Source organism: Oreochromis aureus, linkage group 10 (genome assembly GCF_013358895.1).
Source record: "Oreochromis aureus strain Israel breed Guangdong linkage group 10, ZZ_aureus, whole genome shotgun sequence".
NCBI lineage: Eukaryota > Metazoa > Chordata > Actinopteri > Cichliformes > Cichlidae > Oreochromis > Oreochromis aureus.
This window is the reverse complement of record NC_052951.1, coordinates 29,942,290-30,052,002: the sequence shown is the minus strand read 5'-3', so window position 1 is coordinate 30,052,002 and position 109,713 is coordinate 29,942,290. Positions and strand designations below refer to the sequence as shown.

At 39.5% G+C, this 109,713-nt stretch overlaps 5 protein-coding genes across 7 annotated transcripts; 3 read left to right on the top strand and 2 right to left on the bottom strand.

Moving 5' to 3' along the window:
* The first annotated feature begins 13,064 nt into the window (after positions 1-13,064).
* Positions 13,065-16,190, top strand: LOC116328501 (glucose-dependent insulinotropic receptor). Its single transcript, XM_031750309.2, has 2 exons — positions 13,065-13,571; positions 15,502-16,190. Exons 1-2 carry the CDS (start codon positions 13,067-13,069, stop codon positions 16,188-16,190), a joined length of 1,194 nt encoding a protein of 397 aa, XP_031606169.2. The 5' UTR covers positions 13,065-13,066.
* Positions 16,191-20,857: 4,667 nt separating this feature from the next.
* Positions 20,858-25,380, bottom strand: LOC116328500 (dual specificity protein kinase CLK1-like). The gene is made up of 12 exons (XM_039618179.1): positions 25,310-25,380; positions 25,089-25,183; positions 24,402-24,525; positions 23,877-23,943; positions 23,630-23,743; positions 23,274-23,440; positions 22,821-22,915; positions 22,572-22,701; positions 22,390-22,472; positions 22,198-22,277; positions 21,081-21,156; positions 20,858-20,995 (listed from the first exon to the last, which is right to left on the bottom strand). The coding sequence occupies exons 1-12, from the start codon at positions 25,344-25,346 to the stop codon at positions 20,858-20,860; spliced, it is 1,206 nt and encodes a 401-aa protein (XP_039474113.1). The 5' UTR covers positions 25,347-25,380.
* A 13,682-nt stretch (positions 25,381-39,062) lies between these two features.
* Positions 39,063-45,066, top strand: LOC116328499 (rho GTPase-activating protein 24-like). Its single transcript, XM_031750307.2, has 9 exons — positions 39,063-39,124; positions 39,208-39,321; positions 39,884-40,091; positions 40,164-40,296; positions 40,429-40,502; positions 40,625-40,746; positions 41,547-41,781; positions 42,504-43,436; positions 43,720-45,066. The coding sequence occupies exons 1-9, from the start codon at positions 39,097-39,099 to the stop codon at positions 43,958-43,960; spliced, it is 2,088 nt and encodes a 695-aa protein (XP_031606167.2). The 5' UTR covers positions 39,063-39,096; the 3' UTR covers positions 43,961-45,066.
* Positions 45,067-45,777: 711 nt separating this feature from the next.
* On the bottom strand, positions 45,778-58,100 carry LOC116328484 (putative monooxygenase p33MONOX). Of its 2 annotated transcripts, none has more exons than XM_031750290.2 (9): positions 57,955-58,100; positions 56,647-56,770; positions 56,458-56,524; positions 52,147-52,322; positions 51,959-52,070; positions 51,424-51,551; positions 49,619-49,722; positions 49,308-49,492; positions 45,778-48,291 (listed from the first exon to the last, which is right to left on the bottom strand). In XM_031750290.2, exons 3-9 carry the CDS (start codon positions 56,480-56,482, stop codon positions 48,080-48,082), a joined length of 942 nt encoding a protein of 313 aa, XP_031606150.1. In that variant the 5' UTR covers positions 56,483-56,524; positions 56,647-56,770; positions 57,955-58,100; the 3' UTR covers positions 45,778-48,079. The 2 variants fall into 2 exon arrangements, with proteins under 2 accessions (XP_031606150.1, XP_031606151.1); XM_031750291.2 differs by having other exon boundaries at positions 45,778-48,288.
* A 2,034-nt stretch (positions 58,101-60,134) lies between these two features.
* pof1b (POF1B actin binding protein) lies at positions 60,135-93,438 on the top strand. Of its 2 annotated transcripts, none has more exons than XM_039618696.1 (13): positions 60,135-60,812; positions 65,383-65,463; positions 78,314-78,591; positions 82,652-82,685; positions 82,934-83,014; positions 83,849-83,941; positions 84,874-84,987; positions 86,782-86,934; positions 87,062-87,181; positions 88,033-88,164; positions 89,526-89,596; positions 90,238-90,352; positions 91,705-93,438. In XM_039618696.1, the coding sequence occupies exons 1-13, from the start codon at positions 60,435-60,437 to the stop codon at positions 91,723-91,725; spliced, it is 1,671 nt and encodes a 556-aa protein (XP_039474630.1). In that variant the 5' UTR covers positions 60,135-60,434; the 3' UTR covers positions 91,726-93,438. The 2 variants fall into 2 exon arrangements, with proteins under 2 accessions (XP_039474630.1, XP_039474631.1); XM_039618697.1 differs by having other exon boundaries at positions 60,136-60,812; positions 91,750-93,438.
* The last annotated feature ends 16,275 nt before the right edge of the window (positions 93,439-109,713 follow it).

Sequence of the window (109,713 nt, the reverse complement as noted above, 5' to 3'; positions counted from 1 at the left end):
AACTGGGTATTCATCTATACAAATTAATAATTAACTACCACAGCTGATAGATCTTCAGGAAAGCTGATTTTGTTTTATTGGAGTTGTACTGTGGAACAGGTTTTGCGCTGAAGAGGGTGAAACACGCAGTCATACAAAAGTAAGAAAAGTACATTGTTTTCTAATATCTTTTCAGGTAGCACATTAAATTAAAGTCCATCCACAGCATTCAAACTGTGATATATTTAATCACACCATAGCATTTCCATCATCGTATTTCTTTAATGAACCCTTATTCATTTATCTTTGTGCTCTCAATTGTATGGCAACACATATTCAGCATTTTTTCTTGCATGTTTGCAACAGATGAGAGACTCCATTCTCAATAAAACATAAAATCAGCAACTTGAAACAACCCAAGTTTTTATTTTTTCCAATTTCTTAATGAAATTGATTTGACATATGATGCAAGGTTTTCTTTCTTATTTTATAATGATTTCCTGTTAGATTCTTTCACACCTAACTGCTCTAATGCTAAAGTGTTCATTTTCTTCTTCTTCTTCTTCTGGCTGCTCCCTTTAGAGGTTGACATATCAGATCATCTGCCCCCATCTCACCCACGCCAACCCTCTACACGTCCGCCTTTACTACCTCCTCTGCAGTCTTATTTTCCTCCTGCCTGGCAGCTCCATATTCAACTTCCTTTGTCCAGTACTTGCACTGTCCCTCCTCTGTACATGTCCAAACCATCTGAGCCTTCTCTTTGTAACTTTGTCTGATCTGTCCCTCTGATTTACTCATTTCTAATCCTGTCGTCCCTGATGTAAATCTTCAGCTCTGGTGGTATTTAAACTTACCCATGCATCTTCACTACCTTCACTACCTGCAAGTGTTAAAAAATAAATTCACTCGCATTACTTTATCATTAAAAAAAAAAAATACCCAAACCCGTGTAAATAACCCCCTCATCAGGTAGCTGCACAGCATGAAAACATACTTCCATCAGGGACACAAATAAAAATGGTCCAAGCTGTGCAAAAATGACATTACCTTTCAAAATATGACACCTGAAATTCTTCATATGATGAAATGTTGAGCTGCATATTCACTTATGTAATAGGAGTAAAGGGCATAAGGGCAACATGGTTCAGCTAACATGTCTAAGGCTTATGTTTCTTGCACAACCATGGCACATATTTGCAATGAATGAGCCAAGTGTTATTGCAGTGTTTAAGCTTTAGTAGTTAGTCCAGGTTGCATTCACTGTAACTGGGTTTTGATTATGATCTACTTTCTTGTTTTTATCATTCTCTTTCCTTTTCAGGAGCATGCTCCTCTGTTTCTTGTGGATTTTCCTGCATTTTGAACCTGTGAAGACAGCACTTACATCACAGGATACAGTAGAAACAGAACACAAAAATAGCTCTTTGGTAGTTATTAGCAGAGGGAAGAAAGTTTGCGCTTGCATTTCAGACATTACAACTCACAGAGCCTCCAGGAATTTAAATCAGCAAATTTTTGGCTACCCAGCTTTTTTTATATAAATAATAATAATAAAAAAAACTGTAGTAAACCCCTTAAATGCTTTTAAAAGCGGACTGCTGATGTCCTTTCCACATCACTCACATGTCAAACAGCAAATATCCACAATGCTAAACTTCATCAGTAGAAAAATAGACATTGGCTAGATATTCTTCTCCTCTACATTTAAAATATAGTTGGAAAATATCAATAATAAACAAAAATGGCCAGTTGGAGCCAAATTCAAGGGAAACTGAGTGGATGGAAACTCTGCAGTCCGAAAGTTTAGGGATGCATTTCCTCTGTTTCTTCTTCTAGAGGGCATTCTTGATGAAGTCCAACCTTACTTGTTCAGGCACAGGAAGTGGTGTGGAATCACAGAGTGGTGCGCAGCAGCCGAATGGCTCGCTGGTAAAGCTGTTGGACAACTGACACCAGATTCCTAAAGGAGAAAAGACTGAGTTTGAAAAAAGAAAAAACAGGATGGAGAGAGAATCGCTCCAAAATTTAGACTAGATTCACTTCTTTAACACTACGTCGTACATACAGGTGACCTGTGCGGCTCTTTCAGATCTAGTATCTGAACATCTGTGTGATTTTTTAAATAAATATACAAATTGTCATGACCAGTGACCACTGATCAGAGGTCATGAGTACCATTCACAGAGAGTCGGCTGCAATCACAGCGTTGTAAGATGGTGAAAGATGTACCCTTAGGCCCCCTCCTCGATTCAGAGATGGTCTTTCCCTTTTCACATAAATGGCCTCCTTGACTCTCAGCTCAAACCAGCGTTCCTCCCTGTCCAGGATGTGTACATCCTGACACTGAAAGAGTGTCCACTGCCCTGTAGATGTAAATAGACTGCAGAGTCCTGGCCTGACGAGGTAGCTCTTCTGTGTTCTGCTATCCGCTTAGCCAGAGGTTGTTTGGCTTCCTCGATGTATAAAACTCAGTTTACAATTTGCATATTAATGATCATGAAACTGACCTCACAGTGCATTGTTAGTCAGTGGGCTAGTTTCAGTCTTTGTGCATATGTACTGTTTATTAGGCTGGGGAAACCTGCAGTCAGCAGAGACTGAAGAAGTCCCTTGGACTTCTGACGAAACGTTTCTCCCACTGAAAATGCTACGTCCAGATGAACAGAATCAACCTTTTGTGATTTCCTTACCTGGATGATTGAGCATGCATAAAGACATAGCTGTTGTTAACAAAATTCTGATGATACCATCTGAATGTCACAGATATTTAGATTCATCAGACCAGGCAACATTTTTCATCTTCTGCTGCTTCAAGATTCAAAGTGTTGTGCATTTCGAGATGCTCTTCTGCAAACCTTTGTTGTGATGAGTGGTTATTCAAATCACTGTTGCCTCCCAATCAGCTCGAAGCAGTCTGGCCTTGTCCTCTAACGTCTGATATCAACACGGCATTTCCCCCTGCTTTTTCAGACCATTCTCTGTAAAGTCTAGACACGGTTTTGAGTGAAAATCCCAGTGGATCAGTAGTTTCTGAAATAGTCTGACACCAGCAACCATATCATTCACCTTCAGAGTGACTTAAATCACCTTTCGTCTCCATTTTGATCCACTGTGCGCAGAATGCTGCTGCTATGTGATTGGGTGATCAAATATTTGTAGTGATGAGCAGTGAGTAAACAGTGAGTGTATGTTTTATAGATACTCACTGATGCAATCCTGTGGCCCACCAAGCGTCTTTGTCTTTCCTTTTGCCTTATTTCCCCCCCACTCTTCCTCCAGTATAACACCATGAAGGCAGTTTATAGCTTAAGCAACTATTTTATTCAGACCCTCAGTGGAGTGAAGATTACTTATTTACTTTTTTGTGTGTTTCTTTAGAGATTAGTCTGGATTAGAAACTGAGCCTACAGCTTAGCTGCTTCTAGCACAGGCTATAAGGGGTGAAACAAAGATTAAGCAAAATCCTTTGACATAATGATTAATATGTAAAGCTTGAACTTTTAATTGCATTCCTCTCCCTCATTTCCTGTCATTTAGCTACTGTCTGGTTGTTGTAAAGCCATAAACATGATTAAAAACATGATTTAAAAAATATCTATGCGGTTACTCCGCTGTTTTTCATCTATATGAAAACGCAGACTTACCGAGCTCCAGCAGAGAAGCAGTTGTTGCGGTTTGGATGGAGGCAGAAGAGCGAGGCCACGCAGTAAACACAGCACAACAACATGGACAGCAGGCGCCTCTTTAAAGACATCTTCAGTCTGGCAAAACACAGAAGCAACAGGTAACACTTCCTCCAATACGCGGTTTACACAGAGGGTTAAAAATTGCAACAAAAAAAAGTAATATTATTATTATTACATTATAAAATGTTTCCTCTTTAGAGACTCTAAGCTTGTAAAACCTGTTGAAATATCTAATCTTGAATGCTACACTCTATAATTCATTCACATATTAAATGATGGAGGGAGTGTGAAAAAACATGTGACAAATGTTATATCATGAGCTGAATGCAGGAAGTCTACTGAAGGTCACACTGTTGTGTATTAGCCCAAAATCCCCTGTCCTCCATCATCCTGACAGCATCACTCACACAACATCGTCCTAACCTTAAGAGTTGTTCTCAGAAGAAATCTTTACTGACAGACTGATCTTCCAAAATTTTGAAAATCCTTGCTTTGGTTGAAAATGAAAAAACTCTGAAACTCCTTCAAATCAAACCCCAGATGGAGAAAATCCCTCGCTGCGACTAGGAGTATAAACACAATCACAGCTCCCTGGGGGGGGCGGGCTGCTGGGCACTGGGCACAATTACTGCTGACCCACGCTTTGTTTTGAACCGTCCTGAAAGGTCTAGCAGGAGTGAATAACATTCTCACATTGTGTGTCTGTTGGAGCTATTTCAGTGTGTTGAGAGGGAGGGTTGCATGTGATAAAAGAGAGGATCTTTCCCCTCAGGTTGCTGTGGACTAAGCTAGTTGAACCTGTGTCCTGCTGGTCTGGGCTCACAGACGAGGTGTGACAGCAATCAGGCTGGACTAACATATTCAAATCGGGTTTTGCAGAGTACATATAAATAGTTTTACGGGACTCCTGTCCTGATCCCTCTGTTAGCTTCATTTGTCATGTATAACATGAGACTGTTCACACCGGACATATGGAAGTTGTAAGATGATAATTTTAGAATCACTGATTTGTCGGCTTTGGAAGTAACAACAGAGGCTTTTGAGGTTAACAAAACAGTATAGACCCAGCGATTGTGTCACATTAGGAACTGTGCACTGCTATTAGTTCTGTGTTCTGATGCTGCAGGAAGTTTGCAACTGTGTCTACAGGCTCTTATGTCTGTCACATGTGCTTAGTGTAAATATGCGCTCATCTGTGAAGAGAACATGGTGCCCGTGGCATACCTGCCAGTTCTCGTGTTCTCTGGTCTATGCCAGACAAGCTGCATCATACTGGTCTGTGAGCAAAGGTCCCACTAAAGGATCCTGGGACCACGAGCCAAGCTTATGCAGTTAGTTTCCTACAGTTTGGTTAGAAACATTCCCATGAGTAGCCCACTGCCGGTCATTTTGTAGGCTTCTGACAATGTGCCTATGTTCTTCCTTGCACATAAGAGCAGATATGGGTCTAGGCCTGGCCTTGTTGCCTTGTGTATTTATTGTTTGTGTCACGGTTTGCCGGGGCAAGCCGTGTGGAGAGAAATTAGGACCCAAAAAGCGGCAGCTCAGGTGCAGGTGAGCATTTATTAAACAGGAGTGCTAAACAGTAGTGGAGACAAACAAAAGCGACGAGGGTGAGCATGAACTACAAAAACCTAAACTGGGAAAACTAACAAAACAAACCAGAAACGAAGATGCAGGGAGGTCCGAGGAAACACACATGGAGAGACGCAGGGAGACCGAAGGGAAACAACACAGACGAACCAGCAATCACTAAGACAAAAGACACAACTAAAATACACTCAGAGAACACAGGGAGATTACACACAGGTGGGGAACACAGCTGGGAGAGATAAACCTGACGAGACAAGGGAGTCAAACTGAAAACACTCACATCAGACGCAGACCTTCACAATAAAACAGGAAACACATACACACAAAGACACAGACTAGGAAACGCGGAGTTAACACAGGAGTAGACGGCAGAACAGAACACTAAACAGGAGGAAGAACAGAACCAAAATAACACTAATAGAAAACACAAAACGCTGGGTCAAAAGGACCCAGGATCATGACAGTTTGAGTCTCCCCTTTCCCTTTGTTTTTACGGTGTGCGCCCTTGTTCTCTGTTCCTTGATCCCACAATTCCTCATATTTAATTCTTTCTGGCCCCATTCCCATCTTTTTCTTAGACTTTGTTTATTTTCTCTTTTGTCATCAATAATGTATCTTTTTTTCATTAAAACTGTCTGAAACTCATTGCCTGCCATACAATGACGAAGCCACTAGCAAAAAGCAAAATTAGAAAGAAAAAAAATCATTGGGAATAAGAATAGAGCAATGATCTTTGGTCACTGCTTGCGAAACGATTCCCCCTTTTGGGGGTTGACTTCTTGTTGCTTCTGTGGCACACCTGTCATTACTTTCATTTATATCAAAAGCAGGTAAAATGGATTCATACTGGTTTATGCTCCCTAGCTGGACAGATTGGTATCCCTGAAGCTTAAATGACTTATACTGCGATGACCAAACATTAAGTTTCACCTTCCTGGATTTGAATGTCAGCATGCTAATGTAACATGCAATAGATAAAATAGGAGCTTCAGTAAAGAGGTCACAACAGATTGTAGGTTAACAGATTGTAACTAATAAAATGTATGTTAAACCCTTTACTCGTACTGTAATAAAGAGAGAAAAAAAGAGTCGGACCACTGACGATTATTATATTGCACTGGGATTATTATACCTGAACCACATAAACAAATCATATAAACACAAATCACCACCATCAAACCTGAACTTTAAATGGACACTTATTAAATAGCACTACCTTACATAGAAAAAGAAATGGAAAGATAAGCTAAACGACTGAGTGTGGTGAGGGGTCTGGGTATTAACACCCTAAACTCTTCACACTCAGTACTAAACATAACTTTAAAACAGTAAGAGAAATGTTTCTGATTTCTTAACAGTTATCAAAGTCCTTTGTTTTCCAGCCAGAACCCCAATAAACCAAACTAATAATCTGCAGAATGAAGCCCAGCAGCAGTCTTCACACCTGCTGGCAATCAACCTACTTCTCAGTTTGTGCCTCCTATCTGATTGGCTGTTGCCTCCTGCCTGGTTCCCAGTTTTCCCAAGTCACAGCAACATTTTCCTATTAGCAGAAAACACAGGGTGCTCATCAGTATAAAAGGAATTTGATTAGTTTTGCAAGAACCATAAACAAAATCTGACTTGAAAAATCTTTGGTGCCAAAGTTGTAAAAAATTGCAAGAAAAAGTAATAAAAATAGTTTGAGGTGTTACAAGACAGGCTGAATGTAAAACTCTGTACTAAAAATTTCATTGCAATCTATCCAACAGTCACCATGTTGTAGTCTAGACCAAAGGGGTGGATGGATCAGCTGATGTGAATATTTCATTTCATGCTTTCATTGCATGCACGGTACCCCACGTTCATCCCACACCCCCAAAGCATGCATGGCCCTTTGTGGACAAACAAAGAATGTTTACTCACAACAGCTGAGTGATTAATCCCAGATGTGGCTGGCTCAAAGGCGGGAGACTCTCCAGGCCTGGCATGGCAGCAAAACTAACACACCATGGCACACACACACACACACACACACACACACACACACACACACACACACACACACACACACACACACACACACACACACACACACACAAACGTGTACACAGGGAAACGAGGAACCAGGAGCATATCACGCCAACAAACGCATGAACTGACACATGACCAAAAATGACACATGAGCCCTTTGGGTCCCCAGACCCAGGCCCCTGACAGGCACGGAGATGCAGAGGCACATTAGCAACATAGATTATCCACTTCATTCCAGTCAAGAAAACACTTCTTCTTTTTGTGTTTCAACAACCTTTCACATTTATTCTCTTCTATTAGGTAATAATATGTTCTGCAGAAGCATGAGACAGAGTGAAACATAAAGCACAAGCAATGTATGAACAAAAGTGAGTGAATGCAGCTTAGTAAGGCATTTATGGAGACAGATGGGGGAGAAGAAGAAGAGGTAAAAGCTAAACGTAACATGGAACGGGCTGTGCTACTTTATCATCATGACACTGTGACTTGTCTAGTTTTTCGTTAAACATTATTTGCTTCTCAATAGTTTGAGTAATTCCTCTTAGGTTTGACTTCACAGGAAAAACAGAAAATTTATCTATAAATCTATTCTTTGGATCTTGGGAACAAAAGTACCATCAGATCACCCCATAAGGAGGAGATTGGGCTGAATGAATGTGCCAATAAATTTGCCTAACTTAACATTTAAGTTGCACAAAGAAATGTTCAATTAACAAAATGACTAATGAATGTAATTTGGACATATCATTGTACACTGAACCTTTCTATCCAGTCTTTCTATATATTTAAAAGCTCCTGCAAATTCTGATGCTAACTGTGAGTCTGCAGCTGAGTCACTTCTTGTCTCCAGAACTTTTAATGCGTACAGCGCCTGCTTTCAAAATCACTGCAATGTGAAAAATGAAGCATTATTTAATGAAAAGTCATCAGCACATCTGAAAATGTAGACTCTTATATATGTATGTATATATATGTGTGTTACACTGAACTCAGCTGCAAACTTAAAAGTGATAACTTCTACACTCAAACATATGATTCTGCACCCTCAATAAACATGCAGCAATAACTTTGATTAAACACAGCTGAAATATATAAAATCTAATGTTAATTTATTTAAAAAAATAATAATCATTAAGGAAATGTGCTTTTTTGGCAGTACTTTATTAAAAACATGAAGCCTGTTACACATTAAGCATGGGTAACAGGTAAACAGACTATGAAGCTAATCATTACCATATTTTGATAAGATTTGATCGAATTATAGTGATATTTTTCTTCAGCTGGATATAGCTGCCGTTTGCAGGTTTTAGAAGCTGGTGTGATGCCAGGTACTGTTTGAAGTGTGTGCAGAGAGAAAGCATCATTAGTCTGATCTATTTGTGTGTGAATCCTAGTGGAAAATTGTCCCATCAAGCCAGATGTCTCTCCTGGGGACTCTGGAGCCAAAATAGGATGCTAGCCAGCAGGGTTGGAGTTAAACTAGGCCCATTCAGCACTGCACTTTAGCTGCTTCTGCTTTTAATGTTACCGTGTCACAGGTAATGATCAACAGAAAGAACAACAGCTTAATTCTTAACACAAAAGTCTGAAAATGCGTCTCTTTTCGGCTCCGCTGTCACACGTCCCCGTGTTATTGCACTTCTGGACACTCAAACAATAAACCTGCAGTCCACAGGGCAAAATTTGCTTGGATAGATGTGGTGATAGTATGCTATCACAGTACTCTGAAAGGTAATATACAGGGAGTGCAGAATTATTAGGCAAGTTGTATTTTTGAGGAATAATTTTATTATTGAACAACAACCATGATCTCAATGAACCCAAAAAACACATTAATATCAAAGCTGAATGTTTTTGGAAGTAGTTTTTAGTTTGTTTTTAGTTTTAGCTATTTTAGGGGATATCTGTGTGTGCAGGTGACTATTACTGTGCATAATTATTAGGCAACTTAACAAAAAACAAATATATACCCATTTCAATTATTTATTTTTACCAGTGAAACCAATATAACATCTCCACATTCACAAATATACATTTCTGATATTCAAAAACAAAAAAAACAAATCAGCGACCAATATAGCCACCTTTCTTTGCAAGGACACTCAAAAGCCTGCCATCCATGGATCCTGTCAGTGTTTTGATCTGTTCACCATCAACATTGCGTGCAGCAGCAACCACAGCCTCCCAGACACTGTTCAGAGAGGTGTACTGTTTTCCCTCCTTGTAAATCTCACATTTGATGATGGACCACAGGTTCTCAATGGGGTTCAGATCAGGTGAACAAGGAGGCCATGTCATTAGTTTTTCTTCTTTTATACCCTTTCTTGCCAGCCACGCTGTGGAGTACTTGGACGCGTGTGATGGAGCATTGTCCTGCATGAAAATCATGTTTTTCTTGAAGGATGCAGACTTCTTCCTGTACCACTGCTTGAAGAAGGCGTCTTCCAGAAACTGGCAGTAGGACTGGGAGTTGAGCTTGACTCCATCCTCAACCCGAAAAGGCCCCACAAGCTCATCTTTGATGATACCAGCCCAAACCAGTACTCCACCTCCACCTTGCTGGCGTCTGAGTCGGACTGGAGCTCTCTGCCCTTTACCAATCCAGCCACGGGCCCATCCATCTGGCCCATCAAGACTCACTCTCATTTCATCAGTCCATAAAACCTTAGAAAAATCAGTCTTGAGATATTTCTTGGCCCAGTCTTGACGTTTCAGCTTGTGTGTCTTGTTCAGTGGTGGTCGTCTTTCAGCCTTTCTTACCTTGGCCATGTCTCTGAGTATTGCACACCTTGTGCTTTTGGGCACTCCAGTGATGTTGCAGCTCTGAAATATGGCCAAACTGGTGGCAAGTGGCATCTTGGCAGCTGCACGCTTGACTTTTCTCAGTTCATGGGCAGTTATTTTGCGCCTTGGTTTTCCACACGCTTCTTGCGACCCTGTTGACTATTTTGAATCAAGCGCTTGATTGTTCGATGATCACGCTTCAGAAGCTTTGCAATTTTAAGACTGCTGCATCCCTCTGCAAGATATCTCACTATTTTTGACTTTTCTGAGCCTGTCAAGTCCTTCTTTTGACCCATTTTGCCAAAGGAAAGGAAGTTGCCTAATAATTATGCACACCTGATATAGGGGGTGTTGATGTCATTAGACCACACCCTTCTCATTACAGAGATGCACATCACCTAATATGCTTAATTGGTAGTAGGCTTTCGAGCCTATACAGCTTGGAGTAAGACAACATGCATGAAGAGGATGATGAACTCTGCCTCCTGACATCTGACCCACGTTAAACTCATGGACTGAACATACACACACCCACAACCACTAGCACTTTACCACTACTGTATAGTTCTGTGTAGATAATCATTCTGTACATACGATAATTTTTAATCCCACAACTGTTTATAACTTACATAGTTCACATTCTGTATAGCTGTATATCTCAGATTTCTGTATAGTTTTTATTTCATATTTATATCCTGTTCATAGCCTGTACATAGCTTGTACTCACTACAGCCTGTACATACTTATAGTTATAGAATATTCATAACATACTTCACACTGTGTACATTATAACATACCATAATAGACCCATTTCTGTAATATACTTACACATCTCTATTATTGCTAATTTATATTGTAATATATCTATATCACGACTAAAGCACTTTCTGGATGGATGCAAACTGCATTTCGTTGCCCTGTACCTGTGCATGTGCAATGACAATAAAGTTGAATTCTATTCTATTCTATTCTATGATGTGGACAAAATACTCATTTGCCTAATAATTCTGCACTCCCTGTAATGTATGCTGCTGGCTTTTTTATGGAGGAGCAAACTGGATGAATCAACATAATCCAAAACATCGTTTTGCTTACATTGTAACTGAAAAGTAAATATCTTCTTTATGTGGTTTGTTTTGTTTTATTAATGTTGCTCACAGTGAATACCCACATGTGCATCCTTTTACTCTCTGTAACATCACCAAAAGGCAAAAGCACCCCAGTGTTCAGCAAAACGACGCATTCATTTATTAAAATAGGAAAGATATTTACTATTTTATGTGGTAGAAAGTTTCATTATAAATATGCTAGGAATATTAGCATATTTGCATACCTATGATGTCTATAGTTACAGTTAAATTGTTCAAATTTATGGGAACTTTTAAGGGTCTGTTTTAGGTGGAAGCTTGTTTCCTCTGCCAAAAAAACTCAACCTTTTTTTGTTTTTTGCACTTAATTTTTTTCCCCTCAATATTATAAAAATTATCTACACTGATTTACAGATGTTAAGCCCAAAATTTGTCTCGTAGATGCCCCAATAAATGTTTTATTTCCCACCCATGAAAAGTTTCCATACTTTAAGATTTTGTTTCAGAAAAAGCGCTGTAGTAAAATAGTAGTTATTAGATATAACTCCAGTTCCGGCATGTGCTACAAAATGTAGCTGTTTGCTGTCACCAGAGGGCAGTGCCAAAAAAATGTGCAACAACCAGCAATGTGTGCTCCTCTTGTTCATGTTTGGAAGTCAGAGAACATCTGTATGAAACCAAGTCTTAGAAACTCTCTGCTTTTGGCAAGTGATTGAGCATTTAATTTAATTCCATTAAAAAAATCAACTTAGTCCAAGCATCATGTTTATCTGGCTACAGGCTGTTGTATTAGTTATTTAGGTTGGCACCAACTCTGGCTCCACTCCTCCAATAACCACAAGTAATAGTGAGCAATAGTACTAATACCTGAGCCAACAAATTTACCTATAATGTCACAGGACAACACAGAAGTATTAAACCTTAGCTTAGCTTTGACAAATGTGCTTCATAAGTAGAGATAAGGTGGGAAAGCACAGTTACTAGGATGTGTGTTTTTCCTTTAGTTGTTTTTTGTTATAAATAGTGATATATATAGTTTAAAGTGGAGTTAAAAGACTGTATTACACAGTCTCTTCTTACATGTTTCTCACAATCGCAGAACTAAAAAGCTAAATCTTATTTGGTGGTTTACTTTTATTAGTTACTCACCCACTTTAAATGATTTATGTCCTCCCTAAGAGGAAGCTTTAGTGCTAACCTGCCCTGGTTTAAAAAAAAAAACCCTCTCGATTAAAGATGATAAATACAATAAAGTGATTATGACAGTAGGAATCTTCCGGCATGGAAGAGAGAGAGCGAGAGAAGAGGGGAAAGCTGGGACAAGGTTCAACCACAAAGAGGCAACAGCAGCAGCAGCGGATGAGCAGTGAAAGCGATGTATGTGCTCTCTACAATGGTGTGTTTGTGTGTCTGCAGACTGTGTGTGAGAGGGGAGGGGATAAGAGAGACCTGCTGATATTGTTGCGTTTCTGTCCTCCTTCCATTAGTTGAAGGGATTTTAAGGACACAGACGAGTTTGCCGAGATCCAATGGATGCTTTTCAGAACAAGCTAACTCTCTTAAAGTTCTTTACTGCAAGCTAGATTCATTTGATGGGGCATTGTTGAGAAGATTCTTCTGATTGCGGTGATTGAATGCACGCTTCTTCAGTTTAGTCACATTTTTAGCCACTGGACTGAGTACTGTGATATCTGATGTTTCATTTGGTACGTTAAACTGCCTAAAATAAGTTCAAAACTTTTTTGTTTTTAAGGATCTTTGCAATTTTTTTTTTTTGCTAGATTCACATTTTGTGTTTTGACGGACAATGACTGTAAGAGATAAGTCCCTGATTCTGATCACAACAATATTGGCCCATTGCAGCTATACATTGGCTTTGTGAATTTAACTGGACAAGCAGACGTCTTAGCCTCTTTTAGGATGACTCCTGACAACATAGGCTCCAACCAACCCACAGTGACCTCCTTTGGCCACTCCCCTCGGGTGATGGGTATGATCCTCAGCGTCGCCTCTTCCCTCATCATCTCCACAAACCTGCTCGTGGCAGCTGCTTTACTTAAGCTACTCCTCAAGAAATGCAGCCAGAGCTGGTGCTTTGTCCTCAACTTGGCACTCGCCGACAGTCTGGTTGGCGTAGCCATCACTGGCCTGGCCACAGAAGACCTCAGCAGGAATGTCAGTCTCGCTGATCGTCCTTCAAACACTACGCCTTCCACTGCCCAGGACAAGACCCGCTGCCTGCTGCGAATGGCATTTGTGATATCACCCTGCATAGCATCCATCATGTCCATGTTTCTCATCTCACTGGACCGCTATGCTGCCATCAAGATACCCCTGCGATACTCGCTGCTGTCTGGGAAGGGGACGGCAGCTGGAGCCTTGCTGGTTCTGTGGATCATTTCACTCACCATGGGATTTATGCCAGGTGAGAAACAGAAATGATCAATCAGTGTGTTTGAAATATGCAGAGGACTGTGCTTTTTTGTAATCTGTGAAATAAACGGCATACGTAAGAAGGGGCTATACAAGGTTTAGACTCTGGATTTGACTTAAGAGTTCAAACACTACTCTTTGAAATTTCTACCTGGAAAAGAAAAAGCCCCAAATTTAGTCACTACTCCAAAACTGCAAGTTCAAATTATATACCACTGGGCTCTACAGATGAGAAACACAAATCTCATTTTACTATGTATTCACCTCGAGAGTCCTCGAGGAAGGCTTGTTCAGGATGTTGCAGATCACGGTGAGACTGCCTGTGTGCACTTTCGAGCGTGGCTTCCTTTTGACCGATAAGTTTCTATCATTAGGGGGATTCAGGGTGTTTTACTACTGTAATGAGAGGGCTACAAGCATGCACGGTAAAATTTGAACTGCTACGTTCCAGTGAGACAGATCATGTAACTCCATTGTTTCATTCCTCTCCAATAGCAAATCTAATAAGTGGCCTCTTGCAAGTGTTCCATTGATCTAAATTGCAAAAGCAACAGAACTGGTGTCACTGCTGAATATGAAACTCTCAGTCCAAGCTTTTGTTTCTGCATGTTCTCCTCGTGTCTTCTTCTTCTTCGGGCCTTTATGGGTCGCCACAGTGGATCATCTCTCTGAATGTCCTCCATCACTACATCCATGAGCCTCCTCTGAAGCCTCCTCCTCCTTTCCTCCTGCACCACTGACCTTTCCTTACCATCTTCTCTTCCCACAATTTCTCCTTAGCAATCCTTTGCACTTCCTGATTCATTAACTGTCCTCCATGCATCATCCACTCTCTCATTCATCAGAAACTAGCCTTCTATTTTCTCAACACACTCTCTTTACTTGTTAGCAAGTGTATCTCTATCCTTAACCACACTAACCTGTTACACTTCCTTTCCAGCTTGATGAATCTCTCTAGAGAATCAATGGAAGTCATTTTTTTCCCTCCTGGATGTCAAGTCTCAACTCATTTGAGCCTTTTACTTTCTTTTTTCCACCACTCTCTTTGCTTCTAATTCACCTGGTCTCCTGCACACACAACAGCACCAGAGGCAGTCGTTGTTAATCCAGGTCCTGACCGATTTATGGAAATCTCATTCTGGATGATTCGCATGCTTGATTTGACCAAGATTTTATGCCCAATGCTCTTCCTGACACAACCCTCCACATTTACCCTGGCGTGGGATCGGCACTGGGAATACACTGGCTTGTGACAGGGTTGTTTATTCTACTGGTGCGGTGCTAAGTAACTAATTTTTTAGTATTAGCCCTTAAATATTGTTTTTTTTACCCCTCTTTTAACACTGCTAGTGTTGTTTTGAACAGATAGCTTAAGGAATACCAATTAGCTTAATGCCTAATTAAGGCCCTGGCTGGTGCGGACCTGCATGTAAGGGTTTGTACTGGCCAGATCAATCAACCTGATGCAAATACACAAAGTTAATGTGATGCAAAACCCTGCCAAAGGCTTTTATATTCTGTTGCATTACATTCAACCGGCCTACGTGTGGAGGTAATGCACCAAGAAATGCAATAATGTGCTGTTAAAGGGAGAAAAAAAAAGACTCAACAAACGTAGGCAATGCAGGGTTGAAGTATTTTTATAGAGGATACTTTTTCATAGAAAAAGTGCAGACTCATTGTACTGCACATATATTTTTCCCTTCAAAACAGTCACTCTTTTCTTGGAGCCAGTGTAGTGTTGTCTCCAGGGTCAAGATACGCTGCAATACCATAAAAAGAAAGGAAATGAGTTATTACAGCACCTTGTTGTTGTGGTATGCTAAAATGTATGAAGTTTTTGCATTGTTTGATTTGTAATCTGAGCATATAAATATATAAAGAATATATTAAAAAAACACCTCATGTCCTCTTGTCCTCAGTTATGGTGCGGCAGCTGCAGGTGGAGGCAAACTATGATGGCTTCTGTGCCTTCTTCTCTGTGATTCACAATGTGGCCATCGTCATTTTCCTCAGCGTGGTCTTTTTCCCAGTGCTCGCCATCTTCATCTACATCTACCTGGATATCCTGAAGATCGCCAGCAGCCACCAGAAGCAGATCTGCCGTGTTAGGCAAGCTAGCTCCTGGAACGGTGACCACCACAGTCAGCATAGCCATCATCAGCCTCACCATTCATATCTGAGGATCAGTTACTGGAGTCACGTCAAGGCCCTGAGGACGGTGGCAGTGCTCGTGGGCTGCTTCTTAGTCCTCTGGTGCCCCTTCTTTGTGGTGTCCATAGTGCACATTCTTTGTAAAAGCTGTGATCTCAAAGCTGTGATTGAGAATCATATATGGCTGCTGGGACTCTCCAACTCACTAATCAACCCTGTAGTGTATGCCATTTGGCAAAGGGAGGTGCGGCTGCAGTTGGTAGCCATGTTTTCCTGCATTACAGGCAGCTCACTGGCAGCCAGACCACCAGCTGTCACAGAAAGAAGCAACCCACAACCAAATGTGCAGACTCAAGCCTCTGCTTCTAGAAGAGATACACTAAACCCTGCACTCTTGCATCCAATCACCAATTATGAAGCTCATGCAGGACCACAAACGGCCACAACAAGTCTGTGAAATAAACTGGGAAACTCGAGATATACTACAAAAACTCATGTGAATGATTCTCTGAGGGATAAAGCATTGATAGGCTTTGTAACCCCTGAAGTTTATTATTATTATTATTATTATTATTATTATTATTATTATTATTATTATTATTATTATTATTATTATCACTAAATATGATGCTTTTTTAAGTACCATATTTGCACCTCAGGCTTCAATGTGATTTCACCCAAGTCCTTCGAGCCTGACTACGATAAGGCCATGGAGCTAATAAAGTTCAAGTCAAAACTTTTGCTTTCTTTGTTTAACTCTAATTTTTAGTATTTGAAATATGCTATAGTTCTGATGCATATTTGATCTGCTTAATCTGTATAATATTTTGGCAGGGAAAAAAATCACAAACATCATCTGACAGTCAAGGGAAATTCAGGTTTATTATGTCATCTGTTTTAGCCATATATTTATTAATTATGATAAATTATGACAAACCAGGGTAATTCCTGAAATATTTAGGACTGAGGCCAGTACTTCTCTTTGGTACTCCCTGTGCTGAATGACTGTAGGAAGGAGAAATATGAGCATAACAACATTTCTGTATAACTTGGATATTTATTCTGTAGCTCCATGTGAAACAAGGGGTCAGAGGTCAGTGGTAGCAGGGGGCAGGAAGTTCAGTGCTTCAGTTCACAGACTTTGACGTGCACTCCTGATAAGTCTGGAGGGGTTCAGACCAGTTCCAAGATTAGAATTACTAGAATTACCGAATATTTACGCCCTTTATGCCCACTTACTGCAAGCCTGATAATCCACAGAGACTCACAGAGGACATGTACACAGGTCTGTGTACAGCCTGGAGAAATCCCACAAGGACGTGGGATGAGAAGCCTGTTAGAAAGTCAGTATACAAGTATCTGGCTTTGGCTTGAAAATTTATTTGAAATGTTTGAATTGAATTTTGTGTATGATTTTGGTTCCAGTTCACTGACAGGTTCAGAATCTCCTGGCTCTCTGTAAATGACTTTGATGTCACACTGTGGTTTGTGGAGCCATGTTTTAAAGCCTTAATTTAAACATTTTTGCTAACATCCATGTCAGTTTCTTTAGCCAGAAGTGTTCATATTTAGATGACAGGGTGGAGTGCTAAGTTATCAGACTGACTAATAAATTGTCAAAATGCTGATAAAATACTGGAATTTCACTCACAAACTGTGGAGCACATCACGGTGGTGGGGTTAGGTCCTGGGTTCAAATCTATCATGTAGCTGGGGCCCTTCTGTTTCGAGTTTGCATGCTCTCCTGTGCCTTAATAGGCTTCCTGAATTGGATAGGCAAAAGAAGATGGATGGATGAAACTGTAGCACAGAAAACTACAGAGCAGACCTTAGTATTACACAAACAGTTGTTCCACAGGTAGGTTCTGGCAGGAGGGACATGCGTGCAGTGGTTAGCACTACCACCTCACAGCAAGGTCCTGGGTTCAAGGCCCACTGAAGCCTTTATATGTTTTCCCTATACTGGTGTGGGTTCTTGCTGTGTACTTAGGCTTCCTTCCATCAACTGGCCCATGATGTAAATGTGATTATGAATGGCTGTCTCTCTCTGTTAGTTGGCCCTGTGATACAACCAAGGTCAAGAGGTCAACCAGTGATACAGTGTTTACACTTTACCTTTCACACAAAGCAGCTGTACGAAAAGGACATAAGCTTTATACATCAAAACTTCACTACGGAACTTGGGATAACACAACAGTGTTGTGTAGTGGGGCTCAGGTGATCTGTTCCAGTCTGTATGTCTCGGGCAAGATACTAACTGCACGTTGTTCTCCAGTGCATCCATTGGAGTATGAATATGTGTAAATGTTAGATAGGAGGCACTTAGAAACAGCGTAGAAAAAAGTGCTTGTGTGAATGTACAAGTTGAATGTACAGCAGAAAAGTGCTATATAAGAACCAGTCCATTTACAACCAGAACATGTAGCAGTCTTCAGTTACAAGGACCACACCGTCAGTTAATGAGCTGAAGTGCTGCCACTGTTATTCCTTACACAAGTAGTTCAGTTAGCTCTTAAATGATTATTAAACAGGCAACATTCACGAGTCTGAAGAATTCTCATCTTTTTAGGACCTAAATGCTCTTAGTCGCTATAAAATCCTTTTAACCATCATTTTGATAATTTTACTGACAAAATCATCAACTGGATAAAGATGGAAATTTCCAGATTTATCACAGGAAAAAACAAAATTGATAACCTTATCTTGCATTTAAAATTACAGCCTATGGCTTTAGATATGCAGTGTCTCTTTGGTGAAAAGTAAACTGAAGTCAAACGGATCATAAACAACATGCAGCTGCGTGTCTGGAGACAGGCTGGAACCGATAACGTTATCAATAAATTGTGTGCCTTGGCTCTCAGACACACTTTGTTTTCATCCTGTTTTATTACATCCATGTAATTTCAGCTGATGACTCTCAGATAGCCGATGAGCTGGCTGTTTATCGGAGTAGCAGCTATTGCACATGTAACATTTCATACCTGGATAACTGTTCAGTCATGGAGACTTCCTCGTCTACTTAAATCTTGAAATTACCGTCCACTTTACATGTCAGCAGTCTGTATCAACAAGGCAGTTACACCAGCAGATGTCAGAGATTTCAGCATGAGCTTAGATAGCTGACATTTACTTTAGACTGATAGGCTGCAGCATCTACATTAACCATAATAAGCTCAGCTAAAAATACGAACAAATATTTGTCATTACGTAATGCTGCTCTGTGCCAGCATGGTCATTCAGATTATTTTTGCTGTAGAGACCACTCATTATAGTTACAGTGAATGTTAAAAATGGCCATTGGTGACTGACTCTGAGACACTGAAGGCCCAAATCTCGACTACCACAAACTTTAGTTCACCCTCCTTCTGTTCAAAACACATAAAAGTCCCACTTTTTTAAGTCTTTGTTCTTTACACACTGAGTGTGTGTGTTGTGTGTTTTTCAAATGCGAATTTATCGTGTTACGTATTTACACACCCAAACATGAACTTCTTCATGAAATAGGAATCTCCACATTCTTCCTTTTTTGTTTAGACATTATGACCAACTTATTATAGCTCTATGACTTAATTTTTTTATCTTTTGAGAATGAACTTGTTGCGAAAATGCAATCCTTTCAGTGTGTATACAATTCAATTCAATTCAATTCAATTTTATTTATATAGCGCCAAATCACAACAAAAGTCGCCTCATATTATATTGTACAATAGATCGCACAATAATTTCTGTATTTCTACACATTGTAGTATGCAAGTTTGCATCTGAAAAACTCTGGAAAAACAACATTTTGTGTTGTTTTTTTCTTTAGACATTAACATGATTTCACATGAGCAGAAAGTACTTTTACAAAAAGAATACTAATTAATCATATAAAACAGCAATTCTATACTGGGGAACTGTCCAGGGTTTACACAGATATTCTCCACCCATTCCTGCAACCCTGAATGGGATAAGCACTTAGGGACAGAATAAATTTCAGACATATCAAATCTGAAATATTTATTACAAACAGCTGACAAAAAAAATAATCAAAAACATGGAATCAAGCACTGTGCGGATTATAGCATCATAGTGGGATTATTTCAAACAGGAATGCACTTTGAATCTATAAATACAGCTGAAAATTCAATTCAGAATTAAAAACCAAGCAATCAAATAATCTGCACTCTTTAGTTAGAGCCTGAGGTAGATGTTTAGTGCGTCTTTGTATGTGTGTGTGTGTGTGTGTGTGCCTATTCACACAGGTTTGAAGGCATTTTTGAGGCTCAAACTGTGGTTTTAGTGTCAGGGTTACGATGAGGTCATGGTTAGGTTTAGGCTACGGGTTATAGTATGGTATTCATATTTGATGGTAAGGCTAGGGAAAGCATTATGCCAATGAGATGTCCTCACCAGAGATGGGCAGTAATGCGTTACTGTAATCCGATTACTTTTTTAAAGTAACGAGTAAAGTAAGGCATTACTATTGCAAAAAAGTAATGAGATTACTGTTACTTTCCCGTAAGCACGCTGCATTACTGCATTACTAAACTGTCGTGATTTCGTTTGTTAGAGTGTCTCATGATAATGATGTACGAGCGTGCGACATCCGTGGCAGCAACAGACATGTGCAGATCAACAATGGATAATATGGAGTGCGGGACAGAGTACGACCATGCAGCGTTTAAAGCATGGACATACTGACATTACTTTAAGCTTTAAAAAGACAGTTGCATATAATTTAATTTTTGCTTAATGCAATGTGCATAAAGTTAAAAGATTAAAACTAATAAAACAATTTTTAGAAAGAGGCTTTCCATTTAATTCAATTTTATTTGATGGATTGTGCATAAAAAATAGAATTGGGCTGAAAGGTCTATTGCTTTATTACCTATTCAGGTTGTGTATCATGTTTTAAAAAGTAACTAAGTAAATAATTACTTTTGAAAAAAAGTAATCAGTAAACTAACAGGATTACTTTTTGGAAGAAGTAATCAGTAATGAGTAACTAATTACATTTTTCAAGTAACTTGACCAACACTGGTCTTCACTAAGATATGAAAACATGTGTGCGTGTGTGTGTGTGTGTGTGCGTGTGTGTGCGTGTGTGTAGGCATGCATTAGCTAGCTGCACTGCTGCTGCTTCTACGTCCTCAGTGGGCTGAAGAACGGGTGCCACAGTGCCTCCTCCAGGGTGATCCGTCTGGAGACGTCATATTCCAACATGCAGCTGAGCAGATCGAACAACTGCCTCTCCTCCTCGTTCTGCATCTGCATGTACAGCTGAGAGACAGAAATAATCAGATTTCCTACAGCTACCAGTCCAGCTCACAGCTGAAGCTGATTGGTTGATGTGAGTGCTGGGTACCTTGAGAGGTCGACAGTGTTTCCTGATGTATTCATCGTCCCAGTTCAGACACTCGCTGTGCACATAATGCTTCTTCCTACACAGATTACATGCACAGTGTTTATATTCAGTTGCAGACAAAAACACTCTGTCAACACACACAACACACTTTACTTCAAATTACACCTGGAGCTGAGGAGAGCATATTCACAAAAGAGATCATGGATAAGCACTATATCACCATTTGGAGACCCTTACGTCTATATTTTGTTTTCCCTCAGATGCACAATCTTTTTAACCAAAGTATTATTTTATATATTTTTTGTTCTTTGTGCACAGTTCCTTGGACAGTTCTTTAGAAAAATGCTGCATATAAGTGTTGTTTATTGGCACATGCACAGTGTCTGTTTGCACAAATGTAATGCAGCATTTCTGCCATGTTTAATATGATTTCTTTTGGATTTCACTGAAAGTGTCTCTCTCATCATCTGCATCTGTGGGTGCAAATATGCATTCATTTGCAGACTATGGGGACATTCAGTTGAACTTTGTGCTATATTCAGGTGAAAAGTTTCATTCAGAGTATTCACCTCAGTGTTCAGATGTATGTAATGAAGTGCTCTTTCAGTATGCAGTGCAGGCTGAGTGCAGGAGTGCCAGTTAAGGCACTCCTGCACTTAACTGGGACTCAATTATGGATGCTTTTATGCAGCCTCCATGGGTACGAATGACCTATGAGACCCTGAGAATGGTGCAGAAAACCCTTTGGGAAGGATCTTTGTAGGGGCAATGCATAATTAGACTGCTCTGTGAGCCCTTTTGTCTAGTCATGGTTTCATGCCATGTTCTCAAATGTCCTTAGTTATCATTTGTTCCTCTTCTCTATTTGCTTTCATATTAGTAGTTCTGTCTTTTCTCTTGTAAGTTGTAAGTATGACTTTTCAACAACCACAGTCCTCCAGCTTCTTGATTTCATTTGTCTTTGACATCAAAATACAAGAACAACTGATTCACACACATATGTGTGTGTGTGTGTGTGTGTGTGTGTGTGTGTGTGTGTGTGTGTGTGTGTGTGTGTGTGTGTGTGTGTGTGTGTGTGTGTGTGTGTGTGTGTGTGTGTAGCTATGTGTGTAGCTACCTGGTCTGTTTGAGCAGATGTGGGGGGATCGGTCCAAGGACTTTCTCCATCATGGCCAGATGTTCTTTACTGTCATGGGTCTGAAACAAAACCAGCAGTTATACTACTGTGTGTGCGTGTGTGTCTGTGTGTGTCTGTGTGTGTGCGTGTGTGTCTGTGTGTGTGTGTGTGTGTGAGTGTGTGTGTGTGTACCGGGAAGAGTGCACGTCCTAGGTAAAACTCCATAATAACACAGCCCAGACTCCAAACGTCACATGACTGGTTCCAGCCCAGACCTGAGCACAAACACACATACAAAAAACCGTAGATAACTGAGCTTAATTCTCTCAGTGTTCATGTAAGAGTCTGTGTGCATGTGTCAGTTGTTTGTGTACCAAGTATGACTTCTGGAGCTCGGTAGTAACGCGTTGAAACCAGGGATTCATGGGGTTCGTGGTCAAATGTGGTATTGCCAAAGTCCACAACCTTCAAATCAAGACTCCTCAGCCTCTTTTCCTCACACTCCTCACATAAAGAGTGGCACATACACACAAACAGGAACACACACGCACACTCTCCAGTAAACATCCTTCATCACATAGCAAACCTTAAAATAAAACCATGACGTTATATTGCACTCTTACCAGGTCCTCATTATACTCCAGGTCATAGTCAGAGCGCACAAACAGGATGTTCTCTGGCTTCAGGTCTGTGTGGGTCAGTTTGTTACGGTGCAGAACTGTAAAACACACAAAAATACACAATACAATTGTGCATGAAATCAACCATTTTTTAAACTGAGCAACACAGTGTTCGACTGTCCCTGTGGAATGCAAAAAAACAACTTTTTTTTTTTTTAAATAGTAATTTTGCGTGTTTGTCAGCTACTGTTTATCAAAACGGCAGACAAGCTAACAGGGTTACGCTTTGTTACACTACATTAGTTGTTTTGATTTCTCTCCTAAAATGGTCTAAACCCCCCCCCCCCCAAACAATAAAACAATCTATATAAACTAAGAGATGTTTCAGTCCCAAGATTGCCAATGTGAACAGTCACCTATGACATCCAGTCTCACAGAAGTAAACACCCGACTCACAGCACACAGCTTTGAAGATTTGGAAGGCCATGCGTCTAATCTGCTCCACGCTGAACGGCAGGAACTCATTCTGTCGGAGAAACTCAAAGATACTGAGGCCGAGCAGCTCGAACACGATGCAGACGTGGCCTTCATGCTCGAACCAGTCCAGCATCCTCACGCAGGCACTGTCAGAAGACACGATAAATCATTTTAATAAAGCAATCGCTGGAGATTAGAATGAGAAATCAATGCAAACAGCAAAAACCCAGCTATTCTTTCCTGCAGCCCATCAGTTAAACAAGAAGAAAAAAGATTTAACTGAGTGCTGTCAGGAAAAAATGTAACCCCCTGGATTTCATGTAAGCTACACTTACAATCTGTTATCATCATCCAGGCGGTTGATTTCCTCCAGCACGGCGATCTCAGACCTCGCTACTTCACAGAAACACTCAATGTTCCTCACTATCTTCACAGCTACATGCTCATCTCTGTTGAACAGACACACAGACAACATGCGGAGGTGTATATGAGGTTTAAAGCTGATGTGGACCTCTGAATGTTGAAAACAAAAAAACTAGAAATACCCATTAATTGTAAGGATTTTTCAGCATGCGTGCTTACTTCTCTCTGTCTACACACTTCACTACTTTTCCAAATGCTCCTTCTCCCAGTGCAGAGACAACTTCATCTGTGAAGGACAGAGAGATATTTATTTGGATCACCAGTGCAGTCCAGAGCAGAGCACTTTTAAAACACTCTAAAACTTATTGCAGCTTCTGACTTGTCACAAACACATTTGAAAAGTCAACTAGTCGCTTTCCTTTCATTCTTCTACAGCCAGATGATTGTGTGGTGCTTCCAAACTATGGCATAAAATTACATGAGGTTTAGTTTAAGCTTACTCACAAACCATTTGGTTAATTTTCAGTAATGCATTCCAGTAAATTAAAAAGTGAAAGGTCTAGCATCCTGAGATTAGCACATTTATTGTACAAAAGGGGAATTGAATTAAATAATAAGCCAGTTCCTCTGTACCAGTGATCACAGTAACAGAAAACTATTTCTAGAGTTGTTATTCTGGTGTCAGTTGCCCTTTTAGAAGAAAAACAAGGATAAGGGGAAAGGGGGGAAAAATGTGATGAGTACATCTTTCTTTCATCACGAGGCCGATGTGATAGGCCAGGTGGCCCTCTTCATCATCCTCACAGCTCTTTCCCCTCTGACCCTCCTCCACTTCATCATCATTGGCGCTGCCAGCAGTGTCATCAGCCTGAGTGTTGGTTGTGTTTGAGTCAGATAAATGGATAAGAAAGTGAAAGAGAAAAACAGAGTGTCAATTTGAAAAATGTCCATTTTTTCATAGAATTTAATTCCAATAATGCGATAGTTTAAAATCATAAAAGACTCAGTTCTGTCATTTTTTATATATTAAGATAAAGCCATAGAAGTGTCGAGAGCCCACTAGATTATATAAGAAATGACTAGCAAGCTAAAGTTTTCCAAACACCAATTTAATTGCCAATGTTCTGGGATGTGTTCCCATCCAAAATAAGACAAAAGTTCAACTACAAAAATATATTTTATATAGAGATCCTATTTCATCCACTGAATAAGAGTGGATTATTTGGGGTAATCATGTTACACAAGATCCTGCTGTTGCCATATTAGATGATACTCATAGTTTTGACGGGTTACTCATTCACACCTGTTATTTTTCATCTGAATTAGCAACAAATAATGTAATGTAATGCACTGTATATAATGTAAAATAAGGTAAACAAAAAAACCCTCAGGCAAACTTAGGGGGACTCAGCAGAAAGAAGATTATCCTACCAAGTTATGAGTTTCTGAGGTGGTGCGGTGGATGCACTGATTGAAACTTCCAGTCTTTGAGTCCGTTTGTAAATCAGGTTTGGAGTCATCGCCATCTACCAAAGGACAGCGAGAGAAAGACTTCAAAACAGTTTCAGGAAACACAGACATGAATTAACCTGTATGAGGATCACAGTAACAGATATTATTAAAGGCCAGAACCTAAGAGGAAATAATGTTACCTCTCCAGTACTCAGAGTTGTCGTCCTTTCTGCCCATTGTACTGTTGTCAACACTCTACCTGACTCAGGCCTCTTCTCCTCACTCTGGTAGTGTCTGCAAAGGTAAGAAGAAGAACTTTATATTCAAAACAGGCTTTGTGAAAGCTTTACAAAGCAAAAAGGACATTTCACATTTAGCTTCAGAGACTAAGGAGTGAATCACCACACTTTCACCTTAAACTTTACACACACGAGTGAGGCAGTGTTATCGTACTAGAATTTAGGAATGACAGGTGCCAAACAAACAGGTACAAACATTATGTGGGCCTCCCTCTCTGTGGATACATATATATAAATTCTTTACTGCCACATTAGCAGCATTTTAAGATAAGGATCTTTTACTCTTACACAAGGCCAGTACAAATTCCCACGAGGCAGTGAAAGCAATCTTGCACTCATGTAATATATATGTTTTATATGCATATCTATATTAAACCTCTATAATTTTATGAGCTGTTTTTATGTATGTAAAATGACTAACGGCAGCAGAAGAAACTTGAGCCATGTAGCTTTTATTAAAAAAAACAAAAATCTCTGGTACTTGAATAGATTACTTTGTTCATGAAACTGGATTAACCTTTACATCGCCAAAGTAGCAAACAACATTAAAAATGCATTCCATGAGTATAATATAACACAGACAACATCTTTTTCTGTGCTGGTAAATTATAATTTACTGTTGCTGCACCTGAATGAGAAATTTGACTCTTAAGAGTGAAGTGGAGAAACTCTTCTTGTTGTTGTTTTTTGGAATAATATAATTGCTCTCCGTGCTATAGCTCATATTCTTTACTTTAAAGAACAAGAGGTATAGCACACAGTCTCAAGGGTTTCAGTTCTTTATCACTGACCTTTTAGAAAAGCCTAAGTTATGATGTTCTGTGCAGAAGGTGAAGTTAGGGATGTGTAGGTAGCATGATAGCATAATGGTTCATGGGAGATTGTGAACAGCTGTTTAAACCTTAACCTAGAAAGACTAACACATAAACTGTAAAACAAATCCTTCATGCTCGTCAAAATATGCAATTTCTTAGTCAAGTAAGAGTAGTAGAAGCCCCAAACTTATTCAGTCACTCAGAATAAGTGAAACTTCTGATATAGTTCAAAACTACTGCAGTGTATTTTTGAAACGCGCCGTGAAATAACTGCATTTTGGTTTCGCGTATGAGACGTTGAGGAGTTTTGCTCTTGAAGGGCTGTTAGTTGTTCCTTTGCAGGGGTCTCTTCCTCCGAGACATAGATCTGTCTCTCTGTGCCCGTCTGGCTCGGCTGTCTCCGATCAACTGTAAATCAGCAGTGAGGATGGCTCACTCTCGCTGACAACATGTAGGACCGTTGTCACTCACTTAAGATTATCCAACACTCACTCATCAGCCACTGCCAGGAGCACAGAGTATGCCACCCTAATTACTGATGGGCAGAATAAGGAACCAATACAGCTGAAGGACAGGGCCCAGTAAAAGTGCAGCCACCAAGACATGATCTATTTAAAACATGCTGGTTTACATAAAGGCAATACCAGTCATTTGTGCCTGTAGTCATCTGTATAAGAATTGATTATTTTTGGCTAGGCAATGATTTGATTATTACCCAATTGCTTATTTTCTCTAACAAAACTAATTTAACTATTAACTATTTTTGGACCTGAAAAACAAAATCTTCTTAGAAGAAAATCTTCTCTTACTGCTCCAAACAAAATTCACTGCCTAAATTTTAAATCTAGAACAAAGTACGAGGTGTTCCTGATTGGATGTGCTGACAGGGTGGGTCTTGTTTTAGCCATATGCCACATTTTTTAAGCTAGAAGACAATTTAAAATTATATTGCGCACATTTTGATGTTAAAAAATGTGGACAATAACTTAACCCTGACCGAATATGGTTAACACCTGACTGATTTTAGGCGGTCAACCATGGAGGCCCCAGATTGACAACACCGTTGGGTTATGAGGTGCAAATAACACTTCTTGAAACACAATAACTTGCTAACAAAACACAATGGCAAAATATTTTTTAAAAAGCTTTTTTGTTTTTAAGTTATTATCTTGAAGTGTTCTTGTGCTGTGCTCTGTAAATGCAAACTGGGGAAAGGAAACATTGTTTGGATTAAAATCAGGTCGGAGTTATGGTACCTTGTTACTGTAAGTAAAAGGGAAGCTACTTCCTTCAGGAATGATTAAAAGAAACAGCTGTTGACTGGATATAAATCAGGAGGCAGTCAGCAGTCTGAAGATTTAAGAGCTCCAGATCTCTGCAGAGGGCTGCTTTGTGACATCAGCCTGCTTTCTTCTTTATTTCTAATAACAATTTCATAACCTCAAGAGTCTTTGTCATTTGAAAATTACCATATAATTCTTTCTGGACAACTGCTGAAACAGCCGAAGTTGCTAAAGTTGACTTTTATTGTGTTCCTTTAAGTTCTATTCCTTTGTACCCTTTTTCTGTATTACGTAATAGGATAAAGTTCAACCTGGATGGTTGAGATAGGTGAGTGACTGCTTTAATTGGAGGGGATTATTTAGACCTATCAGTTGTAGTTTAACAGGTCATCTGATACAGCTGAAAATACACTTAGATGAAATCTAACAACAGCTCTAACTGAGCTCTGAAAGCTGTCCAGACCACAGAGCTCCAACAATCAGCACTATGTCTGCTAACACACTGCTGCTGTGTACAGTCCATGCATGCGACATGCTAAGAATACTGCAGGACAGAACGAGATTCTGTCTTTTCACACCACGGGTTAAATAAAGCAGCAAAATTAAATGTCACAACACCATGGCTATGAAAAAAGTAAATAAAAATTCTGGTTGGCTGGCAGGTTAGCTTATTATTGTCTGTCATATAGAGTATTGCCACAATGGGGGATGTTTATATTAAACGTGAACTAAGCTTCAAATAATGAAAAAAGCTCAGACTTTCATTGGCTCTAAATGCTCCTTTCAGACTGATTATTATTATTATTATAATTATTATTATTATTATTATTATTATTATCATCATCATCATCATCATCATCATCAGTAGTAGTAGTAGTAGTAGTAGTATTTATATTATTATTATTATTATTATTGGCTCTGTGAGCACAGAAACCCCACCCCCCTTCAAACCAATTGTTTACGAAGAGCATCCAATCAGAATGAAGCTGGCTTATCTTAAAGGGGGTAAAAGGATAAACCATTTCATGCCCAGTATAAGATACAAAAGGATTATTTTTAACTGTGACTCATGCAGAGTTACTTCGGAAGAGTTCAGGAATAACTACATGTAAACAAGTTCAAATTCCAATGTAACTGTAAAGAATCACATCTTACCTGGGTGCTAAGTACTAATGTACTGCTTCAGTTATTCCAAGTTAAACATAAAACCACTGCATCCAACTCTGTAAGTTATATTGATGTTTTTTCTGTTCATTTATCCTTTCACAGTGATGAACTCATAATTTTTATTTTAAACATTTGTTGCACAGTTCATATTTTCTACTTGCATTGTATTTTAAAAGTTGTTTTTATATTGTAAATCTTTTTCAGTGCTTTTTTTTCCACCCCACACCCTCATTGGATGTGTGTCACTAAAGCAACAAGAAAAATTCCTTGAATGTACAAACTCATTTAGCAATAAAAGTAATCATTTAAAAAAAATGTTAAAATAAAAATAAAAATAAAATATAAAAATATATGTACTATAATAAGAACCATACCTTATTGTTTGAGGCCAATAATAAACTATTTTAAAAACATAACATTTGTAATAATTTGTGAAACAGTTAACTGGTTACAACAGATTTTGCAGTGTTTAGTGATAGTGATCTATCTGCTTGCCTGTATTTGGAATTGAAGCTGTGGTGTCTTCTGCTTCTCTTCTATCTGCTTTTTGGGCTCTTGCAGGTCTGTTTGAGCAACTTATCGTCCTCTTCTTTAGCTTCCTCGGGCCACTATTCCACGCCCCCCCATAGCAACACAACCACTTGTTGCCACATAGCATAGCTGCCAAAGAAGGAAAGGGAAAAATGGCGTCCGTGGTGCAATAAAATATTATGTCCTTCAGTAAACCAAGCCATGGACATTCCAATGTACTTCAAGGCAGTAAAATCCTCTGCCAGCTGTAATGAAAAAGGACACGGGGGCTGCTCCTGCCTCGACCCCTGGCCTCACCCCATAAAGGCTCCTCTTTCATCCTTCAGGAGAAAACATTGTGTACTGTGTCTGAAACTGTGGATACAGGATGATGCAGGACATTAGGTGATGTACTCTATGAATGACACGGGGCACACGATCCACCAGCAAATCATACACAACTGTGGGTCCATGTAAACACAGTGCCACATTAAGGCTTGGATCCACAAAAAGTAAGCTATTACTCACTGATACTGTTTTAGAGCAGTATCTTTTATTTTCCGATCTTTAAATTGAATGTTGCAAAGCTAATATAACATAACAAATAATAATAATAATAATAATAAAGTCTAAATACAGCAAATAACAACAAAACATGTTGACATGTAAGCATAGAACCAGATTTATGTTTGATAACTACTATTTTCTGAGGTTAAAGTTTTCTCTTGAACACTTAACTTTTGTTTGTATGTGCTGAAAAACCCAGAAAAATGAAAACTGGTTATTCATTCTTCTTGGGATGCTTTATGGGTAAAGAGTTTGTTTTTGGTTCATTTGACAAATTATCATAGATGAAGGACAGAAGGGGATGACATGCATCCAAAATCAAACTGTGGAATAATACCACTGGTTTAATACAAAAACCTACTTAGAGTTGCCAAAAAGCCTAGACCTGATGTTATTATATTGTCAATATCACTGCTAAATTAGTTGCTAACAGGTTTGTTCTGCTGTATCAGATTGAATTTAGTTTACAGCCTACATAGCTCTACACTAAAGTGTGAGTGTGATATTCAGTCATCTCTGAATCTTAGAATCTCTGGTCTGATTTAAACCTCTTAACCTTTTAAAAACCCAAACCCGTCACAGTTCTTGCATATGGTGTCGCTCAGAGTTCATTTCGAGGCCCATAGTTGATTCAGAGGGATCACAGAAGGATCACCTTTTTTCACTCCTTCACAGATGACTGTTCATAAATGCGCTAATTTAAATAAATCCTTTAGTGTTGCTCATCCTGGGTCAAAAAGAAATTAACAGCGTAAATAATCAAATGAAGGAAAAACAACTGATGCTTAAACATTAGTAGTTAAAAATTATGTTTGGGTGTTAAAATATCTTAAGTTTTACAACTAAATTTGAGAACAGCACAAATACTCCTCTAAATATGGTCTAAATGTGGTGTTTTCAATTAGCTGCAAATATTCAGGGTTTCTGCAATGACGTCAACGCTGGATTTGTCCAGATCAGCTGCATTTTATTACCTCCTGTAATAGAAATGTTGAAATTCCTTTTAAAAAAAAGTCAACCTGGCAGTTGCTACAGCTGCTACTTTTACACATACAGGTTTACTTAAAAGCAGCTTTATTTACACTTAACACAATGTATACTTAAATATTGTAGTCCAAAATATATTTAAATCAGTCTTGTTTATTTGATTCACAGTTTAAGATAAGATTTATGAAACTTGATAAAAATGTATTTAATTAGGTAAGAGGACATGAAAGGGCACAGATGCATCACTTTGATACTGTTTCACACTCACCACTACTTAGATTTCTTTTCAAAACATTCAAAGTAAAGATATCCGCACCTTTAACAACTGGCATTCTTCAAATTCTGAGACAAGAACATGACCGGAGGCTGACCTAAAGAGCTTATTGAAAATGATCTCATGGAAAAAGTGAGCGTCAGAAGTCATTCCTGAGGAACAGATGGAGAGAGGAAAGGAAGGCTTCTTGACCTGGAATAAGAGGTTTCACCTGGCACACACGGAAAATCTGAGGCACAGGAAAGCTGCGTTAGTAGCTCGAGTAAACTGAACTTGAGAACAAACGCCAAAACTATTGGCCTTGACTTTTAACTGCATTGTGCGACAGAGCAATCAGTGAATGACAGGATTGCGGTATATATACACTGCAGCTGATGAGTACTCGAATGGGGACAGGTGTGCCAGTTCAGAGCCTGAAACGAGCTGAAGGAGCTACGCCCACAGACAGAAGGGAAAACTGAAAGGCAACACTGGAGGCGACCGTGAGACAAGTGGCTACACTCAGGCTACAAATGAGAAAAACCAATGTATGCAATTTGGTCTCTTTAATAGTTTGGCTGCCTGATTTTTTTACCACCAGTTCTTCCATACAGATTTTCACTGAAATCTGTATTTTGCTTTTTTTGATACGATTCAAGGTTATTGATATCTGTTACTGCTAAGACAATGGGAGTGTTAACTGATTGTTATTCATGAATTGAATTTGAGTATTCCTGACCTTATTGCTATGAATATTATAGGCATTAATTATGAAATTATCCATTTTTTTCTGCTGTGATGATTTGAAAATGAAACTTGTGTTCAGGGTTTTAACCATTTGTTCCTGTGAAATAACAGCTGGCACACGGGTTGGTTCTTCCATGTCAGAGTCATCTGTATTCGGAGTCAGCATGCAGCACATACACAAGCATGCATATAGTTTTTTGCATTTTTTCTTGAACCTAGAGTCACGTTCAGGAGCTGTCTCTGTTTCTTTTGGGACCACTGTTTTTCTGTTAGCGACGGGGGTGTACTGGCAAAACGTCAGTTCTACACCTGCTGACTGCGAGCACATGTCCATGGCGTTCTATACAAAATTACAAATCTTTTCTGTGGTGGCATAATCTGCGTGACCTGATGGAAACTGCTGCCACTGCTCCTGTGTAACATTGTTAGCAATTCGTCTAGGACTGGCCTCATGTCATTTGCTGTGACTTCACTCCTGACATTTTCTGGATTACTCTTAGATGTTTTATTTCCCATTGTGTTTTAACATGTATTTGTTTCCTGATAATTTACTCTCTCGTTGTTAAAGATAGCGTTTGAAAATCCGATCATAGATATAGGTGTTCGGCTGTAAACTTTAAACTTCTTTAAATAGACTCTGAGTCAAGATTTGTTGACTGTTGATGCGACACCAAAGTTCGTTATATTGTAAGGTAAAGACCCCAAAGAGTTAATCTAGGACAAATGTTCACACAAATGTGAATTGAATTCACTTTGTTGATGAAATAAATGCAATTCAGTAATCAAAAGTGAGTGGCTATAACTGACTATATGTGTTTACTGTATCATGCGTGGACAGACATGGATGTAAACCACACCATAACTGTTTGGCTGAGGCAAAACAACCACAGGGCAGTGATTCTAACTTAAAGGAACTCTGGATATTATTAAATGTAAATATATCGTTAAATATTACATTTTTTGTTAGTCAGGTGTCCTGTTTGAAGAAAACACTTTGGAGCCACTTGAATGAATGAATGTATATAAACACGTTTACATTATGGCAAACTGATTTCAAGAAAAAATTAAAATGCTCAAATTTGAAAGTTTGTGAGTTATTTTGTCTATTTATTAGGTGTTTGGTCATTTAATGACGCGTTGGGTGCTGTCATTACATTTTAGTATAGTTTTTGATTTGAGGAGAATAAAAGAATATTTAATATTAATTGTACCAATGTTACTGTGTACTAAGCACAGACTAATTTAAAGGGTTTTAATTTACAAAATTTTGCACAAGTGGTGTATTAGGTTGTAATTGTATAGAAATATATGTTTAAGGATATAAAGAAGTGCATTTAATGAGTTACAGTGAAAAGAAGTGCCTGTAAATGGTAATATAAACAGAACAGAAATATTAGTTAATGATACAGAAAAAAAATGTATATTCTTCTCTTTTTACCCAATAATCAAGCTTTAAACTTTATTTAAGTTTTTCATTCCTTATGAAGCAATTATAGTGCTTTTATTGGTCAGTTTTTTAGGAATTTCCTTTACAGAACAACAAGTTCTGAAATGTCAATTCAATTCTTTAAAACATAAAGTCCTCAGTAGATAATTTAACATATTTCCTGAATAACATGAACAGTTTTCATTTACAAAATTTAACAAGAGACCAGTATATAAATAGTCTGTATGCTGTATTGTATTGTTCTTTATAGTACCAACCCACTGGACACGTTACGTGATTGATAAGTGTGTGTGATTAGGGGTTGCTGGACTAAGGAGATCTTTTTTTTTTTTTTCAGAAAAAGAAGACAACGAGCTCCTGGTTAGCAATATTTCCATGCATGTGATTCATTACAGACATGCAGTCATAGTGAGGACGTGACACATTTAATTTAGTGGAGAGCGCGCACACACACACACACACACACACCACTTTCTAATGAAGAGTGTCCTTTTCACTGCCAGATGTATTGACAGACAGATGTGAAAGCTCTCAGCTGTGATTAGAATATAGTCAATCAGTCACACAAACCAGCAGAGTTACAGTACAGCACGAGCAGACAGACACAGATACAACTGTGTGTCGCAAACTGGGAATTTTGTGTTTATTATTTTGTTTTTTATTTTGCTTACTTAAGGCTGCCTGTTGTCTCAGAAAAAGTGAGGAAGTGATTCAACAGGGCTAAAAAGCTTTAGGCGCAATGGATGTTGGAGATTGTTTGGCTTTTCAAATAGGTATTGCTCGACTGCCTTATCTAGCAGCATCTGAACATGTTAACATTATGGTTGCTTTTAGGTTGGGGACATCAATCTTACTAGACTGCATCTAGAACCATTTACAGATCAATTTTATAATGCCATTAACCTTTGTATACTCTTCATATTTTCATGAATCTAGTTCAGGTCAGTTGTGATCCAGGCCAATCATAATAAGTAATTTTGAATCATAGATTGATTTAGAATGTAAAAATAACTCGTCTGACATCAGTAAACAATTGTTAAAGTCTAATTAATGTTTCCAAGAGCAGGGAGAGCGTGTTTTTTAGGATTTACAACTCTTATTTTCAGTGATAAATGTGTATTTTCACACATCATTTTACCTAAGACATGAAAAAATAACTGCCATAATGACTTTAAAGTATTTTATTAAATGCGAAAAGGGAAGAACTTTCTGGAACTGTTCTCTTTTATTATATAACCACTACAATCATTAGACACTGTCTTCACTGTTGTATTATAAAGACAGTCCTCGTAAGTACAATTATCAATATTAGTTTGCTTGTTGCAAACTAGTCTGTACATTTAATGCAGTGTTAGGAAAGCTTGCATGTATGGGACTTACACGTTTCCCACACTCACCGAAATGGCAGCACATTAGTGGATCTAAAATCCATCTGAATAGATATAGATCAAATTAGACCTGGAACAGCCCAGGGAAAAGTAAAGATTTTATTCATATTTTGGATACTTTTAGGAAAAATCATCAAATTTCAGGATAAAAGAATGACACTTAAGGTATTTTAGTGCCGTCAAATGTTAAAACAAGTCAAAGTTTGCCTGAAAACTATGTTAGGGTAAACACCTGAAATAAAATAAACTGGTCCACCTACACATCACTAAAGCATCATTTCAACTACAGGAGCCCCTGCCCCTACAGCTGATACACTCTCATACAGATTCTGTGTAACATTAGATCTGTCCAAATGTTGGATGGTTTACATGCGGTCATTCATAAGACCACAAGAGGGCCCCTATATACCTGTGGCTGTTCAGCCCCCTTCAAAATCGACCACTCCTTTTTTTTTTGTTCTCGTGGGGTCAAGCTTGACTGTAAAGTTCACGTCCACATTCTTTTGATGTATTAACCTGTAGGCAGGACAACCGTTTATTTGATTCCTTGTATTTAAAAAAGGCTCCAGGACTACACTGTACATTATATTCTACATCAGGCCAATGAAGCTTATTGAATTGGACTGTATTGTGAGAGAGGCTCCTCATACTATAATGGAGTTCAAAAGTTGACTGGACCGGCCAGCCTCTCTTACTTTAATGTCCGCTTGAATCATGGTACCAGTGTGTGTGTGTGTGTGTGTGTGTGTGTGTGTGCACACTCTCTGCAGCAGGCCATACTTCAGCAGCAGCAGAATTTGAGCCAGATCATCTCTCTCTCTCCATTTCTCTGTCTCTCTGTCTCTCTCTCTCTCACCATCAGCTGTGATTACTTTGGTAAAACAGCACTGCGTCGCAGTGAACCAATTTTCCTAATGCACAGCCTTCACGCACACACAGAGACTATGGTTATTGATGAGGTAAATGGGGAGGGGGGCAAGTGGGGGCATACAGACTGCTGGGAAATTAAGAGACAGAGAGAGAGAGACAGAGAGAGAGAGGGGGTATAGTGAGAATGAGACAGAAGGACAAGCTGGATGGGGACAAAGGGAGGGACAACGAGAGATACAGATAGAAAGGAATGGAGAGGAGGAAGAAGAAGGAAAGGGCTGGCAATGACGTGGACATTAAGATGTGTAGACTGTAACTGGAGCGAGACTGCAAGATAACAAGCAGATAAAGCAAAGGACGTGAAGAGGGAGACGAGAAGCAGGAATAAGTATTAAGATTGTGTCTTTCCAGATAGAGGATGGAGTAGTTTGATTCTCTGGTAGGAGGGACTGAAAATGGGGAGGGGGATAGATGGTTTTACTTTTTAACCTGAAAGAAAATATAAAATTTAAAAAAAATGCAAAGGGAAAGACGGGTGGAAATCATGCTGATCCGTTAATAGTCATCATGAGATACAGGAAGTAAAGTGAGACGTTTCACTCCTGGAGGTAGTGATGAGTTCATGGCTGTCTGAGGAAAAGGAAAAATGAAGACTGGACGTCTTGGTTCTGGATATAGAGAAATCTGCTGGGGTAATGGCTGACATGTAACAGAAGTTCTGCCAGGAGAAAACAGCTATTTGAAGAAGCTTCATCAACAGGCAACTTGGAACATTTGGAAGGTTGTGCTTGCTTGCTATGCATTTTTTCCTCGTACACTCCAATTATCTTCTCATTATTAAGAAACCGGCTGATTATTTGTGTTCACAGAGCAGAGATGGCTGAAAAATATTAGTTGCCAAAAATTTTGATTGTTTTTTGTTTAGGTAGTCACAACCTAAAATCAACACAAGATCCGCAAGCCCAGTGAAGATTTTCAAAAGAAGAAGGGAAAACTATTTTAAGAAGAGCATGAGAGATGAGCTGTCTGCTTGCAGAGGTGGGAAAGAGTGCAGCATACTGGAACTTCCCTTTGCTTAATGTCCAGTAGTATCCACTAGAAATCTCATTTAACATGACAACTTTAAAGAAGAACAGACATCTTCCAAGAACCTCCCATAATGTGTTTGTCCAGCAAAGCTGAAATCTTGTATCGAAAGAGGCTCTGTAACCATGAGATATTATTCCATTTGAATTTAAGATCTCACACCCCTCATCTACAAGAAAGCTCTGCTTCAGACACATGTCTGTTTACAGATAGGAACAGCAGCTTTACAAGATTCTTTGTCGAAATTTTTGTCAATCAAGGCCAAGTTGAGGTTTCCAGGAGTTTAATATCCCTCTGGATCTCATGCTTTGGTTTAAACTTTCTTTTAAGGCATTTAACATTACAATATCCACCAAGAAATCATCTTCAAGAGGAACTGAATCATTTGGATCCTATATTTAAGGTTTGATATCCACTTGGACTTCTTTTTAAGAAATGTGTGATTATCTTTACATTTAAGAAGGAAGCTCTTTGTAAAAAACAGTTCTCCAAATGACATATAGTATTAAGCTTCTGTCACTATCAGGATCACTTACTTTTTATGTACATTTGATACAGTATTCATCAAGAAATTGAGGTTTATTCTTCATCAAATGCATCTCTGCAAGAGTTTTCACTAAAAAAAGACCAAAGTCTATACAACAACATGTGTTTTGTTGTCTTTTTCCATCAACAATGTCTGTTTCTGAAGTCTTTTTTGAACAAGTATGAAGTCTTTATGGCGTGCCAAGAAGTTCAAAACTACTCTACTAACTAAAACTGGGTAGTAATAGAAGAGGAAAACAAGAAGACACACAAGAAAGAAAAAAATCTGAACTGATCTATTTGCTTAAATTCTCTGAAACTCTTGAAGTCATCCCAAGAAAGCTTCCTGCTGGGCCAGTTTTCCATCTGGAATTTCATATTAAAAATATTTCTACCAGAACTTCTCTTTAAGCAGTATTATCCACCAAGAATCTAAAGTTTACCTTCCCCCAAGGACATTTCCAAGATTGTGTATGTCATGGTCCACGTCCATCCAGAAATACCCCCTTTAAAGGTTTTTCCAACTCCTTTTGAGCTACCAAGATGTTCAAAACCAGACTGAAATACTTCTAGATGAAACTGGGTGCTGATAGGAGGAAGCGTAAGTGCAACGACAGCAAAATTAGAAGTATCTGGTTTTGTTTGTTTGTTTGTTTGTTTCATTTTTATGCAACTGCACTCTCAAAAATGCTCACATTCAGTTACTAGTCTTCAAAAAAATTCCTCATTGCCGTGTGAAGTTTGTGCTTCGCATCTACAATCAAAGCAGGAGTGCTGCAGCATGGGACTCAGCTGCTTCAAGTCCTGGAAGCACGACAGTACGGGCCACAAAGGTAAGACACACCAACACACACTCACACATACACCATGAGTATATTACTCACTAATCCCTCCCAAACTCCAGCTGTGTGAGTTAGTGTGTGTTGCCCTTGAGTGACACTTGTTAAATGCTGAGTCAGGGTCTTCAGACTCCTATCAGAGGTGTCGATGTGTGGGTTTATGTGTTTTAGTGGATTTCATGTGACTTTGAGGAGTACAGACAGTGGAGCATGAAAGAACGAGAGGAGAGAGGAAAGTGTCAAGAGTCAGTGATTAAAGTGGGGAGATGTCTCTGTGTCCTGATGCTGGTTATATCAGAAGGTTAATGCATATTTGAAAGGATGTGACACTGCGGTGTATATATATATATATGTATATATATATATATATATGTATATATATATATATATATATATATATACAGAGAGAGAGAGAGAGAGAGAGAGAGATACAACAGTGCTGCTTTGCTGAAGTCCAGTTTACACAGGACTACTATTCTAAAAATACAACAATGCCACGTTAGAAAATATAGAATTTCCTCAAAACAAAATCGTGTTCATCATTATAACTATAAATGTAAATACACTGAGGAGACCAATGACTAACTGGGCACAGGTGTGACAGCCTAAACCCAGCTGAAACTAATGAGGAGGGGCAAACGATCACGATGAACGATAACAGAATAAAACAGAACACTTTCAAATAAAATGACATGAACCCAATATCGCAACAGTTAGTCACTAATGACCCATCCAGACCAAACTGCTGGCAGAGCAACATTATGGTTCATGTCTCTGGGTCCGCTGCAAAATTACTTGAAATATTTATTCTGATTCAATCACTACCTTGTTCGCTTTCTCTCTGCTCAAAATCTGACCAATATGTATCCGGCCTGATTGTGTGTTTTACCCACCCACTCAGTCAGCAACTTGAACGCTCCAGCCTCACTAAATTTTAATTTGTAAGCCATTTTGTTTAGTGAGCTTCCAGCCAGTTGTGATTTGACCTACCCTTCCACTTCCACATCTCAGAGACGAGCGGAAGAACAAAAAGAAGAAATGCGCGCAGAGAGAGAAGTGAAAGTGAGGCTGCAGCATCTGTGAATGAAACTGTAAACCCTGTGACTGAAATGCAGACGTCACACCATTATTCTGCTTTTACAAGTGATAATCATTAAACAGCATAAGAGAAGTGCAATAAAGTTGTTTTTTAAATTATGATCAGATGTGTCATAAAAGTACTATGAGGATAGGTAATAATATCTGGATTTATTATAACAAGTCCAGACTTGACCTGAGTAAGCTCCTTAAAATCTCCACATTTGTGTGTTTGTAGGTAACAGAGATGTGTTGGCCAGCCCAGGCTCCTATTTCTTTTTATCCAACAGCGCCGGTCAGGGTGACGAGTGGCTGAAGAGCCTTAACAAGGGAGTCTGGATCCCTTTCACAGGTACATGTATTCATTGGCTTTATTTCTCATTCTTCACTGGTACACGGCTTAAAAATATCCTGCTTTAGTTTGGTTTTGTTCTATATAATATGAAGGGTATTTGAGATTAAGGATTAAGATGTGAGAAGATTATTACATGTATTGTTATATAAACACAACACTTTGGCGCTGTAAGCATCCCAGATACAGTTCATGCATGCATCCCTGCCTCTTGCTCGTGTTGCCAAAAAGATATTAACTGAAGTGTAAGAATCTATTGTTTAAATGTTTCCTTACTACAAAGGAACAGTTGATATTGCTGTTGTTGTTGCGATGTTTCCAGGAAGTGGTTTGTACATGTGTAATCTGGGCTGGCCCCATGTAAAATGCAGCAGTAGTGAGCATGAAGGGGTTAAATGAAGAATGGCTAAAGCAAGACCTCTTTATAATGTGACTATGCAACTAGAGCTATGTGATGTGCAAGGTCACCTACAAGTCTTACCTAACACTGTAAAGTCCTATTATTGTTTATGGTTTGAAGACTCTTCAGAGAGAGCACTCAGTAAATCTTTTCCTCTTGCAGGGGTCTTTGGTCAGCGCCTGGAGGAAACGGTGCTGTATGAGCGACGTTATGGGGTGCGTTTGGTTCCTCTGGTGGTGGAGCAATGCGTGACCTTCATTCGAGAGCGAGGCCTGCATGAAGTGGGCTTGTTTCGCCAGCCTGGACGGGCCAGTTTAGTCAAAGAGCTGCAGGAGGCTTTCGATTCAGGAGAGAGGCCATCCTTCGATAGGTAAAGTTCCTCTCTGCGTGTTACCTTTGCTTTTCTTCTGATCAGCTCTCTTATAAAGCGTTTTATCTGCAGTAACACAGACGTCCACACGGTGGCATCACTGCTGAAGCTCTACCTCAGACAGCTGCCTGAACCGCTGGTTCCTTACAGCCACTACCAGGACTTCCTGCTCTGTGGCCAAAAGCTGTCAAGTGACCGCACACTGGTAACTGCACACTGCACCATCAAGCAATTTGTCTGATTAAAAGCAGCTTCACCCCTGGAAATCTGCACTCTTAATTTGGCCTTCAGTGGTTTAACATCTCACCTTGATGCATTGCTCTCCTCCTTCTCTCAGGGTTTGAGGGAGTTAAGAATTCTTCTTCATGAGTTACCAGTTGCAAACTTCAACCTGCTCAACTTTATCTGCCAGTAAGACACCCCCCCCCCACACACACACACACTCTATTTTAGAGAATAGTAGTAAAACTGAATGAGTGTTTTTTGGTTAGTCTTGTCATGGGTACTGGAAATGTGTGTGTGTGTTTTTGCAGGTTTCTGAATGAGGTCCACAGTTACTCCTGCACCAACAAGATGGGCGTCCAGAATTTGGCCACTGTGTTTGGACCAAACATCCTCCGAGCCAAAGCTGAAGACCCACAAAGCATTGTGGGAGGTAAACAGGACATGAACACTTGTGCCATGTGTAGATTTTATTTTAAAGGCAGACAGCCTCCAAGTTTGAAAAGAGAAGTTAATGCAGAAATGCCATAAACCGTCATGATTACTATTGGCCACAAGGGGGGGACTCTACTACTCATCTCATGGTTATGACCTCGCTGATCAACCTGAAGATCAGTTTTTCACTAGTCACTAAATTGAAGTACAGCATGAAGCTCATTTTTAAAAGTTATGGTCCCATATTTAGAGTTAGATGGATGATAAAGCAGGGTAAGCTTTAGGGCGTGTCTTCTTTGTGACTGACAACTCACTTTCAAAACACCAGAAAGAGCCAGAAAGCTCGATTTAACAATTTTACAGAGGTGACGTTTTTCTGTATGTTGCCATCATAAAATGTGTATGTGAGTTTTTTAAGCCACTTTAATCAGTTGTCGTTGGTTGATAGTCACCAAAAGAAATCCAACTGTATCTTTCTATAATGACAAATAAAGAATCTTAATATTAATTTTAATACGTACGGTATCCCAAGGTTTTAAATTTTTTAGATCATGTCATCGTTTACAAGTGTAATTCACAAATTAGTTAGTCAGCTGCATGACTCCATGTCCCTGTTTGCTTAGCTGTGATGCTATTCTGTTCCTTGTGCTGCAGCCAGTGCCTATTTCTTCCTTAAGTTAATATTAGAACATACTGAGCAGCATACACACCCGACTAGCCCGATACAATAGTGGTCATCTGATTAAGGTTGTGAACACAAGCAGCGAGGTCTAATGAGAATATCTGTCTGTGCTCTAGGTGCAGCGCTGGTTCAGGTGTTAATGTTAGAGCTGATCAGAGAACACGAGTCTCTGTTTGCAAAAGTTCCTCCACCCATCTACGCCCGCCCATCTAGAAGTTCACATGGATCTCCAAGTGCTCTGAAGCAGCCTCATCTCCACCCGTTGCCCTGCCCTCGCCAGCTGTCTTTGCCTCTCATAGCGGAGCGTTTCAGGGAGACAGGACAGGCTGCTGCAGACGCAGAGAGCTCCAGGTAAAATGGACCTGCTCAACAACTTCACCATCAGCTAACAATCGCAATGTGGAAACCTCACAACGTACACTGTCTCTGGGTGCTCTGGGTACCAAGTCAGTACTCACAAACTGCATGAAATATTATGGAAATTTACAAATAGGTCTTAATGTAAGGATTAGTAATATTTCGATAGACACAAATTTTAATGACAAATACAGTAGAGATCTAGGGAGCAGCTACACCACAGATACCAGGGAAGAGGAAAGACACTCACACACACACACACACTAATACACACAGATGCTTTATACAATATAAAGCATCTTGAGGTGGCTGTTGTTGTGATTTGGTGCTAAATAAGTAAAATTAAATATAATTAATATATGATGAGACCGGGTTTCTAACCAAGTATCAACTTGTGATGTCTTGGGAATGAGAATGTGTGGCTTCACCCACACCTCACCTGCTTGCCATAGGTACCTGTCCTCTTCAGTTTTCCTCCAGACTTTCTCTTCTATCTAAGCCTTGCTCACATACTTGCTGTGCAAGAGATGGATCCCACATAATCATCCCCAGTTTTTGTGTCTATCCCAACAACCTGTTCTTCCTTCACATCTTTACTTGCATTCATTTATTGTCAGCTGATGTCATTAAACCTTGCAAAGTTTGCAAGTAAAATGATTTCAGCTGCAAGAATGTGCCTCAACTTCAAATTCTAACTTTTTGTTGTTGTTGTCTAGCTGTGCCTTCTCAGCTGCTGCCAAATCAGACTTGTCTTCCGGTCCGAAAAGACATCTCGGACATCGCTACACCTCCTCCCACCCAGGGAACTGTTTCTACCCCACGCCCTCCTCCAGTCAGCCCATACAGCACCACTCTGATAGACATAACGTCGACTGTCACCAGCATAACGCTCACCAAATAGCACCCACTGCAAATGTTCAAGCCTCTGAAACCAGCTTCCAGGTGCCAGAAAATTCTAAGCCCAGACCAGAGCTCATGGGCTGGACCAAAGTTTGGCCAGGCCCAGGAGAGGCCAGCTCTGCTTTCTGGAGCTCTGCTGGTGCTGAGGAAGAGGGTGCAGTGCCAGAAACAGCCAGTGGGGGCAGCAGTGAGGGTCAGGAGGAGAGCACCCCTTCCGCCTATGACAATCTGAGCAGAGTGTCTCTACACCCACCGATGATGGAGGTCACTGATAGACATTTGAAAATGAACTCTTCCGGAGGCCATATTGGAACTGGTAAAGATGAGGCAGAGCTTGAAGAAGTGGAGCACATGAGGGATTCCTCTTCATGGTCTTCCTGTGAGGTTTTACCATTGGATGAAAGCAGTGATGATGTCAGTGTAGTTAGTCCAGTCAGAAATGGAGGGTTGCCTTCAAATCAGGAAGCAGAGAAGGAAAACAGTGACAAAGACGATCAAGAAGGTAGCAACGAGGATGATGATGAAAACAGTGACGACCACATCCACCACCCAAACTCTCCAGCCTCGGGTTCAGTACGCAGTGGCAGCCCTCTTAGTACAGGCAGCTCAGATGTCTTCCTTCCCTCGGGTTCTCCTGATCTCCAGGGGGCTGAAGATCATCTACAACCCAGGGACACCCACTCACTCCTGGCAGAGCTGCGGCAAAGGATGGCCCAGCAGAAGTCTGAGTACCAGACCCGGATACAGAGGTGAGACACCAATACCTTCAGTGTATTCAATTCAGTTTATCTATATAGTGCCAAATCATGTTGCCTCAAAGCACTTTAAGGTGAAGAGCCTACAATAATAGAAATCACAACAATCAGACAACCACCTATGAGAAAGCACTTGTCGACAGTGGGAAGGAAAAACTCCCTTTTAACAGAATCAGCATAAATGATCCTATATAATAATTAAAACTGATGTTTGGCAGTGTGGCATGCCACTAGTGTTTGCTTAAAGCCTTCACCACGTTTTATGGTGTCTCTGCAGGTTGGAGCGCTGCAATGACGTCCTTGAGAGGCAGGTTGCAGTCCTGCGGGCCAGCCTGGAGCAGCAGAAGCGCAGCCAAAGTGTTGCTGAAATCAAGATTCGTAAGATGGAGCGAGCCAAAGCAGACGCCGACCGCCGAAACACCAAACTGCAGAGAGACATGGAGCTGTTTTTCCAGATGTATGGAGATATCAGGAGAAGTGAAGAAGACAAAAAAGGGAGAGTTGGAGGGAGTATCTGAAGATCTGTATTTGACAGATCTGGATAAGCCTGGAAGGGAGGGCGCTAAACAGTGTGAGAGGAGGAGGGGAGAAAAGCGCTCTCAGCGTGGACATCGACCTTCTCCAAGTTGGGGAGAACGTCACAGATGACCCACACATCTGAGATGCTTGGATTACGATGTGTTATGACCACATGTCAGAGAATTCCAAGAATTCCAGCTTTGTTCACTTTTTGTGTCCATGTAGTAGAGGGAACACTAATGCTGGTCTTCTCTAAAACTATGCTTAGGTGGACTGCTCGATCTATCGCTGCCCAGTTACTCGACATTCTTCTTGGATTTTCAGGCTGCTGCAGAGTCACAGATACACCTCAGAGATATTCTAACAAGAGCTTCCTGATGTGGATTATGACCTGACATATGAGGAATATGTCAGGATATTCAGAAAGTCAGAACTCAGGTGACCAGATCCCAACAAACAAATGTAGGACAAAGACTGTTTGTGTGGAACAACGTGGGACGCATAATCTAGAATTTTGATATTGATTTGACTTTCCCAAAGTTTCTTGCTGAGTAAACAGTAACCATAAAGAGAAGCTAAAGTGCTTTTTCAGTGATCATCTCTAGGTTGTTGTTGGCATGCATCCATAAACCACATAGATCTTTTTGAACAGGCTCACATTCACTTACATATTTTTCATCCTACAAAATTAAAAAACCTTTCACCAAAAAGTCTTTCATCAAAGTGAGCCGGTATCAGCTTTGTTGTTCTAAATGGAAAGACAGTTTTGAAATAACATTCATGTTTCACTGGTCAAATCATCAGAGCAGTCTGGGTTACTTTGTAAAGATCTCTGAGTCAGGTGGACCAACACTGGCTGTTTTACGTCATGTAAACAGCATATGGACTGGATGTGGTTATACATGACTTCAGTTTTTTAGGGAACTAGACTGACTCACGCTGCTCTGAGGCTCAAGATGCCTGCAACAGAAGCAGAGGGGAGATGTTTTCTTTCTACAGTGTAGTGTGCCAAATAACTTGAAGACTGCATGACGACGCATTTCCAAATAACAATTAAAAAAAAAACTTGTTAAAATAAAAACTCACTTGATCTTTTTTTCTTTCTTGCTCGTCAGTCAGCCACAGACCATCTATAAAAGGAAGATGTAGCACTTCTTCAGAACTTTAAAGATGTCAACTTTCAAAGAAAAAAAGTGTGTGTGTGTGTGTGGGGGGTCTATGAAACAGAGTGGATGTTAACTGAGCCTAAACCCAAACCTTAGATGGGTTACAGGATGGCATACTAACATCCACCAGCTAACAAAAAACCCCAACAACAACAGTATATAAAAGACAGACGTAGTTAGGGTTGCTTATGTATATAGGACCACCTTGTGTCTTCCTTTTATATTTTATTTTTCCTTGCTGTAACAGTTCTGCAACACTGAAATTTCTCATCCGTGGGATAATAAAAGTTTTATTCTATTCTATGAAAATGAAGCCAAATTAAATTCAGTTGTAAATCAGGAGACCACCATAACTGTAAATTGATCCATAATTGCAATAAACACTGTTGAGTGTATTGTCTCAATCAGGAGTTTAAAGTCTGCAAAATGTTCATTTTAGAAATTATGATAACATTTAGAACTTAAAAGCATGACACAGCAGGATGTGGGAGACAAACAACTATTAGGTGATGTCACTGTGTGTATCTAACTGTTTTTATTTACAGGCTATAAAGTGAACAGATAAATGTAACCGTTCTGGCAGCAGGGTCCGTTTAAAATGTTTGACTAAACAAATTTTAAACACACGCAATGAATCCTCGACTCCTGCGTGGCTGATGAGAGTGTAACATTTATTCTCAAAGAGAAGAAAACTGTACAGAGACTAAAAATCCAGGAAAACTTCTTTGAACCATTAATTGGTAAAAAAAAACCAAACAAACATTACTTCAGTCACTACTACAGAGTCACACGTACATACAGAGGTTCGGTTCTGATGCTTCGGTCTGGAGGAAGATTTAAAGGGTCACACTTTAAACACAAAGCACTTGTGAACATAAACAAAAATAACAGCAAAAACAAAAAAAAACAAAAACAAAAAAAAAAACAGTCATTTAATAGCTACACAGCTGACAACAGTGTGGGCGTTTGCTTTTGTGTCCAGGGTTGTTCACACAGGACCAAAAGGAAACAACATGTGACTAAACACCACAGCAGAGTTACAGGTGGCAGATGACATGGACTTGGAACTTTCCACTTCATGAAATCGTCCACTGCTGTGGTACAAAACACGCCGAATCTATTCCCAGCAAAGTGACCGTTTCCACTTCATAACAAGAGTGCATCATCAGAAACTCCAACCAGGATCTACCTTTTCATTTAGCGGTGGAACTACAGCGCCCAGTATTTTCTAAGAAGCATAGCATGCATCATCCTGCAGAAACTTTGCATATAACATCGATAATTACCAGTAAGCTAGCATTGTAGGACCACTAAGAGACGTAAAATAAAACCTTGCATTACATTTACTTTCTCTTATATTAAGGCCTCTTTAGAGATGAAAAACATTTCATCCCACCCACCCAAAAAACTGCCAAAAGCAGAAAGCGCATCTGTGACGGTTTCTGCAGGATGCTCACTGGGCAGACATCAGCTAATAAGCACTAATTACAAACAGGAATTCTTCCCATTGTTTAGCTTTTCTTCCTAAATTTACTAAGATAGTTTTTTCTCATACCCAAAAGGGGAATAAAATCTTTTGCAAAAGAGGAAGTGGAAAAAAAACAAACAAACAAACTTCAATCTACACATTAAATATCCCACAAAACAAAACAAAAGCCATTTTCTGCAAAAGAAACAACTGGAACGTTTGAGGAGGAGCCTGACAATTTTCCTGAGACAAAACTTGTTACAATATAATTAGAGAATCGTTGTCCTGTTTATTTTGGCTGATACTGAACTACACCCGAGGAATTTTTTACATTTATTCATCCCAAAATGGAAGAAAAATATTTTAGTGACAGGCAGAACGTATCAGAGGAAGCTTTAGCTTCGTTACCCTGGAGGGCTGCGTGACAGCAGAGGGTCTGGGGTGGAGTTAGAAGTTACGATGAGGATAAAGTGCGTTAGTATATGATACTTATAAAGTTGGATCGCAATCATCTTCAGTTTCAGCTTCACCAACATAAGCTCTTCATTTAGTTGTGGGGTGATTCATGCTGACCTGGTTGGTCAATGAGTTTGATTTTACATCCAAGAAACACTGAATATGCATCACTGTTTTCTTTTTTGTTTTTTAAATGTATATAACCATGTTTGTTTTTAAATGGGAAAGACAGTGGACAGCACAGTGGTTATCTGAAGTGGTTAGAGCTGCTGTTAAAAGGTCCCATGAAATAGTTTAAGTTCCACAGTTGATATTTCAAAAATATTTACATAAAGCTGCTCACCCCCAAATCTATGGAGGAATGGAAAAAGTCATTATCAGCATGATTCAGGACAGAGACGTTTAAGCCTTTGGACAACGTGGAGAAAAAAAAAAGCTCTAAATTGAAACATGATTGCAAGAGTTCTTGTCTGGCAGGTCAGATGATAATCTAGGCTGTAAACCTGCAGGTCAGTCAGATTTACTTTCATTTTGAGGCAAAACCACGAGCTTGGATTAACTGACCAAAAACCCTTTGCGGATAATTACAATAATTACTGTAGGTCAAAGCTGATTAGGAGGTCGTTCTGTAAATTGTGATGTTTGACCGTCAGTTTGGGTGCTTAGCTTACAGCTCAGCCACCTAAATTAGACTAAGTGGAGGTTTGTTTACAACATTCTCCATCTAACTCCTGTGTGGCAAATAGCGTTGCACTCGCAGATCCAAGGTAGTTACTTGGTGGGTAAAACTATGGCTTAACGACAGAAACTTATACAGGACTTTTTAGGCAGTGCAAAACCTGTTGGATTTATATTTGGAAGAGTAACCTGACCTCAAATTGAGGGCGTTAATAACCTAAACAGGGTAACATTTGAAAAGATTTGGACTTTAGAAAAAGAAAAAAGGGAACTGGAATACACTGAACTAAGCATGAGGACGTCATCATTTCATGGGACCTGTGGTGTCTGAGCGTCAGGCAGCTGCCTTCTCAGAAGCCGGAGGGCGTCAGGATGTTCATATCTCTGGGTTTGAGCTTGTGTGTTCGGGCTCCATGCTGCCGACCCTCCACCGTGGGAATCTCCATTGTGGGTGGAGACACCTTCTGAATGGAAGCGCTGTCGGCCAGTCGAGCCTGCGTCTTCATCACCTCCATCGGGGTCGGCTTCTGAGCGCCACGGTATGCCTGCAGAGCAAAGCCTGCTGGGAAAAAAAAGATGATAACACAACTTGCAAGAGGCTCAGAAGGTGGTTGATATAAAGTGACAATATTTAAAAAAAAAAAAAAATACATAAATCAAAATCAATACATTTTAAACATTTTATGTGTGTCCACAAATAATGGTTTCTTTTTAAATTATTATCGCTTTGAATTCATTGTCAGAGGCAATTAAGAAAAATAAAAATAAATAATTCCCATTATAACTGCGTGTGTAACACACACACACACACACACACACACACACACACACACACACAAAAAAAACCCCAAAACAAACAAACCCAAAACTACTTCTCCATCTTCAAGAAAACCCCCTCAGCCCTAAATAACAATAGTACTAATAATAAAGAAGCTCTGATTCTCCCACCACACTATAAATATAAAGCAGCTGTCTGGCAGTTTTTTACAAACTCTATAAAAGTTCTGAAATTCTGAAAGAAACGTCTTTTGAAAAAAAAAAAAATTCTTTAACCTGTAAAAAATCTCATTCACTCAGGTCCCTGCAAACATATTACTTTCCTCGGGTTACCTACCTAAAGTCATCCTGGGAAAAAGATTTCAAAAGTCTCTGATTCAAACTGAACATCCCACATGTAAAGACCTAAACGCAGTTTCTCAAAAGTCATCGGTAAGCTGTAGTTTTATATCAATGCGATGAAGAAATCTCAGCTTGCCATTGCTAAAAGCCAATGACTGATCAGTCTCTCAGGGTTGTCAGCCCTGAATGTTGTTCAGTGTTTACTGTCAGTCTGAAGTTCATTCAATCACCCATTAACCCCACTCCTGGACTGAACTGGTTATAAAGGCCTTCGTTGTTCCATAGTGAGGGGTTATTTTAGTTTCTTACCGCAGCGCTTCATGTTTGTAGTCTTTATTTTGTTTATTGTATTGAACACGTCTCATGGGAATTCTGATGAGGACCTTTTTCAAGTTTTGTTTACACACAACAAGCAAACACTTCATTCTCACAGGCTTCACACTGAGGCAGTGCTGTTACCTGCAGCTGTGGAGTCTGATCCCAGGTCAGAGGTCGACTTATGGACAGGTGGTCGAGGTCCGAAGACACCCCATCGTTCAACTACACCTCCTCCTCCTCCCCCGACGTCTACTCCAGCCATGTCCAAACTGCTGTTGGAGGAGGAGGCAATACTGAGCTCTGAACTCGAACTGCCAAACCAGCCTCTTCACAAACACACAAAGTGTAAACACGGTTAGGTTTTTAGCATTTGTCACATTGTTGGGTTTAGACGGGCAGGCTGAAACAGGCTGTTGACCTGAGGACACTGAGTGATAAGTGCGTGGTTGTACCTGCGCTGTGGTTTAGGGGAGCTGTGGGGTGTGTTGGATGGAGTGGAGTGGGCAGAGGAGCTCTGGCGCTCTTCTTTGGCCTCCATGCTCTGGATCTGGAGTTTCTACAATAGAAACAACAAAACACACCATAAACCTTTGACCTCTGTGAAAATGTAACAGTTACTTTACTCACTTTGAGACAAACATACTGCTTACACAGCAAATGCTTTTATTTGTATTGTAGTTATTTTTATATCAGGGACAACACATAAATAACACTGCATTTAAACAAAAATGCAACCGACACAGTATATGTAGGACTTCTAGCCACAGCTAATTTGCAGACTATGTCCCTGGTTACGCTTTTTAAGGATTTGTAATAACAAGCAGCTAAGGCAGAACACCCTGAAGCACCTAAAGCACGAAAAATTGAAGCGAAAGAGGAAGTGTTTGAAACAGCAGTTCCTTCAAAGGCAACGTCAGGTCATCATTGGATCCTTGCTAAATTCAGAATCAATATTTAAAATCCTCCTCCTCACATATACGTACTTGAATAATCACGCCCCATCTTATCTTAAAGACCTTGTAGTACAGTATCACCCCAACAGAGCACTTCTCTCTCAGACTGCTGGTTTACTTGTGGGTCCTACAGTGTTTAAAAGTAGAATGGGAGGCAGAGCCTTCAGCTATCAGGCCTTCTAATCTGTGGAAACAGCTCCCAGTTTGGATTTGGGAAACAAACACCTTCTCTACTTTTAAGATAAGGCTTTGTAAAAGCATATAGTTGGGGCTGTCTTAGTGACGCTGCAATACGTCTAGGCTGAAAGAGGTTTCCCATGATGCACTTCACTCGCCTCTTTCACTCACTAAGTGTTTATACACCTCTCTGCATTTAATGATTAGTGATTATTAATCTCCATCTCACTCCCACAGTGTCGCTTTTGTCCCGTCTTCCTCCCATCACTCCCAGCTGGTCATGGCAGATTGCTGCCTCTCTCTGAGCTTGGTTCTGCAGGAGGTTTTTTCCTGTTAAAAGGGAGTTTTTCCTTCCCACTGTTGCTAACTGCTTGCTCATAGGGGGTTGTCTGATTGTTGAGGTTTTCCTCTTTGTTATCGTAGAGTCTTTACTTAACAATATAAAGCACCTTGAGGTGACTGTTGTTTTAATGTGGGGTTATATAAATAAAATTAAATAGAAGTTTAAATGTTATTTTCTGACAAATATTATGGTCTCCTGCGCATGTGTGTGTGTGCATTGGCTTCTTTTTAGTTTTCGGTTCCCTGCTGGGTATCATCTATGTGCAGTCTATGATAATATCATTCTAAAAACAGCTGGAGCCCTTTGATAATAAACTCCCACTCAAACAGTAGAACTCGTGAGCCAAACAAGAATTAAATGAAATGTGTCAGCATACAAAAGTCCACTGATGTTCACTGATACAGCCTAAAACCAGTAACAACAGGTGCAGCAGCTTACTGAACTGTAGTTGACCCATTTATGTTAACAGCTTGCTCACCACAGCCTTGTATGGAGAAGGTACATTCTGATGGTCACGAATGGAGCATTGGATACGGCCATAAAAAAAATTTTTATGGTTTAATGCATATTTGCTGATGACTGGCACTGGTCTTTTCTCAGTGGGAATTTATGGATTCAGTTCCACATTGCACATTTAATTGGTGGAAACAGTTATGTGAGCAATCTCGTTAGCCATCAACCAGGTTGGTGGCATAAAGTAAAAATTCAATTCAAGGCTGATTTAACAACAATGAGTAGTAACCAGCTGCATTTTGGGTGCACACGGGTTATACGCATGTCTGACCTGGATTGTTTCGGGCACGCGATGGTGGTGTCTCGTCTCCTCAGCTGTGAGGCCTTTGTGGGGTGTGTAGCCGGCGTCAGAGAGCCCCGCCGTCTGCTCAAACTTATATACGCTATCCTGAGTTTGCTCTGAAACAGAGGAAAACAGTTTGATTCTAATGTGAATGCATTTTCATGCACAATTATTATAAATTCAAACAATGAGTAAACAAACTGCTTTGCACCAGAACTTTTTCTGTAAGTTTGCACATTTTCTTCTTACAAATTAATCCTAAAGTATTATTTCATTTTCATGCTAATAATGACGTTGTTGAAATGACACTTCTTTGCATATTGAAATATCTCAGTAATTAAATGTGTAGTTAAAGCTCTTTAAACTGACAAAAAGGGGAATTTAATTGTACCACTTCATCCAGTCCATGATGTAAAATCAGTTTGACGTCCCTGCTGTAGTATTTGATCAAACTTGTCAAGAACACTCACTCAAATAAATGCACCCTTAATACAGAATATCATCATTAACAGGAGTAACATACTGTTGATGAGAGAATTCATGATGATGGAAGAAGCCTTGGTTTTCACCACAGCTTGTGGTCTAGAGGCTCCGGTGTCCTGCGCTGCAGACTGACTCGCACCACTCTCATCCTCCTGGTGGGAAAACATCATCAGCACCCTCGCACTGAAAATACGGGCAGTTTAATAGTAAAGCAGACGCGTGTGTCACCTCAGCCAGGTGTGTGAACTTCCTTTCGGGTATGATTGGTCGTTTCCACAGGTTGTTGATACTGATGTCATGGGGCGGTGTGGACATGGGGGCCTCCAGATTGTCGTCATAGCTGATGGCACGTCGGGTCATTCCGACAGGAAGCTTCATCCCACCCATCCCGGGTCCCTCAATGGCTGCAGACACAAAAAATAATCCCAATGGGGACTAAACAACAGCTCTCCCTCGTCTAGTGCAGTCTCCAAAATCATTCTGAGATCTGTTTTCCCACATTCACTGCTTGAGATTGTGGTTCGATCTTTATGTTGTGTGGACTGTAGCCCTGAAGCTTACCTACAGGTTCATGACAATGCAAGTGCCCTACACGGTCAGCTCAGACATAAGGCGACCTTTCACCCGCTAAGACCATGTCGTGTTAGACTGTGCTGTTGTGGAAACGCCACAGCTAATTATCTATCATGTACCCTGCCTTCTGCCCTCTCCACCATGCCTAAAACACATGGAGTATTTCAAATACTATGAATATTGCTAAGGCAGAAAAAACAAAAAAAAAAAAACAAAAACCAAACCCAAACCCAAAAAACATGTTTGGTATATAAAGAGCAAACCTGAGGACAGTGCATATTTGTAGGTTTTCTAATGTTTACATCATATTGATTGACTGTTGTGAAATATCTGCTACTGCTGGAAGTTCCAGTTTCAGGCAAATGTTGTGATAAGCATCTGTTTTGTTAATGTTCGTGTCAGGAACATTAACAAAACCATAGTACATACAGATATTAATAGCTGATGAAACTGTGATTCAGAGTGTGACTCAGTATAAATGTGTTAACTTGAAATCTGCTCAGCTGCGTTTGTTGGGGAAGACAAAACAATGTGTGCAATCCTTTTATATGTGGGCAGGAACATGTGAGAATTCATCATAAGCCATCCTGGCAGTTACCCTCTTCACTTCATCCCAGTGATGTGAAATGAGTAGGGATGGGTACCGGTGTGGCACCGGTTCTGACATAAACGGTAGTAACCAGACCGAAAAGCAGTGCACATTTCGGTGCTTTATTTCGGTGCTTTTTTTTTTCCTGAGCCAATTCTAGCCAATCATTTTACGCTTCCGAGGATAGTAGGCGGGCCAGGTACGTGACGTTCTTTTAGAGCAGAGCTACAGATTAAAAATGCCCAAGGCGAAGCGATCAAAAGTCTGGCTGTACTTCACAGCAAAAGATGCAAACTCAGCAGCCTGCAATAAGTGCTTTAAGCTGATACTGTGATACTGTCAAAGGAGGTAACACCTCAAATGTGATAAAAGACCTGGCGACGCATAGCGTTTTTTTTTTTTAAAGCCGAGAAATGCGCCGTGTTTGATAGCTTGCAGCGAGACCTCACACCGTGCACATCTACTGCGGGTGTGGTGCCTGTTATTGGACCCGGAGTTAGCAACATCCCCCAAAAACCCGAAGAGGAGAGTCCTGGCCCCTAGCCCTGTCAGCGTAGCAGAAATGATGACGGATGATGATGGCAGCAGCAGTCGTTCTCCTCTGCGTGAGTAGCTTCATGTTGTTTGTGTGTAATTAACGTTGAGTACGCTAACCACGTTATTACATTAATGCATGTAAGGTGAACTAGCAAACACCGTCGTAGTTACATGCGGCTGTCTTCTTGTTTGATGGCAGATACTCCCTTCACCCTGGCCAAAAGGCTAAATTGACCAAAGAAAAGTGGAAAACAGTTAAACATGAGAGGTTTTTGGACAAAGTTTGTGTTTTTTCCATTGTTTAAGCACTGCTTCCAGCCAAGAGTGATACCATATATGCCCTATAGCTGCAGAAAAGGATAACATTGTTATCTTTTTACAAAAAAACAGCTGAACATGAGAGGTTTTTGGACCAATTTTATGTTCTCCATTCTTTAAGCACCGGTTTGAGCACCGTTTAAGCACCGGCACCATTTCAAAAGTACCGGTTTGGCACCGGTATCGGATAAAACCTAAACGATACCCATCCCTAGAAATGAGTGGGAAAACTATTTTTGGACCTACAGAATTTACAGTCTATTACATCAGTTTACTAACAAATCAATAAATCTCAGTATATTTGCCCATGTGTCTGTTCTTTGCCTACTTGGACAATCATTTAGCTTATCAGCTTCAGATAGTGAATGTGCTTGCCGAGGGGGGCTGAGCATGGTTGTTTGGATGAGCTGCTGTAAGCTGTTCTGTTACCAGACATATCTGGAGAGCAACTGCTCAATGCGCCACTCTGAGTGCAGGGCAGTGACTTCCAAACTGTAGGGTGGGCGTGAAGCCACTGCAAGTACCTTCATATGGACAATGACGTGAAAAACATGGAAGTGAAACAAAGCACCTTGATAACCTTTTAATTCTCTTTTAATTCTCTCCCTGTAAGGATGAGAGATGCCAAAATTATGCAATTTTTCTCAGCAATATGCTGCAAAGACAAGTGTGCTGATTAGATATTCAACTTCATCTTATTCAATTAAGCATCTATGAAGTATGGTTTGCTGCTACAAATCAAAGCTTAAAATATGTCACATTTTTAAAGTTTCTTCTGCATGACTCATTTAAAAAACAAACAAAAAAAAATATCATGCTTTAACCAGATTCTGTAGAAAAACAAAAACAACTCCTGATCTCTAAACCACAACTAAGAAACCATGACTGGCAGCAGTCACATGCCAACAATTTGCATTGGAAGGAAAACTTGAACTTGTGTGAAAAATAAAATAATGGAACAAAGCTCAAAAAAAGTTTAAAGAGGAGAAAGTTACGAACGGGTTGTTAGAGGCAACTTTCAGAAGCAATGATGACAGAAAGCTGCAGATTTTTTTGTGTGTCTTCATAGCAGGTGTAGAAGGCTGAGGTTTACACTGTCATTAAGGTTCAAAGCATTAATCTGCTGTATCTTGAAATCATGTAGAGCTTGGTATTCACTGGGTTGTACTCACAGTTATCAAAATTCAATGTGGATTTTCTTTTTTTAATCACCACCTGAGATTCCTGCGCTGGTAGAACTAACCAATCATGTTGTTGTGTTAATACTCAACCTAAATTTTACCTTAAAAACAGTAAAACTAGCACAGAATGCAATAATTTTGCAAAGTGGGAGCATCTTACAGTTCTATGATTCACAAATGGAGAGCCTGCAGCATTTTTCACACCTTAAAAAATAAAAAGAATTCACTTTCTATTGGATGTTTGCAAAAAAGGTATAAACTCAAATCCAGGTCCTCTCTTAAACCTGACCTTGCTGGATTAAATCCACCTGACACGTTTGCACTTAAACAAGCAACAACTGAAAATTAAATTTAAAAGCATAAAATAAAATATATAAAGTCTAAAAATATTAAGCCAGCACTGACTTTTCGTTTTAACCCGGACCCAAATGCCAGTCTCCTGTGTTAAAAGGGTCCATTCATCCACCACATGCTGCTCCTTACACTGCTTCTCTTTATATCAGCTCACCTGACTTCTGAAAGTCTTCCTGCCACTGAAGGCAAAACTTCAAAAGAACACCCCCCACCCCACAAACATCAACCATGTGTTAGGAAGCTTTTTTAAGTTTTCTTTTTGGTAAAAAGCCTCAAAGATAATCATGTGTAACATGTAAAAAAACCAAAAACCAAAAACCAAAAGGGTTGTCTCATCTGTGGATATAAAATACTGCGTTGCACACCCAGAATTACCACTTGTGACACTGGTTTTAAAGTTTTTAAGGTTATGACATCTCAACTATGTGGCTGGTATGATATGTAACACTGATCCTAGAACAATATTCATCTTTCAGTTGTAAGAACAACACAAACATGGGGAAATCCAGTATGTCATACTGACACCATGATAGCTAAGCCTTACATTTAGGTTTACGGTTAAGGGTAAGTCCAAAAACAAACAAACAAAAAAAAAAAAAACAGTCAAACTTTTAACTTTGTCTAACTGACAAATGGCTTCATTCATGTTGCTTGGACAAAGCTTGTTCAACCACCTTTCAAGCATGAAAAAAACTGATTCATGTAGTCCACAACTGCAGTTGTCCTCTTTTCAAAACAGTAACTTCATGATTGCCTGCATGTTACACATCTAGAGGAAATATACATGTAGTTAGAAGGATTAAAACAAGGCTTACTCTCTTCCCAAACAGGCAACAATACCACAAAATAAAAGCCTTATTCAGATTGTTTCCACATAGTTGCAAGAGCACTATTCTTTCTGCATACATGAACAGAATGGCCCAACCCAAACAATGGAAAACTATTCCTGACTGAAATTTGAATACTACTGTCATAGGAATTACTCACCTGGTAAATCTCCAGAACCAGACATGGTTGGAGTAAAGACGAGGAAGAAGTTAAACCAGAATATGACCTAAAAAAGAAATAAAAGAAGAAAAGAGATTCAACATGTGTTTTTCCATAAATATTTACCTGCCTCTAATTAAAACAGCAACTCACAAACAAAGAGTAGAACAATGGTTAGCAGACTCCTACCTTCCCGTTTTGCTGCACAGGTGTAAACTAGGTGGCTTGGTGGGTTTTGTTATGATGGTTGGTGAGACACACAGAAACGCCTCTGGCAATGCATTGCGGGAGAGCAGCAAGGCCAGCAGAGCAACTACAGAGACACCAGAGTTCAAAAGGTCAGCTGTGAGGAATTTCAGTTTGAAGGCAAACCCTTGTTACACTAAATTAGAGAGGATGAACATCCTTCGTTGCATATGACAACAATACTTTATGAAACTGTAATGTTGTAAAAGATGTTTTTAAAGGCAGACCTCAAAACCAACTATCCTGTCAAAGTGAAAGAGAAACTTCTAGTGCTACAGAGAAAGACACAGTGACATGAATGAGTAAAGACCATTATCCTGTTCTATAACACTGACATAGCCACCGCTTGCCTGCAGGATTATTCCAGAGGATGATTGCAGACAGGCTTGGATTACATAATCGCTGCTGCAGCAGCAAGGTGCATGCATCACCGGCAATGACCACTTCAAAATAAAAGCTTAGATTTCAATCAGGCACACTCTGAAGGTTTCCTTAAACACATATTTCCTACCACATGAATCAAAAAACATGCACGCCATATCCTCCACACTGTAAACACCACGGCTGGGTGGATGCAGAGGTGACTGGTGATCTTGGAAATAAGAAAAACTGCGACCTCTTCCGGGACAATTTATCAAACTATCATGCAGAAATTCATCTGTCTGAGAATTCCAATCACAGGATGAATTCAAATAAGCTTAAAGCAGATATATGGAGAAATCGTCACAGGGTTAGCCGTAATAAAGGCCACTGCCCTGCACACGCAGAACTCCACAGAGGAAATTCATATTTTATAGTCTAATATTTTAAAGGTAACCGCCCCATGGCTGTACAATTGCTTTTGGGATCACATATTATCATGTTTTTAAATTCAGACATTAATGAGCCAATAGCATGCCATGAGATTCCTGCACGCCGATAATGTGCAGGTCGAAGAGAATAGATAGGTCTATAACAATTTAGCACAGCTTCACTAAAACTGGTGCTGTTTGGCACGTTTTAAACATTCCCGAATTTGAGAGTGGTTGTTACATATTCACAAAAAAGCCTAGCATTGAGGCTTTCACGTTTACAGAACAAACCAAACCCTGCAGCATAGTTCAGTTATTTATTTTCTGAGTGGAGTCTGGCGGAACGAGATAGCGGAACCAGTCTGAGCTGGACAAAAAGACACAAAACAGCTGGCGACTGACGGTATTTTAAAGCGGTTTTATCAGCAAAGTTAGCTTTGCTTTGTTTGCCTTTTCTTACCGGAGGTAATGACGGCTTCAAAGTGACGATTGAAATATGGATGACCGCCCAATGTCGACCAGTGCGCGAAGAGAACAACAGACTTGTTGGGTAGCAGCCATTATTGGGCTCGATAAATAACAGCCGCTTCCTTGACGGTTCCTTTTGCTTGTTCTCGCGCATTCTCATCTCATCGCGAGAATTGGCCTTCACACGTGTGCCTTTCCGTACTTGTGAGGACACTGGTGTATAATGTATAATAATAATAACAATAATAATAAAACATACGATTTATTTAACATTTATTCAAAGAAATATGTTGAAGTTACACAGTAAATATAACTTACAGGACATATTAGGCTACACCACGAAAGTGGAGAACGTGAAAAAAAAGAAGCCCAAAAGCTTCATCTCAGACTCTACAGGTTTCGGTTAGCATGCTAAATGTTAAAGTTCATGAGAGAGGAATTAGAAAAATACTAAACAAGTTTGTTTGGGAAAGTTTCAAGGAGAAATCCTCTTCTCTCTCTTAAACAACAACAACAACAACAATAACATGGCAGCACAGCTTAGGTTTCGAAAGTTACATGTGAACAAACCACAAGACTTGTGTAACCATGTCCTTTGGATAGATGAGACCAAAGTGGAGATATTTGGCTTATGTTTTAATTAAGTAAGCCAGCAAAAACAAAAATAAAATAAGGGCAAACATTATGAAATAAAAAGTATTGTTAAACAGAAATCAGACAAGAGGAGAGGAAGTGAAGAAGAGAGTGTGGAGTGGGTGGAGATGAGTGTCAGTGATGATTTGTGACAGACAGCAGCAAGAGTGAAAAGAAAGGTTAACAACATGGTAGTGAGAATTGCTATGATGGATGGTTTGGAAATGGTTTTGTACTTTGAAGAAGACAGGAAGTCGAGCTGGAGGTTGCAACGGTGAAGATGTCAGAATTTTCATTGGAAGAATCCTGAAGGGGGAAGGTGAATACATCAGAGGGACAGCCCAGGTGGAGCAGTTTGGTGACAAAAGATAGAGAGGCAAGGCTGAGCTGGTTTGGACATGTGCAGAGGTGGAACAGAGGAAACACTGGATGTAGGATGCTGAATGTCGGATGTAGTGAAGGAGGACATACAGAAGGTTGGTGTAACAGAGGAGGATGCTAGGGATAGGGCGGGATAACCTGATGATCAGCTGTGGCAACACAGTATTACAGGAAAGAGTGCAATAGCGTGGTCCAACATAATGCATCTTATTAAAGAGTTATATTATTAAATTCTATAACCAGCATTTAAATGCTAGAATCAAAGAAATGCATGTTATTTTTGAATAAAGGCAATAGAAATAATGCTACAAAGATTAATTTACAGAGTTATTATTATTGTTTTTTTTATAAAGTCTCATTTTTATACATTCAAAAAGCAAATAAAGTTACACTTTTCAAATATGTGATTATGTAAATGTAAATAAAAACACAGCTAATGAGTAAAAAAGTGTTACAAAATAGTAATAATACTGCAAACACGTCTACACTCTGCCTTGGTCAAATATAATTTTACAGCCGTGCTGAACATTTAAAGAAACCAATTTCACAAAAACAAAAATTAAGCAACATCTTATTGTCATGGAGTTTATTAATACGCACTGTTTTACTAAAATGTGTGCTCGCCTCTGTCAGTGCGCCCCAGGGTGGCTGTGGCTACAATGTAGCTTGCCATCACCAGTGTGTGAATGTGTGTGTGAATGGGTGGATGACTGGATATGTAAAGCGCTTTGGGGTCCTTAGGGACTATTAAGGCGCTATATAAATACAGGCCATTTACCTTTTTTTTTTACATTTGAGCTTACCATATGTGTAATTGTTTTATTTGTTCAGTGTTTGCCTGTATCATAAGTGGGTGTTTGTCTCCGCCTAGCGGCTGACTTGCATCATTTCAATGTCAAACTTCACTGGCTACCTGTATTTTCTTCAGGTACAACCTAACCTACTTAAGTATGAAATAGAGTCCAACCTGACATACAACACATTAATAAAAGGAGAACACCTCTTCAACATTTAGGACAGGTCTACAGGTAAAGTGTTTGGGAGTGTTGGAGGAGCATGCAACACACATTACCCGCACAGCCAAGATCAGGGCGTGGTGGTGACTCGTTTATTACAGGTTCCAAACTATGTGGCCATTGTGACGAAGCGCAGTCAGTTTGAACTTTGTAAGTCGTGAGCAGCGTTTTCGCCCTGCGCCCTCCCACTGTGTGGCGCGTACGCCAGGATTTGCATACAGAGGAGCAGAGCGCCCGCCTCCCTCAAGAGTTTGGTTTTCCTTTCCAAGCAGTAAGTTTCTGACCAGACTTTGCTCGGCAGAGGTGGAAGTTAAACTCGGGTGGATCGACTCTTCCGCCCAGCCAGCGCTGACAGACCTGCGCTGTTTTATCCCGCTGCGCGTTTTCCCCTCTTCAGTTGTTTCTCCGTCGGTTTTGTGACGTTCTGGGTCGATCCATCAAGATGTCTCAGATGAACAAGAAAACGATCACGACGACGACCAGCTTCAGGAATCTACAGGCCTCTCCGGAGCCGATGGTTACAAAGTTTGTCTCCACCAGCCCTGTGCTCTCCGGGAGCTCCGTGTCGTCAGTGACACCGATGTCTCAGGTGTCTCAGGTGTCCGCGGTGCCGTACGCGGTAAACGGCGCCGGCTATGGGACGTTGCGGTACCTGGTGCCGGTGCAGCAGCAGCAGCAGTCCTTCGTCCTGATGCAGCAGCCTGTGATGCAGCAGCCTATGATGCAGCAGGTGGTGTCCCCGATGTACCTGCAGAATATGCAACAGCTGAGCATCAGCAACCAAAACGACTACATGTACCAGGATCTCAGCACGACAGAGGTGAGGCCCATGCGCGCATTCATCCCAGATTCCCCCCACAGCTCTTATTATTTAGTCAGTTCAAAAGTCCAAGAAATACTGGGAGGCAAACCAAAAAAAGAATATGGTTTACTGACAGCAACTAAGAATGAAGGTTTCTTAAGATATATTATTTGCAATACCCACAATAATCACCCACATTAAACTCTTCTTTTTGGTGTGATACAAAACACCACAGAGAGTTTCCAAAACATGAGATCCTTGCAGAAGCTTCATTAGAAATCAGAGATCTTCAGGCAGCACAGCGTTTTCAGGGATTTCTTTTTAATATAAAAATACTTTTTTCTACCACTGCTTTTACATTACTTGGATTTGTTTTCCATGTATGTTTGAAATGAATCATCAGACATTTTAATGACCACTAAATAACTATCATTAAATGGTTAACACAACAAAACACACCTTTCAACTTTTCATGTATTTAGATTTTTTTTTTTTTAGGCCTGGCATGTAAATGTGCCTGTCTCTAAAGCACGTTGGGCCATTTTCTGTTACTTACATTGGATATAAATAAACTAGACGTGACAGTCAACACAAAAAGGTTCAGACATTTTTCATACTGTTATACTGTTACTGTTATATGTTTTCATTTCCCCAACTGACTTCACTTACTAAAACTAAGCATAGCATAAAATGCTAAATATGAGTATCAGTACAGATTTGGTGGTTTTGATGCGATCTACTAGATGTTGTGTTGGTATAAATCTGTTTCTGCTCACACATGGCTGTTAAGCATCTTTAGATGGGTGATTGGTTTAAGTTGCAGTCAGCTATCAGAGCAGGAAGGCTGCTGTGTGCAGACAGTATGGGTCAGCCATCAGGAAAGCATTAGCCATGTAAGCATGTTCCTAATATGGCATCAGCTTCTCATTTCTCTCACTGTGCTGTAAATTTTCTCAAGGGTGAGGCGATGTTTGTGCAGTTGAAGACACTTTTTCTGATTTGCTAGCATGAAGGAGAAATTTAGATTTTTACTATGTAAATATGAAATTGAGCTTTTCCCATTACAATACTACATATGCTATTTTTTTAAAGTGGGGTTTAGCAGAGTGAAAATCTGTCATGTGTATCGCTTCATTAGATTAAAAACAATATACAGAGTAAAGTAAATATCCAGAATAAAGCCAGAAAACATTTAGTTGAGATTTTTGTAACATTATTTTATTGATTTTATATTTTTAAAGAAATGCACGAGTGCATAAATACTTATTGTATTACGACAATAACTTCTGTTCATTATATAAAAACACAGAGATCACAACCATTCGCTCACATTGAAGCTGCACATTGTACCGTGTCTGCAGAACATCTCCTAGAAGGGGGCTGCTAGCCTTGTTGAATAACTAGTAGTTGTTGATGTGTGGGTCTTTTCTTGCTTCTATAAAAAGGTGCATGTGTTAGAAGAGTGAGGCACAAGAGCATGATACATACGCCAAACCAGGTAGCAGTCATGAGTGCATGTATTATTATTTCTAAAAGTATGTTTTTACCCATCTCGACTAAACTGGGTCAAAGTAAAACTGGGTCAGCAGTGCTTCCAAAATTTGCTAGTGAATTCCTAAACAAATAAAAGGCTAAAAATACAGATGGAGAAGGTGAAACCTGTCTGTGTCAGCAGTTGTCAAGTATTAAGTAATTGTTGTTGTTTAACTTGTTTATTTAGATACTCTGATTACAGTATTTAGTTTTCTTAACTGATTATCCAGTAAATTATCGCCATGCTGAAAAGGCAGATAATGTATGACCCAGATGTTCAGGCTCTAGACTCCTCTTAATGCTCAGGTAAAGGCAGTTTTTTCTGCTCTTAGCTCTTTATGAGGTCAGAAAGGAAAATGGTCATCTCAGGCACATGACTCTGGCTGTGAGAACAGAAGCACCGTCCACTTGTAGTTAAAATCATCAGTTTGTAAGGTGAAGCCAATTAGAAGACGCCAAAGGCTAACTATGATAAATGAAGATCATTTTGAATTGTGAAGTATACAAAGCTACTATAGTAGAGGTAAGAATAATGTGCTTTAAATATCTTGCATTATCTGCCCACATTTATTCAAGGATTAAGGAACCTTTGCCAGCTTGGCCCATTGCCAGTAAAACAAACAGCTTAGAGCTCGGTCGCTGGCAAAATACGATATGGCATTATTAGCAGTATGTCCTCATGATCAGTACCAAGTGTGCTCTAGGTCTCTTGGGTTTTGCCACCTGAGTACACTCAGCCTGAGCTCCGATTTCTCGGAATCTTTATCTTCCTTGATCATTTGTTGATTTACGAGGCACCGGTGTGGTCCTCCAATTCCCAAAGTCTTGCCAGCAAACATTTCCCTGCTCCAGTAATCGCTTCCTGAATATGTTGGCCTCTGCGCCTGGAATGGTTTACACAAGATTTCTGCTGCAGGCTGAAAACATTTGAATAATATCAGCTTTCTACATTTTCATCTGCTGCCTCTTTAATGATAATTTTATTTCATACGTCTAGCGTCGAGCGAAGCAGAATTGAAAAACTTCCTCTGCGTCTTTTTTCCTTTGGCTACTTCATCATTACTTGCTACTTCATGCAAGCCACTGCAATGAAAGCTAAGTGCTCACACCGTGTGTGATAAAGAAGTGCTGCCACACCCCGTCTGACTGTGCGGAGGCGGCACGCCCTGACTTTTGAAGACTCATTTATTGTTCCACCTGACGGGATCTTCATCTGCTCGAGGAGACTCTGGTGATCGAGGGTTAAACTGTCGCTCGTCTTTCGTTTCCAATTTTTTAATTAATGAGGGAGCTGAAACTGATTTGTTATGCCAGTAACTTACAGTACTTTCACTTTAGGAAAAGCTGCCATGCTCTATAGTTAGTTCTTAATGACTGGAGGCTGTGCTTGTAGTGAAGTAAATCAGCAACATCTATCTGAATGTTACTACATGCTGTATTTGACCGTTTATCATTTTTAGGTTTCCAGATTTCAGTGTAACTGTTGGCACTCGTTTGCATTGTTTCAAGTAATCATCGAAGCTGTTTGTTAACCTTTATTGACCAATATTCATAAAGGCCTCGTATACTTATTTGTAATCTTGGCTATAAAATGTTAAAAAGATAAAAATCTCATCATTCAGGAAAGTAAGGGAATAGAAGCAGACATGGTAAATCTAGGCAGAGGTGATTCGTTCTGTCTGTGTTCAGACAAAAATATGTGAATTGTGAATGTCTTGTGCTGTCATTATACACTGATTATCCCATTCAAGTCCGTCTTCTCTTCTTTCTTAAACCGTTTGAATTTTGTCTCTATTGGAATTGGTAATGAAGTTGCAGTCATTTAAAGAGGACTTGTAAAATGGACTTGCTAGCGGGCCCGTGGTAGATAAAGGGCTAATCGTCATTTTGAAACTGTTTGTTGTCCAGACTTCTCGCTTTAATAGGACTGACTGATTAGGGATGGGAATTCGAGTAACTCACAAGAGCATCCTGAACAATTACACACAACAATATCACAATTCAATGCCTCTGTGGAGAAGAGAGGAAAAAATAAGAGCCATGAAGTAGTGATTCTCATGGGTAAAGCATGTTTGATTTAAAATATTGACATTTGGCGCTGGTTTATTGATGTCCTCATATTACGGATTTGTTTTCTGAATGCAAAACTTTTAATTGGCGTGTGCATCTGTGTATAATTTTTATTATCAATAGATTCATGGGGAAAAATAGCTGAGCATTTCAGATTTCTACTGTGTCTTTTGGATTTAGTGGCAAACCTCATGACCCATGGACCACTTTTTGTCTAATTCACAGCTTGTTTGCCTCATTGGAATGTATTTTGATTTTTACTGGCTCGGATTCAGTTTTCGGTTTTGCTAATGCCTTCAGAGTGAACAAAAAAAACAAGTGTCAACAATTCTCACAATGTCAGGAAGCCCTTTTTTAAAAACTTCTAAAGCATACAAGGCTAAAGCAGCTGTTGCTGGGTAGACGTCCTCAAATGGGAAATAATATGCTTTCTAATTTTTCCAGGTTGCACTTAACTTCCCAATGAGCTCCATTTAGTTTGTTATTTTTTAGCGCTGTGAGCTGGGTATCCTGAAGGTCATGATACAAAAGCACAAATTCAGATTTATTTAAACACACTGTATGTTGGATGTAGAGTTTGTGCACCATGTGATTACATTATTTGAAAGGTACAAGGGAGAACTTGGGAAACGAATAAGTAAAATGGGGTTGAGTGTTGTAGGACAATGAGGCCACGTTTGGGTCTAGCAGAGCAAGATTCAAGTCAAGGTGGACGTTACTAAGGGGCCTCAGCTTCAGGCTGCTCTGGTGGCTCAGTTACAGGTTAAGAGTTTTTTCTACTAGTGGATTTATATTGCATCACAGAGTGGTCCAGCTTGTTTCAAACTGGGCTTCTCAAAGCCCAGTATAAGATAAATGGTGATTATTTTGATGGGGTTCAGTGGGGTTTATGGGTTCAGTGTCCCGAGGACTGAGGTTTATTGTAGTTCTCTTTATGTCTGACAGTCTCTTCTTTCTTCTCTCCCTCTTTTGCCGGCTGTTTCAGAGCACCAGCAGGAAGTCTTCATCTGTGTTCAGCCATTCATCCAGTCCTATCAAGAGCCCTGCGACAAGTGTTGAGGAGGAGGTAAGGACCTCACATTCACCCACTCACAAAAGCCTCCTTACTGGGTACAAAATGCTCTACAATGCAAAAGTCTCTCTACTGCCTAGCATTAGCTCATCACTGATTTTAAAGCTACAAAAGCTATCTATTTAAAGTATATTTGGTTTGTTTCATGATGTTAAGACGAACGAAAAGTGCAAATAATGATAAGAATAATATTTGAAAAAAGTCAGCAGCAATTGGAATACAGATCGAAACTCCACCAACAGACATTTATGTCAGTGATGAACACACCATTAGGCAAATGAGACTGTAGCTTGTTATAACAAGTCAGAGGTGGGTCCATTACCTGACAGTGTCGTTTCAAGATTAAAAAGAAAAACCTGGAGAGAAGAGGTTTTGCACCACACCACAATCTAGTTCAACAGGTTCACCCTGCAAGAGAGCCAAGAAACCCCCAAACTGTGTTTGACATGTAAACGCAAAGGATGGACTGCATTACAGTTATATACAGATTAAATCAACAGTAATTCAACATAAATATGAAGTTCTGAGGCAGTGAGTGAGAGACTTGGCAAATTAGGAATTTGATCATCTGAACACAGAATAAATCTGATCCTAGTCCAATATTTTTGGTACAACAGTTGTTGGTTTCTGTCTGTAGTTACAGACACTTTGAAGTCATAGCTGTTTCTCCAACATGACAAATGAAAAAGATGGAAAAATGCAGGGTGTGGGGTGTGGAGTTCATCTGTCAGTTTGGCAGGGACGCACCCATCAGTCTCAACATGGGAACACTAGTTCGTCAAAGTACAGTAGCATAGCAAGTGTTTTCTTTTTTTTTCTGGTTTTGTTTTAAAATGAATTCAGCCAGGGGCAACTCATTGCACATGCATGCAACGCCCTGCTTTCCAGTCACACTGTTACCACAGCACTTTGTTCGTAATCACAGGACCTGAAACGGTCACAACACTGACAAACCATGCTGGGTGGGTGTGAAAATTGAGGTGTGTCTGGCCACTTCCCAGAGGCCTTTGCCGTAGGTGGATGCATTCTTTTGATTTGAACCCGTCATGTATATGGCTGTTGTTACAGCAGGGAGGATCTTTGATTTATCGAGCTGGTGTGGCATTTTTTCTTGGCACAGCCCAAGAAAATCCTCACTGTATCTAAACACACTGTTAAGTCTGTTAAGTCCACTAACAAATTAATCAGCCAGTCCACAGTTATGTAATACTTTATCACTGACACATTTCTACTTTTATGACCCTTGACTTGTTTATTGTGAAGGTAAAGCTGCTTTTGACCACTTGATAAAAAAGAAATTGTGTAAATGAAACCCTAGTTAACTATTCCAATGCTGTAAAACTTTGAATTCAACAAATATTCTACCAGCCGGATTATAGGTAGCTACATTGCCTTATAAGCTTACAGCACTGTCATTTGCATGTTTTAATAGTCTGATGAAAATATCACAAGCCACTTTTTATCAGCATCGGTGAAGCCCGTCTGGTCACACTGACTCACTTCCTGTGTTCTTTCATTGCTTTTATGACTTTTTCATCTTTTTCTGTCTTCTTTGGCATTTTTGTCTTTTTCTTCATTTCTTTTCACTTAATCCTAGAATAAAACGGTTTGATATGAAAAGGCAAAGCCTCGTAATCACAGTCTGGGCTTTCTTTGCTTGTACATCAACCATCTGCAGAGTGTCCTGGAGCTACCTCTGCCTCTAATCTGCTTTCGCTCCAACTTGCTCACTGCGTTCATTCCCGTCAGCTCGTCAGTTACAACTTATTACTAATCAGCTTTTCTTGAGCTGCTTGAAGAACTTTTTTCTTGATGATTTCATTTTTTAGTGAGGATAAAGTGACATGAAGCAAATTGTGGTTGACCTGATTTTTTTTTTTTTTTTTTTATCAGGCTCAGAAAAAGAAATGTCTGTCAGTCTGCTCCTGATTTTAATGACGATTTTCATTTTTAACTTTTTTTGAAGACATTAGAAGCCATTTTGAGCACAAACGTCACTCTTCCTGTGTAACACATTCTTGGAAATTTGACTAAAACATTTCTCAACACACAGCATGTTTGTAATGAAAACTGACCCTCCGGTGAGGCCGAAGGATTGGAGGGCTAAAATTGTCCGTCTTCGTGGTAGGGGAGCAAGTTCAGAAAGCAAAACAAAACCCAAAACATGATGGATTCTTGTAGTGTGCAGAGACGGCTGGAGTGCTGTTGAATGTCACGGAGGCCTTTTGACCTTTGTTATCTGAAGACTGAAAGACATTCCCTGAGCACATGAGAGGGGCGGGGATTGGTTATTAGATGCAAATGCAGATGCTAATTGGCAGACTGATCATTTACTTCTCACCTTTTTCCATATTCATCATCAGCCATAGTGCAATGAGGCTGCACAGTATAGATAAGAGGTAGAATCTGAAGCATAAAGGGAAATTCACCCTCGAGCTGCAACCTCCAGGTCTGAAAAGTGAAGTCAATGCATATCCGCTAGAAACTGCAGTTCCAGGCTGGCTCCAAAGGCACATCAATTCTCACGGTCTCCTTTTGATAAAATGCCCATCTTTACAATAGAAATATGCATGCTTAAAGCACGATACAAAGAGCTGTTTAGGGCTTTTACATTTATTAGGGTAAGGTAACATATATAACATATATACATTTAAATACTATGATTTAACAGATGTGAGGTGCCTTACATCTGTGTAGGTTCTAGGTCATCCGAGCGCTTGAACTGGACTTGTGTCCTCTCATCCAAAAGGAATAGTCCCAGCTACTCTTTTTGGGAGGCTGTTCACATTTTTGTTTTGGTTTGAAAGAAGTCATGTTTCATAGGCTGTACAGTGTGTGACAGCGGCAGATAGAATGTTTCCAAAAGCAACACGACGCGACTGATTAACAAAGAGTATCAGTTATCCCTGAATGGAAGGTGTGGCATAACTGACTCTCCTCAAGATCAAACTCTGTTTTGTAGATCTGACTTGTATCAGGCGCCTACACAGAAGAAAATGAATATAGCGCTTCCTTTGCACTGACCAGGTAACCATTACCGCTGTGACCTACATCATGTTTGTCACCAGCCAAGTCTCGGCTTAAAGCGATAAACACGGGAAGATCAAAGGAGAAAAAAGTTGGCGGACCAGTTTTGAAAATGTTACCCACAGTGAAAAAAAACATTTAACCTATTCTCTCTCTCTCACACACACAACATAAACAGACTTCCACAGACACGCAAGGGACGCTTCTCTAAAATGCTGCTGTCACAGAGCCAATCAGCCTGCAGTGAGGACACTCTACACCGCTCCACTGCTTTGCATGCAAATGCAAGTTTACAGTTGCAGGTCTGTACAGGCTGAAGTTAAAATGCTATATATTAGCATATTTATGACCTGGGAGCGGGTTTGACTGTGACATCTGGTGCAATGAAACGCAAATTTCACATGGTAGCAAATTCATGTGTTACATGAAGGCCCCAGCTTTTGCAAGGTATAGTAAAAAGCATGTCTGCGCATGTGTTTCTTGCTTTCTGTGAAGCGAAATCTTATTGCTTGAGGATAAGATTCATTTTTATTAAACGGGAGTGCTTTTGTCTGTGTGGCAGTAGTTTTGGCCTGTTCATTCACCCTGCCAGGTTCATGTTTTCCCACTTTTGTGTGAAAGCACTTGACTTACCTGCACAGAGCAAGTTTTAAAGAAAAACACGGTTCTTTGACGAACAGGAACAGGGCTGAAGCTAAAGAATGTTTTCATAATTACTCTGATGTTTTTCTTCATTAGTTAATGCTTATATGCCAGAAGGTGGTGCAATCAGTTTTTTAACAAAATAAAGAAAAAATGAAGAAGAAAAACGGTTGTCCAAAATAAACAGATTTGAGCTTAGAATAACAGGGGAACGATCCTAAGGTTTAGAGACTCCATCTCAAAGGTCATCTTAGGGCAGATTAGCTCCAAGGCACTCCTGTTCTGACAACTTGGATGAATGTTAGGAATGAATGCCATAGTTTTTTAACTGTGAACCTCAAATTTAACATATTTGTCAAACCATCTCAACCTTTATGTATCAGTAGAATGACCAGGAGGGTTTTTACATGTATCCCACAGGACCAGACCGTTAATAAGGACTTCTACTGTGGAGTCCTCAGGGACAACATTTGGCTCAAACAGCCACGGCTGTGGATTTGCCTTCCTGTGAATTTTTCATGTGCTTCCATGAAGTGATTTAAAAATGGCAACAGGGCTAGAACGAGTGCAGAGGTGCACAGGGAGACAACCCCAAAGATGGGATCTGTCTGATTTAATGATTTATGATTCAGCAACAAGCACATAGTAAATTCTTACATAGTAAAGGTCAAAGCATTAATGTGTGGCTTTATAGTTTCTCCTAGGAAGATATTTGATGTGGAAGCAACATTCAGCACATTTTTCTGTCTTTTACGATGGATGGCAACTTCTACATCTCTGATACCGCATAAAGAATCAGATTTCAAGGGTTCCCTGAAGTATTTCGCGCTCTGACAAAAATGCTCTGCCAAATGAAGAACTACAGGTTCATGGGTAATTAAGCAGGATGGTTGTTGACATACATGTTTGCTGTGGAGGATGCAGTCTTTACGACTGTCTTCTGTGAAAGTGATAGTGATTAGCTGCGTTTGAGCTGAAGGTTTCTGAAGGTTTATGTGCCGATGCTTCCTTAGAGGGTTTTTCTCACAGCTGTGTGGTATGTGGGGTATTCAAGCCTAATTATAGGATGGTAAAGAAGGGAGTCACATCGAGGTGAAGCAAGAATGATGATATCATGTTTTTAATGTTTAAATTGAAGGAATCTCTTAGGAATTATCACTGTCCACTTTTTTATCTTGTTAAAAAGATCAACAGCTGATCAAACAGGTGATCCATACAGCTCCAGCCTGTCTGACGTGAGTTTCCTGTCATATTTTCTGCAGTGCAGTTTACACTGCAACTCAGTGTATTCCTTTCAAATATCAACAAGTTTCAAAGAGCTGAAACACATCTATCCTCTGTTTTTTATCATGAGTAAACCATCTGCTCCTCAGTCTTCTCTGCTGATAAACACCCAGAGACACAGAGTTATAACCTTATGCTGCAATCACTTGGGCTTTGCATGAGGTTTTCAGTTGAGCTGACTTCATGGTGTTGGTTCAAACTTTTCATTTTTTCGTTGTCAGTGTCATATTTTAATTTTTATTTGAAGCTAATGGAAATTTTGTTTTGGTTTGTGGTTGTGAAAGTTGAACTGCTACTAAATTAGCAGATTAAAAGTCAATTATAAATTCTAGTTCAAAAAGCCTGCACAGCTATGTTGATCTCATTCGTGCTTGTTGTCTTTTTTCCCCCTCACAATTTATTGAAGGCACATAAATGAGAGAAATACAGACTGATGACCTGTTCAGAGTGAGCCCCACCTTTTGCCCTCTTCATATCCAAAAGTCCAGACATTTAAGGATTCCTAAAGAAATGGCCATTTTTTGTAATTATAGTCATCATCAGATGTACAGGTTGTGTAAATAATACTTTCCGGTGCAGCTGGATTCTTGTAGGATATCACTATCACATGTGAATCCGTCTTGCCTTCAAGACAAACTGTGGTTTGGCTTCAAGCTGTGGACTTGTGGCCAAACCACAGTTTGTTGGACCCGTTCAGTGTCCTATGACTACTGACAAAACAAGTAGCATCATGTACTGCATGCTTTACATATGACAGTACATGGTTCATCCAATCACCTTTTGACTATTTTAAGGTTGTGACTGCCTTATATGCACAATTTTTCTGACAAATTTGGCAAGAATCACCTAATGACATGCTAACTGCATAGTTAGCTTTGTTATTTGCTTGCTAGCTTTTGCAGCTTCTCAGACTGCGGCTTGTTTGTCCTCTTCGGCGTTCCATGATTCTTATCACTTGCTGATTTGACTGATTGAAGTTTGCCGTTAGTACCAAACAAATGACCCATCCAGTCAACTGCCAAGCACATGTCTGCTCCTTTGGGTGGCACTCTGAAATCAGCTGGTTTTCACACTAAGTTGTAAACTAAACTAAACAAAAGTAGCTGTGACAGCATTAAAGAGAGTTGCTACTGATGACTGCTTCACACGCTTGTTACATCCAAGGTAGTTTCATTGTTGCTATGGTGACATTGAGTCTATGTGCTTGGTAGGCTTTCGTGTTGTTTTACCTGCTTCTGGCTACTTTCAGCTGCTCCCTTATTCACAAGGGGGTCACCACTGCGAGTAGTGTTGTGATTTTTGCAGATTTTTTACACCATATGCCCTTCCTGACACATTCTCAAATTTTGGCGAATGTATAAGGCACTGTACTATGGAGCCAGGTTATTTCAGCTGCGTCTAATTCATTAAAAAATGAATTAGACAGATAGTCTAAGCTTAACTGGTTACCAGTGCGGTGCCTTTTTTGTTTTCAGTGACTGAATCCATCTTCACAAACATGCACTACATGTCAGTGCTGTTGCTGAGCTACAAAACTGTGGTTCATCGAAGTATCTAATCATTAAGGTAACACAGTCTGTACCTGTTAAAGGTCAAACATGATGGTCATAATCACTACAATTGGAAACCCAACACATGCAGTGTTGCCAGCTAACAAATATCCCACCTGTTCAATGCGTCCTGTTGAGTTCCTCTTTTAGTTTTACTCGGTGGCTTCCAGTTTTCTGTTAGTTATTTATTTCCTGCTGAAGGCATCTGAAAACTGTGGACAAAAGGTCTGGCTTAAAACAGCATTAAACATTATCGTAATAATATCCCATTTTAATGTTTATTTTTAACAAGATTAAAATGTCTCGTGTCTCACTTTAGTGAACAAAGGATTGAGCATGATCTGAAAAAATAAATGCTGTAAAGCCATCCGCGATTGGTGTAACTGGCTTTTGGAATTTTTAAGACGTGAAATATTGTAATGAATTTTACACGTCTGATGTCAGCAGGTGTCTCTGCATGATGGCCGATCGCTCAGCAGAAACTTATATATGAGTCTCAATAGGCAGTTCAGTTTAGGCTGTTTTAGTCTGCCAACAGTAGATGCCTATGTGCAAGCAGCTTTGCAACCCACCTTCACCTCAGTTCCCCATTTTAATGCAGCTTCTGACTGTTCCTGGCTCAATAATTCATAATACTTTAAAAGGTTTAAAAAGACAGACTGAGTCATGCACACACAAATGAATGATAAGGATTTTTTTTTCAGTATGCACACAAAAGACACTCACAGAGACTCACACAAAGAGGCTTGTGTGGTAACGTGACTCTTCTCTCTCCAGCAACAATCTCTAGTGTTTCTCAGTCACTCAGGCTTCTGAGAGCCTGTGTGGCTCATGCACTGACCTGCACACACACACGGATGCACACACACATTGACCAGAAGGCCTGCCATGGTGAAGAATTGCGGTGATGATGTATTGAGTTACTGCTCTTTGTGGAAGCTCCATTCATAGCCCGTGACAGTCGCTACTGAAGGCTGAAAGGGTTTTGTTTGCATTCGAAACAGGAAGCTGCTGCTTTTTCAACTTTTTTTTTTTTTACCACCTTTACTTAAAATACCTGATTTCTTATCGCAGGTAAAAACAATCTTATCTCCAGTTAGGAAGAAGAAAATCAAACTGGAGCACCTCAACCATTTGAGATGGTAAACATGAAACGTGATTACCCTCAAACTGCTGAAAGGCTTGTAACTAATGATTATTTGCATTAACCTGTAGTGATATACTGACTAGTATTTTTTTTGAGTAGTCAACACATTTTTAGGCTTTAAAATAGCACAAAAAAGTGAACATTGTAATTAAATGTAGTAACAATGAAGCTGTACTCTCTCCAAGTACTGCCTTTTATTATTCCTTTCCATCAGTTTACTTCTGTTAACTATGCACAAAATATTAGTTGGCAATATTAGTAACATTTTTCTTTTCCTTCTGTTTTTTCCCCACTGAAGTCAGGGGTCAAGTTTAATTTCTGGCTCTTTGAGCAAAAATACAGATTTTTGCTCAAAGAGCCTTAAAAATTATTGACCTAATGTATAAATCTATACAATTTGAAGATTTTTTTGCAGTTTTATATCTTTACATATATATATATATATATATATATATATACTATATATACTAAGATATGTGTGGGAAGTGGCTTTAAAAGACTGTTGAATCAGTGTGTGGATCTACCGTGACATTCATACCAGATGTCTGTCGTGCATTGTGAGAGATTTTATTCCCACATTGCTACCACGCTGTATGTGCATGTTTACAGATAAAAGAGATCACAGATTTGCAGGTGCTAAATTAAAAAAAAAAGTTATTTTGCAAAACGAATTTAAGTAACTTTAAATGGGACTGGTGAGTGCAGCTGTGGAATATAGTTTGTAAAGAAAAGAGGATATTCCCACTTTTGACACTAACCTGTCAAAAATAATAGCATTATATAGATTGCACGCCATTACAGTATGTCTGCTGATAGCAAGTAGCTTGTTTTAGAGTCGTGTTTGTCTCCAGACTGATCTGCCCGTCAGTCATTTCTACACTCCTTTTCTCTGCAAGAATGACAGGCATGTCATTATAGCAGACACACCCACCTCCACGCCTTTATAGATTTTGTAGCCGCCTTATTCCTTTTGTTTCCCATTTTACTCTTACTGTTTAAGAATTAAAAACAGGAGAAAGTAGTGCCAGTCTTTGGCACTGGTGTGACCTTTGAGCTCTGTATGGGATCATTAACCAACCTCGAGATTTCACAGTGTCTAGATAGGATTTACAGCTTGTCAAATACCAGAGTTGTGCGTCATCTGAGTCGCTTGTTTTTCCTTCCTCTGTGAGAGCTGGACCTGTTTTAATAAACAAAATCACTCTTTGTGTGATTTATTATATAAAAACGTGCATTTTGCTTAGTGTTTATCGCGCTTTTGTGCTGCTTTCAGTGTCTCTTGTGCCTCACATCTCATAATACGTAACACAGATCATGCGTATGAAACTTACCGTGGGTTTTTTCAGGATTAGAGGGATGTTTATATTTTCACTTTGCAAAAATTAAAGATAACATTGAGATAAGCCTTTCTTTCTGTTGAGGGATTAAAGTTTTGAAACTTCAGCAGTTTTTTTGGTTTAGTCAGGCTTGACTCACACAGGTAAGTGATTGTTTTTCATTTCTGGCTTCCCAGAACTTGTGAGAAGTTACCTGAGCTTGTTGCAGTCTTTCAGGCATTTAAACAGCCTCACTACATGTGTTTTTCTTCCCTTCTCTGGAATTTCCTTGACCCTTGTTTTAACAATAGTAAAACTCACCTCCTGTGCCACTGTTTCCTGATAGGACTTACACAGTAGTTTATTATATGAGCCATGCATAAAGGAAAGCCCGCAGCATTATAACCAAGGTTCCCACTGCTAGTGTTTGTTTACCTTATACGCTGAAATACTAGTTCATCAGTAAAAGCTGTAAATTATGATGTAATCTGTTGACACAACCTTTCAGTAACTTCTTTGTGTATGTGTGCTGTGTTTAATCGTGTGGAGGGAAAAAACAATTTTTGCATGAATTATAGAAAAATCCTGCAAAGTTTTTTTGTTTTTAGTCTTGTGTATGTCTCTTGTAGCAAAAATGAACAAAACATTTTAAAACACCTTTCTCTTTAGCACTGCACAACACAGTATTACTGAATAAACACCTCTCTGACTACAGGTAAAAGAAGCTGCACCTGTAGTGCTCTGTGCAGGACCTGGTGGCTTTCCAATGGCACAATGCTTTAAACTTCACTTGGTGGGAAATTCCAGCTTGTGATCTTCCCTCAGCTTGTGTGGAATCTGGCTGAACCACTTTGCTCAGCCACGGTTTGGATGTGTAGGAAGAAATGATCTCATAAAACAGTCGTTCTCCTTATCTTTGTTTAGTCCAACATATTTAGTTTTAAAAATAAATTTCTACCATTTGACAGAGTTTACCAGTCCGGAAAGATCATTCGACAGGCAGGCATTTTTAAATAAATAAATAAATGCAGAGAAATCTTTTAAACAATCCTAGAACATAATAAAGTAGCTGTTTTTGGTGCTTTAATGCCGTGATTTCCAGTGTCAGCGCCAGTGTTGGTCATTGGTCATCAAATTGGCCAAATTCCTGTGTTTAAATACCTGAGTTTAAAAGTGCAATAAGTAGAATTCAGCACGTAAAAATACCTTTTAAGTAAGGGAACCGGGGCGTTAGTAGTGGAATGTACTTAAAAGTACCAAAAGTAAAAAGTACTCATTCTGTAGTAACGGAATGCATAAGCAGGAATAAGAATTGTTTCAGCTGTGGTGCCAGACTCTTTTTATGTTTATGCTGGCATGTTTTTCTCACAGATGTACATTGCAAAACCATGACATCATACTCATCACAACTTCTGTGCACCTAAGTCACAGTTAGGCTTTAAAAAAAACCTGCTAGTACATACTGTAATAAATGATTGCACTGTCAGTAAAAACCTGTGTAGGGTTCTTTTTTCACATAAAAGTCAGTATGAATTATACCTGTGAACTGTAAAAAAAGAAAAAAAAAACCCTGTCTTTTTATTAGTTTTATTACTATTATTTATAAAGTGTAATTAATTTAATTGTTAATACTGAGCCTTTAAGCAGTGGTGGACAGGGTGCAACTTGTGCTTTATAACATTAAAAATATGTCAGACAGTTCAGTCTAGTTTTAGTTTGAAGTTTTATTACATGCAAAAAACTTTAAAAAACTTTAAAATTCATCCCATTATTTAAGTTTTCCCATTTTTTTTAAGTCAAAACTTAAATAATGGGAAAATTGCCTTCCTGTTTGCTCTTTGTAAACAAAGAGCCCCAGCTGTACCTGTAGGGCGATCCTGGTTCATGGGGTTGGGAAGCTCATATTGTAACCGGAAGGTTGCCGGTTCGATCTCCAGCTCTGTCTGTCTTGGTCGTTGTGTCCTTGGGCAAGACACTTCACCTGCTGGTGTTGGCCAGAGGGGCCGATGGCGCGATATGGCAGCCTCGCTTCTGTCAGTCTGCCCCAGGGCAGCTGTGGCTACAACTGTAGCTGCCTCCACCAGTGTGAATGTGAGAGTGAATGAATAGTGGAATTGTAAAGCGCTTTGAGGGTCTCGAAAAGCGCTATATAAATGCAATCCATTATTACAGTACTTTTTAGTAAGCAATTTTAAAAGTGTGAAAAAGTTAAAAACTACAGCTTGACTATTTCTATAAAATCTGTATCCCTCCGAAAAATACCTGCTAAATATTTTATTAGTGAAACATGACTGTATTGTAGTGGACAGAAAGTGTAATGTGATATAAAACAGTTATTATATTAATGAGTGGTATTATATTAATGTTTAAAGATTTAATATGACAGTATCAACGCATTTGGTTCATCTTAGTGTTTTTCCCTCATGTGTAAACTTGAATGAAATATTAATGTTTCAAATTATGGGCAAAATACAAACATGTCTGAAAAACCATTTAGTGTTTTTTTTCTCTCAATCACTCGCTGACTCTTTCAAGCTATCTGTCTCCCTGTTCCTCTGTAAATAATTATAGCCACTACTTGGGACTTTCCCTCAGCTAGAAGAGATTCAAAGATGAGATAGTCTTGTTGTAAGATGTCACTGAAGATCTGGAGGGGTTAGTTGTGTGTAAGTGCTTTTTAACAGCCAGTATTTTGCAATTCTGCAATAAAAACATCTGACAAAACAGGTCGATATGAGACATTACTTTGTAAACAATGTTGATTTGGAGCACTCGTGTGTCAGCAAACAAGTGTGACTGACAAATGATTGCAGAGCGTGAAGGTGCTCTCTGTGGGAAGAGCACACGCAGCCAGTAGCTCAGCTCAGCGTGTTAAATAACCAGTTATGCAACGATAGCTTGACTGGACTCTGCTGCTACATGCACATAGCTGCAGATGTGTTTGGCTTTGATCGAGTGCAGTTTGGAAGTGCAGCATGGCAGATTTCAACCACCTGTTTTTAAATGTCCAATATTGATCAGTGCTTTTGGTTTAGGCCTGGATAGGATCTTTATTTGTAGTGAAGGCCAGCAGGTCAGGCAAGCCCCTACAGCATTCTTGACCTTCACCCCATCAGCTTCAAACATGAACTGGAATGCAAACTGCCAGCCAAGCCTTGTCTCCCCACATGATTTAAGTAATCCTCATGTAAAATAAGGAGTGCAGCCCCCAGGTAGTTAGCTTTTAAACCTTCCTAGAAAGTCCTTCAAGAATAGCGGGGTCTTTGAAAGGAGCAGATTAATAAGCTGTGATTTTTAATGTGTTCATTTAACCTTTATTTGACATTAAAAAGGTTTAAGATTAGTTCAGCTGTGATTCGGTCTGCTAAGGATTTCTTTTCGAGTGTGACCCCTGTTGGCAGATGTTTGGCATGTAGCTGAGAAGAGAATTTACTTAAAGCACAAAATGGCATTCCTTGCAGTTATCGGCTGAGAAACAGACAAAAGATGACAGTTTCATGTCATCATACTGACTCGTGAAACTCTGAATTGCTTTGTGTGGCTTGTTTCCTGCTGTCTTTACATTTGTGCTAAATCACTTATGGTGATTTTCTTTAAAAATGTTTAAAATACCTTTTTGGAGAGGAAAGCAAGAACGAACAGATTACCTAACAGACTTATTTACTTTACTTCTGATCTGAATGTTATTTATTCATTGATTGATTTGATGTGTGCTGACCAGATTTGCAGAAATGTCTGCTTTCTCTTGAATACGATGCAGTGTCTGTTTCCGAGAGCCTTTGGTTAACTAACCATGAAAAAGACTGAAAAAGGACTTAATCATGTCATTCAGATAAAACACAGTGCTTATGGATCTGTTTCTGTCCTGGTACTTCTAGGTTGAAGTGGAGGTAGAAGAGGAGGAGGAAGAGGAGGAGGAGGAGGAGGGGGATGCTGTGGAAGTGGAGGAGGTGGAGATTGTTAATGTCATACAGTCGAAACCACCTCCAGTGATAGAGAAGATCTCAAGGAGGGAGGTGAGGACTGAGCTGAAGGAGATACCAGAGCCAACAAAGCTGGACACACGTTACTTCGGCGAGCTGCTGGCTGATGTCTACAGGAAGAACTGCGACATCCACTCCTACATCTACGAGCATGTGTCCAAGATCCGTGGACAGTAAGTAAACTTTAGGCATTTAAGTTCACATTCACATCAGTGTACACACAAGATTAAAATTAATTTATCTATTTAGTGCTGATTTACAACAACAGCTCCTCAAGATGCTTTATATTGTAAGTTACACACCTTAAAATATTAGAAGGAAACACTAGGAAAGAAGAACTTCCTCTTAACAGGAAGTAACCTCTGGCAGAACTCGGCTCAGGGAAGGGTAGCTTTGTGCCCCAACTAGTCAATGGGAGTGAAGGAAAAGAGAGGATAGGGAGAGGGGACAAAAGCCACTATGAGAGAGAAGACAGTGATAAAACACAGGGGGAGTGAATAAGGTGAACACAGAAGAAACCTTCAGTGCATCATGGGAAGATAGCCAGCAGCCTGAGCCATAACTAATGGATGTTTCTGGGTCTCCTGATCCGGCATTAATGATATTCTTTATAGTTCATTTAAAAAACAAAACAAAACTTGTAGATAAGATGTCTGTCGTCTGAATTCAAACTGGAAGCTGTTTCCAGAGGAGAGGCTCTGCCTCCCATTCTACTTTTCTCCCATTCTAAAACTTTAAGAACCACTGAATAAACAAGTAGCAGATGCCCATGATATAGTATTGTTTTTCCTGTTCATGCTGGTGGCTGTGAAATGACAATGCAATCCTTTTATAGCAAAGTAAAGTTAGGTAGTTATAGCCTGTTGCTAGAAATATCTTGTTCTTGTTTGCAAAGTTTAATCACTCAACTTCTGATCGCGTAGGAAGAGTTGGTGGGAAAAGAAACAAACACACAGATTTCAGGTATGATAGTAAGATAGGGCACTATGAAGTTTTTAAGATATAACGGGGCCTGATTATTCAAGACTTTGTAGGTGAGATGAAGGATTTTAAATTCAGTTCTGGAGCCTACTATGGTCTCTCTTTCTAGACTGTGTTTTTAAAAAACCCTGATAATAGGGAATTCCATTTGTCAAACCCCAATAGTAACAGATGTGACAGGATGTTTCTCAATTTAGGAATATTGTACACATGACAGAAAACAATTATAGATAGATAGATAGATAGATAGATACTTACTTTATTGATTTCACAATGGAAAATACTGTGTTATAGCAGCAGGATAATGAATAAAATAGTATAATCTACAATAAAAGCAACATTGTTAAAGGTAGATGTACCACAGGCCTATGGTAACGGCTTTATAATGTGATGTGTTACAAAACATATTCTGACGTATTTGTAAACTTCTAAACTGAAGAAAATTACAGGTCATCCTTGGCTCTGTCTTTCCTGTGTGTTAAGTAATTAATTTTTGCTATCAGCTTTTTGGCATGAATATAACTGGGTATCATCTGCATAGCAGTTAAACTATATGCAGTGTTTTGTAATAAAATACATAATAAGGGAAGACTCTTCATAATTTGAGGTTAAATCCAAGCTTACATTTGATTTTTATTTAATTTTGTCATTTGACCCTCTATTGGGTGTCCACCTCTACCACTTTCATTATGACTGAGTGGATAATTTTATCAAACTTTTATTTATCACGAAATTGGTTTTCTGTTGCAAAAAGTACAGCCATTTCACTGATATATCATAAAGCAGATGCAAGAACTACTTGAAAAGAATGAGTTTTTGAAGAAAATTCTGGGTGAAAAAACTCACACACAGTGTTTTTGCTCCCTGTTTCAACTGCTTGCACTGCTATTTCAGCAGTGATGTGAAATGAGGACATCTATTGTCTGGTTCTCAGACATGCTCTGCAACATTTTAGTGCAGAATGCAAAGCTGGCCATGACCTAGTCAAAACACAAAGCTTTTATTTTGTGTGATATGCATTTAAAAAAAAAAGTTTGAACTGAGAAGTATGGATTTATTTTTAAGAGGAAATTTCAAATATCTTACTTTGGAATAAGTAAAGTACCAGGGGAAAAAAGGAAACCCCGGTCCTTATAGTCAGACAAATAGCCTTTTGCAAAAAAAATCTTCCATTTCTACCAAATTTATGGAGTTTAGCACAACTGAGGAACATCTGTGTCATGCTTTGGTTAAATTACCCAATGCGTCATGCTCCACTGCATTAGAGGGAGTTGTCTTTTCAACCCATTACAGAGTTGTTCACCTCCATGCTATGATGAAACCTTTTTATCCTGAGGGGAGGGGCCTCCATGATGACTCCAGTCCACACAGGCATGAAAAACTGAAAAACCTGTGGGAAATCTTTTATTGACACCTGAAAGGTCTCCAACACCATCATCAAAACCCAGTCATCTAATGGAAGAATTGTTTTCATTCCTCAAGTGAACTTTATCATTCATTGTTCTGATCTGTCAATGTGTAATAAATGCCAAGGCAGCATATAATTGCAAGCAATTTTATGTTGGATGTTTCTTTAACATCACACCTTTCTGTCTGTGCACAGAAAGGTGTGATGTTATACACATACATCATTTTGACTTGGACTGTTGTACAGCATCTAGATAAGCTGTGTGAGATTGTCATGGAGACAGACACTGGGTTTGGCAGCTTGGATTAGTTTCATGTGCAACATGCTCAAACAGGTTGAAGGCGAGTTTCGAGTTGGTTTCTCTCCCTCGTAACTCCCGCAGTTTCCCATCTCTGATCTTCTTACAGTACCTCGCAGTTCCCCTTCAAATTCCCAGGTGAGGTCATCAGTACCTCTGGTGAAGCCCATTCAGATATCCACACACCCAGCATGTCGCTCCCATTTTATAATCAGTATACTAAAGATGGAGATGAACCACAGTACTGGATCTATACAGTGTGTGAGCGTCTGTTTGCAGCTGCTGTGGGAGAAGCTTTTAAATTTTAGAGTGAGACAATAGAACTGCAAACTGTGTGATTGCTCTGTCATTTGGGAGAGATTCGGTACTTTTGACACGAGTGTGATTAGTTGGAGTTTTGTTGGAGATGGTTGACATTAAAGAAAGAGGAAAGCATTTTCAAATCAGATTGAAAACTTGCTTAAAAGATTCTTCGTGCCATGTTTGAGCTGTGCAAGAGTGATAATAGCATTCTGGTTCACACGTTTTGGAATTTTCTTGTGCTTTTGGGAATGCTGACAGTGGATTCTGCAGTTGTAGATTTGTATTTTTTTTTTAAATTGTGTATATCGCTGTAGACATGTTGTCTGTGAATCATAAGGAGTGCCTGCACAGTATGTACAGCTGAAAACGTAACCTGGTACAGCATGTGTATTTTGAATGATCCATGCTGATTTTGCATATGACAGTATGTTCACTGTTTGCAGTCATCGGTTTCTGCTTAATTTTCACATCACTCTGCATGTTAGTACAGGAAACCTAGGTAAGAAAAAAGGATGATGACATGAACTGTAGGTCAGGTTTGCTAAAAAGGCCAATGGGAGTGAAATGGAGCTCCATTAAGTTAACACCCAGTTGATTCATGAGGTGTGGGTGAGTGAGAGGGTAGCCATAACTTTTCACCTTCCTGCCAACCACCTACATTATGACATGTGTCTAAATCACCGAGCAAAGATATACTTACTTGTTCCACACTATTGTACGTGCGCTGACTCACAGTCCAGACTAAGCAATTAGGGCAAAACAAATATCACACTGACAAGTCTGGTGAGATTCAGGATGTTTTCATATAATCAAGAAATGTTTCAATGAAAAAATAAAAACCTCTTTAAAATGCTGCAGCTGTTATTAGCCAGCTCGCACACCCTGATGAATATGGATGGGACAGAGTAGCTAGTCAGAGTGGCACCAACAGGCGCGCCTCTGGACACACAGGAAAACACATTAACTTATCCACACATTAGTAGAAAAGCAGGGACTGTCACAGCACCAGGAAATGATCCTAAGATTTCATGTGACCTTAAATATGGCTGCTTCCCATAGTGCCTAATCTCAGTATGGACATAAATTGTATTTTTCAAGTTTATGCACCAAAAGGATCCCAAATCTTTGATGCATCATGAGAGATGAACAGGTTTTTGTTCAGATAAAGTCTTAAAACACGCCTACCGGAGCTCTTTCCAGTCACGCTGTTTTACTCATTGTTTTCCCTTGCTTTGTGTTCCAGGAAACACCAGATGGATTTGGGAAAAGATTTCATGGTGAGAAACAATCTTCCATCACACAAATATCTGATAAGTGAATGTGAGGAGATCTCAGAGAGACACAACAACATTAGCTGCGGTCAAAATGAGTCATAAGCTTGAAACTAATCAGATTTCAGACATTTTCTGTAGAATATGAGAGATTTTGACTAAAATCCTTGGAAAAAAAACCTAAAGTAAAAGTGTTTTTGTAATTCTTTAACTTCCATGGGGTGATTTGATCCTGTGTGTGTTTTTATGTGCAGGTGGATAAAGAGGAGGTGGAGGCTTTGATTCCAAAAGGAGCTACTGAACTGACCAAGCAACAAATGCGCTACCTGCTACAGGTAAGTGAGAGAAGGAAAGATTCCATTACTACACAAGTTTAATTAATAACACATTTTGCTATCAATGAGAATATGACACAAATTCAAGCCTGTCACCTGACGATGCCTGGTCTTGTCTGATCTGAGAAGCTAAGCAGTGTAAGGCCCGCTTAGTACTTGGATAGATGGGAGACCACCTGGGATTCCTCCAGCTGTCTTAGCTAACCACATGTCTTAGTTAATTATAGGCTGAATTCCAGCCTTCCTCTTATTTAAAAGGTTCCTGAAAGAGTAGCTGTGAAACAGCTGGGTGATCATTTGCAGGGGAATTTTTTGCTTGAAGAGTTTCAGTCAGATTTCAGAATTCATCATAGTATAGAAACAAGACTAGTGAAGGTTAGATTGATCTTCTTATGGCCTCTGACAGTGGATTCAGCTCTGTGTTTATCCTGCTAGACCTTAGTAAAGCGTTCAATACTGTCAGTGATAATATTTTAATGCAGGGGCTGTAATACATTGTTGCTATTAAAGGAAATAATTTGAATTGTATCACATGTAAATGGAGTCTTTTCTTCATACTCACTATTACACACTGAGATCATAAAGAGACAAATGTATTCCTCCTGTTGATGAAACTTAGGACCTCACAATCATATCCAGACAAGATCATTAACAAGGTCAAATTAGTTACTGTTTGAAATTCTGTCTTTACCAGTAGCATCTGTGTTGGGCCGCCTAAAACAGCAGAATATGTGCTTTTTAAATAATATTTACGACTGCAAAGCATTTTGCTAAATGTCTTTGTTGTTTTTTTTACCCCTCTCTGGTGTTACCTTCTCTGTGTTTGTGTGTCAGACTCGTCTCACTGCAGATAAGAGCATGCGTCTGCTGCTGTCCACCTTCAACAGTTTGAGAGAGGAGCTCCTGCACATGTCGGAGGACCTGCGGGTAAGAAGGAGAAACATTTCAGACAAGTCCCAGATCAGTCACCAGAACTCAGACACTGTCCTCTGCAGCACAGTGCTTGGTATCTGGATAAAAAGTAGGGTGGATCGGCCGTGTGCCTTCTTGGAATCTTGGAGAGAAACTGGAGATGCTAGTTTGACTCTGCGGTGACATTAAAAGAAAATAAAGAACTGTGGTGACAAACACAAACAGCAGTATAAATCAAAGCTGTCAGATCCTCTTTAAGCAACTGAGAAAACTCCAGTACATGACAACAAACAAGCAAACATCTCCTAAGAAAGAAAGTCAAAGAAAAAATGCTAACACTATATAATATTGTAGGGGAATAAATATACTGGTACATTCAATATGCTTCTATATTAAACATTCAAATTTCAGTATTAAACGATTTAAGTCAGAAGTGTAAATGTGTCAGTAACATCAACACCTCATGGATCTGCCATGTCCACTTGAACCTATCTGGTTCATAACGACCTCAGTGTAACACCAGCACTGAGGGAAGAGCATGTGAGTGGGTGTGGTTACATAAGTAACATTCAGATCTGTACAGCAGCGTCTGTCAGGGTAGAACAGTATGCGCCCAAAGGCTTCACGCACCGTATATGAGCTTTTTCACAGGGGTGCGAGTTAAATAGTTTCAAGTAGACAGGCATGTACAGGACACCAGAAAGATAGTATCAAACGATTAATGAGGTGTGGTGACTCACATTCATTGTGCTTACATTTCTGAAGAAAAACAATTAACGTTTTAAACTGACAAGGAATCAAAAATGCAAATGTGTGTTTTCTCTGATTCCAACAACAAGCCCAGTGTAATGACTGCCATCTAATCAGAAGCAAAGAAGGCATGTCAGTGATCATGAAGTATATCATTATTACTGTTAAAGCTGTGATATGTCTGTCTCATATTACAGCGTCTGGAGAGCGAGAAGGAATCTTTGGAGAGAGATCTGAGTTTCAAAGCAGACCAGGCTCGGCAGTATGACTCCCTCCTGGAGACCGTCCGAGAAAACAACAGACAGCTCCAGGTACTCTACGTGTGTCTGTGTGTTAGTGTGTGTGCCTAATATTCATGTACAAAATTAGTTTCTCCACATTGTGCTTGGAGAAACCACCGTTTTGATGGTGTTGAGTAACTTGTATTTGGTTTGTTTCATAATACCAACACAAAGCAACTGAAAACCTCTAAAAACACTGGAGGGGAAAAGAGTCCGTTTAATTTCAGTACAGTTTCTTTTAATGTCAGTATCTACGTTAGTAGAGACAGAACCTGAACTATCAGACAATCATGAGCAAGCATGGCAGGGATTTGGAAGATGAGACCTGCAGGCAGAACCAGGCTGAGGGAGAGGCTGGCACCACATAAGGCAATGGACCAATGAGAGGCTACAAAATTACTTCAAACAGCCAAAATTATTAAGATTTTCAGCGTCAGAGGTTTCTTTTAGTGGCCTCTCTCTGCTTAGCAGGTAAAACTTCTTTATCTTTAGATGTCTACACCAGAACAAGCTTCTGTAGTTTACCAAAGCGCATGCAAAACCAGCTGTGTCAGGACACTTGTCAGTCAAAGTGCCCATAACTCCAGTATCCAGATGTGAAATTGAAAATTCACCACCATACTGTTGGCATCCAGTGACAGGGAATCAGAAGCCAGTGTGCTCCTAGTGCCCATTCCCTGCATAAATGGAGAGGGTTAAACTTTTGTGTTAAATCAAATGTGCTGATCATCAAGAATGAGATACTGGAAATGTGAGAAAATGTGCTACTGTTGAGTGAAGACAGAGGAGGAAAGGCAGGTGTGTAAATGTGAGATTAGGGACCCTAAATGTATGCAGGAGACCAGGTGGAGGGGAGGTGGATTCAAATTGTTCTATGATGGTGTAGATAGGAAGAGAAATGGAGTAGGGGCGATCTTGAAGGAAGACTATGTGAATAGTGTTGAGGTGGAGAGAGTGCCAGACAGGGTCTAGAGTTTCAAGCTGGAAATTTAAGGACAGATGTCGAACATTGTCAGTGTGTGCCCCACAGGTTGGAAGTCAGTTAGAAGAGACAGAGGATTTCTGGACTAAGTTAGAGGAGAGTCCTCATCGAGGAGAGAGTGGTGATTGGAGCAGACTTCAATGGACGTGTAGGTGAAGGGAGCAGGGAGCAGAGGAGGTCCTGGGTAGTGCACTAATAATCACAGAGAAGTATTTTACTACAGTTGAAAGCTGTGTGTAAAAAAAACAAAAAAATGAACTTTGTATTATCACAACACCATGAAAATTGCCAGAGAAAAAGGCGGTCCCATTTTTTGATGCGTGCCGACTATGAAAACAGAATTCCAGAAATCCGGAGTTTTCTGGAGGAATCTTTGCAAAGACAACAGAGAGCTATGAACTGTTTTGCCTTCAAGCATGGGCAGGACTCAGTTGCACTCTGTCTTCATAGACTGTATCTCAGATGTTTCAGTTCAGGATAAAAATGAGAAAAACCAGAACAACCCAGCTATTTTTTTTAATCTTTGAAAATGCTGCTTCTGTGAATCCATCTGCATGTGTTCATGTATCAGAGAAGGAGAAATTTAAGTAGCTTTGCTACTTTTGCTTTTCAGTTCATCTAACAAGGCAATCCTTTATTTGGAATGAGGACACGCAAGATGTTTGTAGTGATTCCTCAGAGTATGGATTACTGCATGTGCACAAATAGCAGGTCAACGTTGAGGCAAGAATTTGACCTTCAGTTTAACAAATAATACTCTTCGACACAGCCAGGTACTGCAGTTTCTGAATGTATTGTATTCGTGCGTCTACATTGCGTCTATGTGTGTTGTCTTTCTGCAGCTGTCTCTGAAGGAATCCCAGGCTGCCCAGCGTTCACTGGAGAGCCAGATCATGAGCAAACAAAGTAGTGACTCAAATCGTGACTTCAAGCTGAAAGAGATGGAAGCAAGAATGAAAGCAATGGAGAATGAGAACATGATGCTCCGACAGAAGGTAAAGCATCTCATTCTGGATATGCTTTTTTCCCTTCATGAGATACATCTCTTTAAATAAAGAAAGCTGTTGACATTCCAGTGTCAATAATCTTTTGTCTTTCTGTCTTGTCTGTCCCTCCTATCAGCTGTCTGGACAAGGTAGCAGCTCCACCTTTCAGATCAAAACAGAGGAATTATCCCGTCAGTACAAAGAGCAGCTCAGCGCCTTGACCCGAGAAAAAGATCGGGAGATCGAGAGGCTCAGGGTAAGACAGGAAGAACTGATTCTCATCAAAATGAAAAAAAACAAAACAAAACCCCAAAACATAAATAGACCACAGAATTTTGGTTTTCAGATAGGTAAGTGGCGAGCTACAGAAGTTGATTTGTCAGCAAAGATCTGCCTTCCTAATATTGCATTGATCCCCGTTTGGCTGCCAAAACAGCCCTGACTCATCGAGGCATGGACTCCACTAGACCCTTGAAGGTGTGCTGTGGTATCTGGCACAAAGATGTTAGCAACAGAGCCTTTAAGTCCTGTAAGTTGCGAGGTGGGGCCTCCACGGATCAGACGTGTTTTTCCAGCACATCGCACAGATGCTCGATTGGATTGAGATATGGGGAATTTGGAGGCTTGTCGTTGTCCTCAAACCATTGCTGAACCATTTTCACTCTGTGGGAGGCCACATTATCCTGCTACAAGAGGTCACAGCCATCAGGGAATACCGTTTCCATGAAAGGATGTACGTGGTCTGCAACAATGCTTACGTATGTAGGATGTGTCGAAGCAAGATCCACATATATAGCAGGACCCAAGGTTTAACAGCACAACATTGCCCACAGTATCACAATGCTTCCTGTTTGCCTGCTTCCCATAGTGCATGCTGGTACCAGAAACCATGAAATAATGCTTAATTTCAGATGACGGTGCATATTGTAAAGCCTCTTGTATTCAAGGAAAGCACTGTTTTTTGTTTGTACGCTGTTGGCAGTTTCAGTTGCATGTTGTAGGCCATAAACATAAACATATATCTTCTAACATGCTCCCAGTCGTAGTCTTGCCTAAACACCTTTTTTTTCCTGGTTTGCTCTCCTTCTCTTGCTCTACTCTCTCCAGACCCAGATAACAAGGATTCAGACAGAGGTCACCACTGACAGGTCGTCCTCAGAGAAGAGTCTTCAACTGAAGATCACAGAACTTCTCACCATGTTGGAGCAGCAGAAGACCACCATCTCCAAACAGGAAGAGGTCTGCAACACACAACACATCAACGCTGTGTTTAATTTTGTGCCAGTCAAAGATGGAAGACTTTCATGAAGATGATGAGATATCGAAAGGATCAGCCGAGACAAACCTGCACTCTCAGAATCAAGAGACTAAATAGAATCAGCTGGATATTATATAAAATAGCTGTTTTTCAAAATGGTTTCCAGTTTGTCTTATAAGAATCTGTTAAACCTTAAATACAGATAAAGTATTAATTATATCTGGAGACCTGGCTGTGATGAAATTCAGATCAACAGGTTTGTAACGATGGACTAAAACAAAGATGAGTGGGTACAGCTGCCTGTGTCCAACTTTGAGTTCAAATAGCCCCGCCTCTAATTTCCACCCTCTCACAGTTGTTAAGAAGAGGGAAAACCTATAGAAATAACTTTATTCTACAGGCTCTGAACCAGACTGTTGCTGCTGTAAATTCGGGTATTTTGACACTAAAAGCCATTGGGGATGGAGATGAGTCAGTTAGCAGCCTCACGTGGCCATTTGAGGTACTGCAAAGTCATCCAATTTGAATATATTGTAAAGGATGCTTCTCTTTAACTAAAGTGGGGTTATTTTTCCACACAATATCAGCTTCAATATCAATATAATCGCAAAGTTTTATACTGAGATTTGCACATGTGGAAGCAGTCTGATTAGATGTTTCTAGGTAGAAATATCGAGGTAGATAGGCTTTTTATAAGTAGATTATAAACTGATAGCTTAGGTAATTATTTTACCGTCTGCCATTTTTCACACCCGAAAATAAAGGGTAACTTGTGAAGCTAACATCATCTGACTCATTCTGTTTAATGATCTCGCTGTGTTTCCAGTTAAAACCAGTATGGATTCAATTATGTGCAAAACTGCAAAAGCAGTTTTAGTAAACCACAATTTTCCTTTATCACTATCAGACTTACGACACTTTGGATGAACAACAGATTTGTCTTTAGTCACGCAAAAACAAACTAAATGAAATGCCATAAATGAAGGTTGTAAATGAAGAAAACAAAGTCGGCACCTTTCAGGTCCAACTGCATTCTTCTGACTGAAACATGATGGTTAATTTAACCTCAGGGGCGTTCGATTACCTCAGGTGCCTCGCATCACATACCAGTGCAATTAAAACGGCACAAACTGCAGGAAATAGTTTTTCTTGACATTCATTTGGTGTGAAGTTAACAGTAAAAACACTGGAAATTCCGTACCACGTGTTGGTACTCGAGTTCCATTTTACTCGGACACATTTCAAAAGTTACCTAAATGAATGCAGAGTGACTGGTATGACTGTGAGCCATCTGTGTGAAGCACAATGTGCCGGTTAACTGATGGCTTCTGTTTGCCCTCAGGAGATCAGAAGGCTGACGCAGGACAGGAACAGCAGCTCCAAGAACGTCACTAAGACCATCATCACCAAAAGGTACGAAATAACTATAACAGATCGCTTCCAGACAAGATAACTTTATATTAAGTTAACTTATGTTAAGTGACCCTTAACTCTGCTGATTCTACTGAGTTCTTGCTAGCTCATGCTGAAAATGCTTTGAAGCAACATGATGTGTAGGACTAACCCAGCAACCACAGTCAAAGCCTGACGTTATCTTCTCAGGTCTTTGAACGGTGGACATCTCTTGGATAAGGCAGGTCATTAAATATGGCACTGAAAGACACCCATTTGGGTAAAAGAATGGGATTTATCTTAAGTGGAATGAGATGAAAACCAAACCTTTAATAGCCTTTATTCTTGACTTGTAATCACAAATTTCACAGGAGTACCTGTATAGCTCGCAAGTGTGGCTCTTCTTAATTAATGTGATTATGGAACGTGTTGTTTGGCTGAAGAGAAAAAGAAAAAGCAGAAAAACACAATAGAACAAAATTGTTTGATCTATTGTGTTTTGGGGAGCTCTACTTTTTTTTAAACTGCCACCTATTACACTTTCAAAAAGATAACTGACAGTTGAATCACCTGAATGCAGTATATACAGACGAATTCTAACCATCCACATGACTCAGAATCTGAAAATAACAACTCTGTCATTTTTAAATGTGCATTTGCAGGTACAGGAACCAGTACCCGATCCTTGGTCTGCTCAGTGATGATTACCAGGTCACCTCACCTGTCAAAGAAGACAAGACCATCGTCATCGAGAGAAGTGGACAGATGATCAAACAGGTAAAAACAGGAGACGAGAGTGATGGGTGAGAGTGAACGGGTCACTTTCACTGAGCTGCTCTACATTCCACACTGATTTAATGAACGACAGCAATGCACCGTGGGGGAGCACTTCTCTCTGTACATACATCTGCATTCAAACATATTGTTTTTTTTTCTTAACAGAAACTACAAAAGGTGCTTACGTTCTGGAATTTACATATCTGTGTTTATAATTAGACCTGATTTGAAATGAGATTCTGACAGAAAAACTGCACAAAATTTAAGACTTGTGTGACTTTAAGTTAATTTTGCAGATTTACAACTTGATGCAAACAAAAAAACTGACAAAGGTGATAATAAACTAATAAAACAATCCAAATGTGGGCATACAGTTAGATTTTATATCAGTTGATTGTCAAGCAGCTTCATTACATGTGCAATAAAGTCTATCATCATTATCCGCTCTTAAGTGACAAATAGAATGTTAAAAAGGGGGAAATTCTACTTTAAATTAATGATGCAAAACTCGCAGTTTGTTTATTTTATGCGTAATGTCAAATCTTAAAAGAGTTGAAGTAAATCAGTGTTCATTATTAAAAAATTACTAAATATAAAAACTTTACTTTTTGTGTGCTGTGAAAGCAAGATATCTTTTACTATTTTATTATTGACCTACACTGTTTGAAGTTTTCAGCTAAACAGCAAAGCCTTGATTATACTTTCTGTGTCTGCACGTGCCAATTTTTTTGTGACTACATCGACTTGTCAAGTCCTTCTGCTTATATCAGTGATTATTTTTACACCAAAAATATTACTTGCTGCAATTTTTCGATGCAGAGAACAAAACACAAATTACTTTCCATAACCATAGTGTAATGTCTTCTTAAGTTTTCTTTCTTGTTCCAATTTTGTTCTAACTAGCAGCTTTTGTTTGCTGCTAGTTATTTTCCTTACTTCCAAAAGGAAACAAAAATGACATTTTCAAATAACACAAATGAGCGCTCAGGATATATTATCAAGGTTATTGATACAATACAGAAGTGACTGTCAATTAAACTAATACGGATGTTTAATTTAGTCCATCATTTGTTGCAATTAAATCAGGATTTTCAAATATTTGTTGTAAATTTAACATTTCTGATTATGAATTGTAACATTACTGCTTCATTGCAAAATACTTTAAAGGAGTAATCTACTGTGAATGAATGTGATAGTCGGGACTCTGAGAATCCGTAAGACCGAGGCTGTTCAAATTGTGGAAGCTGTGTTTTCTGTGTATCTTCTCCATTAAGAAGCGTTAAGCAAGTGAAGCGTTTGCATATTTAAACTTAATTATAACAGCTCTACCTGTTTTTTTTATTTTGAAACAGGAAATCATTACAACCCCTTAAAGACACACTGCTTCTCTCCGACAGGAATGAACAATGACCAACCAGAAGATCCAGATGTCACCCCTATTCCCCTGCATGCTCCTCCCCCTCCCCTCAGGGCTCCCAGGGATGGTGGTGGTTGAAATCCCCTTCTTTGCCCCTAAATTTGGGATCTTTGCTTTGACCAAATTGGGATTGTTTGGGGTGAAAATTTTATCAAAATTTTCTTTTTTTTCCATGTAACAAATAAAAACGGAACCAATAATCCACTAATCACAGGCCAAATCTGATCAGATGATGCTACAGCCAGTTATGGATTGAGGCACGGGTAAAAAGAGTCACGACAACTGGGAACACGGTGAGATTAGAGGTGAACTGTCCGATGTGGATGGACGCTTCCTCTCGTTTCTCACCTTTATAACCTCATTCTGCTGGATTCACCAAATTTAACATTCACTCTCTTATTTGGTTTGACTCTGCACTTTAGCACATTTAATACAATGCACTCAATGGAATCACTAAACAAGTGATTCTGCAATATACTGCAATACAGTCATCTGTGATAGCTCACAAAGTAGGTATTTAAAGAAGAAAGTGTCCTCAAAATGGGAAAAATTGTACATGATGACCTGAAATTTAAATTATTTCAGGCTTAGTGAGATATACAAGAATATTCACAGGAGATTGTGTTGTGATATATTGCTCTGTTGATAATTATCTGTCCCATCTCTACTTGGTTGGGGCAAGATAAGTTTGGATTTGGTTCCACGTGGATGTTTGTCTTCCCATGCTTTAAAATTATTGGATGAAAATAGTTTAAGATGTTTCTAAGGAAGTAATATTCTTATTTATTTTCCATTTTCTTTCTAGAGGAAGGAGATTGTTTGAAATATATATATACCTTATATGCCGTCTGTTCAGTTTATTAGGCCTACCTGTGCAGCCTAATGCATCATAGTACAACGTGTCCGTTTTTGTTCATTCTCTGAACTGGCTGCACTAGACAGATATACCTAATAAAGTGACTTCAGTATTCTTAACTGTGAACACTATAAATAAGCTTTTCTAGAAAAGCTTTCCTGACAGAAGTTTGCAAATCTATGCTTCTGTCTAAACACGAGAAGTTGTAAAAGAAACTCGCTGTCAAATCTGCTTAATTACCTTTGAAATCGCTAAATGCAAAAAGATTGGATCAATGACACAACAAATCTGCAGCTAACCGAAGGAAAACTATGCACCGCTGTGGAACCAAATGCTAAGTACCAGAGTGTCAGCCTCCAGTTGTCACCGATGTGTGTTTTGCCAAGACTGGTATCATGTAGCATGTAGCATGCAATCCTCCTCAAAGCCACCACAGCCATTCTTGCCCAGGGGACGAGGAAGTGGATGCATTTCTATGATTGCTACTCTACATGTAAATATTTGTGTATATTTGTAAGCTGGGCGTGCTCAGTGTATGTTCTCTCCAGTGCGAGTGTGGAATAATCCCCCTCTGCACTGTGGTTTTGATGATCATTTAACAAACGTTCTTAACGGGTAGTTTGCTTTTGTTTAGTGACTGTTTTTTTGTTCAGTGCATTTTACTTTATTTGTAAGTTTTCTACGACTCAGAGGTGAATGGGTTCACATGTAGCTTTCATGTGCGATCTCGGGTTCGGGGTGTGTGATGCCTCACATCCGTGGGAGAAAATTCAGGCTTGTTTGGATGCCTCCGGATGTGAAGCATCACATTGGGCGGGAGGGAGGGTGGGAGGGGAATAAAGCTGGAACTCAAGCATGATTTATTTTAATTATTTTTGGGGGGGAAGGGGGGGTGTTAAGATGGTGCAAGAAGATTTAAAGCACAATATTATATAAACTTTATGCCCGAGTCTGTTTCTGCTTTTTTTCTACTCTTCTTACATAAACGCATGCTGAAGGCTTTGTGTCCACTGGGTGGCACTCATACCCCTGTTCCACCGATGCAGGTGCCCAGTCTATAGCCAGTTCCATGTGTTTCTACCAAGAAAAGACCGGTGCCCATGCCAAAAAACCTGGCATCAGAACGGCACCACAAAATTTCCCAGCCGAGAGTTGGGATCACTGACATCAGTGGTGTGGGAGGGGCTACCACAAGAAAGTCAAGAATGATTGGTAGGTACAGCCCACAGTTTCTGGCTGCCATGATTTTCTTCAAATAGAACTTGCCTCAACTCCTGGACACTACATAATCGGTCCTAAAACCTGTTGAATTGTGGTGCTGAAGACAGAACTGGCTCAACACTATTTCTGGCACCAGTATCAGATGGTGTTAAAGAGGTACTGAAGGCACTGTTGCCTGCTTTGCTCATCAGCAGCTTGTGGTTTACATGAAATAGAACATAGAAACTACTGACTTTAAACTGAGGCTGTGTATTTGTTACTGCGCCATAAGCTTAAAAAAATATCTGCAAATAACCGAATGTCAGGGTTGGATGTTAATAAATTATGTCAAGGGCAAGCATATTTGCAGAACTCAAAAGAAAATTCAGAATTTGAAATGTATGATTTTAAAGTAATTAAACAGTGTTTTGATTAGATTTGTTTTTCTGTTTTGAATTTGTGTGACAGTTCTAATGAAAAAAAAAAAAAAACCTATGCAGATTGTTGCTTTTCAACATAATCTGACCCAAAATGATGAAACCACAGAGAAGGTCCAACCACCAATCCGTGATTTGTCTACCAACCTGCTTATGTTGTCGTTGATTTATATTGTAGTATACTGATGCTGATGATGGGGTATAAAATACAGTTAATGATTGTTTGTAACTGATAAACAACAGTGAAGTAATATTACAAGATCTTTGTAAAACAATGTGTAGTTCTTCCTTTACAGAACAGCACAAACTGGCTACAACCTGAATAGAAAGACGTGAGGCAAAAGTGATGGTGACGCCTCGACTGGCAGCTTTATTTAAATCAGGGTTGTCCAACTCCAGTCCTCGAGAGCTACTTTCCTGCAGCTTTTAGATGCGTTCCTACTCCAACACAGCTGAATCAAATGGTTGGATTACCTCTTCAGCATGCCATCAAGTTTGGCAAAGGGCCGGTAACGAGCCATTCATTTGATTCAGGTGTGTTTGAACAAGGATGCATCTAAAAGCTGCAGGACAGTAGCTCGAGGACTGGAGTTGGACGCCCCTCATTCATTCATTCATTCATTCACTCATACATACATACATACATGATAAATACAACTTCTACTTTACATCTGCTGTGCTGAAAACTGAAGTCACCGCTTAAACAAGTCGACACGCATGTTTTACGGGTACCATTCAGTCTCTTTAATATGATAAAGGCAAGCTGAGGAGCTGTGAGATATCAGTTTCCTTAATTCTGATACTTGACTTCTTGCTCATTTGGGTACTGAGGTTCTCATATCTGTTCTGTTCTGGTTGGAGCTGGTTTGTGTCCTTCTGTGATGGTCCAGCACACAAGGAATAACTGATGAGCTTCACTTTGTGTATTTTGAATATTTTGTGACAATCATCAACCCCAAAATGTTCCTAGCTGTATTTGGTGCTTTTGTATCGAGCGCACCAGTTTTTGTTGTGGTAAAATGCACTGCAAAACAGGTTATATCCTATTAAATGTCACAAATTATTAATGATTATATTGATGTATCAGACCAATTTATCTGTAAATGGAAAAAAACTAAATTTCTGAGTCCAAACTTTAAAGAATTTCTAAAGTAGCACTAACCTGAATTAAGTACGGCTCTCCTCTCATGGTTTGCTGCTAAGTAATTTTACAGATCACTTGTTTTGTGGTGTCCCTCTACTGCAGGGGTGGGGAACTCCAGGCCTCGAGGGCCAGTGTCCTGCAGGTTTTAGATATCACCCTGGGTCAACACACCTGAATCAAATGACTAGTTCGTTAGCAGGCCTCTGGAGAACTTCAAGACATGTCGAGGAGGTAATTTAGCCATTAGAATCTGCTGTGTTGGATCAAGGACACCTAAAATCTGCAGGACACCGGCACTTGAGGCCTGGAGTTCCCCACCTCTGCTCTAGTGTATAGGCTGCAAGTCCTGTATAAACTTTACTACAGACTCTGACTACCATCTCTAATTTTGTTAATGGAAGTCAGAGTTTTTGTGGATTACAATGAACACCTAAAAGCTCCATCATGTCATGAATACAAACACCATTACATAGAGATTACAGAATTTCCCCCCCATAGTCCTCTCTTTCTGTCTCTTTGATTGTATATTTCTGCAGTTTATCGTGTCAAAAACATGTACAGATCTATTTTTTTGCTGTGATGTGGTCTCAATGAGTTTTACACTGAACTGAATTCATAACTCTTTTAGCATGTGCAACACATTGAGGTACTATAACTGGTTTTACAGGCCGCAGCTCTGATTTACAGCCTACTGAAAAAAACGCAAAGCCTCACACAGTGACAACCACACTGCAAAAACACTTCTTGCACTAAACATCTGATTGACTCTAAAGACAGAAGAGTCGCCCAGTGAACACAAAGCTGCATTTCTGCGGGAAGCCTGTAAAACGATTTTTGACTTTGTGGAACCTGAAGTGCCTTAATGTGTTTACCATGTTAGCACGCTAATGTAAGACCAGTAGCCACTGATGGGCCTGTAAACTATCGTCATCTTCACGTCACTTGGTTTAAACCTAGCTACACGGATCATCTTAAACTTTCCGGTAACGGCTCTCTGATCGCCAAACGAGATGCCTTCATTTGCTTGCTATCCTGATTAAACCCTGCCTTTCTTTTCCAGCAGAGGATCATCTGTATGTTGAGCTAAATTAATTGGTTGTAGCTAATATGCAAAAAGATCTAAATGTCTAAATATATTTTCTTATGCAAACTGTTTTCTTTATTTTTTCATTCCGAGAGAATTTGCCTCAGTCCTGTTTCAGCTGAGATAGATTGCAATTAAAATGAGTAATATATCTTTGAAGAAGTGCACTTGTGTTTGTATTTAAATTAAGATACAGCCTGAACGAAGCATTTATGAGATTATGGTCTTACTAAAGGGTCAGTTCACCCAAATGAAAGCACAGATGTCTGACTTCCCTCTGTCCACACTGCTGGCTTTCGCTTGTGTGTTGTGTAGCTCCACATACTGGGTTGCGAAACAGAACACAAGTCACTTAAACTGGTTTAAAGTCTACAATGACAAGGATAAAAGCAGCTCTTTTTACTTTAAGCCCTTAAAGTTGTTTTTTTTACTGTCTTCACAATAGAAAAGCACATTTTTGTGCTCTTTTCCCTCCTTAAAGGGTATAAGGGTATAAAGGGTATAAGAATGTCTGAAACAACTGCATTAGTACTCTCATCTCCAAGTCTCACATGGCTGCTGGTCTAAGAATGTTCAGCAGGGGGAGCCAGCTCCCCTGAGCAGCTCTCTCTCCACTTGGGGTCAATGAGTGGAGCTGATGGAGTAGAGAGACAGAGAATGAGGTCATGGCAGCTCTGTAGGGCTTGGCTCACTTGGCTGCTTGTCAACCATTTTGACTTCAGTCAGTGTTCTCAAAGCCCACATGGTCGCAGAAAGCAGAAACCATCTCAGAGAACAGTCATTACTGGGAAGTAAAAGATTACATCCAAACAGGATTAAAGCGATCAGACTACAAATAATCGGATTTTCTAAATTGTTTATTATTATCGTCTGATTTTAGACTCTGAAAACATGTTACTTAATGGACAGGACATTTATTTAGGATTTTGTTTGGGCAGAATAAAGAAACTTTTTTAAGACTTTGGTTTCCCGTTTTAATATTACTGTTTGTAAAGCTCTTTATCCTGTCTATATTTATCTTTCTTTATCTTTTTCTTAGCTAATCTCCAAGCATGGATTTATATTCACTGCAGCATGGGCTGAATATTATTTGTTCTGACTGATATCCGGGCTAGTTTCATGATGTGGCTCTCCGTGTTTCCTCTTTGCTCACTGACACATTTCTTGACTCGATTATGCAGCTCTTTCCGTGTGGGCATTATGAATTAAATATGAGGAAATATATGGAAAAAGAGAAACAAATATGTTATCCAAACCTGGGTTCAGTCACAACACGTTCCATTTTCTTTAAAATTATTTTTTTTAACGTGCTGCGCCACAGAAGAAAATACCGAGGAACAGAAACTTTAATTTTGCTAAAACAAACGTCACCGGTTTAGAGGTTTGATTTTATGCTCAAACACAGCTAACAAATGAATAATCAGCTACCAATTAGTGTTTTTCGGATTAAATATGCATTAATAATTAGTATTAATAATGTTAATAAATCAGTGGATTTAAATGTGAATTCATGCAAATCATAAGCTCAAATACAATTTTAACTTTATGGCCATAAAGTGCATGAAACTGTATTTACTTTTCCTTTTTCTAATGTCAGCAGGACAATAAAAGTTAATGCTAAACAAAGACTGCTTCTAACAAAAGAAGTTATTGTTAACAGTTACACACGCTTGTTCTCATACTTGGTTCACAGTATGACTTGGCAAAACATTCAGCAGCTTGTTGATTATTTTTTATAATTAATTCATTTAAATGAATTTAGTAAATTCTCAATTATCAGTGCAAACTTAAACAGCTGGGCATTTAAACATCCAGCTGATTCAGAGCTAGTAAATTTTCCAGTTTCCATCAGCGATTCGCAAACCTCATTGGAACAATGTTGCTGAAAACAGGTGTTTATTCATTCTGGAGAAAATGCAAATTAGGTTGGTAAGAATGAATCACAACAGTGTCAGTTTGTTGTAAACATATGTTGATCTGCCACAACATCAAAACCACATGTCTAATATCATGTAACTCTCCCTTGTGCTGCCAACCTCAGTGGTGTTTGGAACTGAATGGATAATTTGGCCTAATGTGGATTGGAGGATGGGCCTTGAGGCTTGTTTTAGTACATCCAGAGATGTGGGGAGTTCGGAGGCTGGGTCAATGTCTTGGACTCTTCATCCGGTTACCTTAGTCATTCCTGAGCATTTTTCACAATGTCAGGGCACATTGTCCTACTGGGGGAGGTCCTTACTGGTGGGGAATGCTGTAGCCATGTGGTGTGGGAGGGTGGGAGTAGTGGCGTCAGGATGCCTGGACCAAACATTTCCAAGCAGAACATCAGTTTGTTGCAAGATCATAAATGTTATTCACCGATCAGTGGCTTTTAATGTTGTAGATGACTCATGTGGGTTGTAATATAAGTATATAGGGAATTTCTTGTAGTAGATTTAAAGTTATTTAAACATTAGAATAATAAAAAGTATGACTGACAGAAAATTGAATCAAAACTCCTGTTTCAAAGTTCAGCATTGTACTGACCCATCCATCCTCCCTGACCTCCACTAGTCCTAAAAAGGCAATTTCTGCTTCTCTTTTCTCAATGTCGGCTTTTGTCGTAACGTAAACACTGTTCACCCCCTTGCATTTGCACACTTTTTTTCTATGAAAATATAATCTCATGCCACATCCCCCCCCATCAAACTGCTTTCTATCAAATTCAAGCTTATGCATCATGTACAAGCACACACTCACTCTCTCTCTCGCTCTCTCTCTCCCTCTCTCTCTCTCCCTGTAAACCCAATATCCTCTGAGGCCCGGGGGTTTTAGAGTGTAAAGGCAGTGGAGAGACAGGAAGAGAGTGACTGCATTATCCACATCAAAGAGCCAGTTATCAGCCATAATCAATGTTTTCCCATTACGCACTCCAGTCATCCTTTCTCGTTCACTCTCTCTCTCTCTCTCTCTCTCTAATCAGATCAATATGCTTTATTGGCATGAATGGATGTACCTTATGAATATTGGCAAAAAATGGTGAATTAATCAGCAAGTTGCCAATATACAGGAGGAGGATGATAAATGTTTGAAAGTAATTTGGGACTCTTTTGTAAGTTGTACTTTTGGCTGCGAAGTATAAATACCACATACTCTGAGGGTCTTGGGGTGTAACGTTCCTTCTGAGACAACATCTGTGGTTGAGAGGGGTATGATGGTCAACCAACTTTGTTGACTCGCTTCAAATTGGTTGACTGTTAAGCAAAACCTTTGAGAGCAGCGGTTTTTCAGTGGGCCACAGTTCCTCTTGCAGACCAGCCAGGAATTTGAACAGCTTTGATTCAGCTAGGTTTCAGTACACTAGCCGTGTCAGAAGGGTCAGTGGCTGATTGTTTGCCAAGCCATAGCCATTTATATATACTGGCCATCTTTGTGTAGGACCTTATTACTCCATAGTTTGATGGTTGAAAGAGGCACAGTCCCACTTCCATTGCTGTGATAGTTGAAACATTTGTTGTCAAACCATTTTACTATAATCACCCTCCAGGAGACATATAAGCAAAAGATCCTTTCTTCAGTCACTTCTTTGCTTATCATCAAGGGAGGCCCACTGATCCAGCTTGATCACATAGGAAATATTTGTATGTGTCAGAATCCGTTAGCACCTTAATAGTCACAAGTAAGGTGTTCTTTGGCATCAGCAGACACTGGCCCACCAAAAGTAGTTGCCTGAAAAGAATGATCATATTTAGGTTCCCAGAAATGAGAGCATAGTTACACAAACAGAATAAAAGATGATGTGGGTATCCTTCTGTCACTCATTTCCCTGAGGATTTGCATTTTTATGTCCAAATATGCTATATTTGGACATGATGTAGTTATTACCTAACATTAGTAAGCTTCATATTGGTGCATTACCCAAACACAGATACAAAAACTAAGTAATCGCCATAACTGAAGCACATACTTTTTGCATAGTCTGTGCCACACAGCAAGCCTATTTTCTCTTCTCATTCCCATCACCCCAAACCGGTGGTGGCAACCCTGATTTTTGGGGTTTTCCTCTCTGATATTGTAAGGTGTTTACCTCACAATACAAAGTGCCTAGAGGCAACTATTGTAGTAACATAGTGCTATAAATTAAACATTAAACATTGGAGTCATTGGGAAATTTCTCACTTTTAAAGACAGCCTCAAGTGGGGATTATAGTGGTCCCCCGTTTATCGCAGGAGTTACGTTCTAAAAATAACCCGCGATAGGTGAAATCTGTGAAGTAGCCAACTTTATTTTTTACAATTATTATAGATGTTTTAAGGCTGTAAAACCCTTCACTACACACTTTCTACACTTTTCTCGGACAGGCATGAAGATTTTCACACTTTTCTCTCCTGTTTAAACCCTCTCAAAGTTCAAACTTTTGTGGAAAAATAAGTCCAGTATTATAGAATGAAACCACAGGCACCCGCGGTTGCCTTTGCCTAAAACGTTTCATCGATATTGTTGTTTTTGTTGGGGAGAAAACTTACAAACAGACAGTACAGCACTCAGAGTCACACTGCTGGCGATTGAAGATTTAGGTAAATTTGACAAGCTGAATGCATTCTGTACTGTACAGGAGACAGCACGAGATTCCAGAGGTCATCTGGTGGGAGGCAGTGTGTTGGATTGTGATTGTTAATAATTGTGGTCTGATTCAGAGTGACTGCAGTCAATCTTAGGCAGGTTGTCTAAGCTTTGCCAATAACTGCTTTCTAATTTGTAAATGTATACATATTGCCAACACATTGCAATCAACCTGAGTCAGTCTACACCACGATAAGTACAACTCGTCTTCAATGCATCTTTTTGCAATAGGATAATTGCCAAGTGGTTGTATTCGTGTATAAAAGCAAGATTGTTAAGCATCTGTGTAATTTTACAGTTTAATCTGCATTCTGCAGCAACTGTGTCCCTATTTGTGAAGACATTTCTGTTTCAAATCGTTTCAAATCGTTGACTTTCTTACTGGAATCTGAACATAAGTTGAACTTGAATTGTTGTTTAATGTTTCTGTATACAGAGACAACAAACAAATTTAAAACAGATGGCAGCAGATTTGTAATTTTTGCCTATTTATCAGAGATAATCACTGTGTTATCCCAAACTAATTGTATGCAACTCCATCTTATCGCTGTTTTATCGCCATCTTGATGCAGAAAGTCGCTTTCAAGACAGCAACTGCCTGCAAGTGGTTGCAGACCTCATCTGCAAAGCAATTATTTTGAAAGTCAAGTTCACCGCATGCCATCACAAAAATTATGGTCATGCTGGTCTCAAATTGCTGTTTTCCCTGGTTTAACTGTATCTTTAAACAATGCTAGAGGAGAAATTTTTAGATCTACTGCCTCTAAGTAAGAATATTACAGTAGTCTTGGATTTATGTATGATTTAAGTGTGTTAGTTAGTGTTATGGGTCCGAAATTGAGGATGAGAGTAAAACAATGATGGTCCAGAAAAGGCCGTTCAAACAATTGATTTTAATGAATGCACGCAGCGTGGAGAGGTGCAAACTGCAAAGCAGTTGTACATCTCTACCCAAAATACACTCTAGGTTGCTTTTATAACATCAGGGTATTGTAACGCCTTTCTTGCGTACAAGCACATAATTTGCATGTACAGAACATTCATGTATTTTAAGAATTAAATGCAAACACAGAGGTTCCTCCTTGTGGCATACTCTTCCGAATATAGTGATGACCTAAGGCCTTTGAGGTCACCATGGACTGGACATCCTTCCGTCACCTGTAACTAAGCAAACTCAAATACCACAAGAAGCTGAATACATTCAGGCCTTTGCTCAGCTACTATTTTACTGTAACAATATACTCAGCATATGAGTTATGATACATATATATTTAACTCAATCATTCTAAAGTAGTTATACTGCACCTATAATAAACATGTTAATATTTGATTATGATAACCCCTATAATATAAATTATAACATAACGCCAGCAACTTCAATAAATGCTTGGATGAAATGATAATTAATGCAATGACAAGATGATGGTTATGTAAAATAATCCCTATAATTCTACATTAGTTAAGCTAGATCTCTGTTTTTGCCCACCCAATTCAAGTAAAGGATTTATTTACCAGATAAGATAGCAGCCATTGTCACAAAAATAATACAAGAAGCTGTTATGAATACTGAGACTCCATCATAATTAGATAATTGTTAAATAATTATATGATGATAACAATAATTGTAATTATATAACTAAGAGTATGAGAATTCAAGAATAACACAAATAAAAAAAAATAAAAAACAAGCCATAATATTCACTTTTTTTGTCGTTTATCCATATTGACCTCTTTACTTCATACAACCAGGCCTATCGACCTCCCTCTTTGACTAACCAGGCATCATGCCTGGGGTCAGTGACCTACTGAAGCCCCCTGCTTGGCTGTGGGGTCGGGAAGTGCGTGCAAGTGTGTGGTGGGTACACAGTAAAATAACACATGATCACCAACCCCCTGCTTCAACACTGGGTCACAGCCAGGCATTTAAGTAGGGGAAAAGGCTGTAGCTCACAATGATGCAAATCACATTGCACTGCACTAAAAAGCACAGATTGATTTGCCTTGTAAATTTTAGCTATTATATTTCCATTGTTCTCTTCCTACAGTTTAATAATTTCGTTTTAAATGCTCGGACCTAACATGGCTTTATTTATATATTTGATCTGTTTTCAGAATAAACAAGAGATTCCTACTTTTACAGGGTTAACATCTCTCAGGAACTCTAGTCATATATACATGAAATAATAGTTTGTATTAGTGTTTTTCTCACTCATTCAACACTACTGAGTAGTCTGGGTGGATCTCCAGGTTGCGTGTCAGTCTGGATATTTTCACTTTTCCCCAAGTCATGGCAGTCACCACTCTCCCTGCCTCACGCTCTTCCTTTGTCTCTCCACCCTGCCAGGAAAGTGTTGACAGCTCTCATCTTTCATCCATTTGATGTAATTATGCTCCTCAATCCACATTTGAAGCTCTCCATTCACATTTTATGGTGGGATAAAAGGCCACATAGTGTTCTCACACAGTTCTCAGCTTCCCAACATAAACTTAGGTAAAGTTATGGTTCCTAAAATGCCTTACAAAAAATATCCTGAAAGACTGATCTTTTGTTTTCCTGTTTTTGAGATAAAAGAAACATTTGCATCTTATTTGTGACTCATTCTTGCGTCCACTGTGAATATGTGTAACAAGTTTTATGACAAGTCATTATTAAGCCAAAAGAGGCTGTAAGCATAGAAAACTCACTAGAAAAGTCAGTTTCAAATCTTGAACATAAAATGTAATTGTCACCTGTTAAATACCACTTGAAATATTTTTGTTTTAACCGACAAACTTTCATGGTTGAAATATAAAGCCTTCTAGTTCCTCCTAGTTCCAAAAATAATTTTGGTTTATAATGCCAATTTCCCCCCTTCATCACATATGTACAGGTAGTCATTTTATGTTTGGACACCTGCTTTGGGGAAGGTTTACAAAATAGTAGTGAGACCTGTTGTGATGTATGGTTTGAAGGTGGTGGTACCAACAAGAAAGACAGGAGACTGAGCTGGATGTGGCAGAGCTGAAGATACTAAGATTTTCATTGGAAGTGACAGGGATGGACAGGATAAGAAATCAATACATCAGAGGGACAGCTTAGGTTGAGCAGTTTGGAGTCAAAGTTAGAGAGGCAAGGCTGAGATGGTGTGGACACCTGCAGAGGAAGGATAGTGGATATATCTGACAGAGGATGATGAATATGGAGCTGCCAGATGGAGGAAAAGAGGAAGACCACAGAGGAGGTTAATGGATGTAGTGAAGGGAAACATACAGACTGCTGGTGTGACAGAAGAAGATGCTAGAGATAGGGTGAGATGGACTTAGATGACCCACCGTGATCCCCCTAAAGGAAGCAGGCCGAAGAAGAAGACAACACATGTTAAAATTGTATTAAGGCTTAAAGTTATTTTTAATTAGGGGACTGGGCACTCTGAATGACAAATGGATGCAGTTTTGTCTTGTTCAAAGCTCAGTTGGTCTTCCCCCGAGAAGTTAATTTTCCAGTCAAAGAGCATTTTGTTTAAAACCTCTTTTTGCTAACCAAAATCTTTTGTCCCATTTAATATCACACCTACAGATTCCTACAGAAAATTCTCATAAACAATGTAAAAGATACAAATTCTGGATGTAAAAAGCTGAATTCTTCATAATGATGAGGAGAGGACAACAAGAAGTCCGGTTGTATTGAAGTCCATAGGAAAATGAGCATAGTGCTATTATGATTTATAACCACAGTAAACTCTTTTTGGATTAGTTTATCTCCAGTCTTATTGAAAAAATCATTTTTCTTTTTACAAGATAGCGTTTATTTTGTAAATTGTTACCTTATATAGAAAAAAATCTATGATAAAGCAGGGTATGCTATAGGGCAGGCCAACCCTGTCATGATTGAGTCGTTTCAGCCTTTGCTCGTCACATCCTATTTTTAAAATGGCAATAATGGCGACAATCAAAATGAGCTTGAAGCTTAAGATCATCCACAAACCAATGGATGATGGTTAAATCCTTGTTTCATAAAACTTCCAGGTCTTCTCCAAATAACAGATGTTAAATAACGTGTTCCAAAGTAATGTAACGCATTACTGCGCTAAACTCAGTAAGTACATGTTCATGTACATTGAGGAGTAAAATGATAGAGTGGTCTACAGTGGTCCCTCGCTATAATGCGGTTCACCTTTCGCGGCCTTGCTGTTTCGGGGATTTTTTAGTGCAACATTTTGCATGTTTTTTTTTTTTTTTTTAACAGCGCATTGTACTCTGCGTCCTGATTGGCTGTAGACCATTGTCAGTCAATCTCGTGCCGTGTCTCCTGTACAGTACAGAATGCATCCAGCTTGTGAAATTTACGTAAATCTTCAATCGCTAGTAGTGTGACTCTGAAGTGCCATACTGAATGTTTGTAAGTTTTCTCCCCAACAAACACAACAATGTCGATGAAATGTTTTGCACGGTCAAAACTTTGGTTTCATTCTATAATTATTTTCTACTAAGGTTTGAACTTTGAGAGTGTTTAAACAAGACAGAAAAGTGTGAAAATGTTCAGGCCTGTCTGAGAAAAGTGTATAAAGTGTGGAGTGAGGGGTTTTTACAGCCTTAAAACATCTATAATAATTGTAAAAAATAAAGTTGGCTACTTTGCGAATTTCACCTGTCGCGAGTTATTTTTAGAACGTAACTCCCGCAATAAATGAGGGAACACTGTACACCTTTTATGGTGTGCTAATATGGACAGTACTAAAAGTAATAAAAATGAAAATGTCCATGGACATTACTTTTATTTAGTAAAAATAAATGTAATGTCCATATCAACACTCCTCAAGAGTGACAAGCAAACTGTGTCCAGGACAACAAGAACTACATTATACTGCTAACACAGCTTGTGATCTTTGCAAACATCTGCATGGCCGACATGCTAAAGCAAAGCTAACCAAGAACACAGAATGATGCTAAAGCTGAATGAATGCTGGCTCAGCTCAGCAGCCAGACCCTGAGCTTCAACAGGTAACAAAGACAGTGATGACCTGTCCACCTACCTGTTCATGTTTCTCACATAAGACTCATTGTGTCAGTAGCTTTCAAGCCAGCTAAACTTTTTTCTGCTGGTTTTCAACTTTGCTTTGTGTTCATACATAAAAACTAATTGTGTGGGTCCTTATTAGAATCATCGTGTGTGGAACTGTAGCCTGACGTTTAAATTGTTAGGTGTTAATTATGTGAAAATGTTTTTTGACGCAAAAGTAATGTAACATGTACTACAATCTACTTTCTCCAGTGAGTGATTGAATAACTTAATACATTACTTTTTTTCTGAGAAACGACCCCAACACTGGTCACAAAGGGTTTCAGAAGGAAATGGCAAAGGATAAAATACCAGTGCACATACAGCGATTGACATCACAATGGCTTCATTCATCTTTTTAAATGCAGTCTGTGACTTCGATTAAAGTAGTGAGCAAGCACACTAAAACTCCCATTTCAATCATCTCACCATCATGGCCAAATTATTTCATTAATATTTGTCATTTGGGACAAACTTCTTATTTCATCCCCAACAACTGTAATTATAGAAATTTTAAAATAAAGTTTTGATTGACTCTACTGGACATTCAAGATGGCAAAACTAGCCTGCTGAACACTTATTAAAAGTAATGACAAATCATTTGATTCTTTTTTATACATATTTGAGGTTCACATTATGAGTGATATTTCTGCGTCAGTCTGATTGTTAGTGGAATGAAAGGTGGACTCAGTGACCTGCAGTGTGCTGCGACATAATTGAGTAACACTGTAAGTGATACGGTAGGTTGGGAGCCTATAGAAAACCCCCTCCCTATCTCCTTTTTCTCTCTTGATCTTTTAATGTCTCAGCTCTGGTTTGTCTCACTTAATTCTATCTTCCCATCTCCTAATCCATCCATCAGTGTCTGTTTGTCTCTCACAGACACACACACCCTTTTCTCCCTTCCTTGACTTGCATCACATCGTTTCTCTTTGCAACTCATTTTCACTTCCATCATCCTTTCTTTCTTTCCTTCTCCCGTGATGAGTGAGTGAATGAGGGGGTGAGGGAATGGGTGTGGGTGAGCAAGCATAGCCGCTGATGCACTCCTGGTCATTAATAAAAGTTTTATACACAGTCAGGAAATGCATTTGAGCTCCGGTGGCTGGAGCTCCTCTCAGACACACAGGAAATGAGCGCTTGGCCGACAGCCAATCCAGCTATTTCAGGGGTTTGTCCGGAGCCAATCAAGCTGGGCCTGGTCAGTTAATGGATGAGTGGCTCTATTCTTCTCTACACCCAAATATCAGCAACAATTAGAAGGTGTGTCTGTCTGTGTGTGTGTGTGTGTGTGTGTGTGTGTGTGTGTGTGTGTGTGTGTGTGTGTGCGTGTGCGTGTGCATTTGTGCATTTGGTATAACTGAGCAACACCTAAAAAGTAGGGACTCCAAAAACCAGTCATGTGTAGTTCAGTAGTTTGTAACAGTGTGGTAAGTTACAAGAAAAGGCAACACAAAGAACATTCTTCATCCTTTTGTTGCCTTTTCAAAATGTGAAGTACAGCTTCTTAAGCTGATACTTATTATTACCTCATTACAGGATAATGTACCAAAATGTAACGGCCATTTACAGGATTGGATAGATCCTATGCAGAGTCCTAGGAAAGACTGTAAATGTCTCAAACATGCCATACTTAACAATTAAAGGATGGCCAAAAATTAAAAGGATTTGGATTGTGTCGGACATTTATGTGAAATTCCTTGTCTGTTCCGTTTCACAGCATTCTACCAGTGTTGCAGTAATAATTCTGATATGATGATGTCCAGCGGATATAATGTTCACCATCACAGCAAATCAACATTTACTCTTTAACAAGATTTGAGCACACAGCCCAGCTAACACTGATATGCATGTATCCAGATGCAATGAGATGATAGATGCCTTTGACAATATATCATCAAGCAAGCAGGCTTCTTGGTTCTGGACAGTGAGTGTAGCAGGAGGACTGATGAGCTAAAAAGCACTGTCAAGGTTAAGCACTCTGGTTGAACTCTTGTAAAGCTGTGCACCACCACAGGGCAATTTTACTTTGCTTATTTGTTTCTAGCAGAAACAATTCTTACTTATATACGGTATATAAACACATGGGGAGTGAAATCGCATGAAGCCCCACAGTCTAAGCTACAGTATAGAGCATCATAATTAAGACAGCTGTTTATCATTCTGCATAGCAATAAAAATGTATGTATTGTTTTCTGGAAAGAAGTACACGTCTTGATCCATGCTCCATCATTCAGGTAAGGAAATCCAAGTAAGTTGTAGAAATAAAACAGTGTATTCTAATCTCTGTAGTAAAATACTTTCATTAGTGTCTTTTTTCTGTGCTACGATGAACTGTCAACCTTTAGTTTATAACCTATCTAGAGTAAAAGATTGCTGCCACTCCTCCTCCTGGGCCTGCGCTTGTGGATTTGAAAAGTTATCATAAGAGATGAGTGCTGATACATGTAAACTAATGTGTTCCTCCTGCTGTAGCACGGTTTCTTTAAGGCAAAATAAAACAACATTTTGTTTAATTATCAAATGATATACTAACAGAGTGACCAAACATTTAATATGCCTCTTAAGTCTGATGTTGTTAGCGGTTTCCAGGTCCAAACTCTTCTTCAGTTCTCAAACACTGTGGCGTCATTGAGTTAAACACGGTCCAAATTCTTAATGATTAGTGTGGCTGCTCTCCCAGGTGTTACAATAATAATAATAATAATGATAATGGATTGGATTTATATAGCGCTTTTCAAGGCACCCAAAGCGCTTTACAATGCCATTATTCATTCACGCCCACATTCATACACTGGTGGAGGCAAGCTACGATTGTAGCCACAGCTGCCCTGGGGCAGACTGACAGAGGCGAGGCTGCCATATCGCGCCATCGGCCCCTCTGGCCAACACCAGTAGGCGGTAGGGTAAAGTGTCTTGCCCAAGGACACAACGACCAGGACAGAAAGGCCAGGGATTGAACCGGCGACCTTCCGGTTACAGGTGCGCTTCCCAACCCCCTGAACCAGGCATCCAAGAAAAACAGGATTTACGAGGTTTAATAGAGTTGGAAGTTAGCAGGAAGTTAGCTTGCTATTTTCAATCTAAAGATGATACACCATGTTCTGACTGAGGGATTTCTGAAAAACTAAATCTAAAGCATAAAGCTCTGCTATCATGTCAGACATAAATGAAGACAGTAAACTAAAATGTGGCAATGTTTGTAAGGTTATTGAAGTTGGGCTAGTTGGTATATAATGGTGGCTAACTAGAGAGCTATGTTTTGGATAATATAAACACATTAGCGCAGTGCAGATGGAAGATGAATGCTAACTTTTTCCCCTACATAAAAGCTAATGTGGTGAATCCCAATGGGCAGAGTAAAAATTGCAATCTACATGGCAGGAAAAAGATGCTGAAACAGACCAAACTTCAATCAGGAGAAGATCTGAGATCTTCTCTCAGTCTCCAGCCACAACAAGAGGTTAGTCATTCCTATACTTGGCATGGTTTGGATGACTGCAATGAAAAATTCCTGATTCTCAGCTTCATGTAGCCATTTAAATCTTTGTTAGCCTCAGAGCGATTCTTTCTCTTGAAATG

Coding starts and splice junctions, on each gene's coding strand:
- LOC116328501 (XM_031750309.2), top strand. CDS start 13,067: ATGACTCCTGACAACATAGGCTCCAACCAACCCACAGTGACCTCCTTT. Junction 13,572..15,501: donor CACCATGGGATTTATGCCAG/GTGAGAAACAGA, acceptor TCTTGTCCTCAG/TTATGGTGCGGCAGCTGCAG.
- LOC116328500 (XM_039618179.1), bottom strand. CDS start 25,346: ATGGGCAGAAAGGACGACAACTCTGAGTACTGGAGAG. Junction 23,744..23,876: donor AAGTGTGTAGACAGAGAGAA/GTAAGCACGCAT, acceptor TCTGTTCAACAG/AGATGAGCATGTAGCTGTGA. Junction 22,278..22,389: donor TAGGACGTGCACTCTTCCCG/GTACACACACAC, acceptor GTTTTGTTTCAG/ACCCATGACAGTAAAGAACA.
- LOC116328499 (XM_031750307.2), top strand. CDS start 39,097: ATGTGTCATAAAAGTACTATGAGGATAG. Junction 40,747..41,546: donor CCCACAAAGCATTGTGGGAG/GTAAACAGGACA, acceptor TCTGTGCTCTAG/GTGCAGCGCTGGTTCAGGTG. Junction 41,782..42,503: donor GCAGACGCAGAGAGCTCCAG/GTAAAATGGACC, acceptor GTTGTTGTCTAG/CTGTGCCTTCTCAGCTGCTG.
- LOC116328484 (XM_031750290.2), bottom strand. CDS start 56,482: ATGTCTGGTTCTGGAGATTTACCAG. Junction 52,071..52,146: donor AGTTCACACACCTGGCTGAG/GTGACACACGCG, acceptor TTTTCCCACCAG/GAGGATGAGAGTGGTGCGAG. Junction 49,493..49,618: donor TCCCCTAAACCACAGCGCAG/GTACAACCACGC, acceptor GTGTTTGTGAAG/AGGCTGGTTTGGCAGTTCGA.
- pof1b (XM_039618696.1), top strand. CDS start 60,435: ATGTCTCAGATGAACAAGAAAACGATCACGACGACGACCAGCTTCAGG. Junction 78,592..82,651: donor GTGTCCAAGATCCGTGGACA/GTAAGTAAACTT, acceptor TTTGTGTTCCAG/GAAACACCAGATGGATTTGG. Junction 84,988..86,781: donor AAAACAACAGACAGCTCCAG/GTACTCTACGTG, acceptor GTCTTTCTGCAG/CTGTCTCTGAAGGAATCCCA.